This window comes from Arachis hypogaea, chromosome 4 (genome assembly GCF_003086295.3).
Source record: "Arachis hypogaea cultivar Tifrunner chromosome 4, arahy.Tifrunner.gnm2.J5K5, whole genome shotgun sequence".
Taxonomy (NCBI): domain Eukaryota; kingdom Viridiplantae; phylum Streptophyta; class Magnoliopsida; order Fabales; family Fabaceae; genus Arachis; species Arachis hypogaea.
Genome location: NC_092039.1, coordinates 127,196,707 through 127,338,431, shown reverse-complemented (window position 1 = coordinate 127,338,431; position 141,725 = coordinate 127,196,707). Strand labels below are relative to the sequence as shown.

General features: G+C 31.8%; 20 protein-coding genes across 34 annotated transcripts; 12 read left to right on the top strand and 8 right to left on the bottom strand.

Moving 5' to 3' along the window:
- Positions 1-5,980: 5,980 nt before the first annotated feature.
- On the top strand, positions 5,981-8,667 carry LOC140173175 (uncharacterized). 5 transcript variants are annotated; one of them, XR_011880652.1, is made up of 8 exons: positions 5,981-6,111; positions 7,051-7,135; positions 7,211-7,405; positions 7,507-7,591; positions 7,669-7,879; positions 7,959-8,127; positions 8,385-8,475; positions 8,582-8,667. XR_011880652.1 is itself a non-coding variant. In XM_072234114.1 (8 exons), exons 2-7 carry the CDS (start codon positions 7,119-7,121, stop codon positions 8,410-8,412), a joined length of 705 nt encoding a protein of 234 aa, XP_072090215.1. In that variant the 5' UTR covers positions 5,981-6,111; positions 7,051-7,118; the 3' UTR covers positions 8,413-8,443; positions 8,582-8,667. The 5 variants fall into 5 exon arrangements, 4 of the variants coding, with proteins under 4 accessions (XP_072090215.1, XP_072090214.1, XP_072090217.1 ...); XM_072234114.1 differs by having other exon boundaries at positions 8,385-8,443; XM_072234116.1 differs by having other exon boundaries at positions 6,001-6,111; positions 7,096-7,135; positions 8,385-8,443.
- On the top strand, positions 8,668-12,124 carry LOC112744861 (ras-related protein RABE1c-like). Of its 5 annotated transcripts, none has more exons than XR_011880653.1 (9): positions 8,668-9,209; positions 9,913-10,091; positions 10,213-10,313; positions 10,483-10,548; positions 10,739-10,836; positions 10,932-10,997; positions 11,081-11,173; positions 11,413-11,555; positions 11,835-12,124. XR_011880653.1 is itself a non-coding variant. In XM_072234117.1 (8 exons), the coding sequence occupies exons 2-8, from the start codon at positions 10,039-10,041 to the stop codon at positions 11,491-11,493; spliced, it is 558 nt and encodes a 185-aa protein (XP_072090218.1). In that variant the 5' UTR covers positions 8,668-9,209; positions 9,913-10,038; the 3' UTR covers positions 11,494-11,791. The 5 variants fall into 5 exon arrangements, 2 of the variants coding, with proteins under 2 accessions (XP_072090218.1, XP_072090219.1); XR_011880654.1 differs by having other exon boundaries at positions 11,070-11,173; XR_011880655.1 differs by having other exon boundaries at positions 8,746-9,209; positions 9,913-9,985.
- Positions 12,125-13,791: 1,667 nt separating this feature from the next.
- On the top strand, positions 13,792-19,425 carry LOC112744859 (uncharacterized). 2 transcript variants are annotated; one of them, XM_072234111.1, is made up of 9 exons: positions 13,792-14,135; positions 14,456-16,142; positions 16,244-16,470; positions 16,556-16,888; positions 17,466-17,712; positions 17,909-18,037; positions 18,125-18,340; positions 18,508-18,631; positions 18,822-19,425. In XM_072234111.1, the coding sequence occupies exons 2-9, from the start codon at positions 14,565-14,567 to the stop codon at positions 19,058-19,060; spliced, it is 3,093 nt and encodes a 1,030-aa protein (XP_072090212.1). In that variant the 5' UTR covers positions 13,792-14,135; positions 14,456-14,564; the 3' UTR covers positions 19,061-19,425. The 2 variants fall into 2 exon arrangements, with proteins under 2 accessions (XP_072090212.1, XP_072090213.1); XM_072234112.1 differs by having other exon boundaries at positions 13,868-14,155.
- A 3,091-nt stretch (positions 19,426-22,516) lies between these two features.
- LOC112744858 (uncharacterized) lies at positions 22,517-27,930 on the top strand. Its single transcript, XM_072234106.1, has 9 exons — positions 22,517-22,780; positions 23,016-24,621; positions 24,717-24,943; positions 25,134-25,466; positions 25,687-25,933; positions 26,053-26,181; positions 26,278-26,490; positions 26,693-26,816; positions 27,539-27,930. The coding sequence occupies exons 2-9, from the start codon at positions 23,071-23,073 to the stop codon at positions 27,775-27,777; spliced, it is 3,063 nt and encodes a 1,020-aa protein (XP_072090207.1). The 5' UTR covers positions 22,517-22,780; positions 23,016-23,070; the 3' UTR covers positions 27,778-27,930.
- Positions 27,931-29,006: 1,076 nt separating this feature from the next.
- Positions 29,007-32,394, bottom strand: LOC112744856 (uncharacterized). Of its 4 annotated transcripts, none has more exons than XM_072234108.1 (6): positions 32,219-32,394; positions 31,925-32,017; positions 29,844-31,142; positions 29,679-29,747; positions 29,406-29,604; positions 29,007-29,266 (listed from the first exon to the last, which is right to left on the bottom strand). In XM_072234108.1, the coding sequence occupies exons 2-6, from the start codon at positions 31,925-31,927 to the stop codon at positions 29,193-29,195; spliced, it is 1,644 nt and encodes a 547-aa protein (XP_072090209.1). In that variant the 5' UTR covers positions 31,928-32,017; positions 32,219-32,394; the 3' UTR covers positions 29,007-29,192. The 4 variants fall into 4 exon arrangements, with proteins under 4 accessions (XP_072090209.1, XP_072090211.1, XP_072090208.1 ...); XM_072234110.1 differs by having other exon boundaries at positions 29,844-31,133; XM_072234107.1 differs by having other exon boundaries at positions 32,170-32,384.
- Positions 32,395-42,564: 10,170 nt separating this feature from the next.
- LOC112744855 (zinc finger protein ZAT7-like) lies at positions 42,565-43,480 on the top strand. Its single transcript, XM_072236253.1, has one exon. It carries the CDS (start codon positions 42,764-42,766, stop codon positions 43,355-43,357), a length of 594 nt encoding a protein of 197 aa, XP_072092354.1. The 5' UTR covers positions 42,565-42,763; the 3' UTR covers positions 43,358-43,480.
- Positions 43,481-54,073: 10,593 nt separating this feature from the next.
- Positions 54,074-54,929, top strand: LOC112743451 (disease resistance protein RPP13-like). The gene is made up of 2 exons (XM_072234629.1): positions 54,074-54,713; positions 54,799-54,929. The coding sequence occupies exons 1-2, from the start codon at positions 54,074-54,076 to the stop codon at positions 54,927-54,929; spliced, it is 771 nt and encodes a 256-aa protein (XP_072090730.1).
- A 5,177-nt stretch (positions 54,930-60,106) lies between these two features.
- LOC112743450 (putative disease resistance RPP13-like protein 3) lies at positions 60,107-64,695 on the top strand. The gene is made up of 2 exons (XM_072234105.1): positions 60,107-60,297; positions 62,014-64,695. The coding sequence occupies exon 2, from the start codon at positions 62,023-62,025 to the stop codon at positions 64,540-64,542; it is 2,520 nt and encodes an 839-aa protein (XP_072090206.1). The 5' UTR covers positions 60,107-60,297; positions 62,014-62,022; the 3' UTR covers positions 64,543-64,695.
- A 4,229-nt stretch (positions 64,696-68,924) lies between these two features.
- On the top strand, positions 68,925-77,511 carry LOC112744854 (disease resistance protein RPP13-like). Its single transcript, XM_072234104.1, has 3 exons — positions 68,925-69,121; positions 69,201-69,293; positions 74,653-77,511. The coding sequence occupies exon 3, from the start codon at positions 74,669-74,671 to the stop codon at positions 77,240-77,242; it is 2,574 nt and encodes an 857-aa protein (XP_072090205.1). The 5' UTR covers positions 68,925-69,121; positions 69,201-69,293; positions 74,653-74,668; the 3' UTR covers positions 77,243-77,511.
- Positions 77,512-78,665: 1,154 nt separating this feature from the next.
- On the top strand, positions 78,666-85,155 carry LOC112743449 (disease resistance protein RPP13-like). Of its 2 annotated transcripts, XM_072234102.1 has the most exons (4): positions 78,666-78,802; positions 78,980-79,017; positions 79,600-79,690; positions 82,379-85,155. In XM_072234102.1, exon 4 carries the CDS (start codon positions 82,388-82,390, stop codon positions 84,854-84,856), a length of 2,469 nt encoding a protein of 822 aa, XP_072090203.1. In that variant the 5' UTR covers positions 78,666-78,802; positions 78,980-79,017; positions 79,600-79,690; positions 82,379-82,387; the 3' UTR covers positions 84,857-85,155. The 2 variants fall into 2 exon arrangements, with proteins under 2 accessions (XP_072090203.1, XP_072090204.1); XM_072234103.1 differs by lacking the exon at positions 78,666-78,802 and having other exon boundaries at positions 78,893-79,017.
- LOC112740721 (aquaporin TIP1-3-like) lies at positions 84,963-86,643 on the bottom strand. The gene is made up of 3 exons (XM_072234628.1): positions 86,511-86,643; positions 86,041-86,272; positions 84,963-85,263 (listed from the first exon to the last, which is right to left on the bottom strand). Exons 1-3 carry the CDS (start codon positions 86,641-86,643, stop codon positions 84,963-84,965), a joined length of 666 nt encoding a protein of 221 aa, XP_072090729.1.
- Positions 86,644-88,339: 1,696 nt separating this feature from the next.
- LOC112743448 (putative disease resistance RPP13-like protein 3) lies at positions 88,340-90,898 on the top strand. Its single transcript, XM_072234627.1, has one exon. It carries the CDS (start codon positions 88,340-88,342, stop codon positions 90,896-90,898), a length of 2,559 nt encoding a protein of 852 aa, XP_072090728.1.
- A 485-nt stretch (positions 90,899-91,383) lies between these two features.
- LOC112744852 (aquaporin TIP1-3-like) lies at positions 91,384-91,719 on the bottom strand. Its single transcript, XM_072234625.1, has one exon. The coding sequence runs from the start codon at positions 91,717-91,719 to the stop codon at positions 91,384-91,386; it is 336 nt and encodes a 111-aa protein (XP_072090726.1).
- A 690-nt stretch (positions 91,720-92,409) lies between these two features.
- On the top strand, positions 92,410-102,003 carry LOC112743446 (disease resistance protein RPP13-like). The gene is made up of 4 exons (XM_025792659.2): positions 92,410-92,589; positions 94,768-94,839; positions 98,456-98,550; positions 99,270-102,003. The coding sequence occupies exon 4, from the start codon at positions 99,690-99,692 to the stop codon at positions 101,784-101,786; it is 2,097 nt and encodes a 698-aa protein (XP_025648444.1). The 5' UTR covers positions 92,410-92,589; positions 94,768-94,839; positions 98,456-98,550; positions 99,270-99,689; the 3' UTR covers positions 101,787-102,003.
- A 132-nt stretch (positions 102,004-102,135) lies between these two features.
- Positions 102,136-103,722, bottom strand: LOC112744853 (aquaporin TIP1-3-like). The gene is made up of 3 exons (XM_072234101.1): positions 103,588-103,722; positions 102,997-103,244; positions 102,136-102,620 (listed from the first exon to the last, which is right to left on the bottom strand). Exons 1-3 carry the CDS (start codon positions 103,718-103,720, stop codon positions 102,249-102,251), a joined length of 753 nt encoding a protein of 250 aa, XP_072090202.1. The 5' UTR covers positions 103,721-103,722; the 3' UTR covers positions 102,136-102,248.
- Positions 103,723-104,572: 850 nt separating this feature from the next.
- On the bottom strand, positions 104,573-113,703 carry LOC112744851 (ABC transporter B family member 6-like). The gene is made up of 11 exons (XM_072234100.1): positions 112,895-113,703; positions 111,190-111,244; positions 110,884-111,059; positions 110,582-110,782; positions 109,976-110,235; positions 109,577-109,887; positions 109,244-109,464; positions 108,796-109,136; positions 107,529-108,316; positions 107,199-107,440; positions 104,573-106,461 (listed from the first exon to the last, which is right to left on the bottom strand). The coding sequence occupies exons 1-11, from the start codon at positions 113,267-113,269 to the stop codon at positions 105,232-105,234; spliced, it is 4,200 nt and encodes a 1,399-aa protein (XP_072090201.1). The 5' UTR covers positions 113,270-113,703; the 3' UTR covers positions 104,573-105,231.
- Positions 113,704-115,401: 1,698 nt separating this feature from the next.
- On the top strand, positions 115,402-117,909 carry LOC112744848 (psbP-like protein 1, chloroplastic). Of its 2 annotated transcripts, XM_072234097.1 has the most exons (7): positions 115,402-115,593; positions 115,678-115,780; positions 116,246-116,326; positions 116,451-116,656; positions 116,833-116,904; positions 117,319-117,415; positions 117,599-117,909. In XM_072234097.1, the coding sequence occupies exons 1-7, from the start codon at positions 115,531-115,533 to the stop codon at positions 117,700-117,702; spliced, it is 726 nt and encodes a 241-aa protein (XP_072090198.1). In that variant the 5' UTR covers positions 115,402-115,530; the 3' UTR covers positions 117,703-117,909. The 2 variants fall into 2 exon arrangements, with proteins under 2 accessions (XP_072090198.1, XP_072090199.1); XM_072234098.1 differs by lacking the exon at positions 116,833-116,904 and having other exon boundaries at positions 115,422-115,593; positions 116,451-116,685; positions 117,294-117,415.
- Positions 117,910-118,181: 272 nt separating this feature from the next.
- On the bottom strand, positions 118,182-120,158 carry LOC112744850 (large ribosomal subunit protein uL23-like). The gene is made up of 4 exons (XM_072234099.1): positions 119,867-120,158; positions 119,608-119,655; positions 118,687-119,053; positions 118,182-118,460 (listed from the first exon to the last, which is right to left on the bottom strand). The coding sequence occupies exons 2-4, from the start codon at positions 119,621-119,623 to the stop codon at positions 118,376-118,378; spliced, it is 468 nt and encodes a 155-aa protein (XP_072090200.1). The 5' UTR covers positions 119,624-119,655; positions 119,867-120,158; the 3' UTR covers positions 118,182-118,375.
- A 1,784-nt stretch (positions 120,159-121,942) lies between these two features.
- On the bottom strand, positions 121,943-125,924 carry LOC112744847 (protein-tyrosine-phosphatase MKP1-like). Its single transcript, XM_072234096.1, has 3 exons — positions 122,863-125,924; positions 122,571-122,756; positions 121,943-122,094 (listed from the first exon to the last, which is right to left on the bottom strand). Exons 1-2 carry the CDS (start codon positions 125,344-125,346, stop codon positions 122,700-122,702), a joined length of 2,541 nt encoding a protein of 846 aa, XP_072090197.1. The 5' UTR covers positions 125,347-125,924; the 3' UTR covers positions 121,943-122,094; positions 122,571-122,699.
- Positions 125,925-133,870: 7,946 nt separating this feature from the next.
- Positions 133,871-139,603, bottom strand: LOC112744846 (beta-hexosaminidase 1-like). Its single transcript, XM_072234095.1, has 15 exons — positions 138,990-139,603; positions 138,809-138,892; positions 138,451-138,486; positions 137,853-137,964; positions 137,698-137,768; positions 137,444-137,574; positions 136,698-136,714; positions 136,524-136,572; positions 135,911-136,011; positions 135,560-135,619; positions 135,397-135,430; positions 135,000-135,098; positions 134,836-134,895; positions 134,513-134,763; positions 133,871-134,222 (listed from the first exon to the last, which is right to left on the bottom strand). The coding sequence occupies exons 1-15, from the start codon at positions 139,386-139,388 to the stop codon at positions 134,047-134,049; spliced, it is 1,680 nt and encodes a 559-aa protein (XP_072090196.1). The 5' UTR covers positions 139,389-139,603; the 3' UTR covers positions 133,871-134,046.
- Positions 139,604-141,725: the final 2,122 nt, after the last annotated feature.

The following is a 141,725-nucleotide window of genomic DNA, read 5'->3' as shown; positions in this document are numbered from 1 at the left end:
GGATGCCCATTTAGGATTATTGCCTCATTAAAACCTTACTAAAGGAAAACCTTGTGGGAAAAACCTTAGTGAAGGAAAAAGAGTACAATATCCCTTGTGATGGGGACTGCCTCATTAAAAACCTTGTCAAGAAAAAACCCAATGGGAAAAAAACCTGACCAAGGGAAAAAGAGTACAGTCTCCCCCTCTTGCCGACATCATTTAATGTCTCGAAATCAGCGCATTCCAATCTCATGTACCAATCTTTCAAAGGAGGATTTTGGGAGTGACTTTGTAAATAAATCTGCCAGATTGTCACTTGAACGGATCTGTTGGACATCAATTGTCCCTTGATTTTGAAGGTCATGAGTGAAGAAGAATTTGGGAGAAATATGCTTTGTTCTATCACCTTTGATGTATCCACCCTTAAGTTGAGCAATGCATGCTGCATTATCTTCAAACAGGACAGTTGGAGCTATCTTATGATCAATCAGTCCACATGATGATAGAATATATTGAATCAGACTCCTCAGCCAAAAACACTCGCGACTAGCTTCATGAATCGCTAGTATTTCAGCATGATTAGAGGATGTTGCAGCAATCGTCTGTTTTATGGACCTCCAAGATATAGCTGTACCACCATATGTGAACAGGTATCCTGTTTGAGATCTCCCTTTATGTGGATCAGACAAGTATCCGGCATCTGCATAGCCAACTAGTTGTGACTTGGATTCATAGGGATAAAACAATCCCATATCAACCGTTCCATGAAGATATCGAAAAATTTGTTTGATTCCACTCCAATGTCTTCTGGTTGGAGAGGAACTATACCTTGCTAGTAAATTCACCGCGAATGATATGTCAGGTCGCGTATTATTAGCAAGATACATTAGCGCTCCAATGGCACTAAGATATGGTACTTCAGGACCAAGGATATCTTCATTTTCTTCTTTAGGACGGAATTGATCCTTTTTCACATCCAAAGATCTTACGATCATTGGTGTACTTAATGGATGTGACTTATCCATATAGAATCTTTTCAAGATCCTTTCTGTGTATGTTGTTTGATGAATAAAGATCCCACCTTTTATATGCTCGATCTGCAGGCCGAGACAAAACTTAGTCTTTCCAAGATCTTTCATCTCAAACTCTTCTTTTTGAGTTTTTATAATTGTTGGAATCTCTTCAGGAGTCCCAATAATATTTAAATCATCAACGTACACAGCAATTATAATGAATCCAGATGCAGATTTCTTTATGAAAACACACGGGCAGATATCATCATTCTTGAAACCGTTTTTGGCCAGATACTCAGTAAGACGATTATACCACATTCGTCCAGATTGCTTTAAACCATATAAAGATCTTTGCAATTTGACTGAGTATAACCCTTGCGAATATTCATTGGATGGTTTAGATATCTTTAGTCCTTCGGGGACTTTCATATAGATATCCCGATCTAATGAGCCGTATAAATAGGCTGTTACCACATCCATTAAATGCATATGCAGTTTATGATATGCAGATAAACTGACCAAATAACGCAATGTTATCGCATCCACTACTGGGGAATACGTTTCTTCATAATCTATACCGGGCCTTTGTGAAAAACCTTGTGCCACAAGTCGGGCTTTATAGCGCACAACTTCATTTTTCTCATTTCGTTTTCTCACAAATACCCATTTGTATCCAACAGGTTTTACATCTGCAGGTGTACGGACTACAGGTCCAAAGACTTCACGTTTTGCAAGTGAGTCTAATTCAGCCTTCATGGCTGCTTCCCATTTTGGCCAATCACTTCTTTGTCGACATTCTTCGACTGGTCTTGGCTCAAGATCCTTACTTTCATGCATGATATCTAATGCCACATTATATGCAAATATTTCATTGACAATTGTCTTATTTCGGTCTCATTTCTCTCCTGTAAAGACATAATTTATCGAGATCTCGTCATTTTCACAATTTTCAGGTACCTGAACGTCTTCTGGCGTTATATCAGAATTTTGGACAACTGCGGGTGTCTCTACTATGTCTTTTTCAACAGGAATCATATTTACCTCTTTTCTCTTTCGAGGATTTTTGTCTTTGGAACCGACAGGCCTGCCACGCTTCTGGCGTGTATTTGCTTCAGTGGCTATTTGTCCTACTAGGACATCAATTCGAATTGGGACATTTTCCGTCCTGCCACGCTTCTGGCGTGAATTCGCTTCAGTAGCTACTTGTCCTACTGGGACATCAATTCGAATTGGGGCATTTTCCGCTGGTATATAAGATTTGGTTATCCTCTTTGTATCGGAAAATGCATCAGGCAATTCATTTGCTATTCTTTGCAAATGTATAATCTTTTGAACTTCTAGTTCACATTGCGCTGATCGAGGATCTAAATGCATCAATGATGATGCATTCCAATTAAGTTCCTTTTCAGGAAGCTTATTTTCTCCCCCTAATGTTGGAAATTTTGATTTATCAAAATGACAATCCGCAAACCGGGCTTTAAACACATCACCAGTTTGTATCTCAAGATACCTCACTATAGAGGGAGAATCATATCCAACATATATCCCCAATTTTCTTTGGGGTCCCATTTTGGTGCGATTAGGTGGTGCAATGGGAACATATATCGCACACCCAAATATTCTTAAATGGGAAACATTTGGCTGCTGGCCAAAAGCTAATTGTATAGGAGAGAATTGATGATAACTCGTTGGCCTCAAACGAATAAGCGCTGCGGCATGTAAAATAGCATGCTCCTAAACCGAGGTTGGGAGATTTGTTCTCATAAGCAAGGGTCTAGCAATTAATTGGAGGCGCTTAATAAGTGATTCTGCTAACCCATTTTGTGTGTGAACATAAGCTACTGGATGTTCAACACTTATTCCATTAGCCATACAATAAGCATCGAAAGCTTGGGAAGTAAATTCACCAGCATTATCAAGACGAATTGCTTTGATTGGATTTTCTGGAAATTGTGCTTTTAATCGAATAATTTGAGCCAGTAATCTCGCAAACGCCAGGTTGCGAGAAGATAATAAGCACACATGTGACCATCTCGAAGATGCGTCTATCAAGACCATAAAATATCTAAAAGATCCACATGGTGGATGAATAGGTCCACATATATCACCTTGAATCCTTTCCAGGAATTCAGGAGACTCAAATCCAATCTTTACTGGTGATGGCTTTAAAATTAACTTTCCTTGAGAACATGCAGCACAACAAAATTCACTAGTTTTAAGAATCTTCTGGTCCTTTAGTGAATGTCCATGAGAGTTTTCAATAATTATTCTCATCATGGTTGTTCCCGGATGGCCCAAACGGTCGTGCCAAGTTATGAACTCATTTGAGCTAGTAAACTTCTGGTTTACAGTGGCATGTGATTCAATTGCACTAATCTTGGTATAATACAACCCAGATGAAAGTGAGGGTAATTTTTCTAATATAACTTTCTTATTTGAATCATGAGTTGTGATACATAAATACTCATGATTTCCCTCATTCATCGTCTCAACATGATATCCATTTCGGCGAATATCTTTGAAACTCAACAAGTTTCTCAGAGACTTGGTAGATAATAGTGCATTATTTATTATAAATTTTGTTCCTCCAGGAAACAAAATTATAGCTCTTCCGGAGCCTTCTATCACATTGCCTGAGCCAATAATAGTGTTAACATATTCCTCTTTTGGCACAAGATGGGTAAAATATATATCACTTTTGAGAATAGTGTGTGAACTTGCACTATCCGCAAGGCATACATCTTCATTACATATCCTTGCCATTCTTCAAAAACAAATAATAATAAAATGAGTAGTATGCATAGTTAAATTGAATACTTGATCAGAATTATTTTTCTAAGAAACACTGTACATAAAATAATGTCATATACTGAAATTTTATTTTAAAATTTGACACAATTAATAATTTCAAAATTCATAAATATTAATATTTCATTATTTATGTACATCACATTTGAAACTTAAATACATAGAAAATAAAACTTAACAATAAGTTCTTTACATTATTTATTTACATATATACTTCACAATCCCATAGATTAAACTATTCCATCATTGATCAAATGACCAATATTTCCTTCAGGGTCCTCAAAGAAATCAGATACATCATAATGAGTGGTGGAGTTCTCAACATCATTTGAAACAAAATTTGTTTCCTTTCCTTTGTCGTTCTTTTTCAAAGATGCCTGGTAAAGATCGACTAGGTGCCTTGGGGTACGACAGGTACGTGACCAATGGCCCTTTCCACCACAGCGGAAACACTTCTCCTCGATTGATTTATTCTGCCCGATATTCTTTTCTTTGTCCCACTTCAGGTGAGATCCTCTCTTTTGAACATAATTCTTTTTCCTTCCATAATTTTTTTTATTGTTAAAACCTTGCCATTTACCTCTTCTGGGGTAATTTGCCACATTTACTTCAGGAAATGGGGCAGCGCCAGCTGGGCGCGCTTCATGATTTTTCAATAACAACTCATTGTTGCGTTCAGCAACAAGAAGGCAAGAAATTAACTTAGAATATTTTTTAAACCCTTTCTCTCGATACTGCTGCTGCAGGAGCACATTCGAGGCATGGAAGGTTGAGAAAATTTTCTCCAACATATCATGATCAGTTATTTTTTCCCCACACAATTTCATTCGTGAGGTGATCCGAAACATTGTAGAATTATATTCATTTATAGATTTAAAATCTTGTAAACGCAAATGCGTCCATTCATACCGGGCTTGAGGAAGTATCACCGTTTTCTGATGATTGTACCTTTCTTCAAGGTCTTTCCAAAGATCTGCAGGATCTTTTAATGTAAGATATTCATTTTTCAATCCTTCGTCAAGATGACGACGGAGAAAAATCATGGCTTTAGCTTTATCCTTCTGGGATGCATTATTTTCAGCCTTAATGGTATCTCCAAGATCCATTGAATCAAGATGGATTTCAGCATCTAATATCCATGATAAATAATTGTTTCCAGATATATCAAGAGCATTGAATTCAAGATGAGAGAGCTTCGACATAATGAAAATTTGTTACCTGAGTCTTCCTAAAAATTTGATCAGAGTCTCGTGCTGATAACGTGTTGTGAAATAAAAGATATATATAATAAAGATGTATAAATAGAAGACTCTAATATTAAAATAATTAGCTCAATAATAATTTATATATATATAATAATATTATATGTTGTAATGTATATATATATATACAAAGATAGAAAGGAGTATTAAAAATAAAGAGAGAGAGAATCGCATATGTTTATTGTTGCAATCTCAATATAATAAAGATGGTTAATATTGCTATTAATATTATATGCAAAGAGTAATAGAAAATAGAATTCAAAATACTTATAAAATAAAAGAAGAGAAAGAACTGTAGTAGAAATATAAAGAGAAGAGTATTTGAGTTTATTATTGTTGTTGTATTTCTCTCGGAGGCAAAGGCCTCTATTTATACATGTACGAGGGGGATCAATTTCAACATTCATTAATTATTATTCCTTCTTTGAGAATGTGAGTACTGCATGGGAATGGGCATCCACGTCCCATTCTTATCTCAACATGTGTATATTTTCTTTTAATTAATTAAGTTAAATTCTTTACGAGTCTAAAAATCTATATCTGAATTTGTTTAGGTGAGCTTTAAAAAAAAATTTTTTTCGAGTTATTTTTTTTTTAAAGATCTTATAGAAAAGTAAAAGTAATTTTATGTTTGGATATTTCATGTAAAAAGATCTTTTTATCTATCAATTATGTTTAAGTATAATGATATAAAAGTACTTTTTTATTTATTTATTACACGAAAAATATCTTTTTTTTAAGAGAAAAGATCTTTTAAAAAATAATATAAATTACAACTTTTTTTTTTATTTTTCTAGTACTTTTACTTTTATTACTATAAATTTGCCAAACACGTTAAAAAATAGAAAAAGATATTTTTTATTAAAATAATGATACCCAAACAAACACAGAAACTATTTCGAATTATTTGCAATTATTTTTTTAATTAGAAAAATGAAAATAGAAAAGATGGGAAATTGAAGAGAAGTATATATAAGAGAGAAAGGTGGCGGCGTCTACCTCCGCCTACGGTAGAGCAACATAGGGAAGATAAAGAAAAAGAGAACGTAACATCACGACCCATTTGGATATTCTTTTCTTTGATCTCTGAAAGACACCATTTTTGGGATTTTTTAACCCATTTCTCTTCATTCACCATTTTTTATCTGTGTATTTTAATTGTTCTGTATATTTTAATATTGTTATCTGTATATTCTAGTTTTTTTTCTTGTGTTACTTCAATTCTAGGGTTTGATTCATGATATTTGTGGTGTGTTGCTAAGATGTGGTTGTCAAATACTCAAATTGTGTAGTCTATTTATTGGCAAAATCTGTCCATGAATGAAACAAATATGAGAGGAAAAAGAATTTATCGATATATATCAAATGAATTGATCCATATGACTCTGAATGCTATTTTCTTGCTAAATTGATCAAGATAATGGGGAGTGGGTTTGGGGATAGTCACCTAATCCTATGGGATGGAATAAAATTTGGAAGTTGTGGTATTTTATCTGTAAGGGGTATTTGCTATTTAGAAATTCTATGATAATTCAGTATGTAACATAGAGAAGGGGATTCTGTTGGCACTCTAGAACAGCAGAAGTATGTCTTTACACTGGAACATATGATGCACTTTTTTAAGTTTATGATTTGTTCCCTTTATGTTGACCTAGACATTTTGCTTTTCAAAAACAATAATAAAATATATTGATTCTGTGCATATGTGTTTACCATGGAATTAAAGGTTTGGTGTTAATTTTTATGAAAACATCACATTGCTTATATTTTCTTACTTTCTTTTGCTCTGATACTGGACAAAAAATCTGTGTTGTATTACAAATCTTTCGATGAATATTTACAGAAATATAGTTTTAGTTTCTGACCTTATAACCATGTATTCCTGAATTATTTGTTTACATTAGATTCATTGCAATGTTTGAAGCTTTTATTGATATCAATTCTCAAGTTTTAATTTGTTAATATGAATGTATCTTTTATTGCAGGTTTGTTGAATGTTTTCAGAATTCTGAAGTAGTAATTGTTTTCAGGTTTCAAGGCATAAAATTCTGACATGGATCCAAAACCCAAGTGAGCTCGTTTTCTTTTTTGGCTTTTGCTCGTATGTTTAGTTGGGACCATCTCATACTCCTTTGTTTGAAGCAGAGACCCTGATTATTATGTGCCTGGACTTATCATCAATGGACTATATGACAAAGATATCCAAATCCCTGACCCTTCTTATTCTGTGCCTGAACTTATGAAGGGCGCCACCAGTAGACTATATGACAAAGATATCCAAATCCCTGACTGGTACCATTTTAAATCTCCTCCTAGTTCACATACTCGTGAGCCAACTGAGTGAGTTCATCATAACAATCTATTTTGTTTAAATATATTAATATTAATTAATCAGTTTGTTCTTTTATACATCTTTTTTCTGTAATTGTTTTGTGCTACAGAGCCGAGAAACAATTTAATTTGAAACAGACGCATCCTTACCATGTATTGGCAATGGATCATTATAACAAAAGCATAGATAATAAGGTTTTTAATCTATTGCTTTTCTCAAAGTTTATTACTTTTATTCGAATTTTTGTTGTTGTTGATATTTGCTTTTTCAGGAGGAGGAGTATGAGATTTTAAGTTTGGTCAGTATGGGCAAAACAGTGTGCTTCGGTTACCTTGGTTTTCTTCGTCACCTCTTTTGGAAGGCCGTGCCTAAAAATTCCCCTTCGACAGCCGAGCCTAGAATTTTCTATGCTCGAGTTCACGAGTTTAAGGAGATTCATATACTATTTTGTGGCTTTTATAGCGATTCTATTGATGACTCAGGTATTCTCATGTGAATGTATATATATAGAATTTTTTTTGTTTAAATTATTTAAATAACCTTTCACTTGATGTTTGTTAGAGAGCTGTGAGATTTGCGGTCTCAAGAATTATGATGAATTCCGGAAGAAAGCAAAAGAATTGCAGGATAAAGAAGAAGAGAAAGCAATGGCAATTAATAACGGTGGATATTTGTTCTGTCCAATTAATTTTAGCGCCATGTACCAGTCTTCCCATGGAGACAAACAAATGTAAGCAACAACTACTATTTATTGTTTGTCTTGTTTTTTCTGTTTTTTTGAAGTTTATATTTATTTATTTATTTTATTCTCTTTGGAACTCTCCAACAATGTTACTAGGAAGCTCTTTCTAACCTTGTGTGGGGCCAATTTGTTATGTATGTGAGATAAACTTAGGAAATACTTTGTTGTTTTCTGATTTTTTTTTTTCATTTGTGTCCTGTTATGGTTTTTATTTTGTTGCCTAATTCTTATTCTTGAAACTGTAGGATGAACAGTGAATCGGATGGAAGGTGAAAGAGACCCAGGATGCCTGGTCCCTAGAAAAGTATGAAAGACATTACAATAATGATATGTTTGGTAGTAACAATTCTGGAAAATACTTTGTATTAAGTTTCTTATGCACTTTTTACTATAATAATGATAGGTTTGGATAGTTATAGGTGGTTTTAAATTGTGATTACAGTTTGCCACGGAGAGAAAGAAAATGCAGCTGATGTTGTCACATAAATTCGATTGGAATGGTGTTTATGGTGATGGAATTCCTTGAAATTTGTTTTTTTCTTGGTTGGTTGTTTGAATTTGTATGAGGCTTTGGATTTTGGTGATGGCTTCAATGGTTTGAATTAACTGTTAGAATTTGAAATCCAATACTTACACGGAGATTGTTTGAAACAATGCATATTGACTAAGGAATACTCAGCATGCTCCTAAAGCTAATTCAACCAATTATTCTTGGGATAAGAAAATAGATTTTGTTGAATACTATTATATTTGACATTATAATGTGTATATGTTTAATTAAGTTAAATTCATTAGAAGTCTAAAAATGTATAGAAACTATTTTGCATTATTTGCAATTATTTTTTTAATTAGAAAAATAAAAGTGGGAAATAGAATGAGAAGTATAAAGAGAAACATAGGGAAGATAAACAGAAAGAGAACGTAACATAACGACCCATCTGGATCTTCTCTTCTTTGATCTCTGAAAGACACCATTTTTGGGATATTTTTTAACCCATTGGCAGCTCAACCTGGTAGGGCACGTGCCGATTACGATTACCTCATCAAGCTCCTTCTTATTGGCGATAGCGGTATGTTCCTTCTTTCCCTTTTCCCTAATTATTCTTGTTATAATTATAGTTAATTATTATCTCAACATGTTGTGTTTACATAACTTGATTTTTGTTTAGGTGGATTATTTCGTTTTATTTGGTCTTGAATCATGGGATCCCTGAAGATATGCTTTTTACTTAGCTTACATTCCATTGCCATTACCGGAAGGGATTTTTTTTTTTGGTAGATTAATTGTTAATGGTGGTGTGGTATTGAGCTGAAACATCAAACATTATGTAGAGGAAAGTTATAATTTTGGGATTTTAGGACAGTTGATGAGGCATTGAAGTTGAAGATGTTGGAGGAGTACTTCGATTCTCTACTTAGCTAGGCCTAGAAGTAAAGTATATAGCTGAGTAGCAGGCATTTGAAGTTGTGCAAGTTTCATGAAGCTTGCCAGGCACACTGTGGAATGGTGGTAAAGAGTGTTTAAGACAAGATTAAGAAGAGAAACTCACATAGGGACATTTTGATTTATGCCGTTAGGATTATATTACGGGTAGATGGCAGGGTTTTTGTTGGAGAGCAGTTTATTAGTGTTCTTCGGCTCATCTAAAATTACCAGTATCATGGTGTTTCCAAATGTAAAAAATATATATATCAACTTGCTTGTCCAAATATACAAGTTCATATATCTGTTTCAAGTATTACAATTTCGCCATTTAATGGCTGTCATTGCAGGTGTGGGAAAGAGTTGTCTTCTTTTGCGATTTTCTGATGGTTCCTTCACCACCAGTTTCATCAGCACTATTGGGTTCGTATCTATTGATTCTTCATTCCTTGTGAAAATGCTATGGGAGTTACAACATGTTGATGTGGCATATTGTACTTTCAAAATACATCAATTTAATACAGCCATTGTAAGTTGTCACCAACATCTAAACATATATTCTCTGTCTATGCGTCGATAACACAGGTAAAAATTGATAATTTTGTTATGGAAAATCTTTTTATCTTACAATTTATTACCCAATTTTGCAGCATTGATTTTAAGATAAGAACCATTGAACTTGACGGTAAACGCATTAAGTTACAAATCTGGGACACAGCCGGTCAGGAGCGATTTCGAACTATTACCACAGGTATGGGCATTTGTTTTATGCAACCTGGCTAATCTAACATGTTGTGCTCGTTTTAGTTTCACTGTTATTTGATGTTTGTATGCGGATAAATGTCCCAAACTTTGATTTTATCTCCCCCATTAATTGGATAGAGGGAAAATGTTTCTTACAATCTGACATGCTTTTGCAGCTTATTACCATGGAGCCATGGCCATTTTGCTTGTTTACGATGTTACTGATGAAGCATCTTTCAACAGTACTACTCTCCTTACCCTGATTGCATTAGCGTTTAAAAATGTTTTCAGTTTCAGTCTTCTGGTGTTTAATTTCTTTCTCTGATTTCTATTAAATTATGTCAACAAAGAGGTTATGTGCTTTGTAGTTAAGCCTCTTTGTCCATGTTGACCAGCTTTCAATTTTTAATGTACCTGCTTCTTTCTATGAAGATATTAGGAATTGGATTCGCAACATTGAACAACATGCTTCTGACAATGTAAACAAGATCCTTGTTGGTAACAAGGCTGATATGGATGAAAGTAAAAGGGTATGTACCTAAGAGGGTTATCTTTATGTTCATATCCGTCTTTATCTTACTGTTATCGCTCGATACCAACGCAAGGTCCCTTTTCTCCTCTATAGGCTGTTCCTACCGCCAAAGGTCAAGCTCTCGCCGATGAGTATGGTATCAAGTTTTTTTTCGAAACTGTGAGTAGAACATGGTTGACAACCACATTTTCATTGAGTTTCATGTGACTTCATTATGTTTTATATTGGAAGAACATTTGCAGAGTGCAAAGACAAACATGAATGTAGAGGATGTTTTCTTTTCAATAGCTAGAGATATCAAGCAAAGGCTTGCTGACACAGATTCTAAGGCTGAAGTATGTACTTGACCTTTTATTTTCGTCCATTTCATTATTTCTTTTCTAAAAGATTAGGGCTTGTTTGGTTCATATTTCATTTTCTTCATGCATAAGATCTCGAAAGCAGAAAACATTAAAAATGAAAACATCAACCGGATAAGGCTTAAACTATATATGGGGGTTAAGGCAGTACATAAAAATGTTGCTTCTTTGGTGCTTGATGATGATACTGATATTATCTATCTGTGGTGGTTCAGCCTCAGGCGATCAAGATCAACCAACCGGACCAGGCTGCCGGTGGTGGCCAAGCCGCTCAAAAGTCGGCCTGCTGTGGTTGATGAAAATAACAATTGTGCAGTAAGGAGGGTGAAGATTCAACAACACTTGCCCCTTCAAATGGGTATTATACTTAATTTGATGACATTACAAGTGGGAATGAATGTGTATTTTTTTGTCCCTTTGTATTTCCCAACTTCAAAAGTTTATGGTTTTAAGATAGTATTTCAAATATTAGTTGTTGGACTTTGTCTTGAGTTTATTTCAATTTTCTTCTTTTTCTTTTCTTGTACCCTGTCTACTAAGAAAAATATCTAACTTGTCTAGATTCAGATGTAGATTATTAGAAACATTTTCATATCTTGTTTCCAAATGTTTTTTTTTCTTTGTTGGTTGGCTGTAGAATCTTGAGATGCATAAATCTAAGAAGGAAAAAATGCCATGCCATCTCAAACTCAAAGCACATGGCATGCACATGTTAATGCTACTTCAGTTTGGATGCCTACTTGAAATGACACGTGGCTTCATAGTTTAGTGGTGAAGGATTATTATTATGCTTTTGCTAAGATGTTCAGATTCCCAATATAGATTGTGATTACTGATTGACTCATTGGTAGTTCTTTCATAGTAATCTATGAACAATGTTCTTTTTTACATCATTTTAATTTCTGCATAAACATTTCCTACTTCTCAGATGAATCAAGCATTTTCAGGATTTTTTATGTAATTAATTAGCATAATTTGTGATCAAAATGGAAAGTTAAAATAGTTTGATACTTAGGGCCCGTTTGGGAAACACCAAAAAGTTACTTTTTTCAACTTTTGACTTATAGAAAGTTATATTAATGTGTTTGGTACAAATTTTTAGATAAACTTTTAACTTTTCAAAAAGTTATTTAAGAGCTTTTGAAGAAGTTAAAAAATGTGACTTTTCCTATTTTCAAAAGCTATTTTATCACTCTTATTTAATGCACAACTTTAAAACAATGACTTCCATAATAACTTTCCAAATTCAAAATAACTTATTTAAAAGTTAATATTAATAAAAGTCCTTATATTTTAAGCTCTTTTTTCAAAAGAACTTATTTAAGAAATTTAGCCAAACTGACTCAACCAGGTTAAAATATTTTTTAAGTAGCCTGGTTTATTCAAATAGAGTAAGGCATATTCTTATGTCTAATGAGTTTTTTTGTTTTACTTTTTTTCTGTACTTATGATACGTGTTTTACATTATTATATTTTACAATCAAATGAAAATTTAAAATAACCAAATATTTAGCCACGTCAATTTAAAACGTCACCTCATATTTGGATATAGACAAAGAGGGTTTGTTTGAAAATCTAATTATTATTATCTTTCTTTTTATTGGTCAACATTCCCTTTCACGTTCTGATTAATATAATAATGGTGCCATCTGCCAAGCTTTCTGGAATAAAAACACCAATATTGACTCAGTAACACATCAATCATCTCATTGTCATTGACTTTGAGAATCTTCCATGGTGAAATCATTTCTTAGTTTCTTACCCAATCATATATTAATAATTACAAGCTTTTAAATATTCATTTTGGACGGAGCAGTAAAAAAATTTCATATTTTTTTTTCTATGAAAAGAAAAAACTTTGCTATGTACATTTTGAATGGACTATAACAATTTGACCATTGAATTTGTGGCAAAACTATCTTTCTTTTCTTTCATGAATATAGTAAAAGAAAGGGTAAAATATATTTTGTCCCTGAAGTTTGACAAAAATTTTAAAAATATTCTTAAGTTTTATTTTGTTTCAATTTTATTCCGAAAGTTCTCGATTTGCATCAAATATACTCCGGACTGCTAAATTTTCAAAAAATTTAAGACTAATTCAACAACAATTTCATAACAACCCTCAACACAAGCAAAGCAAGCATAATTTTCTTGCATTATTGTTAGATTGGTCTTAATTTTTTTGAAAATTTAGCCGTTAAGGATATATTTGATGCAAATCGAAAATTTTTGGAATAAAATTGAAATAAAATAAAACTTAGGAATATTTTTGAAATTTTTGCCAAATTTCAGAGATAAAAAATATATTTTACCCTAAAAAAAATTATTTGATGAATTTATTTTTTGCACTGTAAAATTTTTTTATATAGATAATTAATTGTATATTATCGCATTAATTAATATTTAAATTTACTAGTAAAAATTTATTTAAAATACATATATTTAACTATATAATTTTTTTTGAATTATTAATATCAAAATTAAACTAGTATTTAATATTTGCAGATGGAAAAATAAATTTATTTACTTAGCAGTAGCAGTTAGCAAAATCTTTTTTCTTCCCTTATTTATTTAATTTTTTTGAATTCTTATTAGTTATTAGATCTTGTGTTTTTTTTTTCCTACACAAAAAATAGTAAAAAATGAAAGAAAAAAAAAAAAAAGAAAATTAGTAACTTGATTATAGGTTTGGTCGAAGCTTGGGACCCGAGAAAAATGAAAAGGAAAAAGAGAGGGTAAGAAGAAAGTGCATATATTCTTTGTTTCTCGATCGACGATAGTGGGAATACGCAATCAACGTTAGAGATTTAGGAATTAGGAAAAAGCTTTCATTTTTACTCTTTTCAGTTTTCCCATTCCAGCACTTACTCGCTTCGCTTCACCGCTACTAGGGTTCGCTTCGCCCCCCTTTCCATTTTCTGTACAATTCTCTCTTCAGGTTCTTCTTCTTCCTCCCTTGTAATTCCTCTCTTCACCTACTATTTCTCCCCTTCAAGTTATCACATTTTTTTATAAATTTTTTCTCGTTTCGATTCATACACTTATGTTTTGTTAGACTTGAATCTATGGATCTTTCAAAATCCTGCGCTTTTTTTTCTTTCTATTTTTGTAATTAAAAGTTGAATCTTTTATATCTATTGATTAGACATAAATGTTGCATCTATTGTTTTCTGGCGTTGGAGATGGTAGTTTTTTTTTTTTTTTTTTAATTTATTTGTTTTAGCTGACCCTGATTGATTTTTTGTATGTGTGCGTTAGATGTGTGCCTATGATAAAGGAAGAACTTGAGTAGTGAAGATCTTTGGAAGGAACTAAAGAAATAAAATTTTGGTGATATTGTTGGTTAGTTGTTTTGGATTGAGATCCAATGGCATGGTTTAGAGCTGGAGCCAGCATTGCAAAGCATGCAATTAGGAGGACCCTTTCTCAGAGTAGATCCTCGTATCTGGTGTCAAGGGCTAGGGTCTTCCCATCATCACAACCACCACCACCATCACAGGGTAGAGGATTCCACACCACTCTTTTCAAGTGCAAGGAGCAAGCTGCGCCTGTACCCCGTGCTGTGCCCCTTTCAAGGTTGACCGATAGCTTCTTGGATGGGACAAGCAGCGTGTACTTGGAGGAGCTTCAGAGAGCTTGGGAGGCTGATCCCAACAGTGTTGATGAGTCATGGGACAATTTCTTTAGGAACTTTGTGGGTCAAGCTGCCACATCGCCTGGGATTTCTGGCCAAACAATTCAGGAGAGTATGAGATTGTTGTTGCTGGTGAGGGCATACCAGGTGAATGGCCACATGAAGGCCAAATTGGACCCTTTGGCTTTGGAGGAGAGAGAAATCCCTGATGATTTGGACCCTGCCCTTTACGGTTTTACTGAGGCTGATCTCGATAGGGAATTCTTCTTGGGGGTGTGGAGGATGTCTGGCTTTTTGTCCGAGAATCGTCCTGTGCAAACCCTTAGGTCCATTCTGACACGGCTAGAGCAGGCTTATTGTGGAAGCATTGGATACGAGTATATGCACATTGCAGACCGCAACAAGTGTAATTGGCTAAGGGAGAAGATTGAAACCCCTACCCCTACACAGTATAACCGGGAGCGCCGTGAGGTTATTTTCGATAGGCTTGCTTGGAGTACACTGTTTGAGAACTTCTTAGCCACCAAGTGGACTTCAGCAAAGAGGTTTGGACTTGAAGGAGGTGAGACACTTATTCCAGGCATGAAAGAGATGTTTGATCGCGCTTCTGATCTTGGGGTTGAGAGCATAGTTATAGGAATGGCACATCGTGGAAGACTGAATGTATTGGGTAATGTTGTTCGGAAGCCACTCCGTCAAATCTTTTGTGAGTTTAGTGGTGGTCATCAGCCTGAGGATGAAGTTGGGCTTTACACAGGAACTGGTGATGTTAAGTATCACTTAGGAACGTCTTATGATCGCCCTACACGTGGTGGCGGGAGGATACATTTGTCTTTAGTGGCAAATCCTAGTCACTTGGAAGCTGTCAACCCTGTTGTTGTTGGGAAAACTCGAGCAAAGCAGTACTACTCAAATGATGTGGACCGAACAAAAAACATGGGTATATTGATTCATGGAGATGGTAGTTTTGCTGGACAGGGCGTCGTCTATGAAACCCTGCATCTTAGTGCTCTTCCAAATTATACTACGGGTGGGACTATACATATTGTCTTCAATAATCAAGTTGCATTTACAACTGATCCAAGGTCTGGCAGGTCCTCACAGTATTGCACTGACGTTGCCAAGGCTTTAGATGCTCCTATCTTTCATGTGAATGGTGATGATGTGGAAGCAGTTGTGCATGCCTGTGAACTTGCAGCTGAGTGGCGCCAGACTTTCCATTCAGATGTGGTTGTCGACTTAGTGTGCTACCGTCGATTTGGTCACAATGAGATTGATGAACCATCTTTCACGCAGCCTAAGATGTATAAGGTTAGCCCTTTTGGTTATTATGCCTTTTGTACTTTCTTCTTTTTATATGCATGTGGCTTTGGGACTAATTAATTGGACTTGCAACTTTCTCCTCTATATAGGTCATCCGCAGCCATCCTTCAGCACTTGAGATCTATCAGAAGAAGCTACTGGGAACTGGGGAGGTGACAAAAGAGGACATTGATAGAATACACAAAAAAGTCACTTCAATTCTAAATGAAGAATTTTCAGCTAGTAAAGATTACATTCCAAAACGAAGGGATTGGCTTTCGGCGTATTGGCTTGGTTTCAAGTCACCTGAGCAGATTTCACGTATCCGAAATACTGGGTATGGTACATTTCATGTTCCTTTTCCATTGGTATTTTCTGTTATCTGTACAACACTGCTGAAATATGTGATCTTTTTCCTGCAGTGTGAAACCAGAAATTTTGAAGAATGTCGGGAAAGCAATCACAACCATCCCGGAGAATTTCACACCTCATAAAGCAGTGAAGAGGATTTATGAGCAGCGTGCCCAAATGATTGAAACAGGGGAAGATATTGACTGGGGTTTTGCAGAAGCACTTGCTTTTGCTACGTTGGTAGTTGAAGGCAATCATGTTCGATTAAGTGGTCAGGATGTTGAAAGAGGAACTTTCAGTCACCGCCATGCTGTAGTCCATGATCAGACAACAGGGGAGAAATATTGCCCCCTTGACCATATTGTCATGAACCAAAATGAAGAGATGTTCACTGTCAGCAACAGGTAATCCTTCCGTTTACAGAGATGTAGTCATCTTGTTTGCCTTTGCCTGTCTTTTGGGAGTTCCAACTTCCAATTTGAAAATACATATGCCGAATTTCTTTTAACTGATATATAGTCATATTATTTTATTAAATTGTTATTTTGGATTCCTCGTGCTACTGTTATTTTTATTATAAAATGAAAAAGTCAATTATAGTAAACTACAATAAAAGATTATGTAATTATATATATATATTTTTAGTTTGATTTTGCTCTGAAGGCTCAAGCTTCTGAGATGTGGATTAATTTCTTGCTGATAAGTTAATCATGAATATTTTGTTTTCTCTTGTAGTTTGTTTTATATTTTAATTCTAATCTTTGTTTTGACTGACTTATATGTTATATGTAAGTAAAGTTGTTTTCACATTAACCCAGATGACTTGAATATTTTAAGTCTATCTCTGTTATGACTTCATATGATTGTTGCTCATTCTGTTTTCTCATTTCCCCTATATTCCCACTTGATATTTATATTTAACTAATGATGGATTATTTTGGTATTACCTTCTGGCTAAGAAAACTTTGAATCATTGTACAGTTCACTTTCCGAGTTTGGTGTTCTTGGATTTGAATTGGGTTACTCCATGGAAAATCCAAATTCACTGGTGATCTGGGAGGCGCAGTTTGGTGATTTTGCTAATGGGGCTCATGTGATATTTGACAATTTCTTGTCTTCTGGTGAGGCTAAGTGGCTCCGTCAGACTGGGCTTGTCGTGTTACTTCCTCATGGTTATGATGGCCAAGGCCCTGAGCATTCAAGTGCCAGATTGGAACGCTTCCTTCAGGTTTCCTCGTCAATCTATATTCTAATTTCTTTGAACTACTACACTTGGCTGTTGGATCTTTTTGTTTTAAAATCCTTTTAGTGCAAACAAGCAATTAACCTAAATAATGCTATGCTACTGATTACTTATATGACTTTGCCTTTTCTTTGTTTCATTTGCTCTGTTAATTCTCAATTTTATCTGTTTTTAATGGCAGATGGCTGATGACAATCCTTATGTTATTCCTGAGATGGATCCAACTCTTCGGAAACAGATTCAGGAGTGCAATTTGCAGATTGTGAATGTCACAACTCCTGCTAACTTCTTCCATGTTTTGCGGAGACAGGTTGGTAAAATTGTTTAAATAGTTAGTTTTGTCACTTGAAGTTATGTTCCTTACTTTTGTCATAGTATGCTGCTTTCCTTCTTTCAGATACATAGAGAATTCCGCAAACCTCTCATTGTAATGTCCCCTAAGAACCTGCTTCGTAGTAAGGCTTGCCGATCAAATTTGTCCGAGTTTGATGATGTCCAAGGACACCCAGGTTTTGACAAGCAGGGAACCAGATTTAAGCGCCTCATAAAGGACCAAAATGACCACTCAGACCTTGAGGAGGGTATTAGACGCCTCGTACTTTGTTCTGGAAAGGTTTGTGCTACTCATATTAACAACCTTTTTGTCATATTGCCCTTTATCTTAAAAAAAAAAAATTAACTTCTTTTATCTGATGGATTTTATTAAATAGAGAAGAAGAAAGGAAACATTGATTTTATGCAGTGCTTCAATGACACACATGTTTCTTATATCCCTTGCAGGTTTACTATGAACTTGATGAGCACAGAACAAAGGTTGAGGCAAAGGATGTTGCAATATGTAGGGTGGAACAGCTTTGTCCTTTCCCTTATGACCTTGTCCAAAGAGAGCTTAAACGATATCCTAGTAAGGGTTTTTATGTCCTTTCCCTTCTGAATTGGTTCTGATTCCTTTATGAACTAATTAGTAAAAGTTTATGTTTATATATTACTTTTTTATGTTTAACTGGAAAATTGCATTTAACATGAGGATGGTAGGGTTTAAATAACAAGTTATGGTTATTTGTCTTACACTTTATTATGTTTGTTTCTACCAGATGCTGAGGTTGTCTGGTGTCAAGAAGAACCAATGAACATGGGTGGATACAGTTATGTTCTTCCCCGGCTTATTTCTTCCATGAAAGCCGTCGGCAAGGGAAGCTACGACGATGTCAAGTATGTCGGCCGTGCTCCATCGGCAGCCACTGCCACCGGTTTCCTCAAGGTTCACCAGAAGGAGCAGGCTGAGATCGCCGAGAAAGCCCTTCAACGCGAACCGCTCAATTTCCCATACTAAAATGATGACTTGCAATGTTATCCACGTAAAGAGCAATAGTTGGAAGATTGCTTTATATCTCTTAATGATTTGCTTTTTGAATTTTGACCTTCTATAATATCCTTCTTTCCCTGAAAAAAATGTCAGGTATTCTGACTCGGTTGTATACTTATGCAGAGTTTTTTTCTTCTTTTTTTCCCCCTTTCCCTTAGTTGATAAGAGGTCATTGCCATATAGAACCCACAAAGGCTTCTTGCCTTAAAGTGTTGATATTTTTCAAACTTTTTGTTTCCTATAATTTGTAATTTGAAAATGCATCTTCAATAATTTTTGTGATTCCGGTGGCATTATTGCTTGGTAGAATAGCCCCGGGAACTTGGCCAGCATTCTCTCCTATAAATTTTTCTTCTTCAGCTTTCATTATTACCATTACTGCTACTACTACTACTTTCTAATAACTCGGATATAGTCCATGTAAGCTTGATATATATGACTTTCTGTGAAAATAAGTAAAATTCTTCTTTTGGTTTGAAGTTAACGAAAATGGTTAGAGGTTACAAGTGATACAAGTGGAGTATGATGAAATTTTAAGAAAAATTAAAGAACATTATAGAATTTAAGTTTGGTTTAGAATCAAGTTTGATCCAAATCTATGATGCACGAACATTGACACGGATACAGGACACGTCGACACGCGAATTTTAAAATTTTATATGACACGGGGACACACATACATACTTCATATATATAAAATATAAAGTATTTTTTAGATAAATCGTAATGATATTTTGATATTTTATTGATATTAAAATATAAATTAGATTTTTTAATTAGTTTTAATGTCTTATTTTAACTATATCAAGTATTTAAAATATTTTTTTGTTTAATAAATAATAATATATACTATATCTAAATTTATTTTAAGAATATATGTTAAAAATAAGATTGGACACGCTGACACGTGATGGTATTTAGGTGTGTCCAAGCGTGTCTAGAGAAAAAATTTTTATTTTTTATTAAGACACAGTTGGACACAGCAGACACGCGTGTCGGACGAGTGTCGTGTCCGAAATATGTCCGACACGCGGACACGATAACTCAGCGAAGTGTCCATACTTCAGAGATGCAAATAGTTTTTATCAAGTTGGAAGACTCATGAAACTACTTGACAAGTTGTTCAACTTGCAAAGTCAAAAGTTCTAATCAAAGATTGCAACTTGATAAAGATAAATGTAAAAGAAGATTCTAGTACACACTTGTACAATTTATATAAGTGGTTTATACTTTATAATGTGCAATTTGTACATAAAATTAGCAAGTGAAACTTAAAGAGAAAAATAGTAAAGTCTTTTGTATGTATAATTCCTTTGCATGAATTTTCATAATATGTAAGAGTATTATAGACTTCTCTATATATTAAGAGATTGTGATTTTACTACTTTGTCATATTATTTTCAGTATTATTTATATTCTTGTTTAGTTTTATCTATTTCTCGTATGCAAATTTTAGTTACGTCATTTTGTCCCTATTAACTCTGGCTATCTAATAAAATTAAGAATACAAGTCACTAACCATGTGTCATACTACAAATTATAAAAGTAATTTTATTTTCATATTGTAGCCATCTTTTTCAACGAGATAATCCAAATCCTTATCTGTTAATGGATTTCTTAGTGAGATAAAAATGCAGGGAAGTTGGAAGAAGAAATAAAATAAGGGGAAAACAAGAGAGTGGTCTCAATAATCAACAAAGATTATCTCACAAAGGAGATAAGTGATTACAAATTTTAAAACTCTTGTCATACACCTTTTGAATGAGTGATTAATATTATTATTAGTTTATTGTGTTATAACTATAGTATAAAAAATACAAAAAAATATATGTAAACTAAAAATCAAATACTAAATCAGTTACTATATATTATATTGATTCACATAATTTTTTAACTAAATAATCACACTTATCATAGTAAAATAATCAAACTAATAATAAATGAATAATTAAATTTGTCTATAATAATATAATAAAAACGTTTATACTTGGTTTATTAGTGGCGTAAGATTTTGAGAAACCATGCAACACACATCAAATAATATGGATTGAAACTAATTTTCCTTACTTGGATATAGATATTTTATATAAAGTTCCTATTGTTATTCTTATTGATTACTCATATTATTATTATTATTATTATTATTATTATTATTATTATTATTATTATTATTATTATTTCGACTATTCTACATATATACTAAAATTAGCTAATTTTTTTTTATATTAGAGAAGTATGTGAGTTGTGCTCGATTATGGTGTATAAGTGTTAGACACAGGTGTAGAACAAGAAAAAATTGGACTGTCCGATTTCTTTATTAAAAAATTCGTTGACCACAAATTGGACCGTCCCATTAGTTTTTATTTTTTTTTTAATTTAAAATAAAATCGGACCCTCCGTTTACATTTTTTGTTTTTTAAACTGAGGGTCCGTTTACAATTTTTGTTTTTTTTTAATTTTTCCTTTAAATGAAAATGGATCCTCCGTATTTAGATTTTTTTTTTAAAAAAACAAAACGGACCCTTCGAATTTTATTAAAAAAATATTCTTTTATAGATTCTCTCTAATCGGACCGTCCGAGTTCCTTATTCTAAATCTCTCGGTCCGATTTCAGCCCCCTGACATCACATGCAGAAAAAACACTCCTATTCTCCATAATGCTGTATCACCCCACACCTTCCTCCATATTAAAAATAAAAAGCGACTAAAATCAGCTACCAAGTCAGTTATTAGTATAAAATATATATTGGAATATAAATAAATATTAAAAATAAATTAAACCACACATATATTTATAAATAAATATATTAGTAATTGATTATAATGGCTAATTTTAGTATACAAATAACATTTTTGTTATTATTACGAAGACCAAAGAAAGCACACCTTTTGGACTATGGTGGTATTTCAAATTTTTAGTTAATTGTTGATAGATACATTACACGTCTACACTTATCAATACAATTTCAAGTGGCCAACTGTATTAATAACAATTCCAATAGACAATAAAGACAGAGAAAGAAGAAACATTTGGCATAGATTCTTTATTTTCCTTTCCTTTTTTTTACAGTACCTGGCATAGATTCTCTTTCCTAATTTGGCTTCTAGTCTTTTCCATATACTGTGCATTTGAAGACGTGGACATTAGAGTAGTCAGCAATGGACCATTTTTGGTAGCAAATCCTCACACAAATTCATATTAATTATTGAAAGAATTTTCAAGTGTACTGTCATATCGGTGTATTAGTGATTTTTAAACGTTGATCTTAATTATATATATTATATATATTTTTTATAATTAAAATCAACGGTTAAATAACTGAAACACCGGTATAACGGTACACTTAGAAAATTTTCTTTGATTATTAATAAATGAAAAAGGTTCATAGTTATCACTTATCAGTAACTTTGGTAGGTATTGTTAATTTGTGTAGAAGAAGTAGCTATTTAGAATTTGAATTTGACTAATTTGACTCACAAAATTATGATTTTTTTTTCTAATATACAATGATATTAAAAGCTGTCAACATCAAAAAGCAGGTTATCTTATTTGTAAAAGAGCATGCAAGTTCTGTCTATCATTGTCTAGAATAAACTCAAAAAAGCTACAACTCTTTTTTGTCACAAATTCTACTTCTTTTGTACATGCACTTGAACTAAGGGCAGTAGTACTTACAACTTGCAAAGGTAAGAGGTTTCTCATGAACATATCTACTCTCTCAATGTTGTAGAAATCACTTGAGATAATCTCTTGTGAAATATCTTTGACTTTGGCAATATATTGCATTCTAACTCAATGGATCTTGATATAAATGTTACCAAGATATGTTTAATTGTTGATATACCAAATTTATTAATTTATACTATGACAGATATTTTGGTCTATCTTTGATTCTGATAAACCAATGTGCTTTTTTTTCAGTATTTGGTGAACATAGGTTCCTTGTGAAGTGAATTTGTAGTGAAAACTCAAAACTATGGCATGGTTTAGAGCTGCTACTGTTATAACTAAAAGGAAACTTCTTCAAAGAAGTGCATGGAATTTTGCACCAAGAATTCAAGTACTTTCTTCACAACAGAAAACCTTTCATGCCACAAATTTCACACCAAAATCACAAGTTGTTGCTCCTAGTAAGCCAAGCCCTGTGCCTCTTTCAAGGCTCACAGATAGCTTCTTGTATGGAAGCAGCAGCACATACTTGGAGGAGCTTCAAAAGGCATGGGAAGCCGATCCGAGCAGCGTCGACGAGTCGTGGGACATCTTCTTTAGAAACTACATAGGCCATGACACCTCAAGAATCTCTCAGGTTTCAACCAAACAGATTCAAGAGAGCATGAGTTTGATGTTGTTGGTAAGAGCTTATCAAATGTATGGTCACATGATAGCAAAATTAGACCCTTTAGAATTGGGACAAAGACAGATTCCTCAAGAACTTGATCCTGCAAACTATGGCTTCACTGAATCTGATCTTGACAGAGAATTCTTCTTAGGGGCATGGAAGATTTCAGGGATCTTATCCGAGAATCAACCGGTTCGGACCCTTAGGTCCATCCTAACAAGGCTTGAAAAGGCCTATTGTGGCACCATTGGGTATGAATACATGCACATTGCAGACACTGAGAAATGCAATTGGCTAAGAGACAGAATTGAAAGTGAAGAAACTGCGAAATTCGACAGAGAACATTGCTTGGTGATCCTAGAAAGGCTTGCTTGGAGTTTGAAGTATGAGATGTTCCTTGGCACCAAGTGGAGTTCAGCTAAGAGATTCGGCCTAGAAGGCGCCGAAACACTGATTCCAGGCTTGCAGGAAGTGATAGATAGAGCTGCAGATTTCGGAGCTGAAAATGTAGTTTTAGGCACAACACATAGAGGCAGAGTTAATGCTTTAGGCACAGTGGTTAAGATGCCGTTGCGCAGAATCTTCTGCGAATTCAACGGCACCTTAAACTCGCCGGACGAAAGAGGATACACTGGAACTGGTGATGTTAAGCACCATTTAGGTGCCTCTTATGATCATAAAACTCGAAATTCAAAGAATGTGCATATTTCATTAGTACCAAATCCTAGTCACTTAGAAGCAGTGGATCCTGTGGTAGAAGGAAAAACTAGAGCTAAACAATATTTTTCAAATGATTCTGAAAGAATCAAGAACATTAGTATTTTGATTCATGGAGATGGTAGTTTACCAGGACAAGGTGTAGCATATGAAAGTTTGCATCTAAGTGCTCTTCCAAATTATTCTACTGGTGGAACTGTTCATCTAGTCCTCAACAATCAAGTTGCTTTTACAACTGATCCAGATTCTGGAAGATCTTCTCAGTATTGTACTGATATTGCAAAAGCCTTCGATTCGCCGGTTTTCCATGTAAATGGGGATGACATGGAAGCTGTCGCGCGCGCCTGCCAGCTGGCAGCTGAGTGGCGACAGACTTTCCATTCAGATGCTATGGTTGATGTGGTTTGTTATCGCAGATTCGGCCACAATGAAGTTGATGAGCCATTTCTTACACAACCTATGATGTATAAGGTAAGATTGAACTCTTTTTTTTTTCTCTTGAAATTTTTCTTAGCTGCTAAAAAGTGTTACTTGTGGCACAAGTAATAGTAATTTCTTGAATGCAGGTTATTAAGAACCATCCTACAGCTCTAGATTTCTATGAAAAGAAGCTTGTAGAATCAGGAGTAGTGACACAAGAAGAGGTTGATGGAATACACAAGAAGATTAATAAAATCCTCAATGATGAATTCTTGGCCAGCAAAGATCATGTTCCGGATCGAAAGGACTGGCTTTCTGCGAATTGGACCGGATTCAAGTCACCTGATCAACTTTCACCAATTAGAAACACAGGGTATGTGATCCTTTTCAGCTTAAGGGAAAACAAAATAATCAATTCTCACCTTTTTTGTTAATTATATAGAATATTTTTGTTATAGATGCATTGTTTTTGGAAAGTTAAACAAACACACCATTAGTCCTTATGAACTATGATATTTTCCACAAAGAATTCAACTTATATATACATGTATGCTCTTATGCAGGGTGAAGATAGAGACATTGAAGAAAATTGGCAAGTCAATTACAACTCTACCAGATAATATTACACCTCATAGAGCAGTGAAAAAGTTCTATGAACAAAGGGTTCAGATGCTAGAGAGTGGAGAAGGCATAGATTGGGGTTTTGCAGAAGCACTTGCTTTTGCTACATTGATAGCAGAAGGTAACCATGTTAGGCTGAGTGGTCAAGATGTCGAAAGAGGTACATTCAGTCATCGCCACGCAATAATTCATGATCAACAAACTGGTGTGAAGTATTGTCCTCTTGATCATGTTAATCCAAACCAAAGAAAAGAAATGTTCACAGTAAGCAATAGGTAATAAAAGTTTCATAATTCCTATCTCAAGCTTTCCTTCAATCATGGCTAGACCTAGACTACTATACTTTTACTCAATTTTCGATTAGATTTTCATAGTTTAATTGGAAATTGAGTGAGACTATAAGAACTTTTAGCATAATTAAACCTTTAATATTTTTACTTATATGTGTTCTTGGTCTTAAATTTGAACAAAATCTTCTGTTGTTATTATCAACAGCACTCTTTCAGAGTATGGTGTAATGGGATTTGAATTTGGTTACTCAATGGAAAATCCACATTCCTTGGTGATGTGGGAAGCTCAGTTTGGTGATTTTGCCAATGGAGGCCAAGTGATCATAGACAATTTCCTGAGCTCCTGCGAGGCGAAGTGGCTTCGCCAAAACGGCCTTGTTCTGTTGCTTCCTCATGGTTATGATGGCCAAGGACCTGAACACTCAAGTGCAAGATTGGAACGTTTTCTTCAGGCAAAAGATTCATAATTGACACCATTTTCAATCATATACTTTTGTTAACTTATTAAATTTATAACAAAAGGCTTAGTCCAAAAACTAAGACATTGATTATTCAATGCTTTATATTGCAGATGAGTAATGAAAATCCTTTTGTTATACCTGAGATGGATCCAAAGGTTACCAAACAAATCCAAGAATGTAATTGGCAAGTTGTTAATATCACAACTCCTGCTAATTACTTCCATGTTTTGCGACGCCAGGTATATATATTTCTTCTTTTCTGTTTATCTGTTACTGTCATTTTCTAGTATATTCTTAGATCAATGTATCTAAATACAATGAAATATACTTTTCAGATACATAGGGAATTCAGAAAGCCTCTAATTGTGATGTCCCCTAAGAACCTTTTACGTCACAAGGAATGCAAATCAAAGATATCTGAATTTGTAGATGTTGAAGGAAATGATGAACATCAAGAGAGTACCAAATTTATGCGCCTTATAAAGGACAAGAACAACCATTCTCAATTGGAAGAGGGTGTTAGAAGAGTTATTCTCTGCTCTGGAAAGGTTCTTTATGATCATGATTGAAGTTATATTTCTTTATTTCAATAACAAGATTGGTAGTTTTCTAAGTTTTCATTGTTTGTTTTGGTTTGTTTCTCTCTTCAGATCATAATATCAATAACTTTAAAGGAATGTTCTTAGTTCATTATATCTGTTACTCTTACATTTCATTGTAGTATTTAATAAGCATTGAATGTATTTACAGGTATATTATGATCTTGATGAAGAACGTGGAAAGATCAATGCAAAAGATATTGCAATTTGTAGGGTTGAACAACTTTGTCCCTTTCCATATGATCTCATTCAACAAGAGTTGAAAAGATATCCAAGTAAGCATCAATTTCTTGCAAGAAAGTACAACATTGATTGAAGTTATATCTCCATAAATGTTTCAATATGTTCTAACTTATAAAAATTTGATACTAAATAACATTACTTATATACTATGATGCACGGACACGACACAGGACACGCAAACATGCGAATTTAAAATTCTTATAAGACACGGGGATACAACATATATATAAAATATAGAATATTTTTTAGATAAATTGTAATGATGTTTTGATATTTTATTGATATTAAAATATAAATTAATTTTTTAATTATTTTTAATATTTTTTTTAATTATATAAAATATTTTTTAATAATTAATAATATATACTATTTCTAAACTCATTTCAAAAATACATGTTAAGAATAAAGTTGGACACGTCGTAATGGTATTTAAGTGTGACCAAGTGTATTTGGAAAAGAATTTTTTATTTTTTATTAAGGTACGGTTAGACACAGAAAGACACGCGTGTCAGACAAGTGTCGATGAATATCGTGTCCGAAATGTGTTCGATACGGCAAATCAAAAAAAGTGTCCGTGCTTCAATTCATAGCTTATATATATGTGCTTAAGTACTTTCTTTGTGTTTATGCACTCTTAAATCATATATTTGAATATAAATACAGATATAAGAGGAGTATCATTGCATCGTTCAAGTTACTTGTGATACAAGGCATTGACTAATTTGACACATTCCTTTGTTTTTTCAACTATTAGATGCAGAGATAGTTTGGTGCCAAGAAGAACCAATGAACATGGGAGCATATTATTACATGTTACCACGTCTTTGGACAAGCATGAAAACATTGGGAAGAGGATCCATGGAAGACATCAAATATGTTGGTCGTGACCCAGCTGCAGCCACAGCAACAGGGTTCTATAAGATTCATCAGAAGGAGCAGAGTGAGCTTGTTCACAAAGCCATGCAAAACCAACCAATTCACTATCCATTCTAAAAATGCATTTTTCCTTTTATTATTATTATTATTATTAGTATTTGTATAGTGCAAAGCCACAATGCTTTTTTTCTCATTTGGTATTGCTTTTATTTAAGACAAACTCTTGGTGGTTAACAATAATTATAAAATCGCATTATACTATTATTTAAAGTGGCTCTATCTTTGATTTTGAAAACAAAATAAAATCGAGTATACAACTTAAATGTTTTATATAATTAAAAGAAATTAGAAAACTTTGTTGAATTTGTTCAGAAACTTTACAAATATGTAAAAACATGATATGTCTTTATTGCAAACAAAATAAAATAAATAATATCTATTCAAGGTTAATGAACATTCCTTTTTTGTTTTTTGGGCCTTATGCACACTCCTAATATGTGCTACAATAAGACTATGCACTTATAAAGTAAATCCACTTAATAATTTTCTATCCCTGATTATCATGAGCAAATTAGGCAACTTAGGTTATCAATTTTTTTTGGAAAGGAAACCTAGGTTATCATTACTCAAACGAAAAAAGCCCATTTTGTTTACTTTTTTGTTGTTTTAACCATAAAATAAATTTTTATTGTTAGGGTAAAATATATTTTATTCTTGAAATTTGTTAAAATTTTTAAAAATGCTCTTAAATTTTATTTTATTTTAATTTTGTCCTTGAAATTTTAAAAAAATTTAAGACCAATCCTGTAATAATGCATAACAACTATATCTTGTTTGTTTTGCTTATGTTGAAAGTTGTTTTTATAAAATTGTTGCTGAATTGATCATAAATTTATTAAAAAATTAGCCACCAAGAATATATTTGATGCAAATCAAAAACTTCTAATACAAAATTGAAACAAAATAAAATTAAAAAATATTTTTAAAATTTTTAACAAATTTCAAAGATAAAAAATATACTTTACTTTTACCATTATTATTATGTATTCACCATGAGCGTGTGAATGGTTTCCTTTCAAAACAAAAACTGAGTATTAAGAAAACAGTGATAACAGTAAGAAGTGCACTTAGACAACAAAGCAGAAACACCATGTATTAAGATATTAGCATTGAATTGAAGCTCATTAGTCATTAGTTTAACATTGATTGTTCTTCTTTAAACTCAACGTGAGTTTTTTCTATTTTGATACTGTGATCGAAATAAAAAAAGAAACTTAATAAGAGACTAGTTAATTGTTTGCAAAGAAGACATGAGCAAATCTTGATGGAAAGATTATACTGAAGTCTGAACCTCAAAATAGACCTTAATCATTACCATGAAATGGGAAATCAAATTCCTACAAGGAGCATCAGCTCAACCTTTAATTTTTTTTTTAAATAAACAAAAAACTATATGAAGCTGCTATTCATTCACTATGAACAGATTGCAAATCTACCATTTCTTCTGAACTTGTCCATGAAGAAAACTGGACTCAGGATTGAGTGATGATCACTTCATCTGCTCCATATATACGCTGAAGCTCTTTTGTAGCAGCTTGATATGATGCTGCTCAGAGGGGTGAAAACAGAACAAAGGTAGAAAAGACACAAGAATTAGTGTTATATCTAAGCATGGACAATTGAATCAAAAGATATAGCTATCCAAGTGATCTTAACCACAACCAAGAAACTAAAATCTCTGTTACCTTTCCAACTACTAAAGTTCTTCTCGTTGATGGTGGTGCCAGTGACATTCTGAATTGCATCAAAGAGCATCTCCTGGGGAGTGTTTTTCAACTCTTGAACCACACCATAGACGGTTTTTCCATTCTCAAAGTATATGTGGTTGTTAGGGTGTTTGGTCTTGGCACCAGCATGCCGCTCAAACTCATATGCATTTAGACACTGCATGACAGAATGTTATATAAGCACACTCAGACATGCAGATTATCAGAATTCAAGCCATTTGAGAAGCTAACCTTTGATTCCTTGCAGTCATCGCATGAACACACATACCCAGTTCCTTTTATGACTGCCCCCAGGCTCTTCTGCCAAGTAGAATATCTAACATGTAAAAAACCTTACTATATAAAAGTACAAGAGCTCACAAATAACTCAAGATAAAAAACTATTACACACTTTACCTCCCGCGACCATGAAACATATTTCACAACAACACCATCAAAAATACCAGTTGACAACAAACTTTTGACATTTGAAGGGAAGTTGTTAGATGAAGCCTTCTTGGTTTTCTTCTCTTTGTTCTTCTGTGTAGTATCAATTTGAGTATTAGCTGTTTGAGTATTATTTACAGGTTGTTCGGCATTTGGATTAATCTGATCGCCCATCAATAGATTATAGCCGTTTGTGATTCCACCAGAGGGATTGGACTCAGGATTACTAGTAAAAGCAATGAAGGGCATGGTACCACTCACACCCTTATTATAGTTGTGACCTGCTAGGAAAGAGCTAGAATTTCCAGTCTCAAATGGGGTCAATGTTGGTGGGATGTTTGAATCGGTACTAATATATGTTGGACCCATGGATACCAAATTCTCAAGGCCCTTGCCATAGAAAGGACTGATGTTTATGAAATTTTCTCCTGGTTTACTGTAAGTTGGACCTGTTGGTATGAAGTTCTCATGCCCCTTTGAATATGACTGATCCATGGGTACAAAATCTGCCCTGTTAAAGGGCTGACTCATTGACAAGCCATACTTCTGGTTCATCAGCATAAAACTCCCATCGGCTTTATTGAAGGGACGATCCATTGAAATAGAATTGTTATTGGTGTTGCTTATTCCACTGACCATTGCAATGATATTGTCATTCCCATTATTATAAGCTGATCCCAACGATATGTTCGCATCATTCCTATTGTGGCCTGTACCTATTGAAATTGTACTACTATCTGCCCTACTATATGGGTGCCCTATGGAAGCAGGCAAGAGATTGTAAGAATCCCTGACTTGATTGACTTTAACCTTTCTGATGCCACCAAAATTGGGATCTGATGAAGTGTCTGCAATGGCATGAGATCTTGACAAGCCAGAAGATTGTTCATTACGAAATTGATTCTCAACATCCCTCCTAGCCACATTCAAACTTCCACTTCCAGTTGATAGCAGATTTTTATCAACCAAATTGATTGCCCGTCGAGGATCAGATCCAAAGAGCCGGTCAGAAAATTGACCTGTGACAGAGTGAAACCCTGAATTGGTGTCCCATGGAGAAACATTCACATGGGAAACTCCTGAAAATGGATTACCACCAATTGCTTCAACTGCTTGTTTCTTGTTGCTGAATGTTTCTGGTTCACCTGTATTCATAAACCACTGATGGTCACGCTTTTGTTCAACTCTGGAAGAATTCTCATACCCCAAATTTTCTCCAGCAAAGCAGCCAGAATCCCGTGGCAGCCATAAGCTTTTATGCTGAAAAGACTGGAAAAAAAAGCTTAGAGTGGTTTTCTTGTTGACTGAACTTGCAATATCAAAAAACAGACCAGCTGAAGAAAACAGGAAAAAACAAAGACCACAACATATGTATCTGGTTCAACAAAGTATTTATCCTTGCAACTTCAAAATCAAGCTCATATATAAGTTGATATTATTCTATGCATGCAGTTTAACATCATACAGTTAACCTCATTATCATCAATGAAAGAATCTACCAGAAAAAGCAAGATATTTCATGCGTTTATAAGAGATCGTCACAAATTTATATAAGAGTCTAATTTTATACATCTTAAACCAAACTTCCCAAACAAATTTCTTCACCAACAAGCCTCAGTTATTAAAACACTAGAATTTTAATTGAAGTTACATTATGGACTCCATTTCATTTCAGGCATACATACTAACATATATATCTCGCATCAGTCACATTATTCATTACCACGTGGTGACACTTTCATATAAGAAAAAAAAAATCAGGAATTAGTATGATGAACCGAGCAACATGATAAATTTAATTTATTTAACCCAAAAGAAACTAGCTTCCCAGAAACATATATACAATATCATCATATATCAAGGGGCCCCCAATTTAAAATGCAAAAAAATTAAAATCTGAAGCGCACTTGATATAAATTATAAAATGGTGCCAATCAAAGAACAAAAACATTACTATATTCAGTGAAAAAAAAAATGCACACTTCAACAAACACAGCATATGCATGCAAATACGAATCAGAATAATTGCTTGGTTAGAATCTTCTACTCACCATTCTCTCGTTGGATACTTCAAAATCACGCTTCCACCACAATGATCAGAGTGAAAAATTCACGCTGCCACCACCTTCAGCGAAAACACCGCACTGCAAAATCGAGGGAAAGATTTTTTTTGGGAAAAAAAAAAAAACCAATCAACTACACCACAAAATTTAAAAAAAATAAAATAAAATTCAAAGTAGTAATTTACCACAGTTGACAAAAAAAAATGTGAATTTCAAAAACAGTAGCAATTTACCAACAAACAAAAAAAACTAGAGTGAGGAAATGGAACCGAGAAAACGGACAATCGATCACCGCGGCGAACGGCGGAGACTAACAGTCGCCGAGCCGGAGATATTCGCCGGAGAATTTTCCGGTGGTTGGAACTCCGTCGGAGAAAGCGACAGTTACGAAAACGAAGTTGTGTTGTAGGATTAAGAAATGAGGTTTACGAGTAAAGTGGGAGTGTGGGATCAAAGATATAGTGCGGCACCCTATAAACTTACCATATATCAAACACTCGAATCTACCGTACACGTGGACCTTCTGGGATCCCTGAATCCTCATTATTGTCGAAGAGACGATCTGACCGTTAGTCTTATGTAGGCATTCACTGAATAGTTTTCACGGAAAAAGGTCGCACCCCCTCTAGAAAGCCACATGGAGTATAGTGATTGGTTCGTTTGTACTCTTACATATTCTCTTACATTATTAATTGTGTAATTTTTATTTAGTGGAAACTCAGGTGCAATAGACTTTACGTGAAATTGATAGTGAGAGTCGTTAGATAAAAATTTAGTCAAATCAGCAAACCATCTCACAGCTCTCAACTATCAACTTCACGTGAAGTCGACTGCACTCGAATTTTTACTTTTTTATTTATATATAAAAAATCCTCTCACATTATTAATTCTGTAATTTATATATATACATATATAAAAAATTGTATTAATTTATTACTACAAAATATTAAAAGAAAAAGAATATAATAAAAAAAGAGATAAATAATATTATTAAATAATATAGAATAAAAATTTTGTATTTTATAAAAGTGAATATTATGTCTTTATATTTGAATAACTATTTAGAAGATACATAAAAAAAATATAATAAAATTTTATCTCTAATTTTATATTTTATTTTTTAAAGTATTTCGGTCATTCACAACAAAAAATATTAAAAAATATTCATTTGGTATAAAATTATTAAATTTTATCAATAAAAATATCTCAATTTTTAATGATGTTTACAAAATTATATCAAAATTTAATCTTTAACGTTTTTTTTGCAAATATATTATTAATATTTTGTTATTTTTATCTCTTTTTTTTAATTTTTCAAAGCCTTGTTTATTATTTTATATCTTTTGGAGTAATTTTATCTGATATTAACATCGAAAACTATTTTAATAGTTTACTCCTTTTATAAATGATCAAGATCCTCTAAATTAAAGTGAGAAAGTTTATAAAGTAAGAAGTAAATTATTAAATAGTAATGCTAGAAAATAGAAAAAAAATCAAAATTTGCCTTATTTAACATTAATTAATTGTTGCAACAATTAATATTAATGAATACTAAATAAAATAAATTCTAACTATTTTTGGCTAGTATTTTTTTTACCAAATATTTTCAATTACTAAATCACTTTTAAATTAAGATAGTGGAACACACATTTTATGGAGTTACAAATTTAATAGTAATTGACCTCTCAATTTATCGCTTTATATACTAACTTACTTTATCACTTTAGAAGATCTAAATTCTTCTAAAAAAACATAATTGTATTTCCTATTAAAATTTTCTATTTTGGTAACATTAAAACTAATTAACAAGTATTTTTAGGATCGATAATACTAGAAAAAAAAAACAGAACTTGTTTTATTTAGTATTTATTAATTGTTACAGTAATTAATAAATACTAAATAAGATAAATTTTGGCTTATTTTAACTAAATTTTTTTTGTTATCAAAGGATACGTATGTTAACAATAATTTTTTCGATAAAAAAGAAAAAAAAATCAAATTTCAAACTTGTATACACTTTAATTAATGTATGTGAGTTGAATTTGGTAACTTTTTATGATATATAAGAATTATGCATAAAAATTTCTTTTAAGAAAAATAAGTCTTAAAATAAGTTAAATCAACCAAATATAGATAAATTATTATATTTTTTCTTAAAATAAAAAAGGATTTAGCTTAAGAATATAATAATTGAAGCTCTTTTAATTTTTTTTATGTGCTCAATATATGAAAAATTAAAAAATTTATGTTCTGAATATTTTTAATAAAATATTTTTTAATGATGCTCTAGTATTTAAGATACATATTAGTAAGATTCTAAAAGATGGTTTTAAAATATTTTCAGTTTGTTCATAACTGCTGTTGTTGACTAATTTAATTTTTGCAAACAACATCTGAAGCATTAAATTGCAAAAATAAAAATAAAAAGAGAAAAATATTAAAATAATACCAAAAATTTATATTGTTAATAAAAATAATCTTAAAAGATAAGAACAACAAATAAAACTACAAAATTTAAAAAATGTGATAAAAATAATCACATATTAAATGTATTTTTTTAAAAAGTTTAAGGATTCAATTTTGATGCGATTTTTTACAAATATAAATAAAAAATGAGATTTTTTTACTTTTAAAATTTGTTAACTTTATGCTAATTAATTTTTTATTTTTTTGTTAATGACTGAAAATATTTCAAAAAATAAAAATTGTCTAGAGATCAATTTTTACAATTTTTTGTGTTTATTTTATAAATAATTATTCAAATATTTGCACAGAAATTTGGATAAAATGTACAAGTCATTTACCAAATGCAAAATGCATGCACTTGTCATTTATTTAAAAAAAATACCTTTTTTGTTATTATTGTTAAGATTTAAATTTTTTTATATGCTTATTTGTCTTTTATATATTTTGAGATTTTTTTTTAAATATAAATTTTTATATACTATTCTAACAATTTACTCATTTGCAAAACAACGTACAAAGCATTAAATTTCAAAATAAAATAAAAATAAAAAAGATCAGAGAATATGTTTTACTTTGAAAACTCTTCCTTAGTTTTTTCTAATTACTCCATAATAGAAGTCAACAATTATTTTTCCCTGCATTAATGCTGTGTATCTCACTCTTGTATATTTGGAAAGTAATATCTGAAATAGTTAATTATAAATGAAATTATAAACACTTTTTAATTTGGAAAACATTAAAAAATATATTCACTAATTAGGGGATTTAATTGAATTTGAAAAATGGCATGGAACATGTGCAGCCAGAATCATTTTAGCTGTTTTTTTAAGCTGATGGGTTATGTGACTTGTGAAAGGTAAAGTAATTCACATCAAATTATGGATCAATTCATTGAACCGTTTGTTAGGTTCATAATTATAATGGATTATCGGATATGTATGTTAACCCTAATTTAAGACGTCATTTTTTTTTAATAGATACAAGTAACATGTTAATATATGTAATTTACAAATAATATAATAAAGGTTAAATTATTATATTTATCTTTATAGTTTTGTTAAATTTATAATTAAATCTTTATATTTTAAAAATCTTTAATTAAATTTTATATTAATTTTAAATTTATAATTATTTTAATGTCGTTATAAAACCGTTTAATTTAACAGAATATACTCAGATATATTTAACAGATTTTGTTTTTAATATTAGAGTAGCAACGGTGTTTTTTCAAAATGTGGGTTGATGGGGTGTTATTCTCAAATGTGGAACCGTTTAATTAGATAAACAAAAATCGGATCGTCCGATTTGTGAGAAGTACGACCGTCCGATTTGTAAGGATACAGAAATCGGACTGAAGAATTTGTGAAATCAGACCAAAAGATTTGTGAGTGAACAGAAATCGGATCGAGGGATTTTTATTAAAAAATTTGAAATATAGAAATCGGATCCTCCGATTTGTGTATCTTTCACACTTTTGAAAAACACCAAAAATTACAATGTTAAGGTATATCACCATTTTTACTTTTATATAAAAAAAAACCTATATTTAATAGTAGTGTATAATAAATAAAAATGTATTTTTAATATTTACTGTTAATAATAGCAATGAAATTATAAATTTAAAATTAGTATAAAAATTTAATTAAAAAATTTTAAAATAAAGAGATATGATTTATAAATTGAAAATTATTATTTATATACCAAATATTCATGACACTTATATAAAAATATAGTTGTTACTAATTAATTGTATATTTAATTTTTTAGTTAACGAAATAAAGAAAACACGTGTTTGATCGTTAAAAAAATACTGATATCAAAACAGTATTTATGGATTTTTTTTCATTATAAATTATTAAAAATATTTATTTTCACCGAACATACTTTTGATCTTTATTTATAGGAATGCACATTTTTTTTTGTAATTAGAGCAAGTTCATCATACTCCCGACGAACTCTGTATAAATTATAGAGTTCGCGCGCACCCCAGCGATCTCTATGCAAAGTTTTTTTCATAAATGGCCCTAACACAACGAAGCTGAGCACCCAACTTTGTTTTCGACAATTATTTTGGTTGTTGATCATTTCGTTTTTTTCAATGGCAAAAAATTCACTGTTATTCATTCGTTACGATGGAGAAATGGTGTATGATGAGGAAGGTTCTATCTTTTTTAGATCGAACCAACCAATATTTACCCATCTGACAGCGAAAATCAATTGTTCAGAGCTGTTAAAGAATTTGGTATTACTTTCCGTGGAGATGCAAGAGACAAAGAAGGTGAAAAAAATCTATTACAGATATCCAACCGAAATAGATGGTACTTTAATTTATAAAAGGTATGTCATAACTGTGTTGTCTCTGCTGGTGGTATATTTATGTGAACACACTTGTGATAAAAACGTTATGGTATTTTGAATCAGGTATCGTTTGCACGACGATGAGGACGTACGTCTTATACGGTCTTGGCACAACCGCTGGACAAATGCTCATCTGTTGGAGTTAGCTGTGTTCCTCGTTGATTTGGGTGGCCGAGAATCGTCTGCGGATACTGCCGACGATAGTCCGTTGAGTGGGCCTGTTAGACGAAATAGCAGGCGGACAATGGTGGATCTGAATATGGCTCCTGAAGGTAGTCAAGAAGGGTCTAATGTTGAAGTCGACAATGCTGAGTTGGATGATGGCGTCGAAAATCACGAGGGTTCCGCTGTTAGGGATCCAATGATGGATTAGTATGAAGTTAACCCCGATGATGGAGACGATGCCGAAGAAGAACCAGCCGAAATTCCTGATGATGGTGACGATGAAGAAGAGATGAACTATTACGGTGACACACAAATTGCCCTGACACAGTCCGCTATTTCACAACCGTATGACCGCCTGGACCACTTCTCTACGTTGAATCTCGAGGCAATAACGTCCGATTGGTCCTTTATCCAAGGAGGCCCTAAAGATGCATCAAGATCCTCCAGCAGAGGGAGCCACCTGATGTGCACCCGAGAGTCAGATGCATCTGGGAATAGAATACTCCCTATTAGCTGCATAATGTACCTTCTCGTGTACCTTAGGAGGCATTCCTCAATGGCGTCCTACTCCAACTCTCCGCAGACAATGTTAAGGAATCACATCAGCTTGACAGTCCACTTCGTCTGTGACTGTCTGTCATCCGCGCCAGGCACAACACCTAGTAACTGCTGACAAAAGTCCTCAATGGTCTGTCCCTAATGGTGCTGCTCCCAACTACCCATGCACCCGCTCACAGGATCACCATCGATCCTGAGTCCCGGCTGATACGCCATGTCCTACAGCGTGATGGTTATCTCCCCGCATGCTAGATGAAAGGTGTAGGACTCAGGCCTCCACCTCTTTAACAACGCCGAGGCAAGTGGCCAATCATGTTCGAACTTAACCATATACGCCACATACTCAAACCCGACTCGTCTGAGATATGGCCTAATTGCCTCCGGTGGTCTCGTCATCAAATTCCGCCTGGTGCGCAAGATCCGAGGCGCCTACCAAACGGAAAGATAAAATAAAACAAAAAAACAGCGTCAACTCTAAATAGCACAAGTTCACTATTTAATAATTAAAGAGAGATAAACGACAACGATATCATCATACCACTCGATCAAGTCTATCAGCAATGTATGTGCTTGGCCTGATCTAATCTGTAGAGGGTCCCCTCGTATCCCAATGACTGCTGCTCCATCTAACCACAACCAATTTAAACAAAATAACATATACTTATAAGCATTTGTTTCACATTAATGGGATTTGTAAACAAACGTATTTGATAAATACTAGTTATCTACCTCACTTTCACTAAAATCCTAGGCAACCCTAACCTATTAATCACTTAACCCTATATTCTAACTTAATTTTATTAAGATTTGACTAACAATTTAAACTAATTTTTCTTACTAAACTAACAAAGAAATAGACTAACAGCTTATACTAATTCATATATTAAAAATAATCAACAACTATGAAATAACATGAAATAAGTAAACAGTAACTCTAATTATAATTAGCATGCAACCACTAACTAAGAAATAATAGGTAACTCTAACTAATACTCAAACTAACATATTAATTACTAACCTCAAACTGCTGATGCTGTGAATAATAAATTTCTTGAATGCTGGAATACAGAAAATTTTAACAGAATAAAATTTGGAAAAAGTTTTGGAAAGAAAAGGACAAGGGACAATAGTCCTACTTTAAATTTATAATGTGCCGAACTTTATATAGAGTTTGCTGGGATACGGCGAATTTGTTCCAATTATCAAAAGAAAAAACGTGCATTCTTGTAAATAAAAATTAAAAGTGGGTTTGGTGAAAATAAATATTTTTAATAATTTATAATGAAAAAAATCCCAGTATTCATTATAAAGGATATAGGCATAGCAAAATTATTATAAATTTGGAGAAACTATAACGATTAAAAAAATAATTTAACCAATAATACAAAACAAAAATTAACCTTTTTTTTTTCTCTTTGAACCAAAAGTTCCTGTTAAATTTCACTGAAGTAATGTAGCAAGTTGGCTACCAAATTTCCTATTAGATAACAACAACAAGTGGTCAACATAACAATAATTTAGTTTAGGAACTTAAAAGTTAAAAACGAACAATATCAATATGTGATATCATATTATGATCTATCCAAGATTTCAAAAGAGTATGTCCAAATCATCTAATGGGATTAAGATGCTTCTAAAGTTAATTGACTTTTATATCTATATGTGCGTGTGTGTGATTTTTAGGATAAATAATGTTATGAATTTGCAATTTCAATTTGTATATGGATTCTAACATTTACAACTCACAAGTAGTACTCTAACTTTTCTTTAAAATAAATAAAATATTCAAGCCATATATACAAATACTTTTGGTCTCCATGGTCTATATGTGTGTGTGATTATATGAGATATTGAGATCCAATAAATAATATAAAAAGTAAAATAATATAACGGGCACAATGACAAAAAATTTCTTTTAAAATAGGTTAAATTATACAGATGATCCTACTCTTTTAGTGAAATTATAAATTGATTCTTATATTTTAAAAGTTTATAATTTGATCCTTAAAGATAATTAAAATTTGCAATTTAGTATCGTCTTTAAAAAAGTATTTGATTTAATAGAATATTCTCAACATATTTTAAAAATATTCTGTTAAATCAATATTTTTTGACCGACAGAGACTAAATTGTAAATTTTAATTCTTTTTATGGATCCAATTACAAACTTTTAAAGTATAAGGACCAATTTATAATTTTACTGAAAGTGTAAGAACTAACTATGTAATTTAACCTTCAAAATAAGTATCTCTTTTATTTTTAAAATTTATTGAAAAATTAATATAAACTTTAATAAATCTAAAAAATACTTAATTATTATTTATGTTAAATCTTAAAAAAAATATATTTAATAAAGAGAGAACCACTTGGATATCGGATTTGGTATCTCAGTTTCCCACTTGCTTTCATGCATGACATATGCACTTAGCTTATGCATGAATATTCAATTTTCTTACAAATACGATGAATATTCTAACAAATGAAGTATATATGTACGTGGTTTAATTTGGTCTAAAAAGTAGTCTGGTTTTCTAATTATCACACAAAAAATAGTTTCTAGATTATTATATTATTTAATGAATTTTAAAAGAGATTTAGTATATATATAATGTCAATTTTAATTAGATATTTTTTATATATTTTACGTGGAAACTTTTTTCCTTTTCGTTTTTAGTTTTGTTAAATGTGAAAAGATACATTAGTTAGTCTTAATAAGTGTAATAGAAAGTAGACAGAAAAAAAAAAAGTCAAGAGTCAACACAACAACACTAGTATAACCTTTTAACATTTTCTGAACTTTTTGTTTTATGTACATACATATTTCTTTTTTTTTTTACTACAGAATATTTTATTTTATTTTATTAATGTCGATTATGTTAGTATTTAATTGTTTATTCTGTTCAAAGTTAACTTTAAGCACAATTACCAAGAAGTAATAGTTCAAATGACATAGTCTTCTCATACTCAATTAAGAGATTACGGGTTTGAGCCTCTATATCTTCGGTGAAAAAAAAAAAAACTTTAAGCACGATTATCTCTAGATTTATGGAAAGTCAGCTTCACATGTTGGTCACATTATTCTAAAACTATATATATTTCTTTAATCTTTACACAATTCAATTTTCAATCAAATTTGAACAACGACCAATGTATTATGTATGTTTTCCAATTTAACTATATATAACTAACACGGAATAGAATACCATGATCCATTTTATATATCAGTCAAAGATTAATATTTTAATAATTAAATATATTTAAAGCTTACCAATATATATGAAGAGACTTGGGAGTAATAATTTGGTTTAAATTTCTGTTTTTCATAATAAAGATAATTCTAAATAATTTGGTAGAAAAATCAAATTCGATATTCTCAAATTATACTTCATACAAATTATTTAACCATCGAATTATAACTTTTTTTTTCGTGCTTATTGTACAATCAACATAAATATATTTTATGCTTATAAATTTACTTTTCATCTCTAACATTTATAATTTTTTAAAAAATATTCTAAAAATTTAACTTAATTTTTAATATTTTTTATCTGTGTCGTCATAATTACCCATAAATATTAATTTCATATAAAATTTAAAAACAAAATTAAATAAATAAAAAATATTTAAAAAAATATAACAACCGACCATCTTTCACCTTAAAGAAAAAAAATTAATGATAAGGGTGTTTGCGGTGCGGTTTTGATCAATTTTGAGTCAAAAACTCATTCGATCCGAACACTAGTTTTACTTGCAGTGCGGTTTGGATTGGATGCTTTTTTTAAAAAAATCCAATCCGATCCGATCCAATTTTAAGCGGTTTGGATTGGATTAGATTTGCGGTTTTGTAAATTAAAAAAATTAAATACATATAACAAGTCTCAATATCAAATTTTAAATAATTAACAATGACATAACAAATCTCAACAATATCTTAAAAAACCAACAATAACATAACAATGAAAATAAAATTCTAGGTTAGTTAAAATAAATAAATAAGTAACATTTTGAATATAAAATATTTATTAAATAATAATAATACATGAATAATATAAAAATGTATAACAAATTGAACATGTTATAAGTATAATTGTAAATATAATAATATTATAACACATTGTGCGGTTTGGATTGGATTGGATCAGTTATAAAAAGTAGATCCAAAATCCGATCCGATCCAGCGGTTTGCAAAAAATATAATCCAATCAAATCCGAATTAGTGCGATTTTAGTTGGTTTTCGGTTTAAATTATATTGGATAAGCGATTTAATTTGGATCGGTTTAGATTTGAACACCCTAATTAATGATATCACAATATTTTGACAATGAAAAATACATAATAGCTGTCTAAGTTATTTATTTAACAATAATATCTAGCAGATCAAAGAGTTTAATTAAGCAAATATTAGTAGCTAGTGCCGCCCCCAATCCTTACTAATTAAGCCTCTAATAGAGTCAGAGAGAGACTAATTCCGCCTTCTTTAATTTGGCTCATCAATTTTGTCATGCTTACGTTCAAAGCACCATCTCCTTTCACACCAAACAACTCCTTATAAGTAAGTAAGTAATATCCCTTAATTCCACTACTACTCATATATATAATATCAAAAATATTATTTGTACATTAAAATCAGTCACTAAAATTAGTCGTATTTGTGTATAAATATATATATAGTTTAATTTATTTTTAATATATATTTGTATTATAATATGTATTTTATACTGAGAACTGACTTTAGTAGTTGATTTTGGTGTACACGTAACATAGTCGATATATATATATATATATATATATATATATATATATATATATATATATATATATATATATATATATATATATATATTTAATAAGTTCAACGCATCATCAAATTATTGCTTTAATTGCTCCAGCAGTTTACAAATTATAAACTCATATGTGTATGTATTTGCCTTATTTTACAAGAAATCAAAGTCACACATTCACTCACAAAAAGTCAACCCTAAGAAAGTGTCCCACACACACTACTAATTTATCAATTAACCTAATCAAAAAAATCAAATCAACAACCCTTTTATTATAAATACCACCCTTTTATATCTCCCCCAAATTCCAATTCCAATTCCATTTGCTTAGTTTTCTTCTTCTCTCTAAACTTTCTCAATCATCATCATCACCCACATACTAAATTTTCCAAAATTTTATTCTTTTACAACCCACACACCAAATTTTCCAAAGTTTTTGTTTTTAATTGATACATATATACAAATTAAAGATTTTATCATATTATTATTATTATTATCATGATGAAGAGAGAAAGAGAAGTGATTGAAAGCATGACCATGGCAAATTGCTTGATGCTACTATCTAGAGGAAGTGATCAATTTAGGGCAACATATTCTTCAAGTTTTTCTTCTAATTATAACAACAACGACGACAACAACAGCAACAGAGTGTTCGAGTGCAAAACATGTAACAGACAATTCCCTTCATTTCAAGCACTTGGAGGGCATAGAGCTAGTCACAAGAAGCCAAGGTTGAATGATGATCATGGTGGCAATAACAAAATGGAAGATCAACATCAATTGGAACCTCAAAAGCCTAAGACTCATGAATGTTCCATTTGTGGGTTGGAATTTGCAATTGGTCAAGCATTAGGTGGACATATGAGGAGGCATAGAGCTACTTCAAATTTGAATCATCATAATGGAAGATTATTATTGCATAATAATAACAATAATAATAATAATAATTCTTCTACTATGAGTAGTAGTAGTGGTGGTAGCACTAGCCTTGAGTCAAAGAATAATAGTAAGAGAGTTTTGGTTTTGGATTTGAATTTGACACCCTTTGAGAATGATTTGGAGATTTTGAAGATTGGAAATTGTTTGTATTGATGAGTAGTATAGTTAATTAGTGTATTAAATTATAGGAAGATGAGTGTTTTTAATTCTTTTTTTTTTGAACTCTTTACATTTTGTAATTTTTCATTATCACACTGTAAATTTGTTCATTTTTAATTTCTTGGCCTCAATTATAGAATTTCATGTTATTTATTTACATGGTAATAACTAATAAGTCAAATAGAAAATTGTTTGCATATATAATTTACGGTAAAAACTCAGATGAAGTTGATTTCACGTGAAGTTGATACCTGAGAGTTATTAGATGAAAATTTAGTCAAATCAGTCAAATCATTTAACGGCTCTCAGATATCAACTTCATGTAAAGTCGACTGCACCTGAGTTTTCACGATAATTTATTCTTCAAACTACTGCTGTGAAAGTTAATTAAAAGCTTGATTAAAATCTATAATTTAATTAATAATTATATAAAAAATTGACTAAATGATTGGAAGAAAAATATTTATCCTTAGCTTGATCAGTTTATTTTGATTAAAATTTTCAAAAACTCTAAAACTAAATTTTTAAAATATGCAATATGTAATTATTTATCAGAAAATTAAAAAACAAACGCAGCCATACAATTATATATTGTGGATGACATTTTACTGTTCATTTTATATATAGACGTTTAATTTCTTTTACAATAATATATTATAGCGAGTTCAATTACTTGCAAATTATATATAATTAAAATTTTAAACAACCTGCCTAAAGCGTGAAAAATAAACAAATGATATAAAACCCTTTTTATATTTGATGCGATATTGCTTTCAAAGGAAAAAAAAATAACGAAGGTTTATATCTCTGACTTCTCATAGATATTCAATGATCATTGATTTGATGTGAACATTTAATTAATATACACACATCCTTATAATATGTAGGTTAATATACGAAAATATTTGATAAAAAAATAAATATATTTTATTTAATATTTATTAATTATTATAATAATTAAAAAAGGTTAAATAAGATAAATTATTATCGATTAATATATTATAGTTTCGTTGCTAATAAATTGGGTAAGGAAATTCGCAACTGCCAACGCCGTGCACTTCAATATATATTATTCATCTTAATTAACGGCTGCTATCTAGAAGCTCTCTTAATATTAATTAATAATCAAATTATTGTTGTATTCACAGTTTCACACGCTAAATATAAAATTTTTAAAGAAATATATTAACATGCAACGCTTGCTACTTACAGAATTGTTGGTAGCTACTAGCTAGAGTTTGTTAAAGATAAAAGCGAAGAAAGTTTGTACTTTTTCAATCGTTTATTCAGTCTATAGATATTTTATGAATTAACCTAAACTTTTCTGTAAAAAGGAAAAGATATATTAAAAATGGACCATGCATAAGTTGTTAGACCAAAAAGTATGGTAAACCATGTGCTTCACAAGTGTTTCTTGGTTTCTATTTCTTCAATTCCCACCTTTTCATCACGATATACATAGAGAGAGAATTATTTTTTATAATAAAATCACTACTTTACAAAAAAAATTTTGTTATCACGGAGTCACGATGGCAGGACAAAGACTAATCCGCCGCGATACTAAATTTTATTTAAAAGTTTGTTGTTAGCTAATAAATTGCTACGACATGCATAAAGTGAAATTCAAATTTCCAACACTTATTTAAGTAAATTAGTAAATTAATTAACTACTATATTAACCCAACTTAATTTACTTTATAAAATTTAAACCGATGGAAAACACAAGGATAGTTATATCTAACTTTCAATTGACAATTTATCATTACCCACCAATAACTTAATTAAATAACTACTGACTCCATCAGTTAATCATCCTACGTACCTAGCTATAATCATAAAGTTAGCCTAGCTAACAATATTTGAAAAATTATCGATTATTTAATAAAAATATAATTATTCATATAATTTATTTTACTAATTTAAATTTTTAGAAAAAAATAATTTATAACAAAATAATAAAACTTTTATAATTTAAAAGTTTAATATTTGGTTTTTATTAATTTTAAAAGAAAGATTTTTAATAAAAAGATAATAAAAAATATATATAAAAATTACATAAATTTAAAATAAACTTTAAGTAAAATTAAATTAAATATATAATTATTCGTATATTTTTTTATTAATTTAAATTTTTAAAAGAGTAATTTTATAACGTTATCATATCACACGATCTTTTCCCATTTTGGGTGTTTCAAAGGAGTGACAACTTATTTAAAGTTTTAAACTATTGCCTAACAAGTGATGGTATTAATTAAGTAATTTTTAGATGGTACGACAAGTTAATTAAATTAAAAGAGTTACTATTACACGATAATATATAATATTGTCCGAGGAGTTAGAATTTGTGTGGATAATATATACTTTCCGATAGGCGATTGTGACAACTACTTGGCGTAGATACTACAAGAGACACGAAATAAGTTATCTATTAATTCTTTTAAATTTTATTTAATAAATTAAAACCATAGGATAATAATGATGTGAATGGCAATTGTTATGATGAGTAAATAATCAAATTTATTTTCAATGAGTTATAGTTTAAATGGTATAATCTTTTTATATTTATTTAAGAGATTATAAATTTGAGTCTATTTATTTTTAATAAAAAAAATCAAATTTATTTTAAAAAATGATTTATTCTTTTAAATTATCATTTAATTGTTAAAAGATTTATAATTAAATTTATTTAATTTTTAAAAATTTAAGTTGATTATATTAATTTTTTATTATTTTTATTATTTATGATGTCAAAATTAAATAATATAATATATTAAATGACATTATTACGACAATATATATTTGACAGTCATAATTAACGATTAATATGATAAGTTTATAAAATTAGATCAAATTAATAATTTAAATTGAAAAATTTTAATATTTCAAAAAAATTTTTGATTTAAAATTAATTTAATCTAATTATATAAATTTATCATATTAACAGTCAATTAAAATTATAAAATATGTATTTAATCAGTGTAATATTACTTAACAAGTCATATCAATAAATTTTAATATTATTAATAACAAAAATAATAAATGAATTAATATGAATAACTCAAAATATTTAAAAGATAAATTTAACTAAAAAAATTTAAAAATTATTTTAAAAAAATAAATAATTATTTAAAAACGAATTTGATCATTATTCACGTCTCAATTCATTGTATATATCAGTTTATATTACCTGGTAACGTTATTTAATTTTTATCTTCTTCAATGGACGATGGGAGCAAATTCTGAAGTGATAACGTTTACTTGGTTACGAAGAAAACAATGTGATTATATGTAATAGGGTAATTAATTAATTAATCAAGTAGACTTATTATTTTTTGTATTCACTACAGTCATCATCATTAATTATCACCATCTATATCATCATCTATCATATCACCTCAATAATACAGTTAATGTCAAAGTTTCTCACTTTGCAATTTCCTTCGTTTTGCTTCATAATTATCACTTTATTAGTCAGCAGGTCGCATATAATTTTTTTAACAAAAATCATAATATATATAGAGAGCTACTCACGTATAAAGACGCTTAAAACGTCTTTTTTTAAAGGCGTTTTTTAATAATTAAAATTTAATCTATATAATCGATCAAACTGTGTTATTTTTGTTAAAATTAGATCAAACAAATCGATTTAACCGAAAAATTGATAAATCAAATATTGAACCAATTTAAATTAATATTTTTTATAAAAAATGATTATAATACTCTTATTATAAAAAATAACTAAAATATTCTTATTATATATATTAATTTTAAAAATTCTAAATTCTAATTCTATGATGGCATAGAGAGAAGAAAAGAGTTAGGATTTAGAATTTTTTAAATATATAATAGAAATATTTTAAGTCATTTTTTATGATAGGAGTATTATAGTCATTTTTATAAAAAAAATATTAATTTAAATCAGTTCAAGATTTGATTTATCGATTTTTCGGTCAAATCGATTTATTTCGTCTAATTTTAACAAAAATAACACAGTTTAATCGATTTATAAGTTATATTTTAAGTGTCTTTATGTGAGTGGTTATATATATATATATTATTCTCTCAACAAAATTCTGATAATATTATTCCTTTTAAATAATGAATTAAGAAATTTAATGGCCCCAGAAAAATGCATGAGAGATTGAAGAAAAATGTTTTTCTTGGATGCTTCAGTTCAAAAAAGAAAAATAAATAAATGATAAGATGCGGAAACTATTATACTAATTTCATGGCTGCCTGAACATGTTAGTCAAAGAGTGGAATTTATTTATTATTATTATTTTTTTAAATAGATAACAAAAATTAAACTATGTCGGTTTGTTAACACATCTAGAACCTCAAATTAGAAAAACAAATTCTCAACCTTTCTTCATTATATATCAACCACAAGTTACGTACTTTTATAAAACGTTTACTGTTGACATATTTTATAAATTGATTTAATTTTTGTGGGCATATTAAAATATTACCCTTCATTAGAATTCTAAATTAAATTAAAATTACAGTTTCTTTTTGTTAAAATTTTCAACCAAAAATAATGAAGGTATTCCACTATATTCCATGGTTTTATTTTACAAGTATAATAAACGTTTATATTATTAAAGTTTCTAGAAATAGTGTAGTGTGTATGTAGTGTAATAATAATTAAATACTAGTTAGGACAATTTGATTATTTTGGTACAACCTTGTTAGGTAGCTTGCAAAAGATGTGTTGGTCCAGCAAGGGATATTTCAGTAAAAGTTTGGTCTAATAAAGCTTCTTTTTCCAAGTACTATATAGTAGCAATGGAAATTATATTATGCTGTTTTTTTTGGTCCCCATAGCTGACCTTGTTATATTCCTACATTTAGATTTCACACAAGCCACTTCAAATTTTATGTTAAGAATAGATTGATGTGTCTTCGAGTTGAAATATGACCAGATTTGTTAATGAAACTTCCGTTTGTAACTCTTAGGAAAAGTCATAAATATCTTTTTCAGGAAGATAATTTTGTATTATTATTATTATTATTATTATTATTGAGTAAATAATCAAATTCGTTCTTAAAATATCACTAATTTTTTAATTTGGTATCTGAAAGATTTTTTAGTCAAATTTATTTTCTAAAAATTTTAAGTTAATAACGTTGGTCCTTCCGTCACTTTCTTTGTTAACGGTATCAAAGTTTACTAATATAACAAGTTAAATGATATCACAATATATATTTATGAGTCTTAATTAATTATTAATATTTATAAGTTCATCATAAAATTAGATCACATCAAAACTTAATTAAGAGAAATTTTGAGACATTAAAATTTCTCGATTTAGGATTTGATTTGATCTAAATTCATAAATTTATCATGTTATTCGCCAATTAAAATTATTAGGTGTGTATTGCAGTATCACTTATAGTATCATATCTGCAAATTCTAGATAATTTAATCAAATTATAGATTTGATCTAATGTCATTAGTAACGGAAATGACAAAAAAACTATGAGTAATTTAAAATTTTTAAATGATAAATTTAATTAAAATAATCTTTCGAAAATCAATTTGAGAAATAGATAATCTTTCAAGAGATTAATTAATTTGATCATTTATTCTATTATTATTATTTAGTAGAGTTAAGTTTCTTGAAAATAATAGCATGAAAATATTCATAAATAGAAAAAAGTATAAAATAATATAGTAAATTAGTAATAAGCATGAGTGCATGAGCAAGCACGCAAGCATAAAATATTAAGAAGAAAAATTAAGAAAAAGTCAAATGGTTATTAATTAATGTTTGGTGTATAGGGAGAGTAATGAGTCGGTACCCACAGTTAGTTAGCAACTTAACTAACACTTAAGCGACGGCGTGATCAATGCCGTTTATAAATTACAAAAGCCATCATCGTAATCAAAACGACAGCACATGCTACCAACCCAACTAATTAAGTTTTAATTTCATTAATATATAAACTTTAATTTTTTTAAATGACAAAAATTTTGATATTATATTATAAAATTATTTATTTAAAAAAATTAAATTGATAAAAAGAAATATATAAATAGAGATATTTTTAACGAAACAATTTTTTGTCTTTAATATTATAATGATTTTTTTGAAAAATATAAAAAATTGTAAAAACCAATTTTCTAAAATAGCTTAGTAAGTGTTATGAAAGGAAGTAGCACGTCAAGAAGAACAATAAAGTCAATACTATGGTAAGTCAATGTTATTACTAATCTCCCACCATTAGAGCAGCAAAACCGCCAACATCATATTAATTTGTTGCATGTCATCAATGTTGACTTTCACAACTCTATTGTTTGACTTGTTTGTTCTTATGATGTATGTGGATATGCATCATGCATATCACAATTTCTGCTATTGTATATTTCTCACTCTATTTTTTTTTTTTCATTTTGATATTGGTACATTATTCTTGTTTGTTAATTATATATTTTAGTTATGATGATCTGTGGCATTTTCGAATAGAACGACTTGTTTGCAAATTAAAGCAACTTATCAATTCACAAAGATACATTGATTTCTTGCCTCCACAAATATTCTTATAGCAAGAATTAATGCTGGTTGCATTAAACAATTTTCCTGTATGTATATATAACTTGTGTATTGAACTTTAGTCCATAAATTGAAGAACACTAAGTATAATAATATAATCAGTTACTATAAGAAAGCTAATTAAGGTGGTTAAATATTAACCTCTGAGAAAGCTGTGATTTAGATTTAAATAATTTCTTTCTTGTATGTATGTGTTAACATTAGATATTTTTTGCTACCAACCAAGTTGGGTTGGTTTAGTGGTTAGCTCACTAATCCGCTTAAGCAAGTGTCGGGGGTTCGAATTCTGTCTTGTGCATGCAGCAACCCATTGATTAGCGACAGACAGATTAGTCCTTGGCCTGTCGGATTAAGAGATACCGTGGGAAACAAAAAAAAAAAAGATATTTTTTGCTACCCCATTTTAGGGAATAACTTCAATTCTTGCTTACATATATAGTGGCACAAATGTTCACACGGCAAGAATAGATGTTTATGTATCTTTAATTTTGGCCCTTTATTTATTTGTTTATTTTATATTAACTTTAATTTATCTTGTGACAAACACATGCATTTGCTCAAAAGCCAGAGATTCTTTGGATTATATATATATGACATATAAGGCACCTTATTATGGCAATTATATTTATATAGCTCATATGGCCGATGTAACTTTCCATTTCACAGTTGCTAATAATTTGGCATTTATATATACATATATGTTCTTGTTAATTATTTAGTTTCGTATATATACTTGCTTTTTATTATATAATTTCATCACTTTTAGTGTGGCTGGTGCTGCTCAATCTAGCTACTACCCACTCCGATCCTATTTCAACTTTTCCACAAAAGGAAGCAAAGGAATTTATCAAATTGTTATATTGTTTGGATAATATTATTTAAGGTACATTATCTCAACTTTTGGGTGCTATGAATACTTAAGATCATCTAGTGATTTTTTTTCCTTTTCCTTTTTAGGGTATTCTATATAGAAAATGTTTGTTCACCGTAAGAAAAACCTCAAATAGCGACGGTTTTTTAGGATTTTGTGATAATTTTTAATCGTTGCAAAATAAATTATCAATGGTTTGAGAACCGTCGCCTTTAAATCGCATGAATTAAAATTTGCAGTAGCTTTTAACAATTATTGGTATAATTGTCGTTAAATAGATAAAATTATTTGCGATGGCTAACAATTATCACTATTTGAAAAATAACCGCCGTAAAAAAATAATATATAATTTTTTTAAAAATATAGCAAAAATTTATAACCACTGCAGTCTTCACAATTATATTAAAAGAATTAATTTTTCACAAAATTATTTAATTTCTCTTACAACTAGCCAAAAAAAAAAAAAAAAAAAAAAACTAAACTAAGTTAGCTTGTACTAATTTTTTTTTACTGGAATAAAATCTAAAAAAAGAGAATTTTTGTTTAACAAAATCTAAGTGTCATTAACCAACGATTATTAATACTATAAAATTGATCATTATCTCATTAGAATTATAAGTAAAAATGCCTCATGAATAATAATAGAAGGAAAATCAAACACAATAAAAAAAAACACCAAAAAAATATAACTCTTATGAATATTCAAACAACAATTCATTCTTTCAAAAAGCAAATAAAACATAATCAAATATAAGGATTTAATAATAAATAAATAAAATAGAATAAAAAAAAGCTACACTACTGTAGCTAAAGTCTTTTCTTCAAAATAAACTCATGAACCAAATGCAGCAACAGAAATATCTGATACTCTAAAGCTTGGCTCCCTAGGATTTGATTTTTCATGTTAAAATTGCTTTTAGCAATATATTGAATCTAATGACAGAACATAATACATATAAATATTTAGCCAAGAAATTAAAATCAAAATTAAAATATCTATAAAATGTATATAATAGCATTTCATTAAAATTAGACTTACTTTTCTAATTACTTCTCCCTTGCCATGATTTTTTCTGACTTTGTTGCACACTTATATATTATTGTGAGGTTAATCTTTCAAGAATTCTCCATCATCAAGACGTTGGTGGACACATCATCATGGCATTGTTGTTTTAGTGGGATGGAGCTCTCAAAAAGGAACATCTTTTCAGGTCAATGTAAGTTTATATATGTTATTGAATAAAACTACATATATACACACCAATTTAATTATATTTATTTTAGCTTAACGTAACTTTCTTCATATATGATGAAATCTAGGGCTCCTTTAGTTTTAGGATATAGTTCCACCCCCTAATGCATGAATCTTTGTTTAATTATGCTAAAATAATTCCATTCTTCTATTTTCTAATTATATTAAATCACATATTATACTATGTCTAGTTTATTCAAATATATTGATGAGTAATATTATATAATCAATAAATATTATTATTTTTAGTTAGTACTTAACTAGCTTAATAATAATTTATATTTATATTTACAGATATTTAAATATTTGAGTAAAGTATCGTTTTTGTCCCCAACGTTTGGGGTAAATCCTATTTGTGTCCCTAACGTTTAAATCGTTCTATTTATATCCCTAACGTTTGTAAAAGTGATTCAATGTTATCCTGCCGTCAATTACACATCATGAACACTTTAGTTTGAGTTTTAAAAATCTCTTCTTGAAGTTAGAATACAAATGTCTGGGATAGAATCGATGATCTACTCTGAAAAATAGCTCATCAAAAGTTGAAACTAATTCGTACAACATATACATAATTCACTTTTCTAGGATATAATTGAATTTAAACACAAATAGTAGGTATAATATTAAAATCGAACACATCCAAATGAGACCTAATTGAGAATGAATATATCCAAGTGAGAATAATTAAAAAATATAATCTGATTTGTTAGTATAATTAATAGTAGGATAACATTGAATCACTTTTATAAACGTTAGGGATACAAATAGGACGATTTAAACGTTGGGGACACAAATAAGATTTACCCCAAACGTTGGAGACAAAAACGATACTTTACTCTAAATATTTTGTACACAAAAAATATATAATTTATACTTATATTTATCAGAATTTTGTATACATAAATTAATATAATTTATTTGTTAAAAATAATTTAGTGTTTATACTGGACAAATAATAACTAAAAATTACTAATCTTAAAAAATTTCTTTATATTCATTATTAAAAATATTATAAATGGTTACAATTAATTTATGAGTAATCCTAGAGAGAATCAAATTTTTTTCCAATGTTACCTAATTATTTATGATTCTTTATACTTTTTCTTAATTATTATCTTTTTTAATTAGCTGATGTTCTGTATATGTTTGGCAGATAATTATATATTTATATCTACTAGCTATTTGAGATTGGTTTCAAACTATCAAGCCACACTTGCCATTGAAGAGAAAGATCATTATTCAAGTTATTTATGCACGAACCTTATTATCAATAATTCAGGTAATCATTATTATTTTAGCTGACTTTTCATATAACAATTATTAGAATAGTCTTTATATAAAGTTTATAACTAAAATTGTGAACATATATATGTCAAATTATTTAATAACAAAAAACAATGTTAATGGGTGAAGATGGTGAGTTGAGCAACTCCAATGATATATTTTTTGGATATTAGTTTTGACTTTTATAGTAACTAAATTGATTTAAAATTAAAATTTGCATTAGACATAATTTTTGAAATGATATTAGCACCAGTAAGGAGATATTATATCTAATAAAATGCTCCAATCTTATTAAATAACGTTAAATTAAAACAAAACCAAGCATTGGAGTGATGAATTTTATATTAAGTTTCAAATTAACTTTTATGATACATCATCCTACAAATATTTATGTGATACTATATGAAACCTAAAATAAAATAAAACCAAGAATTAAGATGTTCTTAGTTACTAATTAACATATCGGTTCCGCTACGTTACCAATAGCGTTTCTGTTAACTTCTGCCAACTCTTATTTATAACTGTGTTTAATGGAAGTGTCTTCGTGGATGTGTCTAATAAAAATGTATTTTTTATGGCCGTGTTTAATAGAAGTGTCTTTATAGATATATTTTTTGGATGTATCTCTTTATATATGTGTTTAAAATATAATAATTAATTATTATTGGTAATAAGTTGGCAGATAATATATTGGTAATCTATACTTTTCCTTTAACATATATATCCTATTTTTCACGGAGGAAACTGAAATGGCAGATAGTGTGGTGAGTAGCATTGTTTCGTTTGCGGTGGATAACTTGTCACGGCTACTTGTTGGTGAAGTGAAGTTACTTTCTAGTATGGAAGATGATATTACTTCTCTGCGTAATGATCTCAAGTTCATGGTAGCGTTCTTGAAGAATTCTGAGGGAAATCGCAACAACGAATCGGTGAAAGAGATGGCGGACCAGATTAGACAAGTGGCTTTCCAGTCTGAGGATGCCATTGACACATATGTTGCTAATGTTGCCAGGCACAAAAGCTTAAACAAGTTGAGGATGTGTTTCTACTGCACAGGCCACGTGGCAATACTTCATGAGTTGAATGCTCAGGTTAAAGCAATCAAGTCCACTCTTAAAGGTATATATAGAAACAAAGTCATGTATGGCATTGATGAGCATAGTGGTACTACAAAAGGACGGAGCAGGTGGTGTGGAGTATCTCCAGATCAGAGAAGAAGGAGAGATGTGGAAGAAAGAGAAGTGGTAGGATTGGTGCATGAGTTCAATGTGGTTATGGAGAAGCTCATGGAACCAGATCCTAATCTTAACGTGGTTTCCATAATAGGCATAGGTGGTTTGGGAAAGACCACCCTTGTTAGGAAGATCTACAATAAAGATGAGGTGAAGAGCATGTTTGATTGTTGTGCATGGAGTTATGTGTCCAATGATTATAAAATTAGAGATCTACTTTTAAGCCTTTTGAAATGTTTTAGAATCATCCATAGATGAATGTAAAGATTTGAGTGTGGATGAACTGAAGAAGAGGTTAAGTGAATGCTTGAAGGGAAAAAAGTATCTGGTAGAGCTTGATGATATTTGGAAAACTCAATGTGGGATGAGTTGAAAGAGGCGTTTCCAAACGACAAAAATGGTAGTAGAATAATCATAACAAGTCGTCTAAAAGAAGTAGCATTATATAGCAATGCAACCCTTGTGTATGACCTTCCTTTTCTTGATGAACAAGTTGGAAACTCTTCTCCAAGAAGATCTTTGGAGATAAAGAGTGTCCATTTGAGCTAGAGCCTCTAGGTAGAACAATAGCTATCAGAGTAACGGGTGGAAATGGATAAAGAATGGGTTCAAGTTGGCTACTATTATCACCTAGTGGATTGAAGGCATTCATCCATCTAAGGTATTTGAAAGTCCAAACATTTTCTACAAAGATTTTCTATGCTATCTTTGGAATCTAGAAACGTTGTATTTATGGCATGATGAAGTTATTATTCTACCAAGCAAAACATGGAAGCACAAATCACTCAGAAATATTTTTATAAATAAACTCTCATCGGTTCACCATAACATAGAGGAAAGGAGCATCAATGTCTCGCATTCGACACTATAACATTCCTCTCAACCATGTCTCAGAGTGAGGTTATATTGGTAAAAACTCAACTTGTAATTATTTTTAGGTGAGGTTAATAGTCAATAATCGTTATATAATAATTTAATCAAATATGTTAAATCATCAAATGGTTTTGGACTATGATCTTCACATGAAGACAACTTAATGCTAGTCTTCACCGGTTATATTCATCATCAACAGCCAAGCAACGCAATTCAAGTTTAATTTTTCTATGCTTTTCCATATTTCTTGATTGTCGTTTAGTATGTTTCACTTAGATATGTGTTTCCATCACCATGTAAACTAACTATGCCAATATTGAGGAGATGCTTTAATGTTCTTGTGTGTTTTACTACTAATGTTATGGGTTCATTTTTAGATGCCATCCATAGCCAAGCAAGCCAGCCCAATAGTTTAATTTTTGTATGCTTTTTGTTGTGTTTATTTTATTTTATTTGATTATTTGGATCTTTGTACTAATTTTTTTTAATTGGGTCCTTACAAAATTAAGTCAATTATTGCTAAAAGAGATTTAATTGAAAAAAAAAAATTTAATACAAGGACACAATTTAAAAGAAAAAAGGTATAGAGACTTAATTGAAAATTTGGCGAAACCCTAAAACAGAGAGACTGGATTAGCAAATTAAAGCGATTTAATTCACAAAGATGAACTAATGCTATTGGTTGAATTTAACAATTAAACTTATGTCTGTAAAGAAGACTCCACATACATGATCCAATAATAACTCACAAACACACCCTTCATCTTCAGGTCTTCAAATATGAGCAAACTAATAAAGATGGTTAATCAACTTTTGAGAATTAAATATGTGATTTAGATTAGAAAATTCTTTTCTTGTAACGTACCTCTATGCCTAAAAGATAATGTTATGTAGTGCTCTTATTCTAAAGTTCTTTTCGATTTTTTATTTTTATTTTTTGATTCTTCTTTTTTGTATGTAGGTTTATGATTAGAATAGGATTGAAAGAATTTGAGATTTTTTTAGGTTTAATAATTTTCTTAGCTTTTTGGATGCTACTTGTTTGGAGAGAATTTGCATGTTTAATGAGTAAGATTGTGATTGAGGAAGTTTTTGGATGTGATTTGGAGGAACTAAAGCTAAATTCGAAAGGAAATTAATGATCCTAAACGGTTAGAGATTCGAGAGTGTCAGCCAGTGTAATATGTGTGTTATTCACGCTCTTATCAAAATATTATGACTCATTAATAATTAATGAATGTTAAATAAAATAAATTTTGACTATTTTTTTTTGTTTTTCTGATATTATCGTATTTTTTTATTATACATACCTTTTCGATTACTTAGCATAACTAAAAACCAAATATGAAAACTCAAATCACCAAGACATATAAACTTAAAATAGTTTAGCTAACATGTATTTTTTGGACACATAATAAAAGGGCAAATGACGCATATAAACCAAATAGAGGATTGTTTTACACAATTCCACCAAAGAAAAAATATTATTAGGTTTTACTAAGAGCACTTTTTTATATAGTTCGAATTAGAGCTATTCGAATTACACATACCATAGTAATTCGAATCATACTGATTCGATTCACACACACTAACACACGCTTATTCGAATCACCCTGATTCAAATTACACACTAATGTACACTAATTCGAATCACCCTGATTCGAATTACACACACTAATTTGAAACAGCATCATTCGAACTAGTCCAGAATTTCGTGACCATAGTAATTCGAAACAGGTTGTTTCGAATTACCCCCTGTTTTCCCTATATAAAGAGTTCGAAGTAACCTTATTCGAACTACTATTCTAAATCCACGCCCCACCAAATCCCAGAGAAAACAACCCAGTACAATTCCAACAAAGGCTTGAGCAGAATATTTAGCTGATGGGGGATAATCCGGATCGATTTTATCGTTTGGATGGAGTAGTCCATATAGCTGGTGTTATCAATGAAGAGGTCAGTACGAACTTGTTCTTTTAAAATATGAGCGAATAAGTTATTTTTTTAATATATATTTTTACCTTTGGTGTGTTAGAATGGTAGTCATTATGTACCGTTGCTAAGTTAGATAGGATTGCCATACAAGTGGTTTTGTTAGTGGTTTTGTTAGTGAATGATGTTAGTGGTTTTGTTAGTAGTAGTGTTAGTGGTTTTGTTAGTGAATGATGTTAGTGCAACGGCAGCAGGGTATGCGTCTGGGCGAGAGGTACGTTCCGTACTTACAGATGGCCGGCTTATACCATCTTACGGGGCTGAACGAGAGATGGTTCAGACTGGATGAGCCCCTGGTCAGTGCGTTCGTTGAGCGCTGGCGTCCGAAGACGCACACGTTTTATATGCCATTCGAGGAGTGCACTATTACATTGCAGGACGTGGCATACCAGTTAGGACTGCCGATCGATGGACATTATGTCAGTGGTTGCCTAACAGATTTTCAAACATACATCCAGGGTGGTCGGCCAGCGTGGGTATGGTTCTAGGAGTTGCTGGGTGTGTTACCTCCACATCATCATCACCATCATCATCCAGCAATGCATCACCCATCCCAGCCGGTGCCCCACACTGTAAAGAAATCGACACCCTCTCCACGATACCAACTTCTCCGCCACCACTGCAGTTGAGATCAACAGCGAACGACGGGGAAGCGACAGGCTCGTCCCGAGGTGCATTCACAGGCACGGACGAAGATGCACCAACAGGTCTCGAGCTAAAACCGGCTACCGTGCCTAGAGTTTGGGTATTCCGATCCGAACCTCCCGAACTAGATACCACATCAACCAACTTTGTCAACAACTCAGGTGTCCTGACCTCGGAAAACTGCCGACGACAATGGAACAGGACCTGCAAATCCTCGTCACTTCCTATAATGAAAGAATCATACTTCACGTCATCTCTAAGCACTGATATCGGAATGCGATAGAATAACTTCTGAACCCGTTTCACGCCTTGCAGCTCAAGTTTCTGTATTATAGAATTCAAGAAGTTATCGAATCTCATCGTAGGTCTCATAAAAGTACTTAGAGGATCTTTATCAGTGAACTTCACACCAGAGCGTGTTTTTCTCTTAATCGACCCTCTATAATGCACCAACACTACACAACTCTTCTCACTAGCCATTTTGTCTCACTCAAATGAACTCAATTCACGTTCACACCATATTTATACACGTATGGGGCTTCCTAATTCGAAACAGCCAATTTTGAATTATATATACATAATTCGAATCAGCTAGATTCGAACTGCCTATTGAATTGCTCACCATATAATTCGAATAAGAGTGATTCGAACTGCCCCATGCATGATTCGAATCAGTTCGGTACGAATTACCTAGCATGCATACTCCCTCATAATTTGAACAGCATTGATTCAAATTACTATTGTTTTTAGTTCGAATTACATAAATACATGCTTTTGGTTGATCCATGTCTTATTTTTCGATTTTGGTTGAATCATGTAATATCTCATTCAAACTGGTTTAATACTGCAATTTGTCCCATAATAAAATTATTAATTAATTTTTTTCATACAAACGATATAAAATTTAAATTTTCAATATATTTATTATGCATTTATTAGAGAAAACTATTTAAAATTTTCTATTACTAGCAATTTTAACTTCTGCCTTAAGAAGACAGGTTAGTTAAACCCTAATTTAAACGATGACACACAAAAAAATTGACTTTATTTTTAAATTAGTCAACATACTCATTTTCCCTTGTTAGTTTTTGTACCAAAATTTTTTTCTAAGAGAAATACTTTTGACGGTAATATCAAAGAAAGTTTCTCCTTGCAACGTTGCTACCTTTGATGATAAAAATGACAACTAACTGCTTTATTTATATGTTTTGCCATTGTGATTTCAGTTCATCCACTAGATTTGTGAAATCAACAAACTTTATCAGTAACTTGAAGAATCAATGTGCCTGCCAATAAGTAAAAGAAAAAGGTACACGAAAGAATGTGTAGCTAAAAGCCTAAACTCAAAAACATATAAAATTCAAGAATTAGTCCTAAAACATACAGTCACAATAATAAGCATGTATATTGTACTCCGGAGCGGATCCTCTCTAGTGAAGAAAAAACTGGATGGTGTTAATTGTAATCTCTTATCCTTTATTGTTTTTTCTCTCATATTTATTTTTGGTCCTACTTATAAAGTTAATGGTAACTGATAAGAGATAACACTTCATCTGCTCAGGTGTTAAAAAAATTAGAGAGGATCCATTTCCTGTTGCGGAAATGTTTGGTAACCAAAGAAAATTAGACAAAAACAATCATAACTTGCCTTATTTAACATTCATTAATTGTTGCGACAATAAATGAATATTAAATAAGACAAGTTCTGACCGTATTTTTTGTCTCCCTAACATTACCCCTCCTGTTGTACCCATCTTCATAGCTAACATTCTACTATGAATTAATTAACATCCACTTGCACATGCATCCACTTGGGTCTGCTCAATCATGTCATAATTAATTAATGGGATAAGTTGATCTTAACAATAATGTAAATTTGTTTAGGCGTAAAAATGCAAATTTTTAACTCTGCATGCGAGTAACGACAACACTCTACTAGTCTACTGTACTCCACTAAGCTAGTGTTGGTGCATAGATTATTTAATTGAATTAGTACTTTTCATTTCTATTATAATATCACAATTACCTTTAATTTCTTTTATACCAATGAATTTTTTAAGCAACTTGACATTACTTTTTTGAAATCGTCTTATCTTACCCTCTCTATTCATACTGTGTATGTCTTGCTCTTCTTCCCAGCTTTTATATGTAATGTAACACACAATCACTACTACTTTACTTCTTAGTTCTTATGTGGTTAATTATATGTGTGCCTTCTCTCTTAATTACTGGTACGTTCTGATCATTTATTTTCTCTCATATATATTTGATTGATTTGATTCACTTTATATTTTCTTTCTTTATTGTTTTAGGGAAATTGGGAAATATATTCCATTTGAATAATAAGGATACAGATCTTCAAGATTTTTCACTTATTGGTGAATCATACATAGTTTGGCGAGTATTTGGATATGTATTAATAACTATGCTAATACTTGATTTTTTCTTTTCTGGCAGATTTTTTTTTAAAACAAGGATCTGTTTGGTGGTTAATTTATCTAACAAATAATTAATAAAATTTGACAAAAAAAAAATTGTATTTTAAACAAGCAAAGAACAAGATTTAAGTAGTTAGCATAAGGCTATTCAAATTTATCATTTATTTTTATTTCTTTTTTATATTTTCTTTAAGAGAAAGAGGTTTTTTAACGAAAAATGAAGCCCAACAAATAGCTATTCAAACTGTTTATGAAGCTTACTATATAGATTGAAGAAGAAGAACCATTGCTATATTATATTATTACTGTAAAAGTAATATTAACATCATAAACTTACTCATATATAGAAGATTTGAAATAATTGATAAAGAGAGATAGCTAGGGAAGAGTAGTGTAAGGGAGAGATATAGCAACAGAACAAGGAAAATAAGAACAAGCAAATTTTTTAAGAAATTGCTCCTAGTTATAACTGCAGTAAGGTCCAGTTTGGGTAACTAACTTTATTAAGCTCCTTTTGATAAAATAACTTAAACAATAAATGATTCTGTTAAAAGTAACTTATAAATAAGTTATTTTGTGTTTAGATTTTTAACTCTAAAAGTGCTTATTTTAAAGAAATGTAATGAAAAGTAGAAATATTATGAGAGAAGTCATTTTTTTTAACTTCTCTATAAGCTCCAAAATAGCTTTTTAGAAAGTTGCAATTTGGTTTTAAAAATTGCACCCGACATTAATACTACTACTTTTTATAAGTTAAAAATGAAAAAAAACTACTTCTAGAGTTTCCAAACGGCCCTAATAAGTATCGATATCTACTTATTTATTTTGCTTCGCTCATTTTTTTAGTTTTATTTCTAGTGGACTGAATTACCATGAGCTATGTAGATGTGAATAAGATGTTTAATTTATACAAAATATTTATTTCTTAGAAAAAAAGATTATTTCCAAATTCTTTTAATTTGATATAATATGGTATAAATTTTACAATATTGTCCTTGTTATTAAATATTCACTCATCATCTCCTTAATTTATTTTCATGTCAAGTCAGAAAATGAAATTGAATGACATTGATGATGGATTATAATTAACCCACCATATATGTTTGTTTGTTTCTATCTAATATTTATTTTCATTAAGAATTATTCTTCACATATAAGTTATTTATACATACAAGTTTATACAAATTATTTATATTGTATTATTTAAAAATTTTTGGTGTATGTATATTGATAAATTTTGTATAATTCAAACTCTTCCTTTTCTTTCTTGCATTATAAAAGTGAATTTTATTGAATTAAGATTAACTTGTATAAACTTGTATGCCAAAAAAACTTGTATGTGTAGCAGGTCTGTTTCATTAATTGTGGATGAATACTAATTAAAGCAAGTTCTGTTGTTTTTTTTGTTTCTCTAATATTATGTTATATTTTATTGACTTCCTTCTGCATAGATGATTTTGCTTTCTTGCTTGCCTAACACTCAACAATGTCCTCTCAATTTTGTCCTAGGATTGTAAGATGGTGGACACTGTTGTATCCTTTGTGCTAGACAACTTGTCGCGGGTGCTTGTTAGTGAAGTGACATTGCTTTCAGGTGTGAAGGATCAAATCAAACCCCTAAGTGAAGAACTTAAGTTCATGAACATTTTCATTAAGAGTTCTGAGGGAAAACACGATGATCCCGTGGTGAGAGAAGTGGTGAACCAGATCAGAGATGTAGCATACGAAGCTGAAGACGTGATAGACACCTATGTCGTCAATGTCAACAATCAAAGAAGCAGAAACATGTTGGGAAAGTTACTCCACAGCAAAGACCATGTGATGACGCTTCATGAGGTGAATGATCGGATTACCACCATCAAGAGAAGGATCGATGATATCTATGAAAACAAGTCTAAATATGGCATCCAACAAGGTGATTTTGAAAGTCATTTTAGAAACAAAGAATTTGCAGAAGACTCATTGCTTGCAAGAAGGAGGGATGTGGAAGAAGAAGAAGTAGTTGGCTTGGTGCATGACTCCGATGAGGTGATTAACCACCTCGGTAGCAGAGGAGATTCGAGTCGTAAAGTTGTTTGCATACTAGGCATGGGTGGATTGGGAAAAACCACTCTTGCTCGAAAGATCTACAATAGCGACAAGATCAAGACCATGTTCCAGTGTCGTGTGTGGGGTTTTGTGTCCAATGATTACAGAGCTGAAGAACTCTTAATAAACCTTTTGAAGTGTTTGGGATTATCTGTAGAGGAGTGTAAAGATTTAAATGATCAAGAAAAAATGAAAGGAGAAGTCAGAAAACGCATGAGTGGAAAGAAATATCTGCTAGTGCTAGACGACATCTGGAAAACTCAAGTGTGGGACGAGTTGCAAGAAGCCTTTCCCGATGACGACAAGGGTAGCAGAATATTAATAACTACACGTGTTCAGGATATTTCTCACTATACAAGAGCAACCTTCACTTACAAACTCCCATTTCTTGATGAAACTCAAAGTTGGGAATTGTTTTGTAGAAAGGTATTTTGCAAAAAAAATTGTCCTCTTGAACTAGAACCTCCTGGCAAAGAAATGGCTAGTGCCTGTAAAGGTTTGCCACTTGCCATTGTTGTGTTAGCAGGTATGGTTGCCAAAAAAGAGAGGTCACCAAGAGAATGGCATAAAATCAAGAATCATGTTTCTTGGTATCTTGCTCAAGAGGAGGAATATCGAATTGTGACCAATATTCTGAAGCTTAGCTATGATGACCTTCCTCAAACATTAAAGCCATGCTTTCTTTATTTGGGAGTGTATCCTGAAGATTATGAAATCCATGTGAGAACATTGTGTCAACTGTGGATAGCTGAAGGGTTCATTCAGAAAAAAGAAGTTGGACCATCGAATTCACCAGAAGTAGAAGATATTGCCGACATGTATTTAGATAAGCTGGTGGAACGGAGTTTGGTGCAAGTTGCAAGTAGGAGAACTGATGGGGGTGTGAAGACATGTAGAGTCCATGATCTTCTCCGAGACCTCTGCATTTCAGAGAGCAGCGAAAATAAGTTTATGGAAGTGTGTACGACATTAGATGCTAACAAGTGTAATCCCCGTAGGATGTCTCTCCAGTATAGAGGAAACCTGAGGCTAACCAAAGATAACCAATCATCTGCACGCTCTCTGCTTGTATTTGGTGAAAGAACTATCTGGAAGAGTAAATCAGAAGGGTGGAAACAGATAGAGAATGGTTTCAAGTTGGCTCGTGTATTGCATATGAACCTAGTGGAGCTACATTCACAACCAAGTGGATTGAAGTCATTGATCCATCTAAGGTATTTGAAACTGATAGTAGGTTCTCTAAGAATTGCAGGTGATGTTTTAACTTGTATATGCAACCTTTGCAATCTAGAAATGTTGCATCTAGAGTTTCATCGTGACTCCGATCATTTAGCTCTACCAAGCAAAATATGGAAGCTGGAGTCATTGAGGCGTATTTATTTTCGCCAACTGTATGCAAAGTGGGATTGTACTGGAGTATCAATGTTGAGTGTAGAAAATGGGGAAACAAGTATGGAGAATCTCCAGACTCTGGGTTTCATTCATCTCGATTCACAACTAGCAAGTGTCCTTAACAAGGGCATGTTTCCCAACTTGACAAAACTAAGTTTATGGCAACATCTAAATAAGTCAAATGATGAAATATTAGAGAAGATTTTGCAGTGCCTAAACAAACTCCGTACGCTAAAGGTACATAACATCAGTAGGCTTCCATTAGATCCGAATGTGTATCCCAGGAGTCTCTCCAAGATTACCATAAGACGCCACTGCGAAATAGACTCAAGATTGATCAAGACTCTGGGACAGCTTGTCAACCTGCAAATCTTGAATCTAGAGTTAGCAAGCATGCATTACGATGTTAATTGCGCGGCTGGGGACTTCCCACAGCTTCAAGTGCTACGTGTGAAACTGTACAAGAGGCTCCCTGGCAGGTGGAAAATAGAAGAAGGAGGAATGCCACATATTCGATATTGCGACCCTGAAAACCTGCTCAACCGTGATCAAGACTGAAGTTATATTCATCATCTACAGTCATTAAGAGAAAAGGACAAATAGGTCCCTGACTTTTTGCCCTGCATTGACTATTGAAAAATACTTTTAAGTCCCTGACCTTCACAAAACTTAGACGGATCAGTCCTTAACGGAGGCATTTGGACGGATCAGTCCCTGACGAAGGCATTTGAACAAAGGGACTGATCCGTCCAAATTATGTGAAGGTCAGGGACTTAAAAGTATTTTTCAATGGTCAGAGACAAAAATGTCCGCGGGACAAAAGGTTAGGGACCTATTTGTCTTTTTCTCTCTTAATTTTTCTATGCTTCCGTGTGTTTTCAGATTATAGTTCATTATTTTTCATTACTAATAGTGTGTGACTTTCCTGGTTTTCAATTCCCATAATAGTTCTCTTTCTTGTTTAAAAGTGGAGTGAAATGAATTGTATATTATTCAATTTACTGGTGTTGATTGTTTGGATTCAGATGCATTTCATACTGAATTTGAAGATCTTTTTTCCAAGGAATGAAATCCAATAGTTGCAAAGACAACAATATCCTTAGTAAAATGAAATTGAAGCTATTTAAGGTGTTTGAATGGAAGGAAAGAAAGATTGCTATGTTGATAAAGAGCATCCACATTCACAAAGTAAAGGGTTTCCTTGTTAATCTCTAATAATCTGACATTTTAGAACAGAGAGACCGGATTAGCAAATTAAAGCGATTTAATTCACAATGATGAACTAATGCTATTGGTTGCATTTAACAATTAAACTTATGTCCGTAAAGAAGACTCTGTAAACATGATCCAATAATAACTCACAAACACATCCTTCATCTTCAAGTCTTCAAATATATATATGAGCAAACTAATAAAGATGGTTAATCAATTTTTGAGAATTAAATATGTGATTTAGATTAGATAATTCCTTTCTTATAACATAATAAAAGATAATGCTATGTGATGCTCTGATTCTAAAGTTCTGGAGATTTTTTTTTGACTTTTTGACTTTTTCTTTTTTGTAGGTTTATGATTAGGTAGGGTTGGAAGAATTTAAGATTTTTTTAGGTTTAATAATGTTCTGAAGTTTTTTGGATGCTATTTACTTATTTAGCTTGTTTGAAGAGAATTTGTATGTTTATAGAAATATTTGGTAACTAAAGAAAATTAGTAAAAAATAGTCCTAACTTATCTTATTTAATATTTATTAATTATTACAATAATTAATGAATGATAAATAAGATAAGTTTTGGTTGCCTTTTTTTTTGTCTCTCTAGTATTACCGACATGTTTAATATTGTGATTGAAGAATTTTTTGGATGTGATTTGGAAGATCTGAAACTGAAATTGGAAGGAAATTAATGATCCCAAATGGTTAGAGAGAGGAGTGTAAACTGTGTAATATAGAGCTGGCAATGAGTAGGGTAGAGAGTAGGGTTTGTATCCTACTCTAACCCTACTTGCGAGTTGAAAATTTTATTAAAACTCTATCATATTTTATCTGTGGGTTGAGAACCCTACCCGTACTCTAAAATTCTAAACCCTATCCTATCTTATCTACAGAAATATCAATTTTTTTTAAATAAATATAAAATTCAATCATTTCGAATTTCATACATATTAATAAAATAAAAAATAAAAAACTAATGCTCTAAATTATTAAATTAACTAATTAGTTTAGTGGTTGCTTCATTTATTATAAGTCATTATACGAAGAAAATTATGAGTTTAACTCTCACCTCCTTCACTATATATCTAAGTTTTATGAAACGGGTTTAGCTAATATATATTTTTAGGACACATGATAAATGTAATAACCAGAAAAAAAAAAAAAAAAGAAGATAAGACGTGGGACCCACTCCTAAGTATATTTCTTCCTTCTCTAACTCTAGCCCCGCACTCACTCACCTCTTACCGCCGCACACACCCTCACTCACCTCATACCTTCTTTCTCACAGCACACACACCCAAATTCAACAGAAAAAGAAAGAAAAGGGAAAGAGAGAGGGGAGACCGCGAGAAGAGAAGGGAGGAGGAAGGAGGGAGCTGTCCACGCGAGGAGAGAGAGGGCCACACCTCGTCACCGCCGGCCTGGAGCTCGCCATTCGTGTCTTGTCGCGTCGCTGCTAGCCGCGTCCAGCTCGTTGCCATCGCGTTGTCATCAGAGGCTAGAACCGAGAGATGCATCCGAGAGAGGGGACGAGCGTGAGAGAGGAGACGAGGACGGACAGCCGCCGCGCCTTGTCTACGTTGCCGCTGAGCTTCAACCGCTGCCATGCCAAGTCGCCGTCGCCATCATTGAGACAGAAGAGAGAGCTCGAAGAGAAAGAAACAGAATGTGCGAGAGGAGCCGTCGTGAATAGAGGGTTGTTCTGTCACCAGTCGTCGTTCGGGTGAACCTTGGTTGCTAATGGAACTGTTGGTGCTGCTGGAGCTAAACCGTTCCTGTCAATAACCCAAACTATCGCAGCTCCACCTTGTCGCTGCCCTAATCCAAATCCTACGCTCATTCGTTCCATTTTACTTCAATCCTCCTCACCTTGGATTTTGGCACTCCGGGTTCGGTATCTTCGGTCCCTTGAGACCAAATTGTGAGTAGACTTTATATTTATAATTGTTTGATTGTGCATCTATAATTATTTTGATCTATAACTAGTATGATCTTTGAATTATACTCACTATATTTGTCTTGAATGATTTTAAATTGATTAGTATAATTGATTTATTTAAATAATTCGTTTTTATGAAGTTTATGCTTTCGGAACTATACATGAGACTATATATATTTTTGATGAAGTTTTGCACTTCTAAAATATTTGATTTTACTTGAATATCTATTTTTTTTAAACTATATATATTTTTGATGAAATTTTGTATCATTCTAAAATGTTTGATTTTACTTGAAAATCTGTTTTTGAAGCATTGAAGTAATTGTTAGTACTCACTTACTTTAAAGATTGTGAAATATGTTTGAAATTTCTTATGATTGAGAAGTATGATTGGAAAGATTTCTGATGAAAAAGTAAAATATGATTTGATTTGATTCTATACCTTATATATTTGAAAGATCAAGGATTTGTTGTATTTGAAATTATATGTTTTGAATTGGTTTGGGAGGCTCGTATTAGAAAACTGTAGTTAATGGTGGTTATGACGTTAATTTAGATGCATCTAACTCAGACTCCAGCTAGCAGGGGTGTTGCTAGCCTAACGTGTAGACCACACGCTAGATCTGTTATTCTGTTAGGAAACACAAGAGGAAAGGGCTACCCATAGAGGTGAAGCCGCTCAAGTGTGGACTTTTGATTTGATTTCTGTATGAGAACTCTCTTATTGATTCACTTATTATTATCAAGTATTATTTTCTAATTAAAATTATTTTGATATAATGTTTATATGGTCTCATGCCGATTATAGATGTATTGTCTAGTCATTGAGTTGCAAAACTCACCCTGTTTTTCTAAAAGTATTTTTCAGGAACAATTACTTGTCTATGTGAGGCTTTCAATTCAAGATGTACGATCTGCAATGAGTACTTATTTGTTGACGAGTTTTTAGATGTATATATGCTCCATACGACAGAGGCATGATCCAACTATTTTTAATTATTTTAATTTTGTTATAAGTGTATAATTATTTATTTTAGAACTTGTATAATATTTGTAACTTTCTTATTCAACTTATATTTGAGTCGGTTAGACTTGCTAGGGGACTATTTTCCTGAGCGCCGGTCATGGCTCATTTTGGGCTGTGATAATAAAATTACTAATTAAAAAAGTTTTTATAAAAAAATAATGTAAAGTTTAAATTATCAATATATTTATTGTGTATTTATTAAAGTAAATTATTTAAAATTTTCTATTATTAACATTCTTAACTTGTATTTTAAAGAGAGAGGTTAGTTAAACCCTAATTTAAATCATGACACAAAAAAATTGACTTTTGACGTAATATCAAAGAAAGTTTCTCCTTGCAACGTTGCTACCTTTGGTGATAAAAATGACAACTAATTGCTTTATATGTTTTCGCCATTGTGATTTCAATCCATCCACTTGATTTGTGAAATCAACAAACTTTATCAGTAACTTGAAGAATCAATGTGCATGCCAAAGAATGTCTAGCTAAAAGCCTAAACTCAAAAAATACCATAAAATTCAATAATTAGTCCTAAAACATACAGTTACAATAAGCATGTATGTTGTATCATCTTCATAGCAAACAATCCACTATGAATTAATTAACACTTGCACATGCATCTACTTGGGTCTGCTCAATCATGTCATAATTAATTAATGGGATGCGTTGACCTTAACAATAATGTATATTTGTTTAGGTGTAATAATGCACATTTTTATACTTTTCATTTCTATTATAATCATCCACTTGTGCATAGATAATTTAATTGAATTAGTACTTTTTATTTCTATTATAATATCACAATTACCTTCAATTTCTTTTATACCAATGAATTTTTTAAGTGAGTTGACTTTACTTTCTTAGCTTGAAATCGTGTTGCCTCCCTATTCATAGTTTCATTCTGTGTCTTGCTTGCTCTTCTTCCACAGATTTTTATGTCTGCCTTCTCTCTTAATTACTGGTACGTGCTGATCATTTATTTTCTCTCATATGTTTGATTGATTTGATTCACTTCATATTTTCTTTCTTTATTGTTTTAGGGAAATTCGGAAATATATTCCATTTGAATAATAAGGATACAGATACAATCGACACACCTTGTGCTTCAAGATTTTTCACCTATACATAGTTCGGTGAGTATAATTGGATATGTAATAACTATGCTACTACTTGATTTCTTTTTTTTGCTTGAATTTTTTCTAAAACAAAGATGTGTTGGTGGTTAATTAATAAAATTTGACAAAAAATGTATTTTAAACAAACAAAGTACAAGATTTAAGTTAGCATATGGCTATTCAAAAGATCCATATATTTGACATGAAGAAGAATCTAGATAAGACGAATTAACTCATTCATCTATTCAGATTTATCATTATTTTTTTTATATTTTCTTTTAAGAGAAAGAGATTTTTTTTTTTTTAAAATGAAGCCTAACAATTAGTTACTCAAAATGTTTATGTAGATTGCTATACAAAGATTAAAGAAGAACCATTATTGCAAATATATTATATTATTACTGTAAAGGTAATATTAAGATCATAAACTTAGATATGCATATGACATATATAGATGTACGAACATAGAAGATCTGAAATATTGATAAAGAGGAAAAAAAAGAAGGGTGTGAGTGAGAGATTCATATAGCAACAGAAGAACAAGTACTTCAACAAATTGCTCCTACATACTTATAACTATTATTTATTTTTCTTCGTTCATTTTTTTTTTATTTTATTTTTACTAGACTGAATTACCACGAATTATATAAATTCAGGTGTAGTCAGATAGTTGAGAGATAGTTGAGAGTCTTTAAATAATTTAATTGATTTGACTGAATTCTCATCTAACGACTCTCAACTATCAATTTCATATGAGGTTGACTTCATCTAAATTTCTACCTTCTGGGAAATAAAAAAAATTATAAAGTAGCTATGAAGTTGTGTTTTACACTAAGAAATCTTCAAGATTACCGGTTCTTCGAAGTTGCATGCGCAAAAGAATAAAACCTTATGTCTGTGTATCTCTCTTGAACACACACAATTTTCTAGTGAATCTTTCAAGACTCTTTTAGTTATTTTCTTATGACCTCTTCTTAGAGTTATCGGTTGCTTTTTATTATTATTATTATTATTATTATTATTATTATTATTATTATTATTATTGATGTTGATAATTTTCAATAATAACTATTAAATTAACAAAATTCAAACTCGTTCAATTTCTATATATTACTAAATTATTCAACAATCTTTATTTTTCTGCAAATTTATTCATAGATAAGCTATTGAAATTAAAAGAAAGATAGATGAGAGAGAAAGAGAGGCATGCCATTTTTCTTGAACAAATTTTGATAGCTCTTTTCTTCCTTTTTTTTTGTTACTTAAAAAAATGCTTGTAAATGAGTCAAAATAACTTTCAAGATTATAAGGAAGAAATTATACAACAACAACAAAGTCTTGTCCCACTAAGTGGGGTCGGCTACATGAATCAAACGACGTCATTGTGCTCTATCATGTATCATGTCTACAGAGAGACCGTTTACATATAGATCTCGTTTGACCACCTCATGGATGGTCTTCTTAGGTCTTCCTCTGCCTTTCGCCCCTTGTCCATCTTCCATCTCATCCACCCTCCTGACTGGATGTTCTATCGGTCTTCTTCTCACATGTCCAAACCACCTAAGACGCGATTCAACCATCTTTTCCACAATGGGTGCTACTCCAACTCTCTCCCTTATATCTTCGTTCCTTATTTTATCCAATCGCGTATGACCACTCATCCATCTCAACATTTTCATCTCTGCCACACTCAGCTTATGTTCATGCTCCCCTTTAGCTGCCCAACACTCCGTACCATAAAGCATAGCCGATCTTATAGCGGTGCGATAGAATTTACCTTTAAGTTTTAAAGGCACTTTTTTGTCGCATATAAAACCAGATGCACTCCGCCATTTTGACCAACCTGCTTGGATCCTATGATTTACATCATGTTCAATCTCTCCATTATCCTGTATGATGCACCCAAGATACTTAAAACTTTTAACTTTTCGTAGGCTGTTTTCTCCAATCTTCACCTCTATATTAGGGTTTTCCCTTCTCAAACTGAACTTACATTCCATATATTTCGTCTTGCTACGGCTTATGCGCAAACCATACACTTCTAGAGCTTCTCTCCATAACTCCAACTTCTTATTTAGGTCTTCCCTTGACTCTCCCATAAGGACAATATCATCGGCAAAAAGCATACACCATGGCACAGGATCTTGGATGTGCTCTGTGAGTACTTCCAAGACTAATGTGAAAAGGTATGGACTTAAGGATGATCCCTGGTGTAATCCTATACCAATAGAAAATTCCTCTGTCACACCACCTTGAGTCTTCACACTAGTTGTGGCCCCATCATACATGTCTTTAATTGCACGAATATATGCGATCCTTACTCTCCTCTTTTCTAAAACCTTCCATAAGACCTCCCTTGGTACTCTATCATACGCTTTTTCCAAATCAATAAACACCATATGTAGATCCCTTTTTATTACTACGATACCTCTTCATCATCCTTCTTAAAAGGTATATCGCTTCAGTGGTAGATCTGCCTAGCATAAATCCAAATTGGTTCTCTGTTACTTGTGTCTCTTTTCTCAACCTCCATTCTATCACCATTTCCCATAACTTCATGGTATGACTCATAAGCTTGATCCCTCTATAGTTTCCGCAACTTTGTATATCCCCCTTAAAATCTCATTAAAAAGCTTGGTTAACCAGTTGATGCCTTTTTCTCCAAGACCCTTCCAAACCTCAATCGGGATATTATCAGGTCCTACTGCCCTGCCATTTTTCATCTGCTTTAGAGCCTCTTTTACCTCGAAGTCTCGGATCCTCCGATAGTAGTCAAAGTTTTGATCTTCTTCCCTTGTGCGTAATCGACCAAGGCTTGGAAAAGTCTTCTGTCCCTCATTAAATAACTCGTAGAAGTAGCTCTTCCACCTTTCATTAATCTTCTCCTCTTGAACCAACACATCTCCATCCTTATCCTTTATGCACTTAACTTGATCCAAATCTCTCGTTCTTCTTTCACGGCTCTTTGCGATTCTATATATACATTTTTCTCCTTCTTTCGTGCCCAAAGACTAGTAGAGGCCCTCATATACTCTTGTTCTTACTTCACTTACAGCCACTTTTGTCTCTTTCTTAGCCGCCTTATATTTTTTCCAGTTATCTGCGTTGCGGCATAGAGACCACTCTTTAAAGCACTCCCTTTTTATCTTTATCTTATCTTGTACACTCGCATTCCACCACCATGACTCCTTGTCTCTTGGTCCTATTCTTTTAGATTCACCAAAGCTTTCTTTTGCTGTTCTTCTAATAACTTCTGCCATCTCCCTCCACATCTCTTTCGCGCTTTCATTCCCATCCTACTTTGCCGCTTCTCCTACCCGTCTTAGGAATCTTCTTTGTTCCTCACCTTTCATCTGCCACCACCTCGTCCTTGGGTTCTTCGTATGATGTCTTTTCCTCAACTTTTGCTCAACGCGTAAATCCATGACGAGCACCCTATGTTGTGTTGTCAAACTCTCTCCTGGGATAATTTTACAATTAATGCAAAATTTTCGGTCGACTCTCCTCAACAAGAAGAAGTCAATTTGAGAGCTTGTCATGCCACTCTTATAGGTTATAAGATGTTCGTCTCTCTTTTTAAAATATGTATTTGCGATGAGAAGATTAAAGGTTGAGGAAAAGTCCAAAATAGTTTTACCCTCGGCATTGATCACCCCGAAACCATGGCCTCCGTGAATATTCACATATCCAGTCACTTCTCTCCCAACATGGCCATTTAAATCTCCTCCTAAGAAAATCTTATCTCCCAAAAGTATGTCTTGAACCAAACTCTCTAGATCCTCCCAAAACATTATCTTGTGTTGTTCGTCCGAACCCACTTGCGGTGCATCGGCGCTAATCACATGGAAAGCACCTCCCTCCACCACAAGTTTGATAGAGATGATCCAATCTCCCACCCTCTTAACATCCACTACGTCCTTCTTTCACTGCTTACCCACAATTATTCCAACCCCATTCTTATTCTTCACCTTTCCTATATACCAAAGTTTGAAACCAGAAGTATCAAATTCCCTAGCCTTCGCACCAACCCATTTTGTTTCTTGTAGGCACATAATGTTAATCTTCCTCCTTGTCATGGTGTCCACCACCTCCATGGACTTTCCTATTAGGGTGCCTATATTCCATGTCCTAAATCTCAACCTTCTGTCGCTCCAACCTTTACCTTTTACTTTGTGAACTAGCTTATTTACCCTTGTCCGTTCATGAAAACGCGAGAATCCTTGCTCATTTAACACTATATTCGGGCACCGATGCAGCGGCTCTTGCTCATTTGACACCGTACTCGAGCCATACAGCGCGTTGCTTCCGGGCAACGACCTAGCTTTAGCGCAATAATGTCTTTGATTCATATCATGGGGGTTCGACTATATTTTTATGTTGGTTGTCGAAGACCTAACACAACCCTCCTCCTTTATCTGGGCTTGGGACCGGCTATATACCGCAAGTGTAACATAGGCGGAGTTATAAGGAAGAAATTATATTGTTAAATAATTTATTAAATTAGTTTTTAAAAGATAATTTTAAATAAACTTTTAGTATTTATTTTTGATAAATTAAACTAAAAATTATTATATTTAATAAACACAACTAATGGTTTCGAATTAAATCATCATACTAAATCGAAACTGTTGGCTTCAATTTACCATGGCATCTGTTCACGTGTATAAATCGAATGTAATAGATTCGATTTCCTAACAAATATAAATCGAATCTCTTTGTTTCGATTTACATGTATGTACAAATCGAAGTTATTTGTTTCGATTTATAAATATATGTCAATTTGTATGCAATTCAAATTTAATAAATTCGATTTAGTATTGGTTTCGTAAATCGAATTTAATAGATTTGATTTATATAGAAATGGATCTTGGGACATTCAGTAGTCATGTTTGATTTGGAAGATCTGGATAATTTTGGGTTTCAATTGGTTTATTCTGGTAATTTACCCTTTGTTTTTATCATAAAGTGCACATTATTTTCTTTAAAATAGTTTTTGTGTCGTTTTTTGTTGTTGAAGGTTTTATCCTAATGTTAATTAAAAGTAAATAATAAATAAGATATTTAATTTATATAAAATATTTATTTTTTAAAAAAAATTGTTTCTAAATTCTTTTAATTTGATATATAAAATACTATAAATTTCACAATATTGTATGTTCTTGTTATTAAGTATTATCTCATTATCTGATTAATTTATTTTCATGTCAAGTAAAAAAATGAGATTGAATGACATTGATTATCAATTATGATTAACCCATCATATATGTATGTTTGTTTCTATCTAATATTTATATTTTATTCATTTTTTTTCTTATGGATGATCTTACTTTCTTTCTTAATACACTTAATTAACAATCTTCCTTTAATTTTTTCATAGGATCCGAAAATAAAAAATGATTGATAGTGTTGTTAACTTTGCACTGGACAACTTGTCACGGCTGCTTGTTAGTGAAGTGACTTTGCTTTCTAGCGTAAAAGATCAAATCAGGTCCCTAAATGATGAACTGAAGTTCATGAACATCTTTATCAAGAGTTCTGAAGGAAAGCGTGAGGATCCATTTGTGAAAGAAGTGGTGAACCAAATCAGAAATGTAGCATACCAAGCTGAAGATGTAGTAGACACCTATGTCGTCAATGTCAACAATCAAAGAAGCAGAAACATGTTGGGGAAGTTCTTCCACAGCAAAGACCATGTGATGATGTTCCATGAGGTGAGTGATCAGATTAACAGCATCAAAAGAAGGATCGATGAGATTTATCAAAACAAGTCTAAATATGGCATCCAACAAGGTGATTTTGAAAGTCATAATGGAAACAAAGAATTTGCAAAAGACTCATTGATTGCGAAAAGGAGGAATGTGGAAGAAGAGGAGGTAGTAGGCTTGGTGCATGACTCTGATGAGGTGATTAACCACCTCGCCAGAAGAGGAGATTCGAGTCGTAGAGTTGTTTGCATATTAGGCATGGGTGGCTTGGGAAAGACCACTCTTGCTCGAAAGATCTACAACAACAAGAAGATCAAGAGCATGTTCCCGTGTCATGTGTGGGGTTTTGTGTCCAACCATTACAGAGCACAAGAATTACTACTGAGCCTTTTGAAGCTTTTGGGGTTATCCTCAGAGGAGTATAAAGATTTAAATGATAAAGAGAAAATGAAAAGAAAAGTCAGAGAATGCATGAGTGGAAAAAAATACCTGGTAATCCTAGACGACATCTGGAATATTCAAGTGTGGGACGAGTTGCAAGAAGCCTTTCCTGATGAAAACAATGGTAGTAGAATATTGATAACCACACGTATTGAAGATATCTCTCATTATACAAGAGCAATCTTCACTTACGAACTTCCATTTCTTGACGAAAGTAAAAGTTGGGAATTATTCTGTAAAAAGGTGTTTGGTAAAGAAAAATGTCCTCATGAACTTGAACTTCCTGGAAAAGAAATGGCTAATGCTTGTAAAGGTTTGCCACTTGCCATCATTGTGTTAGCCGGTATGGTTGCCAAAAAAGAGAGGTCACCAAGAGAATGGCTTAAAATCAAGAATAATGTTTCTTGGTATCTTGTTCAGGAGGAAGAATATCGAATTGTGACCAATATTCTGAAGCTTAGCTATGATGACCTTCCTCAAACATTAAAGCCATGCTTTCTTTATTTGGGAGTGTATCCTGAAGATTATGAAATCAATGTGAGAAGATTGTGTCAACTGTGGATAGCTGAAGGGTTCATTCAGAAAAAAGAAGTTGGACCATCAAATTCACCAGAAGTAGAAGATATTGCTGACATGTATTTAGATAAGCTGGTGGAACGGAGCTTGGTGCAAGTGGCAAGTAGGAGGACTGATGGTGGTGTGAAGACATGTCGAGTCCATGATCTTCTTCGTGACCTATGCATTTCAGAGAGTAGGGAAAATAAATTTATGGAAGTGTGCACAAATTTGGATGCTATTAAGTGTAATTCTCGTAGGATGTCTCTCCAGTATAGAGGAGAACTGAGGCTAACCGAAGATAACCAATCATCTGCACGCTCTCTGCTTCTGTTTGGTGAAAACACTTACTGGGAGAATGAATCAGAAGGGTGGAAACAGATAAAGAATGGCTTCAAGTTGGCTCGTGTATTGGACATGAACCAAGTGAGGCTATGTTTATCACCTCGTGGATTGACGACATTGATCCATCTAAGGTTTTTGAAAGTTACAGCATCTTCTAGAACAATTGGAGATGAAGTTTTAGCTTCTATATGCAACCTTTGGAATCTAGAAACGCTATACTTATGGATTAAACACTCTATTACTCTACCAAACAAAATATGGAAACTCAAGTCACTCAGGCATGTGTATTTAAACTGTGATGATATATTTAGAGAATTGACTCAAATAGAATCAATAATGCAGAGGATGAAAATGGAAGAAGCGACGAAGATATTTAAAGGATGGTCTGGAGGAGCATCAATGTCGAAGATGAAAATTGGAGAAACAAAGGTGGAGAATCTTCAAACACTGCATAACATCTGTCTTAATGCAAGAACAGCAAGCGTCCTAAAAAAGGGCATGTTCCCCAACTTGACAAAATTAACTTTGCGTGGAGAGGTGACAGAGCTGCCAGAGGCACCAGAAAAAGAATTCTTAGAGAACAGTTTGCAGTGCCTAAACAAACTCCGAACGCTAAAGCTACTTGGCATCGCGATACTTCCATTAGATCGGAATGCGTATCCTACAAGTCTTACCAAGATTACCATATCCTTTGGTCAACTGGATGCAAGAATAATAAAGACCCTGGGACAGCTTGCCAACCTGCAAATCTTGAAACTCGGTGGCAGAGGCATATATGGCGATGTTGATTGCGTAGCTGGTGACTTCCCACAGCTTCGAGTACTACAGTGTGGGGCTGACATGGTAGATGGCAGGTGGAAAGTAGAAAAAGGAGCAATGCCTCAGATTCGATATTGCAACATTCCTCACATCCGTGACTAAGAGTGATGAGGTTATATTCATCATCAACATTCGACCTTTGTTTTTCTGTATGTCTTGATTACCGTTTAATATCTTTCCTTGGATATGTAGTTTTATTACGATGTTGTTGCTTTAATGTTTATGTGTGTAGTACTACTAATGTTATTGCTTGGACACTTCGCTGAGTTATCGTGTCCGCGTGTCGGACACATTTCGAACACGACACTCACGACACTCGTCCGACACACTTAAATACAACCACATATCCGTGTGTCCAGTCTTATTCTTAACATATATTCTTAAAATAAATTTAGATATAATATATATTATTATTTATTAAAAAAATATTTTAAATACTTGATATAATTAAAATAAGACATTAAAAATAATTAAAAATTTTAATTTATATTTTAATATCAATAAAATATCAAAATATCATTACAATTTATCTAAAAAAGACTTTATATTTTATATATATACGTGTCTCCGTGTCATGTAATATTTTAAAATTCGCGTGTCAGCGTGTCCCGTATCGTATCGTGTCCGTGTCCGTATCAGTGTCCGTGCATCGTAGGATTCCATCAACAGCCAGAGCCCAAATTTAATTTTGTATGCTTTTCTTCTGTGTTTATTTTATTTGATTGTCGGACTACAGGGTATCAAGTTTCATTTGCATTTTGTACAATGATGAATACAAGAAAACAAAAACATTAGCAATTCCATATAAGATATAGTTAATTAACATTTGAAGCTGTGATTTGGAATCAATACTCAGATACTCCAAAACATAATATTACATTCAATGATCACCAACTTCTCAATATACTCCAAGCTCGAATAGAACGGCTTTATTGCCAAATTAAAGCAACTTAATTCACAAAGATACATTGATTTCTCGCTTCCACAAATATTCTCACGGCAAGAATTAATACTGGTTCATTAAGCAATTTTCCTGTATATATCTTCTGTATTGAACTTTAGTCCATAAATTAAAGAACACTACTCTATAAATATATGATCCATAATCATAACTCAAGCACATACACCCTTCACTAAGTATAATAATATAATCAATTACTATATGCAAGTTAATTAAGATGGTTAATTAACCTCTGGGAAACCTTTGATTTAGATTTAAATAATTCCTTTCTTTTATGTATGTGTTAAGATTAGATATTTTTTGCTACCCCATTTTAGGGATCGGAATAACTTCAATTATATTTGATACTTAGCTTGCTTACATATATATACATATACTTGCACAAATGTTCATACGGCAAGAATAAGATGCTTATGTATCTATCTTTTGGCCCTTTATTTATTTATTACTTTATATTGTGACAAACGCATGCATTGCTCAAAGCCCAGAGATTCTTTGGACTATATATGACTTAAGGCACCTTATGGCAATTATTTAATTTACTATATATACTTGCTTTTTATTATATAATTTCCTCACTTTGGTGTGGCTGGTGCTGCTCAATCTAGCTACTACCCAAACCGATCCTATTTCAACTTTTTCCACAAAGGAAGCAAAGGAATTTATCAAATTATTATATTGCTTGGATAATATTTATTAAGGTACATTATCTCAACTTTAGGGCACGGTTATGAATACTTAACATCATTTAATTAGTGATTTTTCCCCTTCTAATTTCGGTTGTCTATCTAGTGAATGTTTGTTCTTTCACACATTGGATTAATTAAGTTATTTAATTTGTTGTTGCACACATCATCATGGCATTGTTGCTTTGGTAGGAGCTCTTATATACAAAGGAACATCTTTTCAAGTCAATGTAAGTTTAATTTATGTTACCGAATAAACTATATATAGATTCACCAATATAATTATCTTTATTTTAGCTTCACTTCCTTGGTATATGAAATCTACGGCTCCTTTGATTTTAGCCTATAGTTCCACGGTTCCACCCCCTAATTAATGAATCTTTGTTTACAGTACATTATTTCTTCTATTTTTTATTTATATTTTAAATAACATATTATATCATTTCTAATTTATTCATATATACTCATTATTAAAAATATATAAATCGTTACCATTAATTTATTATCTAGCATGACTTATTTTTAATGATTGAGCGAGTACTACATACACACTGTTAGATTCTAAAGAAATTGATGAGCGAGGAAGAGATTATTTAAACAACATTGATGAAAGATAATTCAATGCATCTCAATAAAAATTATAAATCGAGTTAAATTCACATGTAGATATTTTAATATAAAATTAATAATTAAAAATTATCAACTTTAAATAAAAATAAATACATATAAATTTTAATCAATTAAATTATATTAACAGAATCTTTACGCACTTATTTAACCTTTTTTTTTTCTCCCCCACTTGTTCTGTGTAGGTTCTAACTGCCTAATAGGATCACAGGAATAATCTCTTGCCTCTTGGCACACCACCTGCTGTTGAAGTTGATTTTAGATTTTTTAATCAAGGTGAGACACATTTATTTCTTTTATATTCTCTGTGTCACTGCCAGATTCTCAATATATACATATATCTGTTTCATGAAATAATAATAATATTAAAATTTGGTCAATAATTAGTCGGTAAAAAAAAAGTGATGAGTAATTTTATATTATTGAATAAAATTTCACATTATTAAAAATATCAATAATAATTAATTAATGATTATAAATCATAAAATTTGATAGCCCTAACACTCATTGATAATTAATAACAATGATAATGAATAATGTAGCATGCATATGATCTATTTATCTATTTATAATAGAGTAATGTGAGAAAGATAATAAATCAATAATATAAAGTTATTTTATTTAATTTAATATTTATAATTTTATATATAATATTTATAATTATATATTTAAAATTATTCATTTATTTTAATAATAATTAAAAAGTACAAAATAAGGAAACTAATACATTAAAAAAAAGTTATGGCTTCTACTATAACCTCCAAATATTATACTTATATGTATTAAAAAAATTTTAAATAGTTCCACCATTATTTTTAGACATTTACTTTCATTTTATTGTGCCACGAAAGATTTTGTTTTTAATGACATAATATTTTTTAATGACGATAGATTATAAAAAGGAGTTAATAGTCAATTTTGAAAGCTACTCTAATCTTTATTTTGATCTTTGAAAGATAAAATTAATTAAAATTGTTCCCAAAAAATATACGATTTAGTAACGTTAGTCCTTCTATCAATTGGATGATGACGTATCACGTTAAGTACCATGTGGCATGATAACGTGGTGGGTTAATACCATGTGTCACAAGATGATTGGTTGACATGTCAGATCAGTGCCACGTGTCAGATCAGTGACACGTGGTGCCATGTGTCACTTAACATATAAAAAAGTTATTTATAATAAAAATAATCATTGAAATTTTAGATGTAAATTATTTTCATCTTTAAAATTTTAAAAATTCAAATTAGTTCTTATATATATATATTTTATTTTTTCTTGATAATATTAAATTTAAAATATTTTTTGATACTACTAATTTTAATAGAAATATAATTGACAAATAAAAAATTAGTAATGATATATTTTCTTCTTAAAAATTTTTTCAATAAAATTATCTCTCTTTTAATTCTTCTCAAAATCTCTCTTATTCTTTTCTATTCTAAAACATTTTTCTTACATTATTACATTTTGTTGGAACAAATATATATATATATATATATAATTAATTAATTAAAATATATGTATTTGCTAATCTAAACAAAGTTATATGCTCAAAATCAAAATTTATGTATGTTAACCTAAACAAAGTTATACCACTATTTTTTTTACTATATCTTTTTTTTATTACGGTATTACTTACATATAGGATGTAATGGTAGTGATATTAAAAATCAAAATTCAAGAAGATCAACAAATTTTGCTTCAATTTCAAACTTACAAAATATTGAAAATTTATTGCTTAATTATTATTATTATTATATATGCTAAACGAGTTGATTCTTAAGCGTACTACGTGCAAAAATCATAATAAATTTTTGTATGTTTCATATGTTTGAGATAGATTATATCATTTTTCTTTTAATATCACTACCATTACATCCTATATGTAAATAATACCGTAATGAAAAAAAAAAGATATAGTAGAAAAAAAATAGTGGTATAACTTTGTTTAGGTTAACATACATAAATTTTGATTTTGAGCATATAACTTTGTTTAGGTTAACAAATACATACATTTCAATTTTGAGTATATATATATTCCAGCAAAATGTAATAATGTAAAAAAAAGGTTTTAAAATAGAAACGAATAAGAGAGATTTTAAGAAGAATTAAAGGAGAGAGATAATTTTATTAAAAAAACTTTTAAGAAGAAAAGATACAATTACTAATTTTTTGTTTGTCAATTATATTTCTATTAAAATTAGAAGTATAAAAAAATATTTCAAATTTAATATTATTAAAAAAAATAAAAAAATTATATAAGGACTAATTTGATTAATTTTTAAAATTTTAGGAATGAAAATGACTTACGTCTGAACTTTCAAGAACTATTTTAATTATAAATAACTTTTTTACATGTCAAGTGACATATCAACCAATCATCTCGTGACACGTGGCATTAACCCACCACGTCATCATCCAACTGACGGAAGGACTAACGCGACCAAGTCGTGTATCTTTCAGGACGATTTCGATTAATTTTGTCTTTCGAAAACCAAAATAAAGATCAGGTATCTTTTAGGGACGATTTTGACTATTAACTCTTATAAAAAAAGGTTAATATTAACTAAATAAATTCTAAAAAATACAAAAGAGTTCATACGTGCTAATTTATTCTCTTGATAAGAATTATCATTATTTTTAAAAAATTTAAACTGAATTTTATTATAAAAACAAGATAAAAGACTCAAACAAGTGAACATCAATGTAGCACAATTGTAATTTTAAAATTTCTCAATTCTCAACTAAAGAGTTCTTCACAAGAAAAAAATGATAGTGTCTATCTTTCTGATTTCATATAATATACCATAAATTTAATAACATTATTAAATGTTCTGTGATGCATGTCAAGTAAGAAAAATGAAATTTAACCCAGCATATATATGTTTGTTTCTATCTCATGGATGATCTTGCTTTTGCGCTTGCTTAACACTCAAAATATCTTTTTAATTTCTCCATAGGACTGCAAAATGGTGGACAGTGTTGTTAGCTTTGCTTTGGACAACTTGTCGCGGTTGCTTGTTAGTGAAGTGACGTTACTATCGGGTGTGAAGGATCAAGTCAGGTCCCTATGCGATGAACTGAAGTTTATGGACATTTTCATCAAGAATTCTGAGGGAAAACGCAACGATCCATTGGTGAAAGAAGTGGTGAACCAGATCAAAGATGCAGCATATCAAGCTGAAGACGTGGTAGACACCTATGTCGTTAATGCCAATAAACAAAGAAGCAGAAATATGTTGAGCAAGTGCTTCCACAGCAAAGGCCATGTGATGATGCTCCATGAGGTGAATGATCAGATCACCACCATCAAGAGAAGAATCGATGAGATCTATCAAAACAAGTCCAAATATGGCATTCAACAAGATGATTTTGAAAGTCATGCGGGAAACAAAGAATTTGCAGAAGACTCGTTGATTGCGAGAAGGAGGGATGTGGAAGAAGAGGAGGTAGTAGGTCTGGTGTATGATTCCGATGAGGTGATTAGCCAACTTGAGGGAGGAGATTCGAGTCATAGAGTTGTTTGCATAACAGGCATGGGTGGTTTGGGAAAGACCACTCTTGCTCGAAAGATCTACAACAACGACAAGATCAAGAGCATGTTCCCGTGTTGTGTGTGGTGTTTTGTGTCCTACAATTACAGAGCTCAAGAATTATTAATGAGTCTTTTGAAGCTTTTGAATTTACCTGCAGAGGAGTATAAAGATTTAACTGATCAAGCAAAAATGAAAAGAAAGGTCAGAGAACGCATGAGTGGAAAGAAATACCTGGTAGTCCTAGATGACATCTGGGAAACTCAAGTGTGGAATGATTTGCAAGGAGCCTTTCCCGATGACAACAATGGTAGCAGAATATTGATAACCACACGTGTGAAGGATATTTCTCACTATACAAGAGCAACCTTTACTTACGAACTTCCATTTCTTAATGAAAGTCAAAGTTGGGAACTGTTCTGTAAAAAGGTGTTTTGCAAAGAAAAATGTCCTCACGAACTTGAAGTTCTTGGTAGAGAAATGGCTAAAGCCTGTAAAGGTTTGCCACTTGCCATCGTTGTGTTGGCAGGTATGGTTGCCAAAAAAGAGAGGTCACCAAGAGAATGGCTTAAAATCAAGAATCATGTTTCTTGGTATCTTGCTCAGGAGGAAGAATATCGAATTGTGACCAATATTCTGAAGCTTAGCTATGATGACCTTCCCCAAGCATTAAAGCCATGCTTTCTTTATTTGGGAGTGTATCCTGAAGATTATGAAATCCATGTGAGAAGATTGTGTCAACTGTGGATAGCTGAAGGGTTCATTCAGAAAAAAGAAGTTGGACCATCAAATTCACCAGAAGTAGAAGATATTGCTGACATGTATTTAGATAAGCTGGTGGAACGGAGCTTGGTGCAAGTGGCAAGTAGGAGGACTGATGGGGGTGTGAAGACATGTCGAGTCCATGATCTTCTTCGTGACCTATGCATTTCAGAGAGTAGGGAAAATAAATTTATGGAAGTGTGCACAAATTTGGATGCTATCAAGTGTAATTCTCGTAGGATGTCTCTCCAGTATAGAGGAGAACTGAGGCTAACCGAAGATAACCAATCATCTGCACGCTCTCTGCTTCTGTTTGGTGAAAGCACTTTCTGGGAGAATGAATCAGAAGGGTGGAAACAGATGTGGAATGGCTTCAAGTTGGCTCGTGTATTGGACATGAACCAAGTGAGGCTATGTTTATCACCTCGTGGATTGACGACATTGATCCATCTAAGGTTTTTGAAAGTTACAGCATCTTCTAGAAGAATTGGAGATGATGTTTTAGCTTCTATATGCAACCTTTGGAATCTAGAAACGCTATACTTATGGATTCAAGAGTCTATTACTCTACCAAACAAAATATGGAAACTCAAGTCACTCAGGCATATATACGTATGTTTAGCGCCAGCATCAATGTCAAGGATGAAAATCGGAGAAACAAAGGTGGAGAATCTTCAAACACTGCATGCAATCTTTCTTAATGCAAGAACAGCAAGCGTCCTAAACAAGGGCATGTTCCCCAACTTGACCAAATTAACTTTGTTTGGGGCGATAGAGCTGCCAGAAAAAGAATTCTTAGAGAACAGTTTGCAGTGCCTAAACAAACTCCGAACGCTAAAGCTACTTGGCATCGCGAAGCTTCCATTAGATCCGAATGCGTATCCTACAAGTCTTACCAAGATTACCATATCCTTTGCTCAGCTGGATGCAAGAATGATAAAGACCCTGGGACAGCTAGCCAACCTGCAAATCTTGAAACTCGTTGACGGAACCATAGATGGCGATGTTAATTGCGTAGCTGGTGACTTCCCACAGCTTCAAGTACTACATGTGAGGGACGTTCAACTGGATGGCAGGTGGAAAGTCGAGGAAGGAGCAATGCCTCAGATTCGATATTGCAACCCCCCTCACATCCTTGACTAAGAGTGATGAGGTTATATTCATCATCAACATTCGACCTTTGTTTTTTTTGTGTCTCTTTCCTTGGATATGTAGTTTCATTAAGATGTTCTGTGTTTAATTTGTTGGTTCATTGTAAAATAATTATGCGAGGAGTTGCTTTAATGTTTTTGTGTGTACTACTACTCCAAGCTTGACTCACTGATTTCAAGAGGAGAGTCTTGACTATGAAAGTGGAGTGAAATGAATTGTAATTATTCATGAGGTGTTGATTGTTGCGATTCAAATGCATTTCATACTGAATTTGAATATCTTTTTTCCAAGGGGTGAAATCCAAAAGGAGACTACTATTATTTGCAATAGCTGCTAAGACAACATTGTCCTTAGCAAAATGAAATTGAAACTCGTTTAAGGTATTTGAATGGATGAAGCTCCTTACAACTAGTTAAAAATTCAGCAAAAATACCAATGATATCAGTAGTATAATGTCTATTAAGTAGTGCTTTAGGTTCTCCACCTTCTAGAAAGCAAGCTGGTCTCTAATGCAGGCTCATAGCATAAAATTAACTATGTGGCTCAAAATTTAATTTGGTAAATTGTTGAACATATCATCATCAACATTGTTCTCTTCCCTGGAATAATCTGATGTTTCAGAAACTTAGGCTTAAAGAAAAAGGCACAGCACATGTTGATAGGGTCTTAACTGAGTAAAATATTGTGTACAAATATAAATATAAATTGGAATGAAAGAAAGATTGCTAAGTTGATAAAGCACATCCACATTCACAAAGTAAAAGGTTTCCTTGTTAATCTCTATTACATCAAAATAGAACCTAAAACTACAATTTTATTCACTACTCATTATGTAAATACAAAGAAAAGAATTGTTTCCCCTAGTAGTCACTGCTTGAAAGGGGTTCCTGACCATCATCACCAATGAAGGGGCCAATTGATATGATTAGGGGGGAAAAAGTGATTGGTAAGGACAATTTTGATTTCTGCTTTCGGTTTCTCAAACAATAGGGCTTCAAGATAGTATATATCTCTTAAACTAGATATGTCATACACATAAAATATGAATGCAGAAGTATTATATGATTACTAGTATCAGATACTATTATAAAAGGAGTTCATCACCAATTTTAAAGTATTTGTGCATGATAGATGAACATGAATGATTGGTTATTACCATTCCTCCAGTAGCAGACCTGAGATGAATGCAAGCAAGAACCGAACCAAGCAACTGTGCAAACCAATACAAAATGCTCCTCAAAAGGGTTATGTTTCCTCCAATGAAGGCACCAAAAGTAACAGCAGGGTTCACATGGTCACCAGAAATGTTTGCACCAACAGAGACAGCCACAATAAGACCAAATGCATGGGACAATGATGCAGCTATCAGACCAGATGGTATTGCTGGTCCATTGTTTGTAAGTTTATCTGCCAAAAAGTAACCATAATGTTACTTTTTTCACATTTTCACTAGTATCCTAAAATTCTCAAACTACCTTGTCTTTTCTAATTATTAGCCTTAAATGTGGACTAGATTCTGGTTATAATTGATTGAACCTTAGTGTGTAAGAGTATTACATTAATAGTGTATAAAATTGAACTATAAAGTATAAATTATTCTAAACTAATCTTAAAAAGGGGGTTGTATAGACTATAGAGTGGATACTATAAGCCATGCCAGAGACTTCACCAGCAAAAACAAAAATAAGCAATGAGAAGAATTCTGCAAATGCTGCTCTAATTGCATCAGGCTGAGCAGCCTCTCCAGGAGACCCAATTGCAATTCTTTGGACTGCCATCAATTCACTAATCACAACCAAATTATTGTGCTTATTTACTTTATTTATTTATTTATATATGGTTTGGTTGACAAGTGAGGAAAAGAAAGGTGTGAGATTTTTGTTTGCTCTTTAAATACAAAAACTAAGGGCCAAAGAAATGGTCAGTAAGACTATGATGTATTATGAAAGCATGGAGCCTACAATGACTATGAGACTGAGGTGGTTCATAGAGACACTTATAATTGACTTGGTCATAGTGTTTCCATGTTTTGTGGCTGTGATGAAGAATCAAAGTTATCACAGATAGATTAGAAAGGTATCATTTTTATTTTCATTTGGGGGGTGTATCCTGAAGATTATGAAATTCCTGTGAGAACATTGTGCCAACTGTGGATAGTTGAAGGGTTCATTCAGGGAAAAAAAAGTTGGAACATCAAATTCACCTGAACTAGAAAATATTGCTGACTTGTATTTAGATAAGCTTGTAGAACGAAGTTTGGTGCAAGTGGCAAATAGGAGGTGTGATAGTGGTGTCAAAACATGTAGAGTCCATGATCTTCTCCGCGATCTCTGCATTTCTGAAAGTAGAGAAAATAAGTTTATGGAAGTGTGCACCGAGTTGGATACTAATAAGTGCAATGCCTGTAGAATGTCTCTCCAGTATCGCGGACAATTCTTGCCAACCAAACACAACAAGTTGCATGCACGCTCTGTTCCGTTTTGGTGAAGAGACTTATTGGAATACTAAATCAAACGGGTGGAAAGCTATAATTAAAAACAAATAAATAAACCTATAATAATTTATAATTAAAAACTCGAAAAGTGTAATGAATACGGTGCCGAAAAAATGGTGTTTATCTACTAAAAAAAGGATAAAAGTTAATTTTTAATTTAAAAGATATAAAAATAAATTATTTTTTAGAGGATGTACTAACAATTTATTATTTTTTCTTTTATTTATTTTTAATTCCACTTATAAAATTAAAGGTGAGAATCACACTAAATTCTGTCAAGTGTTAAAAAAACTGATCTATATATAATAGCTAGGCATATAAGAACGAACAAGTCTTCACGCAGAACACTTCCAACCTCCATCATCGGTGAACCACAACTCCATTTTCTGAAATCTGACAAAATAAAGGTGATGTCTAAATCTAGCTTCTACGTGTTGTAATTATTAAATTACTCTTTCACCTTAATCTATGACAATAATAAAGAAGTTTTGTGATCCACAAATTCAACCCAATAAAATACATAAATTCAGTTACAATTTTAGTATTTATTATTTTATCTTATCTTATCTTTATCTTATTTTTATTTATTCTTATCTCATCTTTATTTGTTTTTATCTTTCATCGACCAATGCTTTATATATATTTAGTTTTACATTTATAATTTACAACTCAATCAATTCAATCAATCAAAAAATATAAAGTACAATATTTTTTATCTTTTTTTTATTCTTTCATAATTTTATCACTGATCTAGTATTCTAGTAGTGTACGTACGTATGTATTGCTCTCATAATGCATGAAAAATATAATACATTGTGTTGAATAGATGCGATTAGCTATAGTGGTAGATCAGATCAGATTATATATATGTGTATGTATTTATGTTATGTGTTTCCGTTGCATCAATATCATAATTCCCTACCTCATGTATGACCTTCAGTTCATGCTTAACACTAAAAATTCCTTTTTCTTGTAGGAAGATGGGGGACAGTGTTGTTACTATTGCCTTGGAGAACTTGTCAGGGCTGCTTGCTAATGAATTGATATCACTTTCGGGAGTGAACGATCAAATCAGGTACCTATGCAAACAACTGGAGTTCATGAACGTTTTCATGAAGAGTACAAAGGGAATGCGCGACAATGAGTCTGTGAGAGAAGTAGTGAACAAGATCAGAGATGTGGCACACAAAGCTGAAGACATGGTAGATACTTATGTTGTCAATGCTAACAAGCAAAGAGGCAGAAACATGTTGGTGAAGTACTTCTTCCACCGAAAAAACCATGTGATTATGCTTCCTGAGGTGAATGACAAGTTTGAAGCCATCTTGAGCAGTATCCTTGAGATCCGTGAAAAGATCAATGAAAACATGTTTATATATGGCATTCAACAAAGAAACAAAGAATTTGCAAAAGACTCATTGATTGCGAGGAGGAGGGATGTGGAAGAAGAGGAGGTAGTAGGCATGGTGCGTGACTCCGATGAGGTGATTAGACAACTCGAGGGAGGAGATTTGAGTCGTGAAGTTGTTTGCATATTAGGCATGGGTGGTTTGGGAAAGACCACTCTTGCTCGAAAGATCTACAACAACGACAAGATCAAGAGCATGTTCCCGTATTGTGTGTGGGGTTTTGTGTCAAATTATTACAGCGCTCAAGAGCTGTTAATGAGCATTTTGAAGCTTTTGGATCTACCAGAAGAGGAGTACAAATATTTAACCAATCCAGAGCAAATGAAAAGAAAAATCAGAGAATCCATGAGTGGAAAGAAATACCTGGTAGTCCTAGACGATATCTGGTATACTCAAGTGTGGGACGAGTTGCATGAAGCTTTTCCTCATGACAACAATGGTAGTAGAATATTGATAACCACCCGTATGGAGAATATTTCTCGCTATACAAATGCAACCTTTACTTACAGACTCTCATTCCTCGATGAAACTCAAAGTTGGGAACTGTTCTGTTACAAGGTGTTTGGCAAAGCAGGATGTCCTCTAGAACTTGAACCTGCTGGAAAAAAAATGGCTAAAGCCTGTAAAGGTTTGCCACTTGCCATTGTTGTGTTTACAGGTATGGTTGCAAAAAAAGAGAGGTCACTTAGAGAATGGAATAGAATCCAGAATCATATTTCTTGGTATCATGCTCACGAGGACTATCGAATTGTGACCGATATTCTGAAGCTTAGCTATGATTCCCTTCCTCGAACATTGAAGCCATGCTTTCTTTATTTGGGAGTGTATCCTGAAGATTATGAAATACCAGCGAGAACATTGTGTCAACTGTGGATATCTGAAGGTTTCATTCAGGCAACAGAAGCTGGACCATCAAATTCACAAGAAGTAGAAGATATCGCCGACATGTATTTAGATAATCTTGTGGAACGGAGCCTGGTGCAAGTGGCAAGTAAGAGGAGTGATGAGGGTGTGAAGACATGTAGAGTCCATCCTCTTCTTCGCGAGATTTGCATTTCCGAGAGCAAAGAAAACAAATTTATGGAAGTATGCGAGGAGTTGGATGCCAATAGAAGCGATTCCCGTAGAGTGTCTCTCCAGTATAAAGGAGAATGCTTACCAACCACAGGTGACAAATGGCTTGCACGCTCTCTACTCTTTTTTGGTGAAGAGACTCGTTGGGAACGTGAATCACAAGGGTGGAAACAGATAAGGAATGGCTTCAACTTGGCTCGTGTATTGGACATGAACCAAGTGGTGCTAGGTTTATCACCTCGTGGTTTGAAGACATTGATCCATCTAAGGTTTTTGAAAGTTACAGCATCTTCTAGAAGAATTGGAAATGATGTTTTAGCTTCTCTATGCAACCTTTCAAGTCTAGAAACGCTATACTTATGGCTTAGAGACGAAGTTACTCTACCAAACAAAATATGGAAGCTCAAGTCACTCAGGCATGTGTATTTAAACTTTGATAATATCATATTAAGAGAATGGACTCGAAAAGAATCAATGCCGAGGATAATCAGACAAAGGGCGAAGAGATTACAAATATGGTCTAAAGGAGCATCAATGTCGGAGATGAAAATTGGAGAAACAAAGGTGGAGAATCTTCAAACACTGAATAACATCTATCTTAATGCAAGAACAGCAAGCGTCCTAAACAAGGGCATGTTCCCCAACTTGACAAAATTAACTTTGCGTAGAGAGCCGACAAAGCTGCTAGAGCCAGAAAAAGAATACTTAGAGAACAGTTTGATGTGCCTAAACAAACTCCGAAGGCTAAAGCTACTTTGCATCGCGAAGCTTCCATTAGATCCGAATGCGTATCCTATAAGTCTTACCAAGATTACCATAGGATACTTTGGTAAACTGGATGCAGGAATAATAAAGACCCTGGGACAGCTAGCCAACCTGCGAACCTTGAAACTCGTTGGCGGAAGCATAAATGGCGATGTTAATTGCGTAGCTGGTGACTTCCCACAGCTTCAGGTACTACATCTGAGTGACGTTCAACTGGCTGGCAGGTGGAAAGTAGAAGAAGGAGCAATGCCTCATATTCGATATTGCATTAACCCTCACATCCATGACTAAGAGTGATGAAGTTATATCTCATCAACATTCGACCTTTGTTTTTCTTTGTGTCTTGATTACCGTTTAATATATCTTTCCTTGGATATGTAGTTTCATTACGATGTTGTGTGTTTAATTTATTGGTTCATTGTAAAATAATTATGCGGATATTGAGGAGTTGCTTTAATGTTTTTGTGGAGTTGCTTGATCTTTAGATTCCTTTAACTGCCAGGTAAGGCAGCCCAAGTTTAATTTTTGTGTGCTTTTCTTCTGTGTTTATTATATTTGATTGTCAGACTACAGGGTATTAAGTTTCATTTGCATTTTGTTACAATGACGAATATTGTGTACAAATATAAATATAAATTGGAATAAAAGAAAGATTGCTAAGTTGATAAAGCACATCCACATTCACAAAGTAAAAGGTTTCCTTGTTAATCTCTATTACATCAAAATAGTACCTAAAACTACAATTTTATTCACTACTCATTATGTAAATACAAAGACTAACATAAAGAAAAGAATTGTTTCCCCTGGTAGTCACTGCTTGAAAGGGGTTCCTGACCATCATCACCAATGAAGATATTATCATACATATTGGCAGCAATGGCACCACCAATGAAGGGGCCAACCCAATACAGCCAATGATGAGTCCATGACCAATTAACAACAGCAGGACCAAATGACGCTGCTGGATTCATTGATGCACCATCAAATGCACCACCTACTAAGATGTTTGCACCCACAACGTATCCAATTGCAATTGGGGCTACAATCCCCACATTTCCTTTCTTTGGATCCACACCTGTGCCATAAACTGTGTACACTAACCCAAATATCATCACTATTTCAAACACTAATGCATTCCATACTGACACACCAGAGGATAATGAGAAACCTGTTGTTTTCTGCAATGTCCTAATCAGAGTCTTAGTATATTGCTTGTTGCACAAGTAAGAGTCTTTGTATTGAAAATATGAATGTAACAAGAGAATGTTTTTAGTGAAAGGAGTTATTTAATGTTAGGGAGACAAATATCTTTCTTTCTTCCACAAATATCTCATGGCAAGAATTAATGCTAAGGAGACAGAGAAAAAAAAAAAACCAAAACTTATTTAATATTCATTAATTCAAGTTTTCACTAATTTTGATTAATTTTTTTTGTTACCAAATATTTTCGTTTATATATATTGTATTGAACTTTTGTCTATAAAGATGACTCTATATAAGATACAATAATATATTACTCACCTCCATCATCATCAACCAAACTAATTAAGATAATAAGATGGTTAACTAACTTTTGAGAATTGAAGCTTTGGTTTTTTAGATTTAAATTAATTCCTTTCTTGTATGTGTTAACCACCATTAGTAGATATTAATTATTGCTACCCCATTTTATTATTAGGCAATGGCTTTAGTTTGATACTTAGCTTGGTTCCATGTATACTTGCACAAACGTTGTGATGACGGCAAGAATAGATGCTTGTGACAAACACATAGATACACGGATTTGCTAATTATGATTACTTAAGGCACCTTAATTAATTATGGCATTCATTTAGAGATCATGGTCCATGCATGGTAACCTTTCCATTTCACAGTTGCTAATTGCTGTGCCTGGTGCTTCCCAATCACCCACTCACTACTATTTCAACTTCTCCACATAGCAAAGAAATTTATCAAACCATATTGAATGAATAATATTTAAGGTACACTCTTTCAACTTTAGGGTGTTTGCTCTATAATTTCTTACATAGCATAGCATAGCATGCATGAATTGAAGTGCCTAATTTATTTGTTGTTGCAAACTTATAATACTTGTTAAGTAGGAGCTCTCTTGAGAAAGGAACATCTTTCCAAATCAACGTAAGTTGTGTGTTATTGAAATAAACTACTGGTCAATTTAGTTAGAGTAATACTAAAGACATAAAATTATTTTATTTAACTTAATATATGTAACTTCATGCATGTAATATCTATTAAATTGGCTTTTAAAATTATACTTTTGTTTCAATTTGATTTTCAAAGCTTCGACAATTTGATTTCCTAATTTAGTATTTGTGACCCACGTTGGTTTCTGGCTTTATTTTTGTCACAGAACTATCAACATCATACTGACGGACAATTATCTGCTAAATTTTCTAACAGCTATTTGAAATAGTAATTAAATTTTTTTTTACCTCAATTTTCTTTCCACAAAACATTTAAAACCCTCCGTTTCTATTTCAACACGTCGTTAACAGTTCTATACCGAAAATATGATCAAGAACTAATTTGAGTCATTAATATCCAGTTAAAAGATTAAATTGTGTAAATTGAAATTTTGAGAATCGGATTAAAGCACATGTATATTTTCAAAGATCAATTTAAGTATTATCTTAATATATTACTCAATTATTTGAAGGATAATTAAATTAAAGAATAAAAAATAAAATAAATAATAATTAAGAAATACAAAATAAAATAACTAACTTTAAATTATTTTGGGTTGATTATTTTCTATTCACTCCTAAACATTTAATTATGTTTGTTTTACTCTATAGTTCCACCTCCTAATTTTCATGAATGCTCTGCCTTTCTTCTATTTCGTATTTATATTAAATGACATATTACTATTTCTAAATTATTATTTTATACTTGTTATTGAAAAATATTATAAATGATTACAATTAATTTATTATCCACATAACTTTTTTATGATTATATCTACCATATATAAACATATTATTAACATAGATTGTGTAATGTTTATTTTTATTTTCTTCTCAAAATAAGATAATAAAATAGTACATTAAGTCAGTTATTTACTACTTAAAGAGACGTATTTTTAAGATTAAATTTTAAACAAATATTTGATATCATTCATAGTGTGCCATAAACACAACGAGTTGATGAAATTGCGAAGAGCAATTACTAACTATTCGTTGAAGATAGTTTGGTGTTTCAACCGTAATGAAATATTAACAATATTAAGTAAATAAAAAAATAGTATTGTATGTTAATTATAGCAAAATTTTCTTTATATTCTTAGTGAGAAAATTAAAATCATTATTAATTATTTTATGAAATCTGTCGCACTTTGGCTGGGAAATTATTTTTCTGTGCTGATGAATTAGACTAGACATCTTTTCAATTTTGCAGAGCCGGAAAAGAAAAAAAAAAAGTGAATGATAACTAATTGGGAGATAAAGACGCTTAAAACGTTTTTTTTGTAAAGATGTTTTTTAGTAATTAACATTCAATACATATAATCGATTAAATCGTGTTGTTTTTATTAAAATTAGATCAGATAAATTAATTTGGCCGAAAAATCGGTAAACCAAATCTTAAACCGATCTAAATTAATTTTTTTTAATAGAAAATGACTACAATAACTTTATTATAGAAAATGACTAAAATACTTCTATTATATATATTTTTTTAAAATTTGAGAATCCTAATAAATTCTAATTCTATGACACAGCGCAGCGCAGAGAAAAGAAAAGAATTAGTATTTAGAGTTCTTAATATATATATATATATATATATATATATATATAATAATAATAATAATAATAATAATAATAATAAGAATAAGAGTATTTTAATTATTTTTTATAATAGATATATTATAGTAATTTTTATAAAAAAATTAATTTAGATCAGTTCAAGGTGTAGTTCACTAATTTTTTAGCCAAATTAATTTATCTAATTTAATTTTAACAAAAATAATACGATTTAATTAATTACATATATTAAATTTTAATTACTAAAAAATATTTTAAAAAAAAGACGTTTTAAACGTGGTTCCTAACTTTAAATAACTTAATGATATTGTGATGTACACCTCATATAGAAATTAAAGTACGAATTTGTTATTTATCTTTTGAACATGTTATATATGGCAGATAAACGATATATACATCAGCTATTTGGGGTTGGCTACAAATTATGCTTGCATCTTCTTATCAATAATTCAGGTAATTATTATTATTATTATTATTATTATTATTATTATTATTATTATTATTTGAGATTTTGAGAAAATATTTGATGAGATAATGTTGTTACATGAGCTAATCACTTATCAGATAATTAGTTCTTTAGTTAGTTAGCCAATTAGCATTTGTAAATAATTAGTTAGAAGCTGACGTGGTAAGTTAGTTATTGTGCTGAGTGGGAGTTGGCTAGTTTACTGGTTTTAGTAGTTAGTTATAGCAAGTGCTATTTATAGCAAAATGTGATGTTATATATCATTTATTCTTGTAGTAACTATAAATTTCTCGCTTTAACGATCATAAAACACATTATGATGAGTTAATGTTATTGTCTCCTAGAAAAATGTCACTCAGATAAAGACGCTTAAAATATATTTTTTTAAAGATGTTTTCATGTTATATTTTAATTAGTTTTTGTATAATTTATTTGGTGTTCTTCAACACATATTATTAAATTTCTCAAAAGATTTTCTTTCCAAAAATAATAAAAAGTACTTAATTTAGACTAAAACCAAAAAGGTAATAAATTAACTATTAATTTTTTTTAAAAGATTATTTACATAAAAAATATATCACATTCATCAAAAAAAAAAAAAATATATATATATATATATATATATAACAAGCTCTTAAAATTTTTATAAATAAAAAAATAATTAATTTATATTCGTACAATATATAAAATAATTACTATATTATTATTATATTATATATTAAGATTCACTCATTTAAATTTTATTTTAATATAAGCATTAGAAATAAATAAATTTTTTATAACAAAATGTAGTGTAACAAAATATATATAATATTAATTAGTTCTTAAAAAATTCTAAAAAAATAGTTTCTTTCATTTTAGTAAAATAACTATTTATTAAAGTAGACAAATTAATTATTTTCTTCTTATATACAGTTTTTTTAAAACATAAAAGTAATTAATTAGGACATTGGTTAAGATAATTAAAGTCACTATTTCATTAAATTTTTAATTTAAAGAAAAATCCTAGTTAATTTTGGTATAGAAATTTCGAATTTGAAAACATTGATAAAATTATGTTGAATTTTGATTTATTTTATTCTCATTTAAATTAATCGCTACATAAGTTAAAGTTCTGTTTTGAAGTTATATTCGAGCTTTAATCTGATTTTTAAAGTTTCAATTTACTTAGTTTGATTTTTTAACTTAGGTACCCGTGACTCATATTAGGGTTTTAAGTGTTTAGTTGAAAAAAATAAGGTAAAAAAAATTTTAATTGTCACATCAAACAGTCGCTAGAATGTATAATGTAACAGTCGTTAGTCCATCTCAGCATGTCGTTAACGATTTTGTGATATAGTGATAAAAATAAGATTAGAAACCAATGTGAGTCATAACTATTAAGTTGGGAGACTAAATTGAGTAAATCGAAATTTTTGAAATTAGATCGAAGCATAGTTGTTAGAACCAAACCAGTGATCGAACCGGTCAAGCTACTGGTTTACTGGTCTATTGGTTCAACCGATAAATCATTGGTTGAACCGATAAAATCGGTCTCACGTAAATATAAAATAGTTAAAAACTTAAAATTAAAATTTAAAATATATATCTTCACTAACATTTTATGAAGAATCAAGTCTCAACTTCTAAAATAACTAATATAAAAAAATCATAAAATTTTAATACTACAATAGTATCTTATTTTGACACAATAAAAAAATAATTAATTCACAAAACCTATCATCTAACTATAATATCAGTAGATTTTAACACTAACATCAAAACAAATAACCTTAATCACAATACTAACAATAAAATAGATCAAGTAAATTAATAAATTTTTAGTGAAATTTATATTTATATTAATAATGGTATATAATTAAAATATAATTAATTTTAAAAATAGAAAAAACAAAAATTAAATTAAATTAGATATTTATGTATACTATATAATTAAAATATAATACTTATTATTATTATTATTATTATTATTATTATTATTATTATTATTATTATTATTATGTACATTAAAAAATAACAGGCCAAATTATTGTCATAACATAATAGAAGTATGGATGTTTATTATTCTTCTCTAATGGAGGAAATAAAATTCTTTTCAATAGTTTATTTGACGTTTAGTAGAATAAAAATAAATTTTATTAGAATAAATTTTAGTACGAGTTTAATATTTTTATTCATCATAAAATATTTATAGAATTCCTCATAGATAAATTTTGGAAAAAAAAACATGATTTTTAATTTTATTTTTAAATAAACTTTATTTTTAATTTTAAAATAAATTTTAATTTTAATTTTTAATAATATTAATTTTTTATCGTATATAATTATTCAATTATTTTTTAATCATATATAAATAAATTACTCTTAATAAGTTTTTTTGTGTTATTCAATTATCTTTTTTAAAAAATAATTAAACTTTTCACAACAAAAATAATAAAAAAAATTATGAACGAAAAAAATTAACTCTCCTGATACTTTTTTGTATTTTTATTTATATTTTAATTATAAACATAAATATAATTTAATTATATTATTTATGAATGTGACTATAGATGTAGATAAAATTTAGTTATATTACTTATATATAGTTTTATTGTATTGTATTGCTTATAAAGTTAGATTATAATTATGACAATAGAATTGTTTTTGTATTTTTATATGTGTGACTAATTGGTGGTGTTAAAACATTACTCTTAATTATAAATAAGGTTTATAATTTAAAAAATTAAAGACTCAATTAAAAAGATACGAAAAAAATGATGTTAAAATATTCTAACTCTTTAAAATAAAAATATTTGAAATTCAATTAAAAATTATTTAAAATTTAAACTCAATAAAAATTTATATTCAATGTGTTTTGTATTAAATATATTTAATAACCTATTATATCATATTAGTTGAAATTAATTTTTATAATGTTAATTTTTTAATAACACTTTATTAGAAAAATAATCTTTTCAGAATTTTTTAAAAATTAATTAATATTATATATATTTTGTTACATTACATCTTGTTATGAAAAATTCATTTATTTCTAATACTTACATTAAAAATAAAAATAAAATTTAAATTAGTAAATTTTAATCTATAATATAATAATAATATAGTAATTATTTTATATATTATACGAATAAAAATTAATTATTGTTTTATTTATAAAAAATTTAAGAGCTTGTTATATATATATATATATATATATATTTATGAATGTGATATATTTTTTATGTAAATAATCTTTTAAAAAAAATCTAATAGTTAATCTATTATCTTTTTTGTTTTAGTCTAAATTAAATATTTTTTATTATTTTTGGAAAGAAAATCTTTTGAGGAATTTAATAATATGTGATGAGGAACACCGAATAAATTATATAGAAACGAATTAAAACATAACATAAAAACATCTTTAAAAAAAGACGTTTTAGGCGTCTTTATCTGAGTGGCCTCCCTCTTAGAATATGTCAAATAATAATTTTCTTAGCGTAAATTTTTAGTCACAGTAATTATTTAAACGAAAGATCACTCATCACTTAACGCATATGAATGAGATTTTAAATTAGGAGAATATATTCTTATTTAATTTTTTTTTTAATTTGTTCTGCTTAGGTTGTACCTACCACCTAACTGGAATTTAAATACAACATCACCTGTTGAAGTTCATTTAAGATTTTGTATGCGGATCCTCATCAATAATAATCTAGGTGAGAGATACATTTACTTGTCCTCTTGTATTTTCTTTGTATGACTGATAATGCACATTCTCCTTATATATATATATGTTAATAATATTATTGTTATATAATTATATTTTAAATAAGCCATATTATTACGGATTTTAAATAAGATATCTAAATAAAAGTTTAAATATGCGAATATATGTGTTGAAAGTTACTTAGATTTGGTCATTTTTTATCTTATAATTTTTATGTTCTTAACTCTTAGCTTTGTCCAATTATAATTTTTTTTTAACATTTTTCGTCAATAAAATAGGTATTACTTGCTCTAAAACAGTTGTTGTATAGTTTTTTTTGGTTGTTTTGTCCTTAATTTAAAGAATAAATATGTTTAATTTACTCAAATATTTAGTTTTAAGAAAAAAAAGATCACCGTGTCTATTTTCCTTTTTAATTTGATATAATATGCTATTAATTTCATAGTATTATTGTCTAATCCTTTCCTAAATGTTTTCTCATCATCTTATTTAATTTGTTTTTATAATTTTATGCATGCCAAGTAAGAAAAAGAAATTGAATGAGATTGATTATTGATTATTGATTATAGTTGACCCAACATATATATTTGTTTCTATCTAGTATTTCATATTGATAGAATTTATATTTATTTTATTTTTTTATTCTCTTGGATGATCTTGCTTTCTTGCTTTCACGGACTCAACAATATCTCTTAAATTTTCTCGTAGAATCACAAAATGGATAATGTTGTAACCTTTGTTCTGGACAACTTGTTGCGGTTGCTTGTTAGTGAAGTAACATTGCTTTCGGGCGTGAAGGATCAAATCAGGTCTCTATGTGATGAACTGATGTTCATGAACATTTTCATCAAGAGTTCTGAGGAAAAGCGCGGTGATCCGGTGGTGAGAGAAGTGGTGAAACAGATCAGAGATGTTGCATACGAAGCTGAAGACGTGGTAGACACCTATGTTGTCAATGTCAACAAGCAAGGAAGCAGAAACATGTTGAGCAAGTGCTTCCACAGTAAAGACCATGTGATGATGCTCCATGAGGTGAATGATCAGATTACTACCATCAAGAGAAGGATCGATGAGATCTATCAAAATAAGTCCAAATACGGCATCCAATAAGGTGATTTTGAAAGTCATATGGGAAACAAAGAACTTGCAGAAGATTCATTGATTGCGAGAAGGAGGGATGTGGAAGAAGAGGAGGTAGTAGGCTTGGTGCATGACTCCAATGAGGTGATTAGCCAACTTGAAAGAGGAGATTGGAGTCGTAGAGTTGTTTGCATATTAGGCATGGGTGGATTGGGAAAGACCACTCTTGCTCGAAAGATCTACAACGGCGACAAGATCAAGAGCATGTTTCGCTGTTGTGTATGGGGTTTTGTGTCCAACGACTACAGAGCGCAAGAATTATTAATGAGTCTTTTGAAGCTTTTGGATTTACCTGCAGAGGAGTACAAAGATTTAACCGATCAAGCAAAAATGAAAAGAAAGGTCAGAGAACGCATGAGTGGAAAGAAATACCTGGTAGTTTTAGATGACATCTGGAATACTCAAGTGTGGGATGATTTGCAAGGAGCCTTTCCTGATGACAACAATGGTAGCAGAATATTGATAACCACACGTGTGAAGGATATTTCTCACTATACAAGAGCAACCTTTACTTACGAACTTCCATTTCTCAATGAAAGTCAAAGTTGGGAACTGTTCTGTAAGAAGGTGTTTTGCAAAGAAAAATGTCCTCATGAACTTGAACCTCTTGGCAGAGAAATGACTAAAGCCTGTAAAGGTTTGCCACTTGCCATCATTGTGTTAGCAGGTATGGTTGCCAAAAAAGAGAGATCACCAAGAGAATGGATTAAAATCAATAATCATGTTTCTTGGTATCTTGCTCAGGAGGAAGAATATCGAATTGTGACTAATATTTTGAAGCTTAGCTATGATGACCTTCCCCAAGCATTAAAGCCATGCTTTCTTTATTTGGGAGTGTATCCTGAAGATTATGAAATCCATGTGAGAAGATTGTGTCAACTGTGGATAGCTGAAGGGTTCATTCAGAAAAAAGAAGTTGGACCATCAAATTCACCAGAAGTAGAAGATATTGCTGACATGTATTTAGATAAGCTGGTGGAACGGAGCTTGGTGCAAGTGGCAAGTAGGAGGACTGATGGGGGTGTGAAGACATGTCGAGTCCATGATCTTCTTCGTGACCTATGCATTTCAGAGAGTAGGGAAAATAAATTTATGGAAGTGTGCACAAATTTGGATGCTATCAAGTGTAATTCTCGTAGGATGTCTCTCCAGTATAGAGGAGAACTGAGGCTAACCGAAGATAACCAATCATCTGCACGCTCTCTGCTTCTGTTTGGTGAAAGCACTTTCTGGGAGAATGAATCAGAAGGGTGGAAACAGATAAAGAAAGGCTTCAAGTTGGCTCGTGTATTGGACATGAACAGAGTGGTGCTATGTTTATCACCTCGTGGATTGAAGACATTGATCCATCTAAGGTTTTTGAAAGTCAGAGCATCTTCTGTAAGAATTGGAAATGATGTTTTAGCTTCTCTATGCAACCTTTCGAATCTAGAAACCCTATACTTAGGGATTGAAAAGCCTATTACTCTACCAAACAAAATATGGAAGCTCAAGTCACTCAGGCATGTGTATTTAGACATTGATGTTTACGTATTAACAGAAAAATTGTCTGTAGGAGCATCAATATCGAGGATGAAAATTGGAGAAACAAAGGTGAAGAATCTTCAAACACTGCGTAGCATCTATCTTAATGCAAGAACAGCAAGCGTCCTAAGCAAGGGCATGTTCCCCAACTTGACAAAATTAACTTTGTGTCGAGAGGTGACAGAGCTGCCAGAGCCACCAGAAAAAGAATTGTTAGAGAACAGTTTGCGGTGCCTAAACAAACTCCGAACGCTAAAGCTACTTGGCATTGCGAAGCTTCCATTAGATCGGGATGCGTATCCTACAAGTCTTACCAAGATTACCATAGGATACTTTCCTCCACTGGATGCAAGAATGATAAAGACCCTGGGACAGCTAGCCAACCTGCGAACCTTGAAACTCTTTCGCGGAGGCATAATTGGCGATGTTAATTGCGTAGCTGGTGACTTCCCACAGCTTCAAGTACTACATCTGACTGACGTTCAACAATATGGTAGATGGAAGGTAGACGGAGGAGCAATGCCTCAGATTCGATATTGCAACGACCCTCGCATCCTTTGACCTTTGTTTTTCTGTGTGTCTTGACTCCCGTTTAATATCATTCCTTGGATATGTAGTTTCATTACGATGTTGTTTGTTTAATTTGTTGGTTCATTGTAAAATAATTATGCGGATATTGAGGAGTTGCTTTAATGTTTTTGTGTGTACTACTACTAATGTTATTGCTTGATATTTAGATTCCATCAACAGCCAGGTAAGAAAGCCCAAGTTTAATTTTTGTGTGCTTTTCTTCTGTGTTTATTTTATTTGATTGTCGGACTACAGGGTATTAAGTTTCATTTGCATTTTGTCACAACGAGGAATATTGTGTACAAATATAAATATAAATTGGAATGAAAGAAAGATTGCTAAGTTGATAAAGCACATCCACATTCACAAAGTAAAAGGTTTCCTTGTTAATCTCTGTTACATCAATTTTATTCACTACTCATTATGTAAATACAAAGAAAAGAATTGTTTCCCCTAGTAGTCACTGCTTGAAAGGGGTTCCTGACCATCACCAATGAAGATATTATCATACATAATGGCAGCAATGGCAGCACCAATGGAGGGGCCAACCCAATACACCCAATGATGAGTCCATGACCAATTAACAACAGCAGGACCAAATGACACTGCTGGATTCATTAATGCACCATCAAATGCATCACCTACTAAGATGTTTGCACCCACAATGAATCCAATTGCAATTGGGGCTACAATTCCCACATTTCCTTTCTTTGGATCCACTGCTGTGCCATAAACTGTGTACACTAACCCAAATGTCATCACTATTTCAAACACCAATGCATTCCATTCTGACACACTAGAGGATAATGAGAAACCTGTTGTTTCCTGCAATGTCCTAATCAGTGTCTTAGTATATTGCTTGTTGCACAAGTAAGAGTCTTTGTATTGAAAATATGAGTGTAACAAGAGAATGTTTCTAGTGAAAGGAGTTGTTTAAACAATAGCAAAAGATACAAGATTAAGCATATATCATAAGTATTCAAGATTTAAATTGCTAATGTCACATGATCACTTAAAAAAATTGTCTGATTTTATACTCTATTCTTAATCACTGATGTAGAAACCATTATTATAATGATATGAGCATAGAAAAGTGATTGGTAAGGACAGTTTTGATTTCTATCTTCAGTTTTTCAAATGATAGAACTTCAAATTTGAAGTATTTGTGCATGATAGATGAACATGAATGATTGGTTATTACCATTCCTCCAGCAGCAAACTTGAGAAGAATGCAAGCAAGAACTGAACCAAGCAACTGTGCAATCCAATACAAAATGCTCCTCAAAAGGGTTATGTTTCCTCCAATGAAGTTACCAAAAGTAACAGGGTTCACATGGTCACCAGAAACGTTTGCACCAACAGAGACAGCCGCAATAAGACCAAATGCATGGGACAATGATGCAGCTACCAGGCCAGATGGTGTTGCTGGTCCATTGTTTGTTAGTTTATCTGCCAAAAAGTAACCAAAATGTTACTTATTTCACATTTTCACTAGAATCCTAAAATTCTTAAACTACTTTGCCTTTTCTAATAATTAGCCTTAAATGTGGACTAGATTCTGGTTATAATTGATTGAACCTTAGTGTGTAAGATTATTACATTAATAGTGTATAAAATTGAACTATAAAGTATAAATTATTCTAAACTATTCTTTTAACTATCTATTATAAGAAATAATTGTCAAATATAACTTTTCTTTTTCACTTAACTTCATTTGTTGATGACCCTTTCAGTGCATCTAAATTAATCTAAACATTTGTAAACTAAAAAGAGGGTTGTCTAGAGTGTATCCTATAAGCCATGCCAGAGCCATCACCAGCAAAAACAAAAATAAGCAATGAGAAGAATTCTGCAAATGCTGCTCTAATTGCATCAGGCTGAGCAGCCTCTCCAGGAGACCCAATTGCAATTCTTTGGACTGCCATCAATTCACTAATCACAACCAAATTAGTGTACTTATTTATTTATTTATATATGGTTTGGTTGAAAAGTGAGGAAAAGAAAGGTGTGAGATCTTTGTTTGCTCTTTAAATACAAAAACTAAGGGCCAAAGAAATGGAGCCTACAATGACTATGAGAGTGAGGTTGTTCATGGAGACACTTATAAGTGACTTGGTCATAGTGTTGCCATGTTTTGTGGCTGTGATGAAGGATCAAAGTTATCACAGATAGATTAGAAGGGTATCATTTAGATTTAATGATGACTATGCTTTATTTTCATTTTCATTTTCATTTTCAGTCAATATACTTAGTGAGAAAGTGACTGTGTTGACTAGCCTCACAATTTTGTTGAGATCAAAGCATGATTAATTTCTTTAAATACTTTTTAACATAATCATTGGTAATCAATAAAAATATGTTTCTGACGACATTTAGTAAGTTTATAAAATATATACTGATAGAATAACTATTTTTTAGTAGTTATCATAAATATTCATTTTTTTACATCATATATGGTGTACCTTAAGTTTAATTCATTTATAGAAAATTTCATAATAATGTTTAAAAGGGATTGAAAAATCATGGGCTTCACCCGTAGACAATTATCAAAAATATTTTTAATATCGAAATACTTAATTCAACATCAGATAATCGTTGTAGTGTATATAAATATCAAAAGAAGCTCGAGTTAAAACTTGGCAAAGAGAAGAAAAATGAAATAAGGATTTGTTTGAAGAGAACTAAAATTCTTGAAACGTAACGTGGAAACGACAGAAGATATTCTAAGCACCTGCTTCATAGGATTGAGTATGCAAAGCAGATCATGAAATGGGACATTTAGTGCACTGACCTGTCTTATCTATTTCAGTATTTCTACAATTGAAGCTTGTGTTTACAATTGAAACCAAAATGAAAAGAACACACATTGAATTCAAGCAGCAAAACTAATGCCTTCTAAACTATCATTGTATATATACAGAGGTTACATCTTTCGGATTCTCAATTTTCTACAATTTTCACAGATTCAAAAATATAAAACAAAATTACAGTTAACAATAAGTTCATCCATCATCCACGGTTGAGTTAAGGAGAGTGAAAAAGTAGTGACCTCAGCAGAACTAGTGTGTTGATTCCACCCCCTCTCTAGAGAAACCAAATCAATACCATGGATACATTACACCTTCGTTCTAAGTTTCATGCTTCCAAAAGAATCCAACCACCCCAAATCCACAAACCAACCAAACTCCAAAAATCCTATCTTTAATTCCTACACATCCTATATCCCTAATACAGTATTCTCTTCCTATGCCTACCAGTGCTGTGTGCTAACCCGAGCTCCATTTTGGCCGTCGACCCACAACTTCCACCTGACATTCTCGGAAAATCCATCAGGTGCAAGAGTCCCCAGTGATTCAACTTCAAGCAGAAAATGAAACTATGCTCGTGAACCAAACATTAGTAGCAACACAAGTTACTCACGTCACATTGTTCCAGTCTAAACAAGCCGATGCTGACGCAAAGCCTTACCAAAATGAGGTTGCATCAATCGGACATACAGACCATTCTTAGCCATCAATGAATCATGAGTCCCCTCCTCCACTATCCGTCCCCCATTAAGCACTACGATATTGTCCACATGCCTCATCATTGCAGCCCTATGCGCAATTAAAATGGTGGTCTTGTTCCCCATTATTAGTGTGTCTAGAGCTTCTTGCACCACCCGGCTTGACTCGGATTCAATTGATGAGCTTGCTTCATCCAACAACAAGATAGGCGCATTTTTCAGCACAACCCTCGCAATTGCAATTCTCTGTTTTTGTCCAGGAGTTAAGTCAACACCTCGCATCCCAACGTGAGTGTCATAACCATGAGGCAAGCTGCTAATAAAGTGATGGGCATTTGCTATTCTTGCAGCCTCTTTCATCTCAGCTTCACTGGCATTGTGCCTTGCATATATGATGTTTTCCCTTATGGTTGTTGAGAAGATAATAGGTTCCTGCTGAACCAGGCCAAGGTGGCTCCTCAGCCATCTCAAGTTGTATACCTTCAAATCCCTTCCATCAAGTAAAACTTGGCCAGAAACTGGATCATAAAACCTCTCAATCAAAGATATAATAGTGCTCTTTCCTGACCCAGAAACTCCCACAATAGCAACCGTTTGCCCACCATTGACTTTGAGACTAAAATTGCTCAATACCAAAACTTCTGGACGAGTTGGGTAACAGAAATCAACATTTTTTAACTCAATTCTTCCATGTACATTGGGTGGCTTCAATGCTGAGCTATCATCAGGATCAATTTTAGGCACACGATCTATGATATCAAACACTGATATGAGAGACTTCCGTCGTTTAAGGATGTAAGGAGCCAATCCAAAAGGCTCTACAAGCGCAAATGTCGCAAATGAGAAAACCATATACTCCTTGAGTGCAGTAGATAGTTGCACATAACCATGTTTTACACATCTCCCAGTGTACCAAAGTAGAAGGGCATTACAAGCAAAAAGTAGGAACTGTGAAAAGCCAAATGCAAAACCGATTGCCATCCCATGAAGAAAGCTCTTCCTAAATATTTTCTTCAACTGCAGCCTATAAAGTTCCATTACCTTATTACCAGCACAAAATGCAACAACAGTGTAAATGTTTCTAACTGCATCTTCAAGAACCAAAGATGCCTTTCTATGCATTTCCTGTATGCCCCTTGAAAATCCAGCAAGCCACATCTTCTGCAATATCCAAAACAGGCTGTTCATTAGTTGTATGTTTTGAAAAAATTAAAGCAGATAAACTACCGTGCTATTATTCTTAGACAGCTTTATTAAATTTATAGGGTTTCGCTATCTTGTACCCTAAGAGCACATGTTAAGAACACCATAAAAAAATGTTTAACTAAAAGTTATTGAATATATAACACTTTTTTTTTTTACATTTCCAATACATCCTGTTGTACCTCTAACTTTTCCAGAGAAGGTCCATCAACTAGTAAAAACAAATTAATATTCACCAAGGTCAAAATAAAAAATCATTCAAGACTGACAATGAACCCAACCACACAAGTGTAAAATGTAAACTACCACTCAACCATGTAAAACATTGATGCTGCAATGAATAAATGCAACAAATTGGTTCAAATTGGATTGGATTTGAATACCTGACACAGTTCATACATTTATACCTATTATTACTATTAGCCACTCAAATATTATAAACCTAGTTTGTAAAGAATGAACCGAATGGAAAAAAAAATAAAGAAAGAAAGAAGGCCATCAGCACAATTTGAGACTAGAATCTATAGATCATGTTTCATTCATATTCTGAAATTTGTGATTAATTTTCTATAAATTATAAAATACCAAAATCACTGGATTTCGTTAGAGGAAAAATTTGCAAAGATACCATTGACATGATGGAAGTTCAAACCAACCATTGAGAGATATATTTGAAAAAAAGTGCAAGTGAATACCTGGGCAATTGCAGCAACACAGAGAATTGGAAGGGTTGCAAAAGCCACAAGTGCTAACCGCCAGTGCAGCAAGGCACCAATCAGAAGACCAACAATAATTGCAGCACTGTCCTGAATAAATATAGACAGCCTATTGCTAAAAGCAGCTCGTACAAAAGTAGCATCATTGGCCAATCGCATGGATAAATTGTCAGCACTGTTTTCCTCATCATCAAACCACCCAACTTCATTGCGAAGCATGGCTGCCATATAATAGAAACAGGTTAAGTACTGCTCATAATTCCAGATTTTTAAAACAGGAAAATAAGGCATAGAGGAGGATTAGTGCACCTGAGAACATCATTCTCCTAACCCTTTCTGTCATTTTCTCCCCCATGATACCAAAGTAGAAATGCTGTAAAAAGTTGGCAATTACTGTCACAATACCCATGCAGCCAATGGCCAAACACCACTTGTTTACCTCCCATCGTAAGTGATGTTCTTTATCAATATTATAGTAAGCTGTCACCACAAGGCCAATTACATAAGCAAGAAGAGGATTGAAAGAACCAAAGATAGCAGCACCTATGCTTCCTAACACAGCATAAAGCCACTCAGCGAAGCTAAGCTCAGCAAGCTTCCTAAGTGATGGTGGTTTTTGATGCCTTGTATCCTTCAATTTTCTCTTTTCAGCTGAAAGATCATCAGAGTAACTCTGCGTTCTACTAAAAGTCTGCGAATGAGAGCGTTCACTCTTGGGATCAGATGTTAAAAGGGGAGAAACAGGAGATTCTGGGTCAGAACCATTTGATTTTTGACGATGCAGAGACTGCACATCAAGCTTGGGTAACTCTGGAAGTCTCATCTCAAAACTATCCTGCCTTCTTATTGATGGCTCCTTATCTGCTCCATCAAGGGCCTGACCATTTTCCACCATCTTCTCAGGTGGTGGGCTCCGGGCCTTTGGAGATTCAAGCAAGTTAAAGGTTCCGTCTGGAGGGCGGGATACATTAGATACTCTTTGAAGAGAAGGTGACTTCAACATTTTAGGGGAGGATGGTTCCTTGAAGCTATGACTTGCTGAAGAATCCTTCTCAATTTGAAACGCTGCAGTCTCCTTGTAATTTCGAACAGGCATCCTGGATTAGTATTTTGGAAAAAATAGTGAGCATGATACATACCTGCTGGGAAATTTTGCACAACATTCAAAATATAAAATATTAAATATTGCAGTTCAGCAGTAGTTGAATGCACTAAAGATGAAAAATGATTAGGAGTCCTAACTTATCTTCCTAATTTCTAAATAAAGAAAGTTTTGAATTTTTATCTTTTTTTACCTTTTCAAGAAATAACATTTATATTTGAATTCTTATTCATTTAAGTATTAGGAGGATGAATTAGGACTCTCAATCATTACTCTTATCACTATTGTTAGTTTGCTATCGTAGTAAAATCATTTTCTTAACTAACTCCAGTCATTACCATCGCGTATTAAATTTTGGAAAACAAATAAAAGGGCAGTCTAGTGCAAAGCATCCCACATTACGCAGGGTCTGGAAAATATATAAATAAATAATGCATGTCAAAGGAAGGAGGATGATTTGTTCTAGTATTGGACCTCTTGGGAAGTTTTGCTGCCTCTTCACATCGAAGAAGCTCTGCATATAAGCCATCCAAGGACAATAATTCATCATGAGTACCCATTTCAACAAGTTGACCTTCCTCCATAACAGCGATATAATCAGCATTCCTTATGAGACTAAGCCGTCGAGCAATTATTATTGTTGAGCGTCCCAACATAAGTAGGTCCAAAGCCCCCTGAACAGCCCTCTCAGCCTCAAAATCAAGACCACCAGTAACCTCATCAAGTAGAAGAATTGATGGATTTAAAAGCACAGCTCTAGCAATAGAAAGTTTTATTTTTTGCTCTTCAGTCAAAGCCAGACCAGCCCTGCCAACCTGAGACAGGTACCCAGGTTTTGGAAATACCACTTGGTCACAAACAAGGAACAAACTGAAAATAAAACACAACAGCCATAGGCATAATCATGTCAATCAAGCCTCACCTGTGTGTAATAACCTTTCTCCAATGAGCTGATAAATGTATGTGCATGAGCTATTTTAGCAGCCTCTTCAATTTGATCCATGGTGGCATCCCTCCCATAAGCAATATTATCTCTTATACTCAAACTAAGCAAAGCAGGCTCCTGGGTGACTAGTCCTATTTGGCTCCTAAGCCATTCAAGTTTCAAGTTCTTGATGTTTTCTCCATCTAGAAGAACTTCCCCTGAACCATGGATCAGTAATTATGATGTCAACTTAAATCTGCAAATGACTAATATATGCTTTTAATGAATAGCAAAAATGCAATTATACAATATCAGAGGTAAAATGATTACCTAATGTAGGATCATAGAAACGCTCCATTAGTGGAATAATACTACTTTTCCCAGAGCCATTTCTGCCAACAAGAGCCACAGCTTTCTTAGCAGGTACACTAAGATAAAATCCACTCAAGATAGGGATTTCAGGACGAGACAGATAGCTGAAATAAACATTCCGAAACTCTATATTTCCTTGCACAGAATCAGGAGTAATGCCGTCATGATCATCAGATGAGGATGACCGGCTTATCATCTCAAATAATCTATAAGCAGCAATTCTCCCCTGATCAAAAGAGTAGAAGTTTGTTGCTGCTTGATTCAATCCCCTTGAGAAAGAAACAAAAGTAAAAAGTTATATGTAAAATGATTAGGATATAAATATAACGAAAATATAAAGTAGGGAATGATACTCACAAGCCACTTAGAATTACAGCAAACAGGGCTGTTATAATTTCACCACCATGTGCTTTTTCATGTATAACCAAGAACCTTCCAACCCAGAGTTGCAATGCACAAGAACATATTGCAAGCCCATATGTAAATCCAAGACCAAGCCCTTGAACAAGACTTATTAATATACCATATCTAAGAGTAGCTTGCAGTGATGTTGCATAGGAATACTTGGCCAATGTTTCATTTGTGAATGCATACAATGTCCTTACATACGAAACTGCCTGCATCACATGAAATTATCCACACTGAGAACACTAAAAGATAAATTCACCCTTCTTTACTCTTCAAAATGAAAACAATAAAAATAAAGTAAGGACAAAAACTGAAGCATATCTGATTTTAAAAACAAAACCATTCATATCCATTTCCTTTCAAACTATAGAAGTGAAGTGAACTTCAAACTCCTCCATGTACAATCAACATATGGATTCCATGGAGACAACTATTTTACTTTTTTGGATAACACTGATATTTGTTAACAGATTCCAACTTCATTACAAAAACATCCCCCAAAAGGAGGAAAACATTTTATTCAATATAAAGGCAGAGTTAGATACAAAAACTAACCTGTTCGGCAATGCTAGCCGCTTCAGCATATGCATCTTGAATATTCTCTGCAAGTCGGTGGAGGAATATATTTGATATTCCTCCAGCAGCAACAATAAACGGACCTGTTGCTAACGTTATCAGAGCAATCTGCCAACAATTTATGAGTCCAATGACAAGACCACTGAAGAACGTAGCCATATTGTGAATATAATTTCCAACCTGTATCATCACCACACACAAATAAAAGTATTAAAGAAGACTTATAGAGAATTCTCAGCAAATTAGTTAAATGAATATGTGCATAATCAAGGAAGACATACTTTTTCACTAAGGGCAGACTGAATAAGCAGCACATCACTCAAAACTTGACTTACAATGTCTCCATTATTTCCATAAGTATCAAAAAAGCTCATATCTTGATTTAGTAACACTTGAACATATTTTGACCTTATGACAGCAGTCTGCCGTTCTCCAGTCAAAATCCAGCAAGAAACCTCTATAACCCAAAACACAGTTTTTTAAAAAAGGAGAGAGGAAAAAAACATTAGTATACTATACAGAAAACTAGAAGGCTGTCTAATGAAACACATTTCTCATATTAAGTTCGATAAACATTTAACTTTTACCAATCCAACCAGCTGCAAAAACTCCCGCGGCAATATAAACAATGGTTAAAGCAAGCTGCATGGGAAACAAAAGAGATAAGTTAGCAGAAGTTCACTGTTGACATCTTCCAAATTCTATACCCCAAGCTCACACAAAACTGAACATAGTTCCTTCTTTGAAATTTCCTCTTTTCAAATAAAGACAACAAGAGCACATGATTCAGGAAGCTCTATCAAGGAACAAAACTTCTAGTTAAATGTTTTGTCCAACACTGTTCTATTCTTAAGCCGACTCTAACCAGCAAAACAAGACAAGGCTGTTGTTACTTGGGGTTCAACACGTTATTTAGCTGAAATTGGGTCCTACTCCCATTTTGATATCTTTTCTAGAATAGCACGATGTTCAAATCTTCAAAGGATTTGGAATTCATATCTTACCCATGGAGGGTTAAGAGGTATGGGAGGCAGGATGCCCTATTTAGAATAATGTAACAATATAAAGGGATTGTCATTTTTATGAATTATGGCATCTAATTGCACACTTCCAAGTTATGTACCCATGTATGCTATCAAACCCTAGATATGAAGTGTGATGCCAAGACCTCTCCAATAAACCATCCTGCCTTTCGTTATTTTTTAAACTTATCCATATCACCTGAAATTGAACTTCCTTATCAATTCACCCAGCAAACCCAAATCCGTTAAATCCAAACCATGTTTCCATCCTTATATTCATGAGTTTAGCAAAGTTGATGCACTGTAATTAAATGGTCAGGAAGGTGATATAGAGGGGAGGGCACTTTCAAAGCTCATCCCTTATGTCAGACATTTCACGTGGCAAGCTCCAAAACTCAACCAACTAATGTCAGCTTGTTCCTGTATCAACTCATTGAGTTTAACTTGAACCAGCAGTAGGTGTGAAACTACATATAACACACATACACAAAGACTCAATAATCTGAGGACACTATTTGTGAATTACTATAAAAGGATAGGCAAAAATATCTCAAAATACTAAACAATCTAACCTTATAATGTACAGTTGCATACAGCCTACACACAGTGAAGAACCTCAATAAAAAATAAACTGTGCAATTACCCAATGCTACTTTGCACCAATTCAATGCTACAAGTGTAAATATGAAAATAAGGAGTTTGTGTAGTAGCAGCACCACCAACAAAAAAAGAAAGAGAAGCGAGAATGAGCAAGGCCACGGCAAACTCAGCATAACCGGATTATTTCCTTGAGCACTTGACTGTCCAATTAATTCCACCAACAATCAGAATCAATGGTCCAATGTTCTAGAGAATCTGGCAAGCAGAAGTTTTCAAGACACCCAGTTTCTTGCCAACATGAAAACAGAAAATATTAATAGTGTACATCAGGTTGCACAGCCCCTAGCTAGCCCCCTACCTAATGTTGCTGCAGCATCAGCAGCAAGAACAACAACCACCACCAAATTGAAGACACAGTTTAATGTATACATAGCCTACTGCTTCAGTATAACTTCCTCAATCAACTTTAACCAAATTATCAGAAGTGAAAACCTACATGCCAAGTCCAGCTAACAACAAAGCCATTCCACAATTTCAACGAATAAATATTAATTCAAGCTTCAAACACATGTTCACGTTCAACCTCAATTAAAAGCATTATCCGAAAAACCAAATTGAGAGAGGGAGAGAGAGAGAAATAGGGTTTTGCAGATAGAAAAGACGATCTAACCTCATTGAACCTGTGAAACAGCTCGTGCTTAGGTTCCACCAGCACATGTATGATCTTCGCGAAATAGTGCAGGTAAACGACGAGGGCGGCGCCGTGAGCTGCGGCGGCGACCGAACCAGCAGCCATGAGGAACCAGTCGAACCGGTCAGCGCAGGCGAAGAGCCTCGAGAAAGGAACCGCCGCCGGCGGAGGCTCGACCTCCTCCGGCTCCTCAATCTCCTCATCGACCTCCACCTGCTGCTGCGACGCGGAGGTCTCGGCGCCAGGGTCAAGGTACGGCGACGGAGACTCCGGCGGCTCCGAAACCTCCGAAACTGGCGTCAGAGGTTGCACGTGCGGCGGGGACCAACCGAACAATCCTCTCGAAACCATCATCCGCCTCTCTCCGAAACACAAAAACTCTCAGATCCACGCAAAGGAAATGGGAAAATCCAAAAAATAAAAATCCTGCAAACTTATTTCAGTTTATGTATTCTCTTTTTCGTTCTTCTCTTCCGGCGAACGACGTCGTCCTGGCTTTTTGCCGGCACCGCCGTCGCCGTATTCTTATCGGCCTCCTCAGGTGGCGGTGCGCGGAGGAAATGCTCCGTCGATAACGGTTTTTGGGAGAAATATGATAACACGCGAAATTTGTGAACTCTCTCTTTCTCTCTCTCCTCGTTCTTCTTCTTCTTCTTCTTCTTCTTCTTTTGGGGATTTTTTCCCTTTTCTTCTTTTAGGTTTAACGGTCAAACGCCGGCGTCGATACGCTTAATGAAACGTTTTCTTTTTCATCTTTGCCACCTATTTTTATTAATATTTGTTTTTATAATAATTATTAATTAATTAATTTGTTTTGTTTCATGAGCTTTTCTGTTTTTTCCTTTTTATTTTACTTTTTTTGCTTTTTTTGACACATAGATACAGTCATGCAGTGAGTGTGCGTTGTGACGGCGATGTTATGTATGCGGAGCTGGAAAAATTGGACGAGGGACATTTTGGTAAAATTGTAGTCAATGCTGGTGGTTAAGTTGGTGTTGAAATTACGAATGGACCCCTCGCCAATCGTTGGAATGAAATGAATTTAATGGGACTTTCGTTTAATTACAAAAGTTTCTCTTAAAGTCTTTTATTTTATTTTTTGGATTTAGTTAATTTTAGTAGAAATTTTTAAATTTTATTTTAATAAATAAAAAATAAATATATTAAAATTTTAAATTTTATATCTTCTTTTTATATAAATTTAAATTTATATTTTTTAAGATATAAATTAGCTAATTTTTTTTCTAAATAAAAAATACATTTGATTTTGATAAAGTATAAAAAATTTTATATAATTATTTAATAATATTTATTTTTTAAATAATTTTCTGAGTAATTAATATAAAATAATTATTTTTATTAATATAATATTATATAATTAGATAAAAACATAAAAATTATTTTATATAAAATTAAATTCATAAAAATGATTTAGTGAAATAAATTCAATTTTTTTTACAGTTAATATAAAAGGTGTGTCAGTTTTCTTTGTTATTGGACTCTTTTGCCCTTACTATAGCTCCAAATATTAAAATTTGATCCGCTACGGGGAAAAAAAACAATATATGGTTTTCCTTTGTAGACTCTTTGACTATTTGATTTGACTTTTCCAAATATCTTCTTTCCCTAAACATTAAATATATTTGTTTATTTATTTTTAAAGTCTAATTAATTAGACTACAAGTTTTCTTTTATTTTAGAGTAGAATAGTATTCTTCATTTAATTATCAAAGGATAGACATGAATATTAGAGGTAAGATTTTAAAATAAACTATTAAAATAGTAGTGATTTATAATGTTGAAGTATTGACATATGAATTTAATTAATTTTTTTTCTTATCATTAATATTTAAATACTATTATTAAAGTCTAATAAAGTATTTTAATGAAATTTTTTCAGCATGAACTATTTCATCTCAAAACTTGACTACTTTAGTGATTGTTATGTTTTTCAACAACATGAACACACTTTACCTAGTACTTTGTTTTGTACTAAATGTCTAAATTACATATTACATATTCCCAAAGGAAAAAAGAGAAGTAAATATGGCTACGTTTGTTTCTCAGAACATGACAGAACAAGACATTGAGAAGAAGACATAAGAGACAAAGACACAAAATTTTATGTTCTTGTATTTTGTTTGGTGATAAACTAGAACAAATTATAAAAATTTAATTTATTCTCAGTTTTTTTTATTCAAAAAATTTGAGATGAAAAATATAATAATAAAAAAATATAATTATGAAAAGTTAACAAGAATAATGAAAGAAAAAATGAAAAATAAGTTATATCTTTGTTAGTGTCTCCGTGTCCTTCCTGTCAAGATGGACACAAAATACACTAATTCAGTGTCTTTTGACACATTATTTCTGTCTATGTCTCTTCTGCCAAACACAATTTTGTGTTGTTGAGTCCCTATCTCAATGTCCTGGCTCTGTAAACAAACACAGCCTAGCCTAAGATATGGAACATCCACATGGACACTAACACACTATAGCATAAAAGGATAAGTCCAAGTCACAAGGGTTCTCCTCCACCACAAAGATAGAATGCATTAAGAATCAAACAACACTAGTTTCACTTTCTCTTTGCATTTTCCAAAGCCATAATAACAATGGCTTCCCTCCAGAATTCTCCTACACTTCACCAAACCCTCTTCCATAATTCTTTCCCTCAGGTACACCATCCTCTCTCTTTCTCTCTTTCATATGTTTTAGCTTTGTAGTTTGATTCAATCTCTTTTAATTTGTGCTTGTTACAGAAGCATGGTGCTTCTCGTTCCTCTAGAAGAGAGAGCATTTCTTTCATTGTCAAAGCTGCACAAGTTCCATCACAATCTAATTCAACAGGGTCACTTTCCCAAGGTCAATTTTTGTCTCCCTTTCACAGCTATCATTATTTCATAAAATGTTGTATAGTGTATAGTGTGTAGTGTTTAGTGTATAGTATACATTTTATTGTGACTTGAACTTTAGAATTAATCTGTTTGTTTTTCATCATTGGCACTATCTTGCTGTCTTTTTTTTTTTTAACTTCTAAAAGGGTATGCAAGGAGCTCAATGAACTTGTGTCTGCCAACAATTTCTCCTTTTATGATTTTCTAATCAATGAAAACACTAGATTAAGGTGTAGTTTAGAAAGGTGATGTCGATTTTTCGTACAAACCAAATGCCTAATAACAATGTCAATATGGACTGTAGTGAGAAGTAGGATTTTGTTTATTTTTCTTCAAGAAAACTTAGCATAGCATGATAGGGAACTTAGGTAGAAGATTTTATGAATTCTGAATTGGTATAATCTTTGTCTAATCTCTTGTGACGGTTTGGCAGATAGACCTGGAAGGCGTCAAGTAATCGCCATTGGTTCTACAACCCCTTTGGTTTTTTTGTTCAACCAACATTCATACTCCTGTAAGATTGCATTTTAAGCAGTTGAGTTTTCCATATGTTGGAAGTAATTGCATTTTCTTCACCTCTTAACTTACCTAAATGCCGATGCCTGATATATCGTGGATTTACGCTTGATATTGCTCAGTTGCTGCAGAAAATAAGAAAGGGTATCTGCCGGTATTGGATAAGAAAGACGGATACCAATTTCTCTACCCTTTTGGATGGCAGGAAGTAGTGATTGAAGGTCAAGATAAGGTGTTCAAAGATGTCATCGAACCCCTTGAAAGTGTTAGTGTAAATATGATCCCAACCGGCAAACAGGATATTCGAGAATTCGGGTCCCCTCAACAGGTTTGCCTTGTATCAGTGCAAGTTGCATTGTGTTTATAGAACTATAATGAAATACACAACCAACCGACAAACAGTTACCAAATTTAGAAACAATCGGAAGAAACTGTTTAGGCCTTCTCTTATTTTGATATCTTGAACCGAACGAAAGGAGTTATTCCTTTTAGTTTGTTTTGTAGGTTGGTGAAACTCTAATCAAGAAGGTTTTGGCTCCTCCAACCCAGAAAACAAAGATAATTGAGGCAACAGAGGTTTGTTGTTCAGCTATGAATTCTCTTCCTTTGTTATGTTCTGCTAGTTTCATTTCATTTTGAATATCAAACTTTACTGAGGATATATAGTTATTTGAAGTAGTAAAATATTATCAGTTCCTTTACTGCCATTGGAAATTTTGGATTCCATTCAATCCCATCAGTCAGTAAATTTTTTATGCAAGTTGAAGCCAGTATATTTGTCACATGATTCTTATGGAATTTGTCCATGAATGATATGAGATCTTGCTAAATGAAAATTTTCTAACACACTTTTATGTTGTCATCATATTTCTTTGTCATAAGACTCATTCATTCATTTCTTTCTAACTTTTGGGGTTTGAGCTCTTATATATATTTATACAACAACTACAAAACACTGATCATAGCATGCACCATCTTTTGATGTTACAGCAAGATATTGATGGAAAAGCATATTATCGATTCGAGTTCATAGCGCAAGCTCCGAACTATACTCGGCATGCTCTTAGCACAGTTTCCATTGGCAATGGTATGGTTGGATCCTTACTTTTGAATGTGCCAAAAAGTGTGAGTGACCATAAAATAGAGGAAACACTATTGAGTGGTGAAGAACAATTAGATTCATTATTAACTATAACATCATATGATTTTGTTCCTTGTGCTATTGAGTTAAATTCTTTTGAACACACTCTTGAGTTGTTAAACATTGCAGGTAAATTTTACACATTGACCACAGGAGCAAATGAGAGAAGATGGGGGAAGATGAAGGACAGACTGCAGACAGTTATAGATTCCTTCAAGATTTTCAATGTTTGATAATATCACCATTTATAACCATTTTGTATTAGAGATAAAGAACTCTTCTATAAGCGAGAATGTTCATTTTGGAGAGTTCAGTGTCGATTTTGCTTATTACAAATAGTGTATGCTGAATTGAGCAATGCATTGTACAAAAAGAACAAAATATAACTATTATTTGTTCCCCAAAAGGATAAACAAAAAAAAAATCGAATTTCAGATAAATTGGTGCTTTGCATTTTATTCATTTCTATTGTTATAACTGATAATAATTTCATGGAATATTTTACATCAGAACCACACATTCCCTATTTGGCTTGTCCTAATTATAACTTTCTGAAATTGTGATACAAATACGTGGCTAATATAACGGTTTCAGTTAGGCATAATCAAAATAACTTTTTCATCCAATATTATTGGACCAATAAAACCTGTTACTAAATCTAAATCTACCATACAAGGCAAAGCACCTTATGCTGCAAATTAAACACTAAGAGTGAAAATCAAAAAGTCGATCAAGAACAGATTGCCATGGTATAAAATTGAGTTCATAAAACAACTCCCAAAATTGAATAGACAATTCTTTAGTTGATACATATGGATAACAAAGTCCTAGCAAAAGGGGCATGTATAACAAGAACAACTATCTAAGCAACCATTGATGGACTTTTCTCAAATAAAGCAGCACAACTTAGATTATGCCAATTTTGTTGGCTACATCCAAAGCGTCGTAATCCGGAGTCAACCTCACATAGGCTTTCTTCGTTCCGTCCGGCCTGCATACAAGGAAATGAAAAGTTTGTTAAAACATTATAACACACCCAAATATTATAATCCACACAACGAAGCAGTCTGCATTCGATTAACATAAGAAACACAATCTTGTAACATTGACATATAAATGATTAATATTAGTATTGTATTAATTCTAAGGATGCTCGAAAACAGCAACTAGCAAAGTTTACATGTAGCAGAATTGAAATGCTTTGTCTTGCCCGTTACCTGATCAAAGTATTAACTTTCTTGGCCTGAATATCATACATTTTCTTGACGGCATCTTTAATCTTCTTTTTGTCAGCACGGAGGTCAACAATGAAAACCAGTGTGTTGTTATCCTCAATCTTCTTCATTGCAGACTCTGTGGTAAGAGGAAACTTAAGAATCTGATAATGGTCCAACTTGTTTCTTGGTGGTGCACTGATGCGAGGATACTTAGGGTTCCTGTCCTTCTTGAGTGTCTTTGGTCGGTGAAATGTGACTTTGGTCCTGATCTTATTAGCTTTCTTTTTAAAGACTTTGCCACCTGATTTAACAGCCTTGGCTGCCTTCAAAGCCTGAGCTTTGGGATCAGCCTTTTTGGTATTATCAGCTACACAAGAACAACAATCTTGTTAGATTCACTATTTTAAAATGATTTCCAATATTTGCTCCTATACCGCTAAATCGACGTTTATAAAAATAATGCACTAAACTACTGTATTGTCAAGCTTATATAACACATTGGGGAATCTGTCAAGATGAGTGCTGAACATAGTGCAAATCACAGTATACACAAAACTAAGAAATTGTTTGCCAATGTCTCAGCAAATACTCCAGAAACAAGTCTAAAGAGAAAAGTATAAGAAATTATAAAATGGTTATCATTAGTTCAGGTACAAACCAAGGAAATGAGCACATCCATGTCCTGTAAATTAGGTTCACTTATTCATATTCTAAGTTACTTATCAGTGTTATGTACAATTCAAAACTCAGAGCCCTATTGACCAAATACCAAACAAAAAAATAAAATAAAATAAAAAATGGATAACAATCAACCAATTAACATTAGCACAAACACACAAAGGCACATTAAAAGGAAGATAAAGTATGTACATGAAAATTTGGACAATAAAACCAATAAAAAATGTTTAAATTTGAAATTACCCTTAGCGGGAGCCATTGCAAACGCTCAGCTACCCTTCTAACAAGCTCCTGCACATGCATATATCGATAAATTGAATAAACCCGTTAAAGCATAAAATAAGGTTAAAAAAGAGGGAAAATACAGAAATCAATGAGAACTTCAAATATTCAAATTCAACAATGGCTCCTCTGATTCAGTAATAAAATTTATGGGTGACTATAACAAATCGTATAGGTAAGTGCATGTGAATCTGAATCAGTTGAAAGTAAGAAAGCTTACAGTTGGAAGAGCTGGTGCAGCTGCTGAAGATTAGGGTTTTGGATTTGTGAACATTACGTGGATACGAGATTTATACAGAACACGAAATTACGGGAATAACCTTGTCATCGCAGTGACCCGAAACATGAGTTTTGGGCCCCTGTTCGAATCTGTTGTTGAGAGCGGCTATGGCCCATGAGCCCCAACAAAGCCCTTTTAAAACTATCTCAACTACCCTTACCAAAAAAACCCACAAACCAATTTGGGTTCGACAGTAGTCAGCTCACTTGTCCAGTGTCAGGAGTCTCTTAATCTGTCGGGTTGAAGAATATCGTAAGTATAAAAAAAAAAACCCACAAGAATGAAAGACCGTATTTTTCCGTTATCGAGTGTGCGAGTCAATACATACAAGGACACTAAGTCATATACAAAATGAGATATAAACAAGATATTGTGTTTTGAAATACTGGAGGAAAATATATTTTTTTATTTTTTTATTATTTTTATTATTAAATTTTTATAATTATATTTTTTATTTTAAATTTTGTATCAAAAATAAAGATAAATTAAATTTTTTAATATTTATTTTATTTTTATATTTAATTTATCACTGAATAAAATATAAAAATATTAATTTTTATATTTTTATCATTTGTATCTTATTCTTAATATCTTTTTTTTTTTAAAACTAAACGCAGCCTAAATGATTGGTTCAACTACTTAAATCAAATATAACTAAAATATGTAAAATGATATTACAGTGTATATAGATATATTGCACATATAGCAAATTTTACGAAGTGTTTAACTTTTAAGTTGTGTTTGTTTTCGAGAATAGAATAAGACAAGATACTGAGAACAAGACATAAAGAACAGAGATATAAAATTTTGTGTTATTGTATTCTATTTGGTGATAAACTATAATAAATTATAAAAATTTAATTTATTCTTATTTTTTTCATTCAAAAAATTTAAGATAAAAAATATAATAATAAAAAATATAATTATAAAAAATTAACAAAGAATAATAAATAAATTATGTTCCTTGTTAGTATCTTTGTGTCCTTTCTATCAGGATGAACACAAAATACACTAATTCAGTATCTCTAAATATAATATCTCTATTCATATCTATTCTGTTAAATACAATTTTATATCTCTCTATCATTATCTCAGTGTTTTGTATCTGTAAACAACCCCAGCCTTAACTATTGTTCTTAACATTGAATCAAATATTGTGATGGTGTTAGGTATATATTTAAGGTAGCAAATAGTTGTATGTATAAATTAGCGAAAGAATAGGACAAGTTGGCATTTAAGTATGACCGCTTTATGATGCGGTGCCTAGTTTTCTTCAAATTGAGATGTCAGCGGTAATGCAAGTATACAATTAATTGCAAAATATAAATTGAGAGTTAAATGGCTACTATTTGTTCTTTATTATAAATGACTCTATCCAGTGTAAGAATCTGGAAGGATGCAGAAACAAAAGAAGCTCAAATCTGTCTCGGTTTCTACGAGTTTCGAGATTTTTTGTAATTAAATTTCAAATTTACTCTTAGCTTTTAGTTTAATATAGAACCTTTTTTTTTTTAAACTTAATTTTATCTTTTCTTATAATTGGTAAAATATTTTTCTTCTCTGAAAAAAAAAACAGCAGTAATCTGCAAGACTACTAGTACTCAGCAAACAACCCATTTTTTATGATTTTGTCTAACTAAATCAATCTTTAATAAATAGAAATTAATATACAACTTTCGTCTCTTTCATGATTAAAAATAATAATTAAATCTTACTATGCACAACACACTTTTTTCAAGTTTGTCCCTTTGTGGTAGTTCACTATTTCATTTGTTATTTGCAGCATTAAGATAATTTTTCCCTTTTAATAGTCATGTTTGCCATTTCATTGTATCATAAAAGGTATTTCCATTTTAAAAAAAAAAATTTACCATAGTTTCTTTTTTTCTCCTTTACATTTTAAATCTCTTAGAATACCATGACTACTTGACTAGCTATTAAGGAGTGTGATATCATCCAATCTCTTTGTTTGAATCTAGAAATTCCTGATTCAGGGATATATGAAGTAAAGCATCATGAGAGAAAGCATGAACATTTTTCTTTAAATCTAATAAATGTGAATAAGCAAGAATTTTCTATATGCAGAACATAAATGTCCAAATTGAAGGTGTAAAAGCACTGTACAATAAGCTGAACTAGGATCATGGACTTGGCAAAGTGGCAACCTCCTGCAACCAACAAGCAACAAAGTTTATTATTGGTGGTGCAAATATCATTTCTCTAAATCGAAAACAAAAACTCTCAATCTCATTATTTTGAAATGACATGATTGTCTGCAAACTTATTATTCCCTCCCTGAACATAAGTATTAACAATAGTTACATGAAGTTGTTATTCTTGAAACTATCCATCAACACAAAATACATTTGAATTACCATTTCATGCAAACGTTCATTAGTATTTTTCATGCAAAAAATTAAACCAGCAATGCTAAAGCTTTGTCTTTTCTATTGAGATTCAATAAGAATTTCAAAATCCACACTTGCAACTAAGTTTAGAATAGTTAAGTTAGTTCTAAACATGTTATAAACAACACAGAAGATTTAAAAAAACAACTATTACCATGATATAAAAAATCAAGATTAATTGATTAAGGAAAAATATTTTGAACTAGTAATGGAGATTGTAGGATGCCTATCAATACCTCACTTGATATCTTGTCCCAAGGGAAGATCAAAATCAGAGAATGAAAGTGACGTAGGTAATCACAGCTGCATACGCAGTAAAGGTTATGCAAGTTATTGGAGACGAGGGCTCTGCTACTATCCTTTCGCTACAATGAACTCAGCAAAGAGTGGAACTCTCGTGGTTCTTCATTCTGTCTAACAACCTATTCACAAAAGGAATTTAACAATCAACATGTTATTAAAAAGGAGTTATAGTTATAGCAAGGTGTGACAAAAGTCAAACTTGATAAAAGAGAGATAAAGGCATACCTTGACAATAGTATTCTTCGGCAAACTTAACCGTGTAAGAACATCACAACCAATTCGATTCCAGTCAAATTCTCCTACAAAATCTGACTTCATACCTCTGATTAACTGAACCCGTGAAGCATCGCAACTGAAAGACCTCCCTATCCAAAAATATAAAATGTTTCCCTCATTGACATCAAAAGTTGGAGAGAACACAACAAAAGCAGCTTTAGATTCCAGATGACTTGCACCAAAAGTCTCGATCTTTTCTAAATTGGGCCAGCGGTATACTAGAGTTTGGGATATCTTGCACTGCAATGAGCCATCCCCATTATGAAGTGAATCTGATGATGTAGGCTTCAAGTATCCACTTGAGGAACCATATATTGACAACTCACTAGACTTTCTAACGGGCAAAGAATCCTTGTAGTCCACATTAATTGAATTAGCGCCTGTGTCCTCGACACGATTGTTAGTTCCACAAGAATTATATGTACTATCTGATGGTTGCGAACAGCTTAAGTTGCCATTCTCAAGAACCCCATCCTGTCGATTAGCATGCAAAGGCAATGGTTTATCTGTTACCTCTGTTTTATCATTCATTAGAGGCAACTGCAAAGACTTTGACAAACTACCCCTGCGTTCGGCCAAGGAAGATGATGGTTTTTTCAAAGGCAACGGGGCTGGGTGAGAATGAGGATGTGACAACTTGAAATCACAGATATCGGCACTATTAGATACTGGTTGGGAAGTAGAACTTTGCAACAGGGTCAAATTAGAAAACTTGGACAAAGATGAAGACACTGGATTGGCAGTCAAAACTGCAGAGTTATCTGGGGAAACCTCTGACAAGAACTTCAAATGAGAATTGGAATCAGAAGAAACAGAATCTGGAGAGATATACGAGGGCGAAGATGATGATATAGATGATGAGGATGGAGATGAAGTTTTTGTTGAATGAATACACAACATGGAATCGGAATAAACCCTTGGGAGGGATGACTTAGGGGCTGTGACAATCTCCTTCATATGAGAAGAGGAAACTTTACGCCTTAAGGCACTCCAACTACTCTCTCTTGCAGGAAGATGGGTTTCATGTTCATCCTCTGATGATGGAAATGGTGGCACAAAACCTCCAACAATAGCTTTTTGGAAAACTTCATAATCAACATCATAGGAGCCCACTTTCCTCTCACCCGGCCGAACCTTAGCACTTGATTTGAAACTTTCTACTTTACTGTAAGATTTATCCATCAAAGGCAAGAACCTTGAGAAAACTTCCCAGAAGTCAGCAGGTTCATGAGCTTCCCTAATCACTTTAACGGGTCCTTCCGCTTTCTCATAGCGAATAATCTGACCAACAGCACCTCTGGCATCCCTTTCCATGATGGGATCACACTTCATACCAATCCAAACAAATATTGCAGTGGGAATATGTACAAAAAAAGCTCCCCTGGAGTCCAATGCGGAAGGCGAAGGATCCGTTAACATTTTGGGGACGAGATGCAAAGGATCATAAGGCGAGTGTGGAGCCATCCTATACATCCTAAGCAAAGAGGTAGGGCTAAGAGGAACTGCATGCACCCTCTTCTGGCACTGCAACAACTGGCAAGCAAAACCCATATTCGGATCGGCAATACCCCTTGCAGCCTTCACCAACTGAAAAGCATCATCAAAGCTCTGTCCTTCCCTCCACATGAGGTATGCAATCACCAACGAAGTAGACCTAGACACACCTTGACAACAGTGCACAAACACCCTACCACCTTGTTCCCTAACATCCTCAAAGTAATCAAACACATCATACAAGATACTAGTTATATCCTCCGAAGGACTATCCTGAAGCCACAATGTTCTATACACAAAATCAGCCTTAAAATACTCGGGGCACACAAAACCAACACAGTTCAAGATATGAGTGATCCCATTCTGTTTCAATATATCCCTATTCTTAGCAACAGCATCACCACCAAGGTAAACATGTTCAGCAACCTTTGAACACTCCTTATCAAAAAATGCAATTCTATCCCTCTTCAAGAGTCCACTAACACCATTATTGTTACAACTATTATTATTACCACTACTATTACTGCCATTATTGCAATTCCTATCATTGTTCATCTGAATTGAGGAGAGATCAAGTTTCAACCTTTCACCAGGGTTACCTCTCATGCCGCCACCAGGGGTCAACGGCGGCTGCGGGGGCAACCACTCCCCAATGTCATCAGAGCTCGCCTGCGGCCACTCATCGAGGCTCCGCCGGGCTATCGAAAGCGGCTGGAGGGGCGGCAGGCTCGACCGGGACTTGGAACTCTGCTGCGATCGCGGCGTAAGTGGCGGCGGACAGAACTTGCGATTCTGGCCGGTGACAGTGTCTCCGCCGCAGGAATTTGGATCCGCCTCACCGGATGGGTTATTGCTGGAAGCGGTGCCGGTGCGAGAGGAGGACCACGACGCCGACCTCCAAAACACTCTCCGGTCACCAGCATCGTCGTTTCCCACCATGAGAGAAGAAAAAAGGGATTTTTGTGAAAACCTTAGTAAGATATGTCGGGGGAAGAACCCTAGCAGTTAGATTTTCAGGTTTTTTTTTCTGCTATGGATAAAAGTTAGGGATTAAGCGATATTTAAGGAATCGGAGCCAATTAGGGTTCTGCATTTGAAAATAGGGGAGAAAAACAGAACCCCAGTTAGGGTTCGGGAAATTAGGTTACAAGGAGAAAATTGATCAATGGAAACCGAGTCAGAAATCTTCAACTGAAAATTTTGTTGAAGGGTATTTGGTAAAGGGAAGGAACCGTCCCATGGGTACGATAAAGATGAGATTTTTCTTTTCTTATTCCATTTTTTTCTATCTTTTGTTGATGTAGATAAGAATGAAAGGATTAGGGATTTGAGCGAAGAACATAACAAAAGGGAATTTTGGAATTTGGACTGAAATTTAGAGAAGGGTGTTACTCTTAGTTGAGAGAAGGGAAAATGGGGAAAGTGGTGTGTTTATAAGAGAAATAGAGGAGGGAAGAGAATGATGAGTGAAATAGTGTATTTTGTATATTGAGTGGGACTTTGAAGAACTTTAAAATGAAATTTAAAAAAAAAAATTATATTTCTTAACTACTAAATTCTGATTTTAAATAAAAATAAGATGGTGAGGTACAGTCGACTTTACGTAAAGTTGATAGTAAAGAGTTGTTAGATAAAAAATTAGTCAAATTAGTCAAACCATCTAACGGCTCTCAACTATCAACTCTACGTGAAGTCGACTGCACCTAAGTTTCTACCTAAAAATAATATTACGTATTTAGATTTTTTTATCAATTTAGTCCAACTAAATTAAATAATAAAATTTAAAATAATATTAGTCATAATTAATTTTTATGATGTTAAACAAATTTAATTAATTAACAAAAAGACTTAAACATATAGTATTATTTTTTAATTAAATTTTATCTATAAAATTAGAGTTTTATATATATATGACTTGTACTATTTCTCACTTAGGAAAAAGAAAAGGTCATTAATATTTAAAACCCAAGTCTTCTGCAAATTCTTAAACATCATTGAAACACAATTGTCTTAAGTAAAGATGTGATTGTGGTATATTGTGAAAATTTGACCATCTAAAAAGTTGAGAGATAGTGATGATGAAAATGATTTGTCTTGCAATGTAAATTCAAACCCTAATAATACAAACCCATATGATGAAAAACCTTCACTTTCATATGAAACAATCAATTTATTCCTTGGTTTTGTTTGCAAAACATCATTCGTAGAGGTTATTTTCAAGGTTCAAGGAAAGTTATATTTATATTTTGTAGAGATAAAATTTATGCATATATAGTTAGAAATTTAATTTATTTTATGCATTTATTTAGTGAACTTTTGTGAACTAATATTACTAATATCTTTTCAAAAAAATTTACTAATTCCAACATTTGATTATAAAAATTAGCACCATTTGTTGGCGTATTTTTTTTTTTACATAATTTTAATAAATACTTCGTAGTTTAATTTATATTCTATATGGATAAGCGATTCATAGTTTATTTTTGGTATTTATATAACACAATTGTTATACATTATTGGTAAATCATAAAAATTATTTGAATCCAAGACCAAAAATTGCAACATTTCTTCATTGACCTTTATTATTATTTTTTTCCTTGTCTCTTTTCTTAACATGAGTGCATGAGGGTTGATTTTACCCATGCGCTTCTCCTTTGACACAAACAAAATAATTTTGCAGGCAAATCATTAAAATAAATTAAGGGGATCAAAAAATTACACGAATAAGTCAAATAAAAATTTTTTTCATGAATCAACTAGTTCACATTTTTATATAGTTCGAATCAACCTAATTCGAATTCTATACATGTAGATGAAATTCGAATTAGGGTAATTCAAACTATATAGAAATGTGAACGAATTGATTCATGAACCAATTTTTAATTTGACTTATTCATGTAATTATTTGATCCTCTTGACTTATTTTAGTGATTTACCTTAATTTTGCAGAACCATAAAAAAATGGATCTAATATATATTATTAAAAAAATTTCAAGTATACTAATATATCGATATTTTAATAATTTTTAACTATTAATTTTAATTATATATACTATATATATTATATATATTTTTTATAATTAAGATTAATTATTAAAAATTATTAAAATATCAGTCCATTGATACACTTGAAAATTTTCTTATGTTATTAGGTACTTTCCTAAACTATTATTTTAAGAGTCTCCTAGAATAGTAGAATCTCATATTAGTATCAAACTAATATAGAATGTTTAAATATATAATAAACAAAAGAGTTTGGTAGTGATATGATATGTGTAGCTCTTTGCCACAATGGCATGGAAATGTTAATGACACGATACTATGGATTAGATCATCAACATGTGTATTATGACATACTATATATAGATACATATATTTTAATACAAAGTTGTGGGTTCACAATCTTTAGATGCACTAATGAGGGTTACATTCATGCCTTGTCATATAATTTTCTAGTATATGATTATATTATTCTTTCTATTATTCTTGTCTTTTTTTTCTTAATGTTACTTTATAATATAAAAATTTAATAATAACTCTACTTGAGTAAATCAAAAGGACTAGCAAAGTTGATAGCTATTTGCTCTAAATTGTAGTAAAAAATACAAATTTGCTAATTTTTTATAATAAAAAATATAAATATAGATTTCGGTGAATCGATGTAATTTTTAAGAGGTAGATCTCGATAAGTTTTAAGAGACAGATCTCGATGAGTCAGTGCAGTTTTTAAGAAGTAAAACTCAGTGAGTTAATATAGTTGTTAAGAGAGATTTTAGTGAGTCGACATAACTTTTAAAAAGCAGCCAAAACTGTCATCTGATTCATGCCTCAACTATTGTGTTAAGAGGCAGATCTCTGTGAGTTTTAAGAGACAGATCTCGAAGAGTCAGTGCAGCTTTTAGAAAGCATATCTCGGTGAGTCAATACAGCTGTTAAGAGACAGATTTCAGTGGGTCAGTGTAGCTTTTAAGAAGCAGCCAAATCCGTCATTTGATTCATGACTCAGCTGTTGTATTAAGAAGCAAATATTGGTGAGTTTTAATAGGTAGATCTCAGTGAATCAGTGTAGTTTTTAAAAGACTGATCTCAGTAAGTCAATGTAGCCTTTAAAAAACGAATCTCGATGAGTCAATATAGTTGTTAAGAGACAGATTTCAGTTAGTCGGTGCAGCTTTCAAGAAACAGCCAAATCTACCATCTGATTCATGTCTTAACTGTTGTGTTAAGAGGAAGATATCATTGAGTTTTAAGAGACAGATTTCAGTGAGTCGCTGTAACTTTTAAGAGACTGATGTCGGTAAATTAATGTAACATTTAAGAAGCGAATCTCGATGAATCAATATACCTGTTAAAAGATAAATTTTTGTGAGTCCGTACAACTTTTAAGAAGCAGCTAAATCTGTCATCTGATTCATACATCAATTATTATGTTATGTTTCAGTAATCTAAAATATTTTATTCATCTAAATATATGCACCTCCATATAAATATAATTAAATAAAAAAATATTCAACTCTAATTGTATTTCGTCAAATTTAAGATAATCTAATATAAATTATTTTAAAATATACAATGTATATATAAGGTAGAACGTCCATAAAAAAACATGTCATCTATCATAATTTTAATACCTCTTATCTAACTACTAATTTTATCATCAAAATCTCTTTCAGATATTACTTTCCTTCAACTCAAAAATTGTAAATAATTAGAAGTTTCTATCCCCTAAAGATTTTCGTTAATCCAGATAGTTATTGAACAATTTGTACGTGTCAATTAGCAAGTATATATAAACTAATATCATGAAAATATATATAATATAACAATCTACATAATTGGAGGAATCAATATTCCTTTATGACAATCTATGACATGGGCATGCAGAGTTTTATTATCTATAAAGAGGTAGTTATTTAATTTCATTGGTATTGTTGTTGCAACATAATTAAGCAGCATCAACTACTCGTGAATATGAGGGAGGACCAGCAGTGAATCTAGACATTATGAAAAAGAGACAAGTGTTCCCACTCAATTGCCTTGTTCTTCAGGTTCAGGGCAATGACTAAATTAAATCCAAGATTATTTCACTTCTCACTATTTTGCTGCATCACAGGTAGCATGTGTTATCCCATATCATTCATTACTCTTTTTATAATAATATTTATGTGACAAATACCTTGTTTCTTTAATAAAAAAATATGAAAACTCAGGTGCAGTCGACTTCACGTAAAGTTTATAATTGAGAGTCGTTAGATGATTTAACTGATTTGACTAAATTTTCATCTAATAGTTCTCAATTATCAACTTCACAGAAGTCGACTGCACCTGAGTTTTCACCTAAAAAAAATAGTTCAAGTTGTACTTATATTGTAAGGGATTTTTTAGTCCAACATTTTAATCTCTAAAAGCAATTTTAAAGACAATCCCGCTACGTTATCAACAGTATTTCTACCAACTTCTGTCAATTCTGATTTATAACGGTATTTAATAAAAATGTCTTTATAGATGTGTCTAATAAAAATATTTTTTTTTATGACCGTGTCTAATGAAAGTGTCTTTATAGATGTATTTTCTAGATGTATTTTTTTATACATGTGTTTAAAATATAATAATTAATTATTGTTGGTAATAAGTTAGCAGATAGTATATTAGTACCCTATACTTTTCTTTTTAAAGATTATTTCTATTACAAATACAATTTTTTAATTAATTTTATTGTCAATAAATAATAATATTTGTCCATGTATAAAAATCAGTCACGTAACTGTTAATAAGTATATATAGACAAATTAATTTCTGTGTAATAACTAATAAGCAATACTGCATCAATTTGTAGTTATTTTTAACGCTGATATTTATATTTATTAATATGCTTTTTTAGATTTTTTTTTAGGAATTAAATTTAAAATTTTATTTTTCTTTTTTAAAGTTAGTTATTCTTTTATGAAATTAAAGTATTCAACTAAAAAAATTCTTAGAGACAAATTTAAAGTATTACTTGTGACACAACTGAAAATTTTGAAAGTAAAAAATTAAATGAAAAATTAATTATTTTATTTATTCAATAATTGCCATAATTAAATAATTAAAAATATTTAATAATAGGAAATAATCAAATTTTGTTTTATTTAATATTTATTAATTATTATTAAAATTAATAAATATTAAATAAAACAAATTTAAAATTTTTTTATATTTTTTATATTATCTTTAAATAGTGTACATATTTAGGGTTAGATTTGAGCCAAAACCAAAACATAGGGTGATGAAATTAAATATGGGTCAGAAGCTGAGGTGGCTTAACAGTTTGGCATATCAACCTAGCTCCATTGATATCAATAATTTCTCTTTGTTACTGTTGGTGACATAAAAGGTGACCTGAAATTCAAAACTACTACTATTTGTTTAGTTGAACTCCTATGATGGTTGTTAATTTCTGGTCTCCGGAATTGTAATAATGTTGATAACCAAATTTCTTAGTTTTATAAAGAAGTATTATTGAAACTTGAGTGTTAAAACGGAAGATCCATATAAAATCAGTGGATTTAGAAATTTTATAAGAGGGGTTAAATTAAATATAAAATAAATTAAAATATGACATAACAAAAAATTAATAAAATATAATTTATAGTATATAAATCAAAATTAATAATTATATTATATAACAATTAACATTCAACTATTTACTTTAAGATTTTGGTATTTTTGAATTTATTCTTGATATTTCGTATAACTAAAATTATTAATTTATCATCTGAAATAAATTTTAAAACATTCTCTTTTTCAACATATACAATCATATAATCTGTTAAAAGTTCGTCTTTCATCTTGTTTTAAAGTATTATTTTTATAATTTTTATTGTTTAAAAAATTTATTCAATTATTACTGTTGTCATAGAAAGAGTCAAAATAAAATTTTTTTATAATTGTTACTTTTTAGATTAATCCAAACCTATATTTTTTAATAATTTTTTAATTATTTATATATTTATACGCTTTTATTATTTTCTAAACCTATTTATTAATTACTACTGATATATTATAATACACATGATAATTTATACATATTAAGTTACTAATATGTAAATTTTTTTAGTGTGTAATATACAAAAATATATTTAATTTATAATAATAAATTAATAATAAACTAATTGTAATAATTTTAAAAAAAATTGGAAAGACCATGGCCACCTTAGATCTCTTGTAAATCTCTCACTCTATAAAATAATATTTGGATTTGGATATTCAAAAAATATTTTTTAATTTCTTAAGATATGGACTTTCTCATATAAGTATGATATTGATTCCTCAAGCTAATTAACTATATTAAGAAATAATTAACAATGATAAAGATGGTTTAATGAAGAAATAAGTGCCATTTTTAAAAACAAGTAGTGATGTGTCCAAGTATAATAATTAAAATGTACTATAAGATAATATGTCAAACATTTTAAAATAATTTATTAACATTATAGAATTGAATGATAGCTTTTTGAAAAAAATGACTGAAGTTGTGGAAATTGTTGGTGGAGTTTCTAGATGTTCATAATTTGATTACTTGTTTGCAATTTTGAGACTATAGTCATATGTGTGGACCGTTGCATGACCTTAACGTAATAAATAGTAAGAAAATTTTGAGAGAGAGTTTTGGATAACACCTTAATGGCTAAGAATTAAGATAGTATTGACAATTGGTCAATGTTAATCCCTTTAAGGTTCAGTCTCTGTCATTTTCCATGTGAACTGTTATTGTCTTGTTGTGATTATTGTTTGGGAATGCAAGACTTTTTGAGCTACGTTTGTTTGTGTAACATAATGCATTGGGTCCCTATATATTCAAAATAAAGTTTAATTAGGATTTTTTATTTTAATATGGAAGAGCGGAGAGAGTTTTACGTTAATGTTACAAAAAATAGAGTTTTACAGTGTTATGGGGGCGCTGTTCTGTGCAAGCACAATACGCAGAACACGTATTGTACTGACAATACGCAGAGTGTGTATTTACAATACGCAGTCTATGTATTGTCTTTATAAATTAAAAAAAAATTAATCTGACAATTCGCACTCTGCGAATTCTATAGCCCCAGAATTTTGTAAAACATCATAACTTCCAATATTAAAGGATTACACCCATTTTTTATCCAATATAAAAAAAAATTAACCGTTTAATTATTCTTGATATTTTTATAATTTTATCAAATTTTTAATTATGTTTCTATATTTTTTTTTAATTAAGTCCTTACTCTTTAGACGTTATATAAAATTACAATGATAGACTTGCATCAAGTAGTTAAATGTTACAGAAAATTGTTACCAACATTAGTAGAAAAAAGGAGATGAAGATTACAACAATATATATGCTGTTATTTTACTGTTTTTTGGTTAAAAGGGACTAAATTGAAAAAAAAATTAACATCTAAAAATTCAATTGAAAAAAAAAATATAGAGATTTAATTGAAAATTTGGTAAAACTATAGAGACCTTTAGAATAATTAAACCTATTAAAAATAAGGTTTAGTTATTCTCTTTGTCCTTATAACTTCATCAATTTTTTAATTATTTTTATATATTTTTTTTAATTACGTTCTTATACTATATCAGATTTTATAAGTAAGTCTTTTTTTTGGTGACTTATAAGTAAGTCTTTATTATAATAAAAATATTGATATTAACAGAATATTTTGTTATTATACTATATCAGATTTTATAAGTAAGTCTTTTTTTTGGTGACTTATAAGTAAGTCTTTATTATAATAAAAATATTGATATTAACAGAATATTTTGTTAAACTATATAGAATATTCAAACAAGGGTTAGGTATATTCGTTTTGTTTAACGAAATATTCCATTAATTCCATCATTTTTGTTACGACAAAGACTTAATTACAAAATCTGATATGATATAAAAACTCAATCGAAAAGAAAAAAAAAAGTATAAGAACCTAATTGAAAATTCAACAAAACTATAAGCATAGTGTAGTAAATAAACCTAAAAATAATTTGTACCCTAATTGGAGTAATGATAACTGTACTTGCAATTATATACACCAGTTCAATTTACATCCTCATTACCGAAAAAAATTATGAAAAAATAACAAAAACAGGATTTTGTAATGAAAGTACTTTCATGTAGTATGAAATTTTGCTTTGCTTTTTGTGCAGATTAATGTCTGTTTATTTGTATATAGTATTGTGAAAATTACTTTCATACCATCAAGTATCTTTCTTATATCATAAACTCAACTTTCATGATTCACCAATAACTAAACTTATTTCACCTTTTCTTTCTATGCAGAACCATTTTCTGGTGACTTGGATGAACATCCTTAAATGGTGTGAATTGCAACTAGCAATTTCTTTTCAAATTTATAAACACATAAATTACTTGGATAATCATAATTAGATACTATAGTTTATCACAATGGACATAAACATAGTATAAAGAACTTTCAAACAACACACATAATAAAAAGAAGTTTGCTTTTATAAACAGATGGTAAAAGAAGTGGATACTATTTTGTTAAAATTCATCAACTTCTTTCATTTATGATGTCACTGTTGCTAAGCTCACTAGGGTGCCCTGACATACACAACAAACATGGCTGCCAAGGCTTTGATGTTTGATAGTTTTAAGACTCATTATTGACTGTAGCACGAGCCTGCGCCGTCTGGAGCCTGTCTAGCATAAAAGTGTCTGACAGGAGCGGCGGCAACCCCACGTCTATTCAACAGGCATCTGAAGTTTAGCAGCCGCGGCAAGGTGGTTGAGGTAATATTTGCTTTAGGAGTTGACTCTCTTGGACTCCACAAGCGTTCTGTGCCAATCAAGTAGCACTTAATATGATTGCGAACACAATATCAAAATTAAACTCTATATATATCATGGTAGAAACTCATGTGCAGTTGTTTTCATGTGATGTTACTAGTTAAATATCGTTAGATGATTTCACATGTTTGACTAAATTATTATCTAACATGAACACAACTGCACGTGAGTGTTTACCATATATAATTGAAGAGATACTTCGACAAAAGAAAAATGAATGATGCAAGAATGGCGAATGACAGAACGTCGAACAACTTGGCATCAGTAAAATGTGCATACCTGCAGCTGCAGCCGCTCGAGGCCATATTGTTTGCTGAATATCGGATGTATCAGCCGTCTCACCCCACATGCATACTTCTCCACCGATTACAAGCTTTTGCTGGGAGGCGTCGTATATTCCTTCTAGCGGCTCGGCCTTATAGACCTCGTCCCAAGGCACATCTAGATGGTCAAGATACCAGACTCCTTGGTTACTGAAAATGCACCTGAAACCTTTCGCAACAGCCTTCGGACAAACGCCGGGACCCAACCTACAGTTTTGAGAAACACATTTGAGTTTTGTAACATAATAAGAGTACTTACTTACACTGATGGAAACTCACCAGTTATGCACTATAGTTTGTGGATTGAGCTTAGATGGAAATGCATTGAAGGTTTCTTCCCTGAAGAGTTATCACAATAAGAGTCAAATCTATGAACACATGTAAGATTTAAGAGCGTGACATCGTAAATACATAAAAGCATTATGTATATATAGAGATTATACCAGTTCACTGGGGTCCAGTTTTTCGAAAGGGCTATTTCTTGCGCTTTCAGTACGAAATATTGATAGCCATCTTTTGTAGTCAAGTTGTTAGTCTGGAGCCTGCATTTCAGTTAATGGTCAAAACACTGAATAGGCATCAAGCATAAACATTGTGCAAAAAAATGAAGTGTCTAAAATGGGACAAGAGAAGCTGATAAACTAGATTGTCTGTTTGAAAATCGAAGCTCTGCACGGTGGAAAAAAGAAAAGAAAAGAAGAGAAAATATGACATGATCACTTTACCAGTCCTTTACATATGAGAAGTTCTACTTGAGATTCCAATAATTTATGTGCTCAAATGCTAACTGCTTTACATGAACAACAATTAAAGCATCATAAAATATAAAGAGGTTAGTACCATTGTTTTACATGAGGAGTTTTGCTCCAGCAATCTGTCGAAACAAAACATAGTTCTTACATCAGTTCGCAGCAGTTCACATTACTTCTTAATTACAGTAATCATTCAAAGTCTAAACTCTAAAGAACAGACTTTTTGATCAAGTGAAAACAGTCAAACTGACCTGTATTAACTTCGTCACCACCCAAGTGAAATAGCTCAAATGGGAAAATCTTTCTCAACTCTGAAAAATTATTATATACAAAATTAAGAAGTAACCAAAAAACTGAACAAATTATAACTAATTGAACTGTTTCAACTATACGGTAACAGCTAGTTTAAGAATGTCATCAAGCACTACTATGGAGGTACTACACATCAGAACAAACTAGTTTTCAATAGTATTGCCAAGGCCAACTATGAATCCACAAGAAGTCATCAATGATTTATATCAGAGAATACAATTATTAATGTAGCACACAAATCCAGAAAGAACAGAACAACTGTGAGGCTCCGGGTTTTAACAGAAGCTAACCTGTCAGAATACCGGAAAAGACATCAAAAGTGAAATTCTTTGAAACATCTAGTGGCTCCCTACAGGTAGGTGATGGCCAAAGATCCGGATATCCGACACCCCTAGACATTTAAAGAAAATAAAAAAGGAAAGACAGAAAGAATGAATGAAAATAAAACAAAGAAAACAAGTTAATTTTTATCGGATGCGCATTAAACTTGATGTTCATGAAGCCAGTAAAATGCTTAACATGTGGCTTTTGTCTTCTTGATTTCAAGGTAACAATCTGACCAAGCAAATATGGAAGGGGAAAAAAAACTTAGCAACTCCTCACTATGATAAACAAAATTGTGAATTCAATGTCAAACCATAGCACTTCTTCGAGGATACATTGAGCTAAATACCGACAATCAACATCTAATTTTCCGACGAAGGACTTACTGTAATTATATATTACATTTTTCAAACTAATCATCAACTTCTCTATGGTAAACTATGTCTTTCAAATCTTGAAGTAATTACAATGAGTTATAAAAGTATATGAAATTCATTGCTCTTACTGAGTAACAATAATAAAGCCAATTACTATCATACTATCAAGCTGCACTTAAGGTATCAGAAAATGTTTTTTTACCATGATTCTGCATGACCAGGGACATCCACTTCTGCCATCACATTTATGCCTGTGATAAATCATGCAAATATTCATCAAATAGATGATCATTATAGCTTAACAGGCACAACAGGGGGGAAAAATCATAGTCGACAAGCATAATTTGCGTGATAAATATATTAAATCAAACCTCACCTCTCATTTTGGCAAAACTTTTAGCAGCACATGGTGCAACATGGAATAAAAATAAGAGGAAAAAAAGTATTAGTCTTTGATAGATTAAGAAATTTGACTCAAAGATATGCCCTGAAAAGTAACAAGTTGGTAAAAGGAAAATATCCATGGATCAATTATCATTATTTTGGAACATAGAACATGTTACATTTATAGCCCTTCCCCATCTTCAGTTCTAAAACAATTTTTTTATTAAAAAAAAAAAAAGAATTTCATTAGATGAGGAGAAGGATAATACAAAATGTGGGGATAAGGGATTTCCTATACAAAAGCAAAACAAAACAAAAGGTTTATCACTTTATCTTGAAGCATAGCTTTCCAATCTTTCAATATGTCAGAGAGGGAAAGTCCCTGAACAGATCATGAGCTTTACACCAAATTGATGCTAGGCGTCTAACCCTATCCCATAAATCTTGCTTGTAAGAACATGTATCATTGAAGGTGTGTGCCTTATGCTCCAACCAAAAGAGTCCTAATAGTGGCAAAAACTGCCCAGTGCCACAAAACTTTTGCCTCTTTTCTACCCACCAAACCCAACAAACTATTGCCTCTTTTTTAAATTCAACTATGAGAGGATTCAAAATTGCTTGTGATGATAAAAGTTTGAGATATGTTTACAGTAGTTTAGTTGTGGTAGCAGCATTATTTACAATGGGACAGTGTGAAGCAAAAATGATTGTAGAGAACTTGGATAAGGTAATTCTTACTTGACAATTTCATATGCATCCTCTACTGTGTAGCGTTCCCATTTTGTGTATGAACCGTTCCACAAATTTGGATATGAAGGTACCTCAAGAGGAAATGACTCTTCATCTATGATGTGCCAATGCAGAACATTCTATGGGGTTGAATAAACATCAGCATTACATGAAACAAAAAGAGCAGGATAGGCTTGTTAGGTTGATACTTCTTCAGTTTCTAATTGTCACAAACAAAACGAAACTCGTGACACTGATCTTACAAATTTAGCATAGGACATAGAGTCAATGATCTGCTTAATTACAGTAATTGGTAAATAGTGTCTTGATGTATCTGCAAATTAAAGAAATTGAATAATCATCATGATATAAAATTGATAATTGCAGAGTTTTTCTCAGTGAAAACATTGCAGCTCACCCAACATAAGCCCGCGGTACGCAAATCTAGGCTGATCATGGATGACCCAAGGTGCTTTGTGTATTTGTACTGTCTTAGTTGTATAATCAAAAGAACACAATTGGCTGAATGTCTGGTGCATCATGCAAAGACAATAGATTATTTTCTTTAAGCAACTTACAATCTAAATGCAAACACATACTTCGGCAGTATTGAGATTGATATTCGATAATGTAAAGGTATAAGAAGGTAATGCACTTGTGCAAGGATAAAAACAGATTTCAGATTTACAATTCCTATGGAGAAAATGCATACCTACAATATCAAAGGTGGATCATGCATATAGATACATAATTTGAAGTTAAACAGTATATGTCACAATTAATCAGGAAATATTTGGTATCTATAACTCTTTTAATCAGATATGAAATAATAATGCTATCAAGGAAGTTTAGGACTTGAAAACAAGAACTTAAGTGTTCTATGTTTATCAATCTCTTTCTTCTCCTAGATTCTAGGCATGCTCCTCTATTTCAAGTCCCCTAGAATAAGATGAAAAGGCAAAGGGGAAAAAGTCTCAGCTGATTGAGTTGCATGCACTTGCAAATTCTATACATACCTCTATTCCGCGCAATGCACCATAAACAGTATTCGCCTACAACAAATTGAGTGTCAAAATAAGATTACTAGCAATCATCTAGAATGGCAGTATTGCTTTACATTATCATTACAAAGATGTCTTTGAAGATGATAGTTAAAATATTGACATGCATTATGTTGAAGCTGAACAGTTTAGTCAAATATATTAAATTATCTAACGATTCTCAACTATTATCTTAGTGAGTTATAAACACTTGGTTCATTTTTTTTTTTCAGTTTTAGAAAAAAGAAGCAATGTGTAAGCTACTATCAATTACCCTAAAACAAAAGCATACAGATAAATAATTAAATTGTTGTAATCACAATTCACAAAGCACCTCAATTGTGACTTCCCCAGCAATGGAATCCTCCTTGACTTTTGAAACCTGCAAGGTATAGCTTTCATCCACTCCAAGTTGAAGCTACAAAGAGAAAGAGAAAGTTGCCATCTTTTTCAAAACCCATAAAAGAAAACAATCAAAAGAGACCAAAAGTCTGAAACTTTAAGTAACAAACAACCTCATCATTGTCTGAATGGACAGTGATCTTCAATTGGGAAACATCATATTCAGATATGATACTTTCCACCAACACCCTCTTAAAACGAAGCCTTTCACCAACATTACCACTACCACTGTGCTCAAATATGATCTTTTTGTACCTCTCAAAAGCTTCTCCAACAATGTAAGAGGCACCAGCACCACCAGTTCCAGCTACAGAAAGTTTGAGTGAAGGGTCAACTGAAAGAACTTCATCACCTGAAGTGAATTCAGCTGGTAAAGGCCAAAGGTATGTGAGGGATTCATCAAAATGGGGTTGTTTGGTTCTGATTCCTCTCGAACCATCAAGTAAAAGTGATTGAGGAAGAACAACAAAGAGAGCACACAGAACGAAAAAGTAGCAGAACATGCGAAGCATGATGATGATGATGATTGAAAGTCCAAAGCTTGAAGAAGAGTTGAATTTATAAATATATAGAGAATTTTTCCCTCTTATATATTTGGATGATGTGAGTAACAAGGTTAATAGATTTGGAAGAAGGTGAAGACTGAAGACCGAAGAGTGAAGACTGAAGAGTGCTAGTGCTACAACGTTTACCAGCTTGGGGATCTAACTCTGGTGGAAATGTCTCTGAGTTTCCACCGGTGCAGAAAAGGTTTTAATGGCTGTAAATAAGCCACGTGGCGTGTTTAAAGGTGAAACAAAAACTAATTAGAATAAAATATATTTTTTGTCGTTAAAGTTTGACAAAAGTTTTAAAAATACCCCTAAATTTTATTTTGTTTCAGTTTTGTCCCAAAATTTTTCAATTTGCATCAAATATATCCATGACGACTAATTTTTCAAAAAATTTAAGACCAATTCAACAACAATTTCATAAGAACAACCCTCAACACAAGCAAATCAAGCATAATATTCATGCATTATTGTTAGATTGATCTTAAATTTTTTTAAAATTTAATCGTCGAAGGTATATCCTATACAAATCTAAAATTTTTTGGATAAAATTAAAATAAAATAAAATTTAAGGATATTTTTAAAATTTTTACCAAATTTTAAAGATAAAAAATATAATTTACCCAATTAATTATCTATTATAAAGGTTTTTTTATAAAAATAGAGTAATTATTCAATTTAATTTTTTAATTTTTTAATATTAAATATTTTAATATTTTAGGTTTTAGAAAATATAAATAGTCTTTAATTTTTATTTTTGTTAGACAATATAATTTTTTTTCAGTTTGATCCATTGAATTGAAATCATTATTTTAGAATTTTTAAATATTTTCAGAGATTATTTTGAGATTTTTTTAAAGTTTTTTAAAAATTCTTTTATACTTACTTTTCGAATCAAATTAAAAGAAAATGTGACGTCTAATAAATAAATATTAAGGATTGGTTTATGTATTTTAAAATTTGAAGACTAAAATATTTAATTTTAAAAATTTTAATGACTAGTTTGGTTACTCATAAAAATATTATATTATACATACTAAAAAACAGTTATTAAATTAGTTATATATATTGTTTTATATAATTTTAATATTACTTTTTATTTTAATATATATATTTTATATAAATAATTAGTTTAGCGACTAATTTATAAATATGATAACCTCGTGCAAGTGCATGCATAAAAGCTAGAATAAATAATTCTATTTGATGAAAGTAGGTAGGTAGATCAAGACAGAACAATTTCAATTATAGCTTAGGTCAAAATTTGTCTATTTATCTATTTAGTATGATATTTTAGTTTAATTTTGGCATAATTTTAGTGTCTATGATGTGATTAATTATCTATATAAAAAATTGTTTTAATTTAATAGTACATGTAGTAGTTTTGAATATACTGATAGAAACAATTTTAAAACTATTATCAATTTTAGCCATTATAGTTAATTCTCTAACTCAATCTTTGAATGTAATAGTCATTAAATAGAAAATTATATTCTTAATATATCAAAATTAATCTCCTCTATGGTGTAGTATGGACTATAGATATATACAATTTTTTAGTTGATACTTTTTGAAAATTTCTATATGACAATGTCTCATATAAAAAATTCCCATAAAATAAAATATTTTATTGTTGGGTTGGGCCTTCATTGTACAAAATTCCTATAAAGCCCACCATGACTGTATATGGATCCATATCAAAGTATCAAACCAAATAACAAATATATTTTTGGAAAAAAAGAACTTTTTAGAATTAATAATGTATGCTATGAAATATATAAATAATAGATCTAAAAATTGTTATTATTGTTTTTCTTAATAAAAAATAATTTGATCCATGAAGAGGGACTAAGGTCCTATCAATTTTTTATTTCTCCATCCCAGAATTTAAATGATGAAAGTTATTTTCAGTTTTCTTTTCAAAATAGATAAAATATAAAAACTCACAAATACGCAATTATTATAGATTTTAGATTTCCAGAAATATTATAAAAGTTATATGGATAAACACCAAGTCACCAACAAACTCATGACTCAGTATTATTGTTCATTATTATTTTTGTCTCTGTTTATTCTTTTGCGAACTTTCCTCGTCCATAAAGCAGGTTAGGGGGACCATTCTCTATTAATATGTGGCCGAATTCAAGGAAGTTGCATCATGCCCAACAAAATAAATGACTAAAATGAGTATTATATTGATATAGTTCGATTCTTTTTTAAAATAAAAATATTTATATTTTAATTTTAGGGTAAGGCACATAATTATATCAGTACAATAATAACAATTTTACATCAATG

Bases quoted from the DNA above. Each gene is read 5' to 3' on its own strand.
- LOC112744855 (XM_072236253.1), top strand. From the start codon at position 42,764: ATGATGAAGAGAGAAAGAGAAGTGATTGAAAGCATGACCATGGCAAAT.
- LOC112744850 (XM_072234099.1), bottom strand. The intron at 118,461-118,686 runs GTAACGGGCAAG...CCTTGTATGCAG, and splicing joins AAAGTTAATACTTTGATCAG to GCCGGACGGAACGAAGAAAG.
- LOC112744848 (XM_072234097.1), top strand. From the start codon at position 115,531: ATGGCTTCCCTCCAGAATTCTCCTACACTTCACCAAACCCTCTTCCAT. The intron at 116,657-116,832 runs GTTTGCCTTGTA...TTTGTTTTGTAG, and splicing joins AATTCGGGTCCCCTCAACAG to GTTGGTGAAACTCTAATCAA. The intron at 117,416-117,598 runs GTATGGTTGGAT...TAAACATTGCAG, and splicing joins CACAGTTTCCATTGGCAATG to GTAAATTTTACACATTGACC.
- LOC112743448 (XM_072234627.1), top strand. From the start codon at position 88,340: ATGGGGGACAGTGTTGTTACTATTGCCTTGGAGAACTTGTCAGGGCTG.
- LOC112744861 (XM_072234117.1), top strand. From the start codon at position 10,039: ATGTTGATGTGGCATATTGTACTTTCAAAATACATCAATTTAATACAG. The intron at 10,314-10,482 runs GTATGGGCATTT...ATGCTTTTGCAG, and splicing joins ATTTCGAACTATTACCACAG to CTTATTACCATGGAGCCATG. The intron at 10,837-10,931 runs GTATGTACCTAA...TCTCCTCTATAG, and splicing joins ATATGGATGAAAGTAAAAGG to GCTGTTCCTACCGCCAAAGG.
- LOC112744853 (XM_072234101.1), bottom strand. From the start codon at position 103,720: ATGGCAGTCCAAAGAATTGCAATTGGGTCTCCTGGAGAGGCTGCTCAG. The intron at 103,245-103,587 runs GGATACACTCTA...ACTTTTTGGCAG, and splicing joins TGGCTCTGGCATGGCTTATA to ATAAACTAACAAACAATGGA. The intron at 102,621-102,996 runs GTAATAACCAAT...AGGACATTGCAG, and splicing joins AGTTTGCTGCTGGAGGAATG to GAAACAACAGGTTTCTCATT.
- LOC112743451 (XM_072234629.1), top strand. From the start codon at position 54,074: ATGGCAGATAGTGTGGTGAGTAGCATTGTTTCGTTTGCGGTGGATAAC. The intron at 54,714-54,798 runs GCATGTTTGATT...GAAATGTTTTAG, and splicing joins CAATAAAGATGAGGTGAAGA to AATCATCCATAGATGAATGT.
- LOC112743450 (XM_072234105.1), top strand. From the start codon at position 62,023: ATGGTGGACACTGTTGTATCCTTTGTGCTAGACAACTTGTCGCGGGTG.
- LOC112744847 (XM_072234096.1), bottom strand. From the start codon at position 125,346: ATGGTGGGAAACGACGATGCTGGTGACCGGAGAGTGTTTTGGAGGTCG. The intron at 122,757-122,862 runs GTATGCCTTTAT...TTTTGTGAATAG, and splicing joins CGAAGAATACTATTGTCAAG to GTTGTTAGACAGAATGAAGA.
- LOC112744852 (XM_072234625.1), bottom strand. From the start codon at position 91,719: ATGATATTTGGGTTAGTGTACACAGTTTATGGCACAGGTGTGGATCCA.
- LOC112743449 (XM_072234102.1), top strand. From the start codon at position 82,388: ATGGTGGACAGTGTTGTTAGCTTTGCTTTGGACAACTTGTCGCGGTTG.
- LOC112744851 (XM_072234100.1), bottom strand. From the start codon at position 113,269: ATGATGGTTTCGAGAGGATTGTTCGGTTGGTCCCCGCCGCACGTGCAA. The intron at 109,137-109,243 runs GTGAGGCTTGAT...TACCTGTCTCAG, and splicing joins AGAAAGGTTATTACACACAG to GTTGGCAGGGCTGGTCTGGC. The intron at 106,462-107,198 runs GTATTCACTTGC...TGGATATTGCAG, and splicing joins GTGTTGCTGCAATTGCCCAG to AAGATGTGGCTTGCTGGATT.
- LOC140173175 (XM_072234114.1), top strand. The intron at 7,592-7,668 runs GTTTTTAATCTA...TTGCTTTTTCAG, and splicing joins ACAAAAGCATAGATAATAAG to GAGGAGGAGTATGAGATTTT. The intron at 8,128-8,384 runs GTAAGCAACAAC...TTGAAACTGTAG, and splicing joins TCCCATGGAGACAAACAAAT to GATGAACAGTGAATCGGATG.
- LOC112740721 (XM_072234628.1), bottom strand. From the start codon at position 86,643: ATGGCAGTCCAAAGAATTGCAATTGGGTCTCCTGGAGAGGCTGCTCAG. The intron at 86,273-86,510 runs GTATCCACTCTA...ACTTTTTGGCAG, and splicing joins AGTCTCTGGCATGGCTTATA to ATAAACTTACAAACAATGGA. The intron at 85,264-86,040 runs GTCTGCTACTGG...AGTTGTAAGGAG, and splicing joins CTTGCTTGCATTCATCTCAG to CTTCATCCATTCAAATACCT.
- LOC112743446 (XM_025792659.2), top strand. From the start codon at position 99,690: ATGGGAAACAAAGAACTTGCAGAAGATTCATTGATTGCGAGAAGGAGG.
- LOC112744854 (XM_072234104.1), top strand. From the start codon at position 74,669: ATGATTGATAGTGTTGTTAACTTTGCACTGGACAACTTGTCACGGCTG.
- LOC112744856 (XM_072234108.1), bottom strand. The intron at 29,748-29,843 runs GTAAAGTGTGTA...TCTACTTGGCAG, and splicing joins ATGTTTCATGGTCGCGGGAG to AAGAGCCTGGGGGCAGTCAT. The intron at 29,267-29,405 runs GTAACAGAGATT...CCCTCTGAGCAG, and splicing joins GAACTTTAGTAGTTGGAAAG to CATCATATCAAGCTGCTACA.
- LOC112744858 (XM_072234106.1), top strand. From the start codon at position 23,071: ATGGCATGGTTTAGAGCTGCTACTGTTATAACTAAAAGGAAACTTCTT. The intron at 26,182-26,277 runs GTATATATATTT...TATACTTTTCAG, and splicing joins TCCATGTTTTGCGACGCCAG to ATACATAGGGAATTCAGAAA. The intron at 26,817-27,538 runs GTAAGCATCAAT...TTCAACTATTAG, and splicing joins AGAGTTGAAAAGATATCCAA to ATGCAGAGATAGTTTGGTGC.
- LOC112744846 (XM_072234095.1), bottom strand. From the start codon at position 139,388: ATGCTTCGCATGTTCTGCTACTTTTTCGTTCTGTGTGCTCTCTTTGTT. The intron at 137,965-138,450 runs GTATGTATAGAA...ATGATGCACCAG, and splicing joins GTGCATTGCGCGGAATAGAG to ACATTCAGCCAATTGTGTTC. The intron at 135,431-135,559 runs GTCAGTTTGACT...TTGTTTCGACAG, and splicing joins TGGTGACGAAGTTAATACAG to ATTGCTGGAGCAAAACTCCT.
- LOC112744859 (XM_072234111.1), top strand. From the start codon at position 14,565: ATGGCATGGTTTAGAGCTGGAGCCAGCATTGCAAAGCATGCAATTAGG. The intron at 16,471-16,555 runs GTATGGTACATT...TTTTTCCTGCAG, and splicing joins TCACGTATCCGAAATACTGG to TGTGAAACCAGAAATTTTGA. The intron at 18,341-18,507 runs GTTTGTGCTACT...TATCCCTTGCAG, and splicing joins TCGTACTTTGTTCTGGAAAG to GTTTACTATGAACTTGATGA.